This window comes from Ranitomeya imitator, chromosome 1, assembly GCF_032444005.1.
Source record: "Ranitomeya imitator isolate aRanImi1 chromosome 1, aRanImi1.pri, whole genome shotgun sequence".
NCBI lineage: Eukaryota > Metazoa > Chordata > Amphibia > Anura > Dendrobatidae > Ranitomeya > Ranitomeya imitator.
Genome location: NC_091282.1, coordinates 495,820,320 through 495,964,498, shown reverse-complemented (window position 1 = coordinate 495,964,498; position 144,179 = coordinate 495,820,320). Strand labels below are relative to the sequence as shown.

At 44.4% G+C, this 144,179-nt stretch overlaps 1 protein-coding gene and 1 non-coding gene across 3 annotated transcripts; both read right to left on the bottom strand.

Moving 5' to 3' along the window:
* Positions 1 to 42,403: 42,403 nt before the first annotated feature.
* On the bottom strand, positions 42,404 to 130,895 carry HAUS6 (HAUS augmin like complex subunit 6). 2 transcript variants are annotated; one of them, XM_069766205.1, is made up of 17 exons: positions 130,553 to 130,895; positions 130,372 to 130,467; positions 112,412 to 112,490; positions 112,209 to 112,341; positions 111,982 to 112,129; positions 108,819 to 108,881; positions 107,365 to 107,416; positions 107,104 to 107,277; positions 92,302 to 92,498; positions 91,925 to 92,054; positions 91,634 to 91,733; positions 70,048 to 70,145; positions 64,903 to 64,962; positions 63,134 to 63,313; positions 52,300 to 52,435; positions 49,173 to 50,150; positions 42,404 to 45,336 (listed from the first exon to the last, which is right to left on the bottom strand). In XM_069766205.1, the coding sequence occupies exons 1-17, from the start codon at positions 130,684 to 130,686 to the stop codon at positions 45,233 to 45,235; spliced, it is 2,862 nt and encodes a 953-aa protein (XP_069622306.1). In that variant the 5' UTR covers positions 130,687 to 130,895; the 3' UTR covers positions 42,404 to 45,232. The 2 variants fall into 2 exon arrangements, with proteins under 2 accessions (XP_069622306.1, XP_069622314.1); XM_069766213.1 differs by having other exon boundaries at positions 64,903 to 64,966; positions 70,052 to 70,145.
* LOC138660499 (small Cajal body-specific RNA 8) lies at positions 92,128 to 92,258 on the bottom strand. Its single transcript, XR_011317891.1, has one exon. It is a non-coding gene; the product is annotated as a small Cajal body-specific RNA 8 (non-coding RNA).
* Positions 130,896 to 144,179: the final 13,284 nt, after the last annotated feature.

Genomic DNA, 144,179 nt, shown 5'->3' with positions numbered 1-144,179 from the left:
TGTTGTATGTAGTATGTATGTACAGTATGTATGTTGTATGTATGTAGTATATAGTATGTTTTATGTATGTGTTGTATGTATGTAGTATGTATGTTTGTGTTTTGTTTGTTTTTTTACATTCAACACATTAGCCGGATGATCGGACTACTACTGTCCCATCATTGGCTAATGTGTCAATCACTGCCATTGTAGCAGGCATAGCCCGATGGGAATTGTAGTCCCATCGGACGATGCCTGCACACAAACACAAAAACCACCGGCAGGCCACACAGACCCCCGAGAGGCCCGTACAGACCCCCGGCAGGCCCGCACAGACACCCAAGAAGCCCGTACAGACCCCCGAGAGGCCCGTAAAGACCCCCAGCAGGCCCGTACAGACCCCCGGCAGGCCACCCAGATCCCTGGCAGCCCGCACAGACCCCCAAGAGGCCCGTACAACCCCCCGGCAGGCCCGCACAGATTCCCCACAGTCCCACACAGACACGCAGTCTCCGCCCACACTCTTCACCCTTCCGGAACAGGATGTACACGGACAGAAAGGGCTCATTTTCATTCCGATATTTGTGTCCCATTGACTTGCATTGGTTTCCAGTATCGGTATCGGCAATATCCGATATTTTTTGGATATCGGCCGATCCAATCCGATCCCGATATTTCCCGATATCGGAAGGTATCGCTCAACACTAATGCTGACGCATCGCTGACCCCCGATCATGTGACGGGTCGGCGATTCGAGCATTTCTGTCCGCGCGTCCGGAAGCGCCGGTTAAATGCCGCTGTCAGCATTTGACAGCGACATTTAACTACTGTATTTTCTGGGGTATAAGACAACTGGGCGTATAAGACGACCCCCAACTTTTCCATATAAAATATAGAATTTGGGATATGCCCGCCGTATAAGAAGGGGGTCATCTTATACACCCAGTCATCTTACACACCCAGTCATCTTATACGGCGTGTGGTTCCCAGGGTCTGGAGGAGAGGAGACTCTCCTTCAGGCCCTGGGATCCATATTCATGTAAAAAATAAAGAATGAAAATAAAAAACATGGATATACTCACCCCTCCGACGAACCCTGGCTGTCACCGCTGCAAGCGTCTGCCCCTGTTCCGGAGAATGCAGAGTTTGAAGGACCTTCGATGACGTCGCGGTCAGGTGACCGGTCACCTGACCGCTCATGTGACCGCGAGGTCATCGAAGGTCCTTCACTCTCTGCATTCTCAGGAACAGAGGCAGACGCTAGCAGCGCTGTGAGCCAGGGGCCGTCCAAGGGTGAGTATATCCATGTTTTTTATTTTTATTCTTTATTTTTTTTACATGAATATGGATCCCAGGGCCTGAAGGAGAGTCTGCTCTCCTCCAGACCCTGGGAACCACACGCCGACATGCAGGATCGCTCCCTGCACACGCCGTACCCGAATCGTGATTTCACTCGCCGCTATTGCGGACACATGTCAGCTGTTCAAAACAGCTGACATGTCCGGCTTTGATGCGGGCTCACCGCCGGACCCCACATCAAAGCAGGGGATCCGACCTCCGCAGTAATAGTACGGCGGAGGTCGGTAAGGGATTAAATAGAGAAATCACAATAGTTTGACAAGAAATGGCTTCACCCAACCACTAACTATGAGTGGAAAAAAGTTTTCGTGTTATCATTCATGTTATCGTGTTATCTGAAAAAATGCCAAGAAAGCAAAAATTCTGCTGAGGTATGTAAACTTACGATAAGGACTTTCTTGAAGTTGGGGCTGGTGAACACAGGTTGGCTGAACAATGTCAAATTCATGCCCTGGGTGTTGCACAGAACCATGACCGATTTTCTTCTCTTTATGACATCTGTCAAGAGTGCCAATCTCCCAGCAAAATTAGGTACAAATCATCGATAGTACCCAATGATGCTGAGGAATGCTCTTACTTATTTTGAATGGCCTCAATTTTACTTATTTGGGGTTTGATAACCTCATGGCCAAACACGTACCCTAAGTACTGGGCTTCCTCAACACCTAATGGACATTTTTGGGGGGTTTGCTGTCAAGTCCGCAGCTCTGAACAAGTCCACTACCACTTGTAACTGGGATAAGTAGGTATGCCAATCAGTACTAAAGATGATAATATCATCCAAATATGCTGACGCATATTTCTGATGGGGTTCTAACACTATGTCCATCAGCTTCTGCAGTGTGACTGGAGCCCCATGTAACCCAAAAGTGCAAGATGACATAGTGATAGAAACTCTTTTGCCAACTCTGTCAAAGGCACCTGCCAGTAACCATTGGTCAAATCGAGCATCGTGAAGTACTGGGCCTGCCTCAGTCTCTCAATCAGCTCATCCACGGGGGCCATGGGATAAAGGTCAAATTTGGACACTTCATTTAATTTTCGGAACTTGTTACAAAATCGTAAAGATCAGTCTTAATTCAGAATCAGTACAATGGGGCTTGCCCACTCACTTCTGGACTCCTCAATAACTCCTAGTTGGAGCATTTCTTTCAATTCAGCCAAGATGGCTTGTTTCATTCGTACCATTACCTGAGGCTCTGTGATAATGTCATGTTGAATTACAGATGTACCGCCAGGCAGTTCTGAGAATACAGTTAGGGCCAGAAATATTTGGACAGTGACACAATTTTCGCGAGTTGGGCTCTGCATGCCACCACATTGGATTTGAAATGAAACCTCTACAACAGAATTCAAGTGCAGATTGTAACGTTTAATTTGAAGGGTTGAACAAAAATATCTGATAGAAAATGTAGGAATTGTACACATTTCTTTACAAACACTCCACATTTTAGGAGGTCAAAAGTAATTGGACAAATAAACATAACCCAAACAAAATATTTTTATTTTCAATATTTTGTTGCAAATCCTTTGGAGGCAATCACTGCCTTAAGTCTGGAACCCATGGACATCACCAAACGCTGGGTTTCCTCCTTCTTAATGCTTTGCCAGGCCTTTACAGCCGCAGCCTTCAGGTCTTGCTTGTTTGTGGGTCTTTCCGTCTTAAGTCTGGATTTGAGCAAGTGAAATGCATGCTCAATTGGGTTTAGATCTGGAGATTGACTTGGCCATTGCAGAATGTTCCACTTTTTGGTACTCATGAACTTCTGGGTAGCTTTGGATGTATGCTTGGGGTCATTGTCCATCTGTACTATGAAGCGCCGTCCAATCAACTTTGCAGCATTTGGCTGAATCTGGGCTGAAAGTATATCCCGGTACACTTCAGAATTCATCCGGCTACTCTTGTCTGCTCTTATGTCATCAATAAACACAAGTGACCCAGTGCCATTGAAAGCCATGCATGCCCATGCCATCACGTTGCCTCCACCATGTTTTACAGAGGATGTGGTGTGCCTTGGATCATGTGCCGTTCCCTTTCTTCTCCAAACTTTTTTCTTCCCATCATTCTGGTACAGGTTGATCTTTGTCTCATCTGTCCATAGAATACTTTTCCAGAACTGAGCTGGCTTCTTGAGGTGTTTTTTCTGCAAATTTAACTCTGGCCTGTCTATTTTTGGTATTGATGAATGGTTTGCATCTAGATGTGAACCCTTTGTATTTACTGTCATGGAGTCTTCTCTTTACTGTTGACTTAGAGACAGATACACCTACTTCACTGAGAGTGTTCTGGACTTCAGTTGATGTTGTGAACGGGTTCTTCTTCACCAAATTAAGTATGCGGCGATCATCCACCACTGTTGTCATCCGTGGACGCCCAGGCCTTTTTGAGTTCCCAAGCTCACCAGTCAATTCCTTTTTTCTCAGAATGTACCCAACTGTTGATTTTGCTACTCCAAGCATGTCTGCTATCTCTCTGATGGATTTTTTCTTTTTTTTCAGCCTCAGGATGTTCTGCTTCACCTCAATTGAGAGTTCCTTTGACCGCATGTTGTCTGCTCACAGCAACAGCTTCCAAATGCAAAACCACACACCTGGAATCCACCCCTGACCTTTTAACTACTTCATTGATTACAGGTTAACGAGGGAGACGCCTTCAGAGTTAATTGCAGCCCTTAGAGTCCATTGTCCAATTACTTTTGGTCCCTTGAAAAAGAGGACGCTATGCATTACAGAGCTATGATTCCTAAACCCTTTCTCCGATTTGGATGTGGAAACTATCATATTGCAGCTGGGAGTGTGCACTTTCAGCCCATATTATATATATAATTGTATTTCTGAACATGTTTTTGTAAACAGCTAAAATAACAAAACTTGTGTCACTGTCCAGATATTTCTGACCCTAACTGTACGTCCGTATTCTGCCGCACCAACTTCCAGGCTTCCCAAAATTATGAAGAGGCCTAGGCGCACCACATATAATAATAAATTATTCATATGGATGGGTGCAATGCTAGTGGCAAAAAGGTGGACAACAAGGGAAAAAAAGTACCACTAAAGGTAATGCACACCACAATAATATAAATAAAAGGCAAGACTTTAGTAACAATAATTATTTAAAACATACTTAAAACCAAACAAAGTTTCCCTATCAATGATCAAAACTCAATAATCAAAAAGCCCACAGACCATGGATGACACCATGTGATTATTAAATGTAACATACACAATCAAGATCTTAGTTGAAACTATCCCTACAGGTAACCTGTGAACCTGGATGCCAAAACTTATGTAACACACAATGCTATCCCCAAAGCCTATGAATATATCGGGATTTGGAAGTTTCGCCCCCAGCAGTTAGCCCCTGGGTACATTTCACCCCCGAACATTTCTTCCCCAGCATTTGGCCCCCTGGATGCTTCGCACCCGCACATTTCACCCCCAGCAGTTCGCCCATAGGTACATTTCGCCCCCGCACATTTCGTCCCCAGCATTTGGCCCCCAGTATGTTTTGCACCCAGCAGTTCACCCCCAGATGTTTGTACCCTTGTGATTCATGAATTCCCGTCCGTCATCAATGTTTCGCCCCCAGCAGTTTGCCCCCGGTAGTTCGCCTGTGGATGTTTGTACCCTTGTGGTTCACGAATTCCTGTCCATCATCAATGTTTCGCCCCCGGCAGTTCGCCCCCAGATGTTTGTTCCCTTGTGGTTCATGACTTCCCATCCGTCATCAATGTTTCGCCCCCAGCAGTTCACCCCCGGCAGTTTGACCCCGGATGTTTGTACCCTTGTGGTTCATGAATTCCTGTCCATCATCAATGTTTCGCCCCCAGCAATTCGCCCCCGAATGTTTGTACCCTTGTGTTTCTTGAATTCCTGTCCGTCATCAATGTTTCGCCCACAGCAGTTCGCCTCCGGATGTTTGTACCCTTGTGATTCATGAATTCCCGTCCATCATCAATGTTTCGCCCCCAGCAGTTTGCCCCCGGATGTTTGTACCCTTGTGGTTCATGAATTACTGTCCGTCATCAATGTTTCGCCCCCAGCAGTTCGCCCCCGGATGTTTGTACCCTTGTGGTTCTTGAATTCCTGTCCGTCATCAATGTTTCGCCCCCGGCAGTTCGCCCCCAGATGTTTGTACCCTTGTGGTTCATGAATTCCTGTCCATTATCAATTTTTCACCCCAAGCAGTTCGCCCCCGGATGTTTGTACCCTTGTGATTCATGAATTCCCATCCGTCATCAATGTTTCACCCCCAGCAGTTCACCCCCGGCAATTTGTCCCCGGATGTTTGTACCCGTGTGGTTCATGAATTCCTGTCCATCATCAACTTTTCGCCCCCAGCAGTTCGCCCCCGGATGTCTGTACCCGTGTGGTTCATGAATTCCCATCCATCATCAATGTTTCGCCCCCAGCAGTTCGCCCCCGGATGATTGTACCCGGTTTTGCCCCCAGAATTTTGTGTTTGGATGTTTTGCTAGTTTGTCCTTGTGGTTCATTAATTCCCGTCCGTCATCAATGCACATGCCACAAAAGAACTGTACCAGAGTGCTGCACTTTTGTGACATGTTTCCATCTGTTAACCTCACAACTGATTGCATTCTAGTGTCAGAGCATTTTGCCCGCAAATTTAACAAGACATTTTCCAAAACTTTTCTAAAATGTTTTTGTGTTACAAAAACATAACACGAAAAAACGGATTAAAAAAATTACTCTAAAATCAAAACATTTTGTGAACTTTTACCTGACCCAGCACTGACCTGCTTGTTTGCAAGTTTTGTTGCAGATGTAACAATTTTCATGTCAGGTTTCCTCCTGCAAGTTACCTTAGACTAGCTCTTATTCCATCTTTACATCAAAATATAGCAGTGTCTAAAATCTTTACAAAGACAGAGGTGTACTAGCACAAAAAAATCAGTCAACTTCCACAAGTATGAATTCAGTTCTATCCAAACGTGGGAAGAAGAAGTTGGTCTAAGAGAATCACATGTACATATTTCCAAATGACCGGCTGACGATATCCATGGCATCTGGGTGTGTGAAAAATGGTCGACTTGCAAGGGACGTGTTTGGACCAATGAAGCAACTGGTGAAGTGGTGAAAGTAACCAATCCTCACAACCATGCAGCACAAGCAGCAAGACCTGAAGTAATCCGACTTCTCAATGAGGCGGTCACCAGGGCAAGGACAACACAGGAGACACCACAACAGATTCTCACAGAAGTCATTTCAGGAGCCCATTCTAATGTTGTAGCACTTCTCCCAAAGGAAGCATCACTGAAGAGAACAATACGATTATCAAGGCAACTTGGCAATATTCTAAGGTTGCCCCAAACCCTTGATCTATATGTTATTCCCCAGGAGTTCCAGGGGATCAATATTGATGGCATTCAGCAGCAGTTCCTTCTGCATGACTCCGGTTAGCATTTAACATTTCCATTATGCAGAATTATTGCAAAGTTTATGTTGCACAAATGTGAAAAATTATATATTACAAAGAGCTGATATAGAATACTATGTGATTTTTTTGCCTTGAAGGGAAACTTTGAGGATAGCATAATGTAGGATGAGACCTACTGATTCCCACTATGCCTCACTTGTTTCGTTGCAGTTTAATTCTCTGCTCAGATTCAAAGTAGAAGTCCTGCCTTTAAGATACAGTGGTCTGCCATGTTCATAAGCATAGTGGTAACTTTGTCCACCAACCATGATTTGCAAGTATCCAGCCATTGTCAATCACAGCCAGAGGAAAAGGTTGTCACATCAAACCTGCATCACTAGATGTTAATTTTAGTGTAGAATTTTCTGCTATAAATTAGCTGCAGATTGTCTGCTGCAACTGCTTAGTGCATGTGAATGGACCTTAAAGGGAACCTGTCACCCAATTTTTCACCTATAAGCTGTGGCCACCAGCATCAGGGGCTTATCTACAGCATTCTGTACTCACCCAGGGGCGGTCCCGGTTCTGTTCTGGTCCGATGGGTGTCCGGTCCAGGGCCTTCCATCTTCTTACCATAACGTCCTCTTCTTGTCTTCACGCTGCGGCTCCGGCGCAGGCGTACTTTTCCTGCCATGTTGAGGGCAGAGCAAAGTACTGCAGTGCGCAGGCGCCTGGAAAGGTCAGAGAGACCCGGCGCCGGCGCACTGCAGTACAATCTCCATCTACTGGCCCAAAGTAAAGAGTGGTTTGCTGATGGCATTTTTTCCACTACACTATCCCTGTTCAAACAACTTTATGCAAATCATGTAGTCCACAGCGGCCTTGTTGTTCCTGTAGTGTATGCCTTACTGACAGACAAGAGCCGTTCAACATACCAGAGATTACTACAAGAGCTGAAGAACATGCAACCTGGATTGCGGCCACACAACCTGATGTTGGATTTTGAACTAGCTGCAATCCAGGCATTTGAGAATGAATTCCTCAACCTCAAGAATACCGGTTGCTTCTTCCACCTATCACAGTCAGTTTGGCATAAAGTTCAAAATGAAGTACTCAAGGTGCAATATCAAGGTGACCATGAATTTGCTCATTGGATACGCATGATACCTGCCCTTGCCTTTCTACCAACACAGAATGTTGTGCCTTCATTTGAAGAGTTAGTGGAAAATCCTGAATTTCCACAAGAAACCATACCCATTGCCAACTATTTTGAAGATACCTACGCTCATATATTGGTCAAATGACTCGCAGAGGACGTCCGGCACCTTTGCTTCCAGTTGAACTTTGGAATATGTATGAACAAATATTAAATGATCAACAGCGAACAAATAATAATGTTGAAGGATGGCACCGTAGCTTTCAAGAAACATGTGGTACTCTTTTCCCAAATATATACCGGTTCATTAACTGTCTGAAACATCAGCAAGAGCTCCACAGTTTAGAAATTATTCAGATAATAGCAGGAAATCCCACCACTGCAAGAAACAAAAAATACGCTGCAATTTCAGCAAGGGTTAAACATTTTGTGCAAGATTTCAGCAATAGAAGCTTGATAGATTATCTGAGGGGCATTGCCTACAGCTTTGAATTTTAGTTGATGGTCATATATTTAGCTGTAAAATAATTCAAACATTAACACCTGCAATTTTTCTTTTCTTTATTCTTTTTCTCTAACCCTTCCCCCTCTATACCGTTTATGTTTCTTGTTTAACAGTTTTAATTTATACAGTTAAAGCGTAACTCTGAAAAAAAAACAAGTTTTGCTATGTTATAGTACCTGTGGCAATAAACTTCTTTTCCAATGGAGAACCCCCTCAAGCAACTTCACTTCTGTGTGAAAAGTCGTTTCACCTTAGTAGCAGAACATGTGGATGGACTCTAAGGGGGAATGGCTACATGGGACGTGCAACTGTCAGGCCTATTTCAGACTAGCAGTTTTGCTGGCGATTATCGTAGCAGTTTACAACCGTGGCGGTAGTCGCCAGCAAAACCACTACATAGCACTCGATTTGCCCAATGCAAGTCAATGGGCTCAAATCGCGGGAAAACTGTGCAGCAAAAGCTGAACGGTTTTCCATTTAAAAAAATGTTCTATCTTCCTGGTGATTACCGCTGCGGTTTTAAACCACCGCGGTAATCGCCAGGAAAACAGCAAGTCTGAAAGAGGCATCAACGTGATCCCTATGATGTATACAGGGCTGCTGGTTCACAGCCCCCTGCAAAGCTCCCCAATGCCCTATGTGCTCAGTCCTTTACTGGCTTTACACAGGGGGGAAGCCCTCCTCTTGTCCAGGGCCTAGCACATGAGGTGAGGGGGAAGGGGAACTTTCCAGAGGGCTGTGATCGAACAGCCCTGAATGTATCACAGGAAGCCTGAATCCGCCCACAATTTATGCTACCAAGGGGGCCTGACTTCCTTAGTAACCACTGAAATCCTGCAGCACATAGAGCCTGCTGCTGTAAATCGGATGTGACTTTTCACACAAAACTAAATCAAATTTACAAAATATTATATTTAAAAAAATAAAATAAAGCTGCTGGAAGGGGTTCTCCATTGGAAAAGATCAGTGACCCAGGTACTATAGCATATCAAAAGTTTTGGGGCTTTTTTTTATAGAGTTACGCTTTAAATATATTGTTTTGCAATGTTGGTTGGTTTGACCAATTGTTAATATTTTTCTGTCTGTTTGTAAAGTTACTTATCTAGAAAACTCAAAGTTTTGGAATAAAAAAAACCTGTAACTTGATGACATTTACACATCTTATACCCAAAATATGATTAGTGAGAAATGAACCTGCCAGATTCAGCACCCCCAAACTATCATCTCCATTGAACTCAATGGGTATGGAGACTTAGATGAGTGGAGGATCTGTCCACCACATCCTCATCACTAACCAGATAGTAAAAAGAAAATATATATATTGCTACTTACCCCTTTGCTGAGGTACCGGCAGCTGCGGAGGGTCCTCTTCAGTCCTCTTCCATGCACTTCAACATTGTGTGAATAGGTCATCCTACCCAAGGGAATCCCTTTCAGGATTCCTAGCTAGGGATTCCCTTGGTCAAGAAGACTTTCCACACAGGTTGGGACCTCAGCAAAAGGGAGAGAAGTAATTTTTATTTTCTGATGAGCAAACTCCAAACATTGCCTGTTTGGGGTTGGTGTGGTTGAACGCGAGCAGGCAATATTCGATACAAATCCTGAACTTTCCAGATCGGGTTTGCTCATCACTAGATCCAGTATGATATGTAATGGATGACAAAAAGAAGCCATTAAGTGTAACACCACTAGTACATGACAGTAAAATGATGGTCACTTGTCTTAGATCAGGGGTATCAAACTCATATTCACCAAGGGCCACACCAATTTAATGGTTGTCCCCAAAGGGCCATTTGTTGCTGAAAGACCGAATGCATACAACCGAGTCCCGTCCAGAACATGCATTTCTCTGCACAGAGCAATGCATGCCCCTGTATAAGGCATGGCATGGTGGATCAGCTCTTTGCCAGGCACGGTCACATCTTCCCTGGATATCACTGAAATCATGGAGAGCTAAGGCTGCAGCTTCCAGTCATTTGTCATTGTCGTTGGTGCTGAAAGTTGCTGATAAACAGCTGGTTCAATGCAGAATACAACTGGACCCTATTCTTGGCCTAATCTGAGGAATGGGTAGCTATAGAAAAACGGATCCTGAAGTGAGAATACCACTTTTATCTGCTGCTCCATTCTTTTGTATACTGGCAGAGTGTTCTGTGAGGGCTAATCCCAAAACCCCCCATCTGAAGACCTGATAAAGAGGTTCTGTAGAAGCTGGTTAACCACCACTTTAGTTCAGCAAAGCCAATATCTCAGTTCTGCAGAGATGCTTGGTGGGATTAACCCTGTAGTCAGTCAACAATCCCCCTGCTTCCATACATAGCCTGCATTAAAGGGGCATTCTCATGCCGAACAAATCAAAATAAGGTAGCATGCTTCAGCAACCATGTTGCAGTAAGCATGCTGCCGATCTTCCCCTCCTGTTACTTACTTAGAGGTCTTCTGCTCATCTTTGCCTAATCTTCTCCTGGCTGTGTGGGCTGGCGATGGCCATGCTGGATCCAGAGGCCACCATGAGTCTTGGTGACAGGAGATAGAAGAAAAAGCCAGTCCTAGGAGCGCAGAAAAAAGGACTCTGATGCCAGGTTGAGTTAAGCCACAATGCGTTTCAACGGCACCGTCTTCTTCAGGTGGTCCACCTGAAGAAACCGGTGTATGCCGTTGAAACGCGTTGTGGCTCAACTCAACCTGGCGTCAAAGTCCTTTTTTCTGTGCTCCTAGGACCGGCTTTTTCTTTGATAACCTGTTATTATATCCTCTATTGGGGTGCCCGGCTGGAGCTGTGGGGACTCGGCTGCCTACCTTCCCCTTCCTGGGACTATTGCCAGCGCTCTACTTACAAACCGCCAACTATTGATCTATATATGCAATTCCTTGGTGACAGGAGAGGAATGATGAATGGGGCAGGAGTGACATCATGTCAGTGAGCGGCCTGGAGACATTCGGTCTCACTGCTGCGGCATTCATCATGCTTCATGGATCAGTGATCCAGGGAAGATGAAAAGACAGCCAGAAGCAGGAGAAGACATCACGGGGAACTGCTAGACTGCACTCCGTGACCCAAGAAGCTGCAGCTGCGAAGGTAAGTATGTCCATTTTTTCTGTTCTAGGGTGATACTACTCCTTTAAGGCCAGCCAGAAGAGACACTGGGTGAGCTGCTGAAAAGGCAGCCACAGGAATCCCCAGCAATTGGGGTCCTGTATATTTTACCCCCCAGGTATGTTCAAGCCCTAGATGTTTTGATCCCTGCATGTTGACCCCAAAAGTTGAGGGTGAAACATCTGGGGTCAAAATGTTAGGTGCGAAACATCAGATGGCGACACATCCATGGACAAAATGCTGAAACATCCGGGGACGAACTGCTGGGGGCAAAACATTGATGATGGATGGGAATTCATGAACCACAAGGGTACAAACATCCGGGGGCGAACTGCCAGGGGCAAACAGCGGGGGGAAAAACTGATGACGGACAGGAATTCATGAACCACAAGGATACAAACATAAGTGGGCAAACTGACGGGGGAAAACTTCTGGGTGCAAAACATTGATGATGGAAAGGAATTCATGAACCACAAGGGTACAAACATCTGGGGGCGAACTGCCGGGGGTGAACGGCTGGGGGCGAATTATTGATGATGGACGGGAATTCATGAACCACAAGGGTACAAACATCCGAGGGCCAAATGCTGGGGAAACATTGATGACGGACGAGAATTCATGAACCACAAGGGTGCTAACATCTGGGGTGAACTGCCGGGGGCAAAACATCCAGGGGTGAACTGCCGGGGGCAAAACATCCTGGGGCCAAATGCTGGTGACGAAATTTGCAGGGGCGAAATGTACCCAGGGGCGAACTGCTGTGAGTGAACTGCTGGGTGCAAAATGTGTAGTGGTGAAATGTGCAGGCGCGAAACATCCTGGGGGCCAAATGCTGGGGACGAAATGTGCGGGGGTGAAATGTACCCAGGGACGAACTGCTGGGGGTGAACTGCTGGGGATGAACTGCTGGGGGTGAACTGCTGGGGGCGAAATGTGCGGGGGTAAAATGTGCAGGGGCAAAACATCCTGGGATAAAATGCTGGGTGAGAAACTGCTGGGTGCGAAACTGCTGGGGGTGAAATGTGCAGGGACGAAACATACTGGGACCAAATGCTGGGTGCAAAATACCTACTTTTACCATGGAAAACTGGGTAATCTTATTGACTCAAGTATAAACTGGGTATGCATTGTCCCCTCATCCCTGTCCTGCTATGCATGGCTCCCCCATCCCTGTCCTTATATTCAGGCCAACCTGTCTGCATGCCTCCCCCTTCCCTGCCATTGTATGCATGCCTCCCTTGTCCCTGTAATTGTATGCATGCCTCCCTTGTTCCATTCCTGTATGCATGCCTCCTTATCCCCTATACCTGTGTGCATGTTTACTATTGAAAAAAAAAACATCCTACTCACCTATCTGCGCGCCCTCATTGCTGGCACTGCATCTCGTTCCGGCCGCCGACGCCTGCCTGCAGCTCTTCCTGCCGAGTGATCGCGTGGCGCCACTCATTAAGGTAATGACTATGCGCTCCACGCCTATGGGAGTGGAGACACGTGCATAATCATTACCTTAATGAACGCGGCCACGTGATCGCTCTGCAGGAATAGATGCAGGTGACGGTGGCCGGAATGAGATGCAGTACCAACACCAAGGGTTCACAGGTAGGCGAGTATGATGTGTGCTAGAAGCCGCCGACTCCTGCTTCTGTGACCCGCCGCTCCCCCTCCCACGTAGGCTTTTTGGACTGTGACTTGTGTATAAGCCGAGGGGCGCCACTCTTTCTCCTGGTGTGCTGTCCCCGCATTACACAAGCACATGTCCCTCAACATTAGCCATGCCCTCAACAATGCAGTTACTGTGAAAGTCCACCTAACGATGGACACGTGGACAGGTGCATGTGGGCAGGGACGGTACATCTCGCTGACTGCACACTAAGTTAACATAGTGGAAGCTGGGACCCAGTTGGACCTTGGGATGGAACATGTCCTCCTGACGCCGAGTATTGCGGGCCTAGATCAATCATGGTTGCCCCCACAGTCTACAGCTCCTGCACCTCATCCTCCTCTTCAGCCTCCATCTCCGAAATTACCACATCAGTCACAAGCTGGAAGCACTGCAGCACTGCCTCAGCCAAGTGACAAGAGGCTGTGCTGAAGCTAATATGCTTAGGTGACAAACCGCACAATGCTGAAGAGTTGTGGACAGCTCTGAAAGAGCAGGCAGATCTGTGGCTGACACAGTTGAAAATACAGCCAGGCATGGTCGTGTGTGACAATGGCCGGAACCTGGTGGCAGCTCTGAAGCAAGCTCACACACGTACCTTGCCTGGCCCATGTGTTTAACCTCGTGGTTCAGTAATTTCTCGCAACCTACCTGAAGCTGCCGGATCTGCTTGTCAAAGTACACCGCCTGTGTGCCCATTTTAGAAAGTTAGTTACAGCTTCCACCATCCTTGCCGTGCTTCAGCAGCATTTGCAGCTTCTGGCTCACCGGCTGGTGTGGGATGTCCCCACACATTGGAACTCTACACTGCAGATGTTGGAAAGGATTTGTGAGCAGAAGAGGGCAGTTGTTGACTACCAGCATCAACAAGGCCATTGGTATTCAGTTAAGACTCCGCACATAAGACCTCAGGAGTGGACATGGATATCAGACATGTGTACCATCCTCCAAAACTTTGAGGACTCCACCAAAATGGTGAGCGGCGATGACGCCATAATTAGCATTACCATCCCGCTTCTCTGTGTTCTGAAATACTCCCTGCTCACAAAGAGAATGCATTGCAGGCAGAACATGATGAGATGGAGCAAGGAACCATAGAGGGCAATTATACACAGCCCAGCCTCATCTCATCCCAATATGGATTGGGTGACAATGAGGAAGACGAGGAGGAAGAACAGGAGCTGGTTTCATGCATTATAGATGGTACTAAATGCACAAATGTCATATCGTCTGTTCAGTGTGGATGGCCTGAGGACAGAGAGTAGGAGGAGGAGGAGAGTATAGTCAGTCATCCTCTTGGTGAGGACATGGAAGTCTTGCCTGTTAGCAGTCTGGCATGCATCGCTGAGTTTATGTTATGCTACCTTTCCCGTGACCCTTGCCTTCTCCAAATTTCGGGTGACAGTCATTACTGGTTGGTGACACTTCTAAACCCACGCTACAAGGAGAGCTTTCTATCTCTTATTCCCGAGGTAGACAGGTCTACTAAAATGGGGCAGTACCAGAAGGCCCTTGTTGCGGAATTATTAAAAAAATTCCCATCTGAAAACACTGGCGGCAGAGGTCACAGTTCATTGGACAAGCAAGGAGTGCAGGCGAGAGAGACACAACTCCAATCCAGCAGAAGCAGAGCAACAGTGGCAAAGTTCTGGAAGAGTTTTCTCATACCCTCCCATCGCACAGGCCCTGAGGTGTGGGGTACTCTCACAAGGAGTGCAAAGTTTGGGAAGATGCTGAGGGAGTACCTTGCTGACTGTACCAACGTCCTCCGTGATTCCTCAGTGTTTCTCCTTCTTATAATTATTGGCTATCCAAAGCTGGATACGAGGCATGAACTGTCTCTCTACACCTTGGAGGTCCTGGCCTGCCACTAGCGTTTTGTCTGAGCGGGTTTTTAGTGCCACTGGTGGAATTATAACTGATAAGCGCATCAACCTGTCCACTGAAAATGCTGACAGGCTGACTGTCATGAACTGGGGGTGTTTGGTTGCCCCCAGTTCATCAGGGGATTTATTATATCCCACTTTCCAGTTCAGAACTTGCAGCTCTCTGGCACCCCCCTTACCCTCAGGTCAGTCAGGGAACTGGGATAGTCTCCTGAAAGTCTGCCTTGCTATGTACTGACTATTGGGCATGCTGCAGTTAGGGCAAAATAATTACTCCCAGTCTCAGGCGGGAAATACAATTATCAAACGCCGTCCATCGCTGCCAGTCTCCCCAAAAGCTCAGGACACTTTGCTGCCACCAGCTCCTATTACTTATGATTAATAGCGGGTCAGGAGCTAACCCAATCAGTAGCGTTGACTTAATTCGGAGGACTTAGGGGTATGTTTTAGATCAAGGAAAACAAAGCTAGTAAAGTTTTATGTTTTACTCCAAAGAATAGGCAGTTTACAAATGTATAAAAAGAGGTAACAAAATGAGACAATTACAATATCTACAAACAATTGCAAATAAAAAGGGATTAAAGATGAAAAACACTTATGTTATCTCAGACAATGGTAAGCCATGTGGTGGAGGGGAGGAGGAGACACATCCCAATGCATCAGGACAGCCTGTGGTAGCTGACTTCCTGGGTAAAGACTCTCCTAAAATGAGGTTCAATCGCTTATACCCTCTGCTCGTGACATCACTGAGGGGATGGATACGCCCCCCTTGGAAAGTTATGACTAACCTTCTATTAAACATAACTCTTGGGGGGGGAGCTCGCAGAGGGACGCCGAAAGTATTACAAGTCGTCTCATGAGATTAGCTTATATTTAAGTCTAAGCATTGGGTGGCTGTATGACCCGGTTAAGTAGAAATCTATTTCTCGGATTCTGCTGTAACCTAGAAAACTAGGGCCACCTGATGACCCTATAAAAATAGGCTTTGTGACTTTCAGAGTCCCTCCTTCATAAATGAAACAGGATGGGTCTGATGATGTGTCACATACCACATGGCCAGATAAGGTTAAATGTTAAAATGACAATTCCCAATGAATGCATTTGTCTTGGTTGAAAGCAATGCTAAAGTTCAAAAACGCTACATGTGAACATAGTCCAAGGTGTGTAGGAACATTTGTTTTTGGCTATTCATTTTGCCTTATATACAATTCATTACACTGGAAAGGATGTTCCTTAACATTTCACAGAAAAGTCCATTTTGGTTTCATTTTTGTATGTATTACGTATTGTCTGTAAAAGTGGTGTAAGACTGACAACTTTGTTCACAGCAGTGACCTAGGAGCCAGAAATGTTTACAGGGGTCTTCCTCCATGCTGTTCCCATGTCATTTGAGCACTGTTCCCATCGATTTCTGCAATTTCTAGTCCCACTGAAGACCACCGGGGGGGGGGGTTGCCGTAAAAATGCTCGAGTTTCCAATAGACTTACATTGGGCTTGTTGCTCGGGTTGAGCATCCAAGCATTCCAATTTGCTCAACCCGAGCAACAAGAACCCGAGCATTTTACTGCTTGCCCATCAATAATACACTGTGTTCCAAATTATTATGCAGAAAGAGTTTAGGAGTGATAAGGTTAGAATTTTTTCATTTGTCATTTAAACTCATTGATGGTGACTCATTGATGGTGATGTGTGTCAGGGCTCTTTATATCACTGAAAGCAATTGCAGATACCTGTGCAAATTAGTTTTGGCAGGTGTGTCCAAACAAAGGCAAGACTACTTAAGAAGGCTGTTCCACATTATTAAGCAGCCTACATTTTTGGCCAAAATGGGAAAGAAAAAGGATGTGTCGGCTGCTGAGAAGCAACAAATTGTGGAGTATTTAGGTCAAGGCATGACTACAATCAACATTGCCAAGACCATCGTGATCATCGCACAATCAAGAAGTATGTAGCTGATTCCCAGCACACACGTGTGCGTGCTGATAAGGAAAAATTGAGGAATCTTTCCAACAGGCAATTGCGTAAGGTTAAAAAAATGCCTTGTCATAGCAGCAGACAAGTTTTTGAAGCTGCTGGTGCCTCCAACGTCCCCAGAACAACAAGATGCAGGGTCATTCAGAGGTTTGCAGCTGTGCGTAAGCCATCCTGTCGACCACCTCTATTCACTGCACACAAGCAGAAACAGCTCCAGTGGGCCAAATGATATATGAAGACTGACTTCCAAACTGTTTTGTTCACCGATGAGTGCCGTGCAACGCTCGATGGTCCAGATGGATGGAGTGGAGGATGGCTGGTTGATGGACATCCCATGAAAACACGGCTAAGGCGCCAACAAGGAGGAGGTGGAGTAATGTTTTGGGCTGGAATCATTGGGAGAGAGATTGTCGGCCCCTTTATGATCCCTGAAGGGGTAAAGATGAACTCCATAATCTATGTGGAGTTTCTAAAACAACACTTCCCGCCATGGTTCAAGAGGAAGAACCGTGCTTTCCGCAGCAAGATCATTTTCATGCATGATAATGCACCGTCTCATGCTGCAAAAAACACATCTGCATCTCTGGCTGCTATCGGCATAAAAGAGGACAAACTTATGGTGTGGCCACCATCTTCCCCTGACCTCAACCCCATTGAGAACCTCTGGAGCATCATCAAAAGGAGTGTCTATGATGGCGGGAGGCAGTTCACAACTAAGCAACAGCTCTGGGAGGGTATTCTGTCCACATGCAAAACAATTGAAGCAGAAACCATCCAAAAACTGACAAATTCAATGGACGAGAGAGTTCAGAAGCTTCTTTCGAACAAGGGGTCCTATGTGCAAATGTAACATCACCTAGAATAAAGTTTTCACTTGAAAACTGTTTGATTTCATTCTGTAATAAGCTGATAATGCTTATAACTTCACAATTGACCATTTTTTTGTTCAAAATTAAATAAAAAAGCTGAAAACTCTGCTGTGCATAATAATTTGGAACATGCATTTTGAGTGTTAATTTTTTTTCAAAAAGATACTGTTTTCATACGCAGTTTGTTCCTAAACATTGCAATTATACTACAATAGTAGATGACTGGAAAATAGCAATGACTGCAATTCAGATAGGTAATTTAGAGAAAATATGAGGAAATATTATTTGCATAATAATTTACACAGTGTATATATAGTTGTAGCTTCATCACCATAAAATGAGGGCGCTTCTTGCACAGACACTTCTTGCACAGATGCCCCAAGCTGTCTGTGTCCGACCTTAGTTAGTATGATGATTCAGCTTCAGCACCAGTATGAATATTACAGGCCTCTGATACGTTATACTGTGCTTACACAAGCCTGGACAAGCTCGCTCTCCCTCGAATAAGAACTGTCAGAGCTGGACCATGGTGTCAATGAGCCGAGTGCTGCGGCGCCTGTTCTTTTATAACCTCTGATGATGTCATGTGGCCAGCCAATCACAGTAATACCACTGCCAAGTTTGCTATGGCATTACAGTGACTCAGAGGCAATCCCCCAGATGCTTATTGACTGTAACAGGCGCCAAACGTGCAGGTCGGAGATTACAAGTTGAATTCGAGCACCAGCTAATGCTTCCCGAGTGCCGAGCACATTGATACTAGAGTGATGTCCGAGTATTACCGAGCACGTTCACTCATCCCTAGTTATTACACATGCGATTAAAACTTTGTCGTCTAGATTATCAAATGCCCTTGCGGCCTCATATAGGTCAGTCAGACTATTCAGTATGTTAGGGACCGTATTCCCAGCCATAAATCCACTATCCACTGCCGCAAAGCATGGCTACCTTTACCATTTTGCCAGTGCCAGACACGCTGTATGCCAACTAGGCTTCAGCGTTATCGAACCGATCCCAAAACACAGATGTGACAGCAATCATATCCAGTTGCTTTGAGGCAGGAAAGCATACTGTATACACACTCTCCCAACCTTGGCCCCTAAAGACCTAAACAGAAAAGTCGACTGGCTCACCTAAACATTTTTGTTTTACTTCTCTGCAGACACCCTGATCTTTCCTTACACTACCCACTAGGTAAATGTGTATTGGAAACCATGCCACATAACTACCCCAGTGTTTTCCATATCATAACCTTACCTTCTGATGTCTATTAATTGGTATTATTGAACTCACCCCACAGGAATCCATACATTCTCATCCCTGACAGTTATTACACTCTAAGCTTAGACACACCATAAATGTGAGGGCACTCCCATAGCAACTCACAAACCGCATGTACGCTGGCAATACTATCACTTCCTCAAACTCAGGAGAGTGTGCTCCTGTTACCATCACTCTAAGCCTTGCACATGCACTTAGAAAAGTATGGCATCTGAATGCCACACCACCGCCAATTACACTAGTTCCAGTGGGCGTTACTCGTAAATGCTCAAAAAGTGTATTAAAATATTTAAATTCTCAATTTAAGTCTATGGGGCCTCATTCCCAGTCTGACTTACATTGGAACAGCAGCACCACCCTATAGGGCAGTGTTCCCCAACTCCGGTCCTCAAGAGCCACCAACAGGTCATGTTTTCAGGATTTCCTTAGTATTGCCCAGGTGATCATTGCATTACCTGGAAAGGCAAGAATTCCATCACCTGTGCAATACTAAGGAAATCCTGAATACATGACCTGTTGGTGGCTCTTGAGGACCAGAGCTGGGGAGCACCACTATAGCACAAGCCAGCAAAGCTGAAGTGGCCATGTGGGCCAGAAGATGACCAAGGCCGTGTTCGGTATTTTAATACTTATAGAATACTAGATGGAGGCCCGATGATATCGCATTGGGAGAGCGGTAATGTCACGATTGGGGTTGGCATGCGGCGCTATTGTTACCTAATGGCATCCTGTGATAATCTAATGACTTTTGCATCAGGGGACTCATGTGCTTGACACCTACGCTTATATGCATTGTTTTTGTCCCAGTGATGCTGTTGCTCTTCAAGAGTCTCATTTGCCCTTTGTTGTCTTCGACGTTGTGCCTTTGCTGATTTCCTTTCATTGTCATTGGTGTATTTTTTACGAAGAGCCATGGTGGCGTTGATATTTGCTTTTTAAAGGGGTTTTCCCACGAACAAAAGTTAATTTTAAAAATTGTTTGTGTCTGACCATGTACCGAACATACCACAGCTCCTGGGCAGGGCAGGAAACAAAAGACAATACTGACATTACAGCAGGAGATTGCAAAGGATACATTTTGTGAGGTAAAATATTTTTTAAAAACAGTCAGTAAAAATATTTTACCTCACAAAATTAATCCACTGTGATACGCCGCTGTAATGTCAGTATTATCTTTTGCTTCCTTCACTGCCCAGGAGATGTGGTATGCTCCGTACACGGTCAGACAGTCAATTTTTTAAAATTAAACTTTCGTTGTGGGAAAACCCCTTTAATGTGACCGGCTTCCTCTGCCTGTAGACACAGCGTGAATCGGACGCCTGGATCAGCCCAATGATTCGCATAACTCGCGCAGGTGCAGTAAATCAGACCACTGCCATCTTTGTGCAGTGGCGGTCACATTAAAACTGTGCATGCACTACTCCTGTACAAAGATGGCGGCAGTCTGAATCATTCGGCTAATCCCGGCAGCGGTATGTTTGCAACGGTGTTCCGCCGGTGGTACCGCACAAGAGGCTGTGAGTGCGTGAGTGTGTGTGTGAATGTGCAGTGCCCCAGGGTCCTGGTCATTGCAGTAAAATCGCTCTTCCACCAGGGGGAGTGGTGTTACGTCTGAAGGCAATAAAGGAGATCACCCTAAGAGGTATCACAAACCACACAACACACTTCACACTCCAGGCCGCCAGGGGGAGCCATGTTTCTATCTATTAGGGCACTCCTCACAACTAGATAAAACTGGTCGTCTGGATAGGAAGTGAGAGAAAAGCTGACTGGAGAGGGAGAGAGCCAGATGCAGACTGAGGTCTGCGTGGGACAAGGGTCCACGGAGCTGCGCCTGCCCCACGTGCAGAAAGAGACATCAGAAGGGAATTGTCTTGTAGTGAGTGAGAAACGAAGTCATAGCAAAAAGAGAGGAAACCAGAAGGAGTTCTGCCCTGTAAAAGGCTGCCTCCTTTCTGAGGCGCAGAAGCCGGTAGCCAGAACACCGAGGGAGTAAGGATCTCTACGCTTTACTTCAGAGACTGGCAGGACAGTTAATTCCATGTTGGCTGCCCGAACTTATACCCAGGAGGCACAGTGGCAACTTGTGGGGGCCGGGGCGTGATAGTGTCCCTGTAAAAAGCCTCAGGCCATCAGTCATACGGGATTGTCCTATCCTATCCATCAGGGGGATAGAGAGAAAGAGATGTTACATCTACAATAGCTGTGAGGACCTCACAGAGAAGCTCAGCAGGGAGGGACTACAACACTCAGGCACTAGAGGAAGGCTACTGATTTCCACTTGGATAAGGGAACTCTGGATTTGTCTCCAGACCGACCGGACTCTGCCTACCCTGTTATCCGGTGCTCTGGACTGTGGACACTGAAGCCTCCAGTAAAGGTAAAGAGACTGCAACCTTGTGTCCTCATTCTTTAGGGTACCGACTCACAGTGGCACTTTTGTCGCTACGACGGTACGATCCGTGACGTTCCAGCGATATCCATACGATATCGCTGTGTCTGACACGCAGCAGCGATCAGGGACCCTGCTGAGAATCGTACGTCGTAGCAGATCGTTTGGAACATTCTTTCGTCGCTGGATCTCCCGCTGTCATCGCTGGATCGGTGTGTGTGACACCGATCCAGCGATGCGCTCGCTTGTAACCAGGGTAAACATCGGGTTACTAAGCGCAGGGCCGCGCTTAGTAACCCGATGTTTATCCTGGTTACCATCGTAAATGTAAAAAAAAAAAAAAAACAGTACATACTTACATTCCGGTGTCCGTCAGGTCCCTTGCCGTCTGCTTCCCACACTGACTGACTGCCGGCCGTAAAGTGAAAACAGAGCACAGCGCACTGTGCTTTCACTTTACGGCCAGCAGTCAGTCAGTGCGGGAAGCAGACGGCAAGGGACAGACACCGGAATGTAAGTATGTACTGTTTGGTTTTTTTTACGCTGGTAACCAGGGTAAACATCTGGTTACTAAGCGCGGCCCTGCGCTTAGTAACCCGATGTTTACCCTGGTTACCCGGGGACCTCGGCATCGTTGGTCGCTGGAGAGCTGTCTGTGTGACAGCTCTCCAGCGACCACACAACGACTTACCAACGATCACGGCCAGGTCGTATCGCTGGTCGTGATCGTTGGTAAATCGTATAGTGTAACGGTACCCTTACTGTGCCTCTCACCATCCACCATCTATACACTGGGAAGCCCTGGGGACATACTTCACCTGTGGGAAGGTATGCCATCTAGCTGCCATAGCATCACCCCAGTGGACCCCTAAGCAGTGTCGGTCACCCTGACCGAATACCACAGGTGGCGTCACGAACATTATCCCTTTAAAGACCTTTCCCCTTTTATCATCTTCCAGATGTGCCTTTTCTGGGGTGGCTGGGGGCAGGTGTTTTTAGCCGGGGGGGGCAATAACCGTGGACCCTCTCCAGGCTATTAATATCTGCCCTCAGTCACTGGCTTTACTACTCTGGCGGAGAAAATTGCGCGGGAGCCCACGCCAATTTTTTCCACCATTTAACCCTATCTAGCGCTGTATGAAGTAGTAATATATATATACATATATGTGTCTACTGACATATATATATATATATATATATATAGACAGTATATATATATATATATATATATATATATATATATATATATATATATATATATATATACACATATATATATATATTTTACACATGGATCCCTTGTATAGCCATATGTTGGTTTTGCAAGCCTGCGAGAAAAACACGCAGTACGGATGCCATACGGATTACATACGGAGGAAGCCATGCGCAAAATACGCTGACACACCCTGCCTACGGAGGAGCTACGGACCACTATTTTGGGGACTTTTCAGCGTATTACGGCCGTAATATACGGACCGTATTGTCTTACGCTGAGTGTGACTCCAGCCTAAGTGTGTGAGTATGCCATACGCACCACACACACAGTGAGTGTGTGTGTGTAGTGCGACAGTGTTCCACTGGTGGTACCGTGCAATAGGTTGGTACCAGCAGCAGTTTACATATTGAGACACAGGAATATCATGGGGATCACCCCGGGAAGCATTTCTGACTCCAAAGTCACAGCTGCACAGTGAATCATTTTCCTACGGCTGCCCGGCGGGCAGGGTGCGCCGATGGTCTGGATCCGAGCGGCGGCCGGGATCCCAGCAGAGGCCTGGATCCCAATGGTGGGGAGGGGTCCTAGCGGCGTGGGGTTCTTGCGGCGGGGGTGTCCCAGCAGCAGGGGGTCTGACGATGACCCGCTGGTGCTACTGCGCAAGGGCCTGGTACCACCAGCGGGTACCATATTGGAATACCCATCACTTGGGTATTCCAATATGGCGGTCGGCGTACTTCCTGTGCGGCGCAGTGGATTGTGGGATTCGAGGACGTCCAGACGGAAGTGGATGACAGACAATTTAAGGTTATTATATAAATAGATTGTATACTTGACTGGGGAAGTGTTAGGCACGCTTTTTTTTCCCATAGATCCATTTTAAATATGGGGCCTGAATTAGTTTGTTGCTCAGGAGTCAGAACCCTCCTATTACAATATATTCTGCACCTTCTTTGCTATGCCTTTTCTGTGACTGGTGGTGCTGTGACTATAGACATGGAACACAGTTTGGCAATAAAGTTCAGGGCCTAAGGGGTTATCCTGTAACATTACCACATGGCTGTGTGCACACGATGCAGATTTGGTGCAGAAAAATCTGCTGCAGTTCTGCACTAAATCTGCATCTCCTGGCAGAATCCGCAGGTGCGGTTTTTATGCGTTTTTGATGCGTTTTTTATGCACAAATCTGCACAAAAAACGCATAAAAAACGCATAAAAAACGCACCTGCAGATTTCTATTATGGAGGGCTGCAGAAACGCTGCAGAACTGCGCAAAAGAAGTGACATGCACTTCTTTGAAATCTGCAGCGTTTCTGCGCAGATTTTTCTGCACCATGTGCACAGCTTTTTTTTTCACATTGATTTACATTGTTCTGTAATCACAGTGCAGTTCTGCAGCATTTCTGCTGCAGAAAAATCTGCTGCAGTTCTGCACTAAATCTGCATCGTATGCACATACCCTTAGGGTATGTGCACACGTCAGGATTTTATGCGGAAATTTCCTGAGCAAAACCGGAGATTTTCCACATAAAATCCACACATGTTTTTCTCGCGGTTTTTGCAAAGATTTTTCGCGTTTTTTTCCGGAGCTTCCAAAAACAATATCATAGTTTCAAATTGCGGAATTTATTGAAAATGATGAGATGCATAATGTATGCTTATTTTATGCGTTTTTGCCGTGGAATACCGCCGAAAAAACGAGCAAAATCCGTGAATAATCCGCAACATGTGCACCTACCACCTACCCTTAAAGGAGTTCCCACCTCCGCAGGATATTGCTAGTGGTGTTTGGATAAACTTAAAAATACAGCGATCAAATATTTTATTTGTAATGGACATCAGTGAAACACCTGAAGACAATTAGGAAGTTTATCATCAATTTTTACCCAAATATCTTATCTTTCCTTCAGTGAATCACCATTTCCAAAAAGAGGGCAATAGTCATGAACAGTAAGGGCTCATGCAACATGAACCGTAATGTAGACTGACCATCGGTCTCCCAACCAAAAGCATGACAGTGTCATTATGTTTCTGTGAAAACATCACTCGGGTCAGGAGACCCACAGCCAAAGACTAGCAAGCTATTTAAAAATCAAACATTTTGGCTGCATTTGCACAATACAAAGCATTCATGTGAAACTTACTTCTGAAGGTCAGTTAGATTTCAGATAATTATATTTGATGACTAAATTTCTGCCAAACGTCAAGCCGCATTCAGGCAGAAATAGAAGCAGTGCGTGCAGTTTACGGATGATCAGGTTGCCTATTGTTTGTGCAGAAAATTTAGCACTTAGAAATAGCTTAGATTTGTCCTATACTTAATATCTCAGTGAGATAAGCAACTGTTTTTTTGTCCGAGAACTTTTTCCAAAGCAGCATGAAGGAACAATGATTCTTTCACTCCATTAGGACTGCGGCCCTTTGTATTCTACCTCCGATCGCTGCACTTCCAAAAACACCTCTAAACCAAGGCCTTATTCACACTTTCATATTTCAGTTTAGGACCACTAGTAGTTCCGACCTATAAATACTAATGCAAAACACCATTTCAAATACTCAAGGCCATAGAATGAGGAAGACCATGAAAAGAACGTGGTGATGTTACTCAGGCAGGTTTATTTTTTTGTGTCAAACTAAGCTTACAGTGAGCCATAAATTTAAACCAAGAGAAAAAGAGAATTAGACTTACCGGTAATTCGGTTTCTAGTAATCTTCCACGACGGCATACGGAGGTTGCCTCTTTGCTCTAATGGGGAACAGGAAATACGGAGAGGTTAAAAGGCCCTCCCACCTCCCAGTGACTTATAACTGAAACCCATAGCACCGGTTTACCTTGAATCCCAGATTTTTATCCAGGAATATAGGGAGGGAATTAGCGCTGTCATGGAAGGTTCCTAGAAACTGAATTACCTAATTCTATTTTCTCTAGTCACCTTCCACGACGGCATAAGGAGGAATACCAACTAATTTGGCGCTAGGGAGGGACAAAGGCCTGCAGAACTTTCCGGCCGAAGACTAAATCTTTGTTGAGCAATATGTCCAATCTATAATGTTTGGAGAAAGTATGCAAAGAAGCCCACGTAGCTGCCCTGCAGGTCTGTTCCACGAAGGCATCTGCTCTTTCTGCCCATGAGACTGAAGTGGATCTGGTTGAGTGGGCCTTAAAGGGAACCTGTCACCCCCAAAATTGATGGTGAGGTAAGCTCACCATCATCAGGGGCTTATCTACAGCATTCTGTAATGCTGTAGATAAGCCACCGATGTTACCTGAAAGAGGAGAAAAAGACGTTAGATTATACTCACCCAGTGCGCAGGTGCCGGAAAGGTCAGAGAGGCCCGGCGCCTGCGCACTGCAGTACTTTGCTCTGCCCTCAACAGGGCAGACAAAGTACGCCTGCGCCAGAGCCGTGGCATGAAGACCAGAAGAGGACGTCATGGAATGAAGATAGGAGACGCCGGAGCGGACCTGAGACACCCATTTGACTGGACCGCAGCAGGACCACCCCTGGGTGGGTATAATCTAACCTCTTTTTCTCCTCTTTCAGGTTACATCGGGGGCTTATCTACAGCATTACAGAATGCTGTAGATAAGCCCCTGATGACGGTGAGCTTACCTCACCATCGATTTTGGGGGTGACAGGTTCCCTTTAATCCCCACTGGGGGTGTTTTGTTTTGAGCAAGATATGCTTGCTTTCTTGATCCAGCTAGCAATAGTGCTTTTTGCTACTTTTTTCCCTTTATTTTGTCCGGAGGGATGGACAAATTGATTTTGATCAATTCTATAAGAGCTGGTTTGCTCTAAGTAGTATAGTACAACATGTCTGACGTCAAGAGTATGAAAACTTTCTTCTTTTAGATTTGCTGGATTTTGGCAGAATGGAAGGTAGGACAATTTCCTGGGAGCGGTGGAATTCTTTTGGAAGAAAGGAGGAGTCAAGACGTAGTACTATGGCGTCATCTATAATAGACAAGTAGGGCTTTCTCTCATTGACAGGGCCTGGAGTTCTCCTACTCTTCTTGCCGAGGTTATAGTCACTAGAAAAATTGTCTTATAAATGAGATTTTGTGGAGAACAGGAGGATAAAGGTTCAAAGGGTGGACCTTTAAGCCCCTGCAATACTAAATTAAGGTCCCATAGGGGCACCAGCAATTGTGTTTTAGGGTTAATTCTGGAGGCTGACGTCATGAAACTCTTAATCCAGCGATGACCTGCCAGATCCTGGTCAAAAATAGAACTGCGGGCCTGGACGTTTAAAGTGCTAGGCCTGAGGCCTATTTCTAAGCCTTTTTGTAGAAAATCTAAAATTTGCGACAAATTCGGATTGAGGGGATCTGGTAGTTCAGGGAGACAGAAAGATGAAATTTTTTTTCAAACTATATTGTATATAGCATTGGTTACTGGTTTTCTTGATTTTTGAAGTGTAGCAACCACTGAGTCTGATAGCCCTTTAGCTCTCAGCACCTGGGCTTCAGTAACCATGCCGCCAGATTCCATTTGTGGGGATCGAGGCGATGAATGGGTCCCTGCGAGAGGTCGTTTCCTACTGGTAACTGGACCAGACCGTTTACCCTGTAGGTCGATAATCAGGTTGTACCAGCTCCTTTTTCGCCACAATGGGGCTACTAATATAGTTGGTGTTTGTTCTCAGATTTTCTAAATTTGCTAAAATTTGGGAACGCATAGGCCAGGTGAAAATTCCACCTCTGGGCTAGAGCATCTACCCCTCTTGAGCCGTCCCTGGGGTTTAGGGAGAAGAAGGTTTTGACCAGATGCGAAAAGGTCGATTTCTGGTAGACCCCACCTGTCTATGAGCATCTTGAAGCTTCGGCTGCTCAGGCTCCATTCTCCTGGCTGTATATCCTGACGACTCAGATAGTCTGCCTGGGTGTTGGAAGAGCCTTTCAGGTAAACTGCTGTCAAAGACAGTAGGTATCTCTCTGCCCAGGAGCATATTCGGGTAGATATGTTCCTTAAGTTGTTTTTCGTACTGCCCTGGTGTCTGATGTGAGCAACTGCAGTCATATTGTCCGAATATATTCGAACGTGATGTCCCCTGATAAGTTGACCCCCTGCTAGAAGGGCCTCCTCTACAGCTTTTAGTTCTCTGTAGTTGGACGACTTCCTGCTCGTTGCCAGGTCCCAGAGTCCTTAGGAGGGGTATCGTTTATCATGGCTCCCCAGCCTCTCTTGCTGGCATCTGTTGTAATTGTAGTCAACAGGACTTGAGTCCAACTGACCCCTTTTTGAAGATTTTTCAGGTTTATCCACCATGCTAGGGAGGCTTTGACTCGACCCGGCATGTATAGTCTTTTGTTTAATGAGTTGAGATGGCTGTTCCAATTCTGCAGAATATGCGCCTGAAGGATTCTGGAGTGGGCCTGAGCCCAGGGTACTGATTGGATACAGGCTGTCATGGAACCTAGAAGTGACATGCCCTCCCTGAGCGTAGGAGATCTTGTGTCTCTGAATGTCTTGACCTTTGTTACCAAGGTTAGACGGTGGTCCTCTGGAAGAAAGCATTAAGCTACTTACCAGTAGCGGCGTTTTCGGAGGCCCATGACAGCACCACAAGAGAGAGGGGATCCGCCCCTTAGGAACAGGAAACCCACAGATACAAAAGTGCGGCACCTCTCCCACATATCAGTTGTATTACAGAGCCTGAGAGGACTACTGCAGTTAATGACAAGCATACACAACATTATATACAATTAAATACAATATCTTTAATAAAGTAACAATCCAGATATCACACGTGATACAATATTTTTTTTTTTTTTTACATTCTAAGGAAGTGCAACCCCCACGTGAATAGGGGGGAACTAAGGGTGCTGTCATGGGTCTCTGAAAAACGCCGCTACCGGTAAGTAGCTTAATGCTTTATTTGGACTCCCATGATAGCACCACGAGAGATTTACAGAGATGTAAGCCATTTTAGGGAGGGACCACAGCCTGCAGCACCCTTAACCCAAAAGGTGAGATCTGAAGAGAACCCCAAGTCCAACCGATAGTGTATGAAAAACGTGGAAGGGGATGACCATGTGGCAGCCTTACATATCTGGTCGATTGACACTCCAGATCTTTCCGCCCAGGATGATGCCATGGCTCCGGTGGAATGTGCCCTCAGATTCTGCAGAGCTGGACCCCCACCTGCTGTGTAAGCCAGAGAGATAGCCTCCCTAATCCATTTAGCTAGTGTGTATTTTGATTTCAAAAGCTTTATTGGGTTTTCAAACTTTTCAACTGGGAAGGGAAGGTACGGGGATGGGGAGGGAGGGAAAGGGAGGGATATGAGTATAGGGAAAAGGTACCCCTATAAAGTATAGGGGAGACAGACCATTACATAATAAAGTAGTAATATACAGTGCTGAGGTAAAGCATCATAGTATGTTTGTAGAATAGTATAGTGGTCATTATTTTGCATATAAGGGATTTGATTAGCTAAATCTGACGATGCTGCAGCTTAGAGAAAACACAACCTAAAAACAAAGGGTTAGTTAAGTAGTGCATAAACACAAGTAATACGATCGTCTTATATACGTGAGTATAGGTGTCTCAAAGGCTGTCTAGTAGTAATGTATAATCATAAGTAATGCGTTAGTTCTGGAGTTGTTTCGAGATAGCATATTTAAACGTAGGGTATATAAAAAGCACAAAGGCTGTCCAGTAGAATAAAGATTATGTAAAGGCCTGTCGGCTCCCAGGCATCATCCGATGACCTGAGGACTTGGTGGGCAACTGTTCGGTTCAATTACAAGCTGTAACGTGGACTAAATGCAAAGAGGCACAGTTCTCCTTTAAGTTTTGGGTTTGGGCTCTGGACCAGGAGGCGATTTAGGAGGGCCAATTCCCGCACAGTTCAGGAAAACCGCCGCCTCGTCTGGAGAAGTGAAGGTACGCCACTTTGCCGCATAATAGAATCTCAGGCTGGAGAACTGATGCCAAGAGTATTGTGTTCCAGCTTGCTGTAGTCTATAGGTGACGTGTTGGAATGCTTTTCGCTTTTGTAGAGTATCCCTACACAGGTCTCTGTAGAAGGATAGTTGGTTGTATGGGGAAGAGGCAAACTTCGGTTCCCTTGCGACATTGAGTAACGCGTCTGTCAGCCAGTTAGGGTAAAATGAGACAATTACGTCTGCGGCTAGATTTGACGGGAGAGACTGTGGTCTGGGTATCCTAAAAGTTTTTGCTACTAATTTTTCCCCTTTTGTGTTGGGGAGTAGGTGGGATATCATGGATGAGACATATTTACTCAGTTGTGATTTTTCTACTGAGTCTGGGATTCCCCGTATCTTCAAGTTGTTCTTTCTTTTGAAGTTCTCAAAGTCTGTAAGGTTATTCTTAAATGTGACAATGTCTTTTTGTAGGTTGGACATAGGGTCTGGTTGTGTAGGTTCCCCCTCTGTGTTATGGGAAGACTTCGAATAATGATGTATCTTAGAGGCGTCGGGTTTTTCCAGGATGGTAGGAGGTTTGACCAAAGACCCTTTACGTTTAGAATTTGGAACGACGTTGAGTTGAGAGAATATGTCTTTAAATAGTTTTTTGAGGATTTTCTCAGTTGCTCTGGTACCCGCTAAGGCCATAGAAGTTGAGAGAGCCTTACAAAGATTGACCATGAACTTCACCAAGGGGAAGGCTTCCGAAGCTGAGATTTTGTCTAATAAGGAATGGCTAGGGACCTCATAGTGAGCTTGATCTTGCTCACTGTCGCTATTGTCTGACGTCTCTGACATGTCGTCTAGTCCGCTCGAATCTTCAGTGTCATTGGACCCCCCTGAGTACCCATCTGAACCTAGCAGGCTCTCGTTGTCAAAGTCGTCAGATGAGCCATTATGGTCAGTATCAGAGGAAGCTGGGGATTCCATACAGTTGTCTAAGTGCATACAATCTTCTTCTAATTGTGATATATTAGGGTCTGGGGTTATTTGAGAGCAGTCAGTATTGGGCTGATCTTTCGGTCTATTTCTGTCAGAGGTTATAAGCTCATGTAGTGATTTTAAACGGTCATGGGGCAGCTTTGTAAAGATTTCTGCTAAACCACTTAGTGAAGAGGATTTATCTTTGCATATATTGGGTTTATTTTTTGAAGATGTATAGTCAGTGTTGGTATCCAGCCAAATCCCCACCTCCAGTGATAATACTTCTTCCTCATCCTCCGTAGAGTACAGCAGTGGAGGTGATAGGGAGCTGTCGTTGTAATTGTGCCCCTGATATATCTTATTGACCATCCCATATTCATTAAATAGCTTCCCCCTCGCGTTCTGGAAGGGTGTGCGGCTCCCATAGTGCTTTCTCTCAGGGTGTTGTACGGCGGCGAGGTCTCGCCGTAGCTCTCCAGCTTCCCCCTCCTCCGACTCTGCTCCCCCTGGTTGGATCCCTCTGTCCCCTTCATGTAAACTCTTGAGCGTCATACCTTAGAACGCTCCGGCGTGACCTGGGGATCTCTCCCTGGCTGGGTTGTTGGATTGCTTGTGTCTCCTCTGACAGCTTCCTCCGCGGCGCCGGGGCTCGCGACGCTGTAGTTGGTTCTTGGTCCTCTTCCCCGCTGGCCCTCAGTAGCTGAGCGGGTGCAGGGGATCCCATCTCCGGCGTCGCTGCACTATTTGACGTGTGACTCCGCCGCGACGCTGCGTTGCGGAGCTCGGCGGAGACCCTGCCCCCCGCCGGCTTGTCCGCAGACTGTGCCGGGGAAGAGGCTGGGACAGGAGACCGCCGCAGAGCCGCCTGGGTCGCCGCTCTATCCGTGACGAGCTTCCTCCGCGCCGCTGCTTGCTGGATCCCGGTGGTGTCCCTTCTTCCTACCGGCCTGTCTGCGGTCCGTGCCGGAGTAGAGGCAGGGACAGGAGAGTCCCATACTGCTGCTTGAGCCGCTGCACTGTTGGTGGGATGCGTCCGCCGCGACGCTGCGCTGTGGAGCCCGGTGTTGCCTCTGCTGCTTACCGGCTTATTGGCGGTCTGTTTCGGGGTAGAGGCAGGGACCGGGGACCTCCGTATTGCTGCTTGGGTGGTCTTCAGCAGTTTTTGTGGCTGTAGAGCTGCTGCAATCCGGCCAGCCGCTCTGTTGCTTTGGGTCCCGGAACTTCTTTCTTCCTCACCAGAGGGAAGCTTGCGGCCGCCATTGTTAGTATACTCCCGGGAACTTCTGGGCCCAGATGAGGGAGATTTCTTCAGTGTGCCGGCATTTTTCTTCATCCCCCCTGATTCTGACATGTTCATGGAGGTTGGGGAATAATATAGTCCACGTTTAAGTATGTCCAAATTGTAGCAAACAAGGGAACAGCAGGAGCTCCAGACAAGCACGTCTGCTCCTGTTCCCTGGCAAACCACGCCCCTACAGACTCGCTAGTGTGTATTTTGAAGCTCTAATCCCCTTCTTAAGGTACCATCACATTTAGCGACGCTGCAGCGATCTAGACAACGATCCCGATCGCTGCAGCGTCGCTTTGTGGTCGCTGGAGAGCTGTCACACAGACAGCTCTCCAGCGACCAACTATGCGAAGTCCCCTGGTAACCAGGGTAAACATCAAGTTACTAAGCGCAGGGCCGCGCTTAGTAACCCGATGTTTACCCTGGTTACCAGTGAAGACATCGCTGAATCGGCATCACACACGCCGATTCAGCGATGTCTGCGGGAGATCCAGCGAAGAAATAAAGTTCTGGACTTTCTGCTCCGACCAACGATGTCACAGCAGGATCCAGATCGCTGCTGCATGTCAAACACAACGATATCGCTAGCCAGGACCCTGCAACGTCACGGATCGCTAGCGATATCGTTGTTAAGTTGACCAATGTGAAGGTACCTTTAGGACCTTGGAAGGATAAGAATAGTGCATTATCTTTCTTCCAATCATTAGTAACTGAAATATATTGTAAAAGTCATTTCCTGACATCCAATGTATGGAGTTCATTCTCTTTAAGGTACCGTCACATTTAGCGACGCTGCAGCGATCTAGACAACGATGCCGATCGCTGCAGCGTCGCTGTGTGGTTGCTGGAGAGCTGTCACACAGACAGCTCTCCAGCAACCAACGATGCCGAAGTCCCCGGGTAAACATCAGGTTATTAAGCGCAGGGCCGCGCTTAGTAACCCGATGTTTACCCTGGTTGCCAGTGTAAATGTAAAAAAAAACAAACACTACATACTTACATTCCGGTGTCTGTCGCGTCCCCCGGCGTTCTGCTTCCCTGCACTGTGTAAAAGCCGGCCGTAAAGCACAGCGGTGACATCACCGCTGTGCTCTGCTTTACGGCCGGCCGGCGCTCACAGTGCAGGGAAGCAGAACGCCGGGGGACGCGACAGACACCGGAATGTAAGTATGTAGTGTTTGTTTTTTTTTTACATTTACACTGGTAACCAGGGTAAATATCGGGTTACTAAGCGCAGCCCTGCGCTTAGTAACCCGATGTTTACCCTGGTTACCAGTGAAGACATCGCTGAATCGGCGTCACACACACCGATTCAGCGATGTCTGCGGGAGATCCAGCGACGAAATAAAGTTCTGGCCTTTCTGCTCCGACCAACGATGTCACAGCAGGATCCAGATTGCTGCTGCGTGTCAAACACAACGATATCGCTATCCAAGATGCTGCAACGTCACGGATCGCTAGCGATATCGTTGTTAAGTTGTTCAGTGTGAAGGTACCTTTATGGTTATAAGGATTAGGGATAAAAGAAGGTAAAACTATCTCCTGTGACCTTTGAAATTGCCATGCTACCTTTGGTAAGTAAGCTGGGTCTGGCCTGAGGATAAAGGTACCTTCACACTCAGCAACTTTACGAGAACGACAACAATCCGTGACGTTGCAGCGTCCTGGATAGCGATCTCGTTGTGTTTGACACGCAGCAGCGATCTGGATATCGCTGGTCGTAGCTAGAAGTCCAGAACTTTATTTGGTCGTCAGGTCGGCGTGTATCGTCGTGTTTGACAGCAAAAGCAACGATGCCAGCAATGTTTTACATGGAGCTAACAACCAGTGAGAACGATAAGTGAGTCGCCGTTACGTCACTGGATCGCTCCTGCATCGTTCTGGAGCTGCTGTGTTTGACGTCTCTACAGCGACCTAAACAGCGACGCTGCAGCGATCGGCTCGTTGTCTATATCGCTGCAGCGTCGCTGAGTGTGACGGTACCTTAACTCTATCCTGTAAGAATTCGGTATACGGGGGAAGTCTGAAAAGCGCCTGGATGTCCCCTATTCTGCGAGCCGATGTTATAGCTATCAGAAAAGCTGTTTTGAGAGATAACATTTTGATAGAGGCTTCATGTAAGGGTTCGAAGGGGTATTTTGTTAGAGAAGAAAGGACTAGATTTAAGTCCCACGGTACCATTTTATTTTTATGTAACGGTCTAGCTCTACCGACTTAATCAATCTTGACACCCAATAATTATTGGCAATATTACACGAGAACAGGGCACCAAGTCCTGACACCTGTACTCTGTGTGCTTGTAGAGAGATTTAACTTAACCCCTTCTGCAGAAATTCAAATTTTTGGCGTATCGGTACCCCTTCTTTGATGTTAAAATTTGAGAGTCAGGAACTTTCTCCAGGTTCTAGAGTAGATTTTTGTTGTCATCTGCTTTCTACTTTTTATAAGGGTATCTACCAAATTTGGGGAGAAGCCTTTATCTTTTAATAATGACCGCTCAAACTCCAAGCCGTTAAATGGAGTCCCTTCACTTGTGGATGGAATACCGGCCCCTGGAAAAGTACATTCGGAATGTCTGGTACCACCCAGGGATCGCCTACCGACATTGTCCTGAGCCATGCGAACCAGGTTCTCCTGGGCCAGAAAGGAGCAATCAGAATGACCTTCGCATGATCTTCTCTGATTTTCCTCACCACCAGAGGTAACAGGTTCAATGGTGGGAAGGCATAAGCCAGAGTAAAATTCCATTTTATGAGGAATGCATCCACTGCCAGAGGATATTCCCTGGGATTCAGAAAACAAAAGTTTTTTTACTTTTTTGTGGTCTCTTGTCGCAAATAGGTCCACCACTGGCCGACCCCATCGGCAGACAATCTGATTGAATATGTCTCCATTTAGAGACCATTCCCCTTGTCTTAGTATATTGCGGCTGAGAAAGTCCGCTTTTATATTTTCCTTCCCTCTGATGTGGAGAGCAGTCAAAGATTGAAAATTTGTTTCTGCCATCTGGAACAGGCGATCTGTGACCTGCATCAGAGTCTTGGAATGCGTTCCACCTTGATTTATATAGGCGACTGCCACTTGGTTGTTCGAGAGGATCCTGATGTGGTGGCCCTGCAGACACATTAGGAGTTTTTTAACTGCCAACTCAATCGCCAATAATTCCCTCTGATTGGATGAAGACGTTGTGTATGGTTCCCATTGTCCCTGAACCACCATGTCATCCATGTGAGCCCCCACCCGGGATATATCTATTATCCAGGGAACCCGTCGATAAATAATCCCTATCCAGCCACCACTTTAGGGATTCAAGAGTTGCCGGTTTCAAGGTTATTTTTTCTCCCAATACACCCCTCAAGATTCTGTCATTAATCAAAACATCTTTCTGAAGGGGTCTAGGATGAAATTGGGCCCATCTGACTGCTGGGATGCATGATGTGAGGGACCCTAGCAGGGACATAGCTTGTCGAAGGGTCATAGAGGGTGTATTGATTGCCTTTAATACCAGATGCTGAATTTGATCTAATTTATTTACTGGGAGGAGACACTGTTGTGTAGATGAATGTAATAATAACCCTAAAAACTTTTGAATTTTTAGGGGCTGCAATCGGGATTTCTCAGTTAATTATCCAGCCGAGGTGTTCCAATTTAACTTTAGTTACCTCTAGTTGTGACAAACAGTGTTCCATTGAGTTCCCTGCTATGAGGAAATCATCAAGGTAAGGAAGAATAAGAATATTAGATTCCTGCAAATGTGCCATAACCTCCACAATTATTTTTGTAAATACTCTAGGGGCAGAAGTTATACCAAAGGGAAGTGCTCTGTACTGAAAATGGTGAACTACTCACCCCATTAATACTGCTACCCTCAGGAATTGCTGGAAATCTTCTTGAATGGGCACATGATAATAGGCATCTTTTAAATCCACTACTACCATAAAACAATTTTTGAACAGCATTTTTATTGTTGAGTTGATAGACATCTTAATAGTTACCTTTAAGATGGAGTCTAAGATTTATAATGGTCCTATAAGTCTTATCGGGCTTCTGAATAAGAAACAGAGGAGAATAAAATCCCTTTCCTCTTTCAGACTTTGGAACCTCTATAAGGACATTTTTAGAACAAAGAGACCACACCTCTTCTTCTAAAGCGGATTGTTCGAGGGGAGAAGAACGTAAAGGAGTCAATTTAAAATTATCCTGTGGGGTACGGATAAACTCAAGTGTGAGACCCCGAGAAATAGTGTTTTGTACCCAAACAATTTGTGATTTCTAACCATTCTGAATAGAAATGCAATAGTCTACCCCCCACCAGGATTCCTAGTCATTTGTTTTCCTTCTTTCTCTCCTTTGAGGAATGATGGAACATATATCCTGTGCCTCTTCTACGTCTATCATCCCATCTAGACCGATCTCTTACAGGTGAAAAGGCACGCTTCCTTCCCCGACCAAATCTCTTCTTATTGAAGGGACGACGATAAGACCCAAATAGATTAGGGAACTTCTTTTTGTCCTCTCCTGCTTTCTCCAGGAGGTTCATCCAAGGTGGGACCAAATAAATATTCTCCTTTGCACAGAATAGCAAAGCTTTGATCTCGTTTGTATATCACCTGGCCAGCATTTTAACCACAGGACGCTCCTAGCCGCATTAGAGAGCCCTGCTGCTCTAGCAGCCATTTTAACAGTCAATGGAAGCGTCCGACAAGAAGGCAGCCGCCTCCTGAATCACCGGTAAAGCAGTTAGAATAGAGTCCCTCGAAGCGCCCTCTTTCAACTGGGTCTCTAACTGGTCCAGCTAAACCATCATTGATCTGGCTGTACAGGTTGAAGCTACCGCAGGTCTTAAGGGACCGGCCGCCATTTCCCAGGTACCCTTCAGAAAAGTGTCCACCTTCCTGTCAAGGGATCCTTAAGGGTTCCCATATCCTCAAAAGGGAAGAGAGGCCCGTTTTGCCACTTTGGCTATTGACGCATCTAACTTAGGGGCTTTTTCCCAATTGATGACTGCCGGGTCATCAAAGGGATACCTGCGCTTTTGTGCTGGTGGGAGGGAACCTTTTTTCTCAGGCTTCTTCCACTCCTTATTAATAAGTTCTTGAATTTTTTCATTTAGCGGAAAAACTACATTTCTTTTGCTCCAATCCACTAAACAATCTCCTCCTTGGATAGTTGGGGTTTGGGTTCTGTTATGCCGATTGTTCCTCTGACCGCTTTAATTAACTTATCTATCCTCTCAAGAAGTAGACAAAAGCGAGCGGTGTCTCCATCCGAGGAAGAGGACGATGCAGCTGAACCGCAGGAAACTTCATCCCTATCTTCATCTGCTGAAGAATCGAAGAACAATGGAGCTTTATATTTAGAGCTACCCGCTTGAGATAGGCACTTTATGGATTGTTTGACTTCCATCCTGACCATCTCTTTCAGGCTTGTGGCCATAGTAAGGGATTCTTCCGCTTCCTGAGGGGGCAAGTAAGGCAATCTAATCTATGTAGATATAATGCTCTCACCCCCTTCCTGAGACCTCACCGTCTGCTGGATACAAGGGGCATAGTTTTTTAGGGCACGAATCAGGTAAGGGAACCCCGCAGATGGTGCATTCTCTGTGTTTCGCCTTACGGATGCATTTCTTTCCCTGCAATAAAACATATGAGGTGGAATCACATCACTGGGTGAACTTTCACGGAGATCACTTACCAGCGGCTGCCCAAAGAAAGATACCGGAATATGAGGGGGATTCTTCCTGGCTGATGCTCCAGCCCCCTGTCTGGAGATTTTGCAGCCAGATTCACTACTCCTTCTGTCACGTTCCTTTTCTTTGGGCTTCTGAGACACCTCTTCCAGCAGCTGAGGCTGCTGATCATGCTCACAATATGAGGCCAGAAGCAAGGAACCCAGATCTGGAGCTCTTCATATAACCCCTCCTCTGGTCAGCAGATATGCCAAGCGCTCCCCTGATTGGCTGTCTGCCTCCCCCCAGGTGCAGGAGGTAGTCTCCGGGGTCTGATTGCAAGTGGCAATTGCCGGTGGGCGCCATCTTGGATGCACCGCGCATGCGTGGGACCCCGAAAACCCGGAACTAACTGCCGGCTCCACCCCCAACATCACTCTGGCTCCCAGCGCTTCCTGTCGGCGCTCAGAGCAGCGTGGTACGCCTCGCTAACCCGCAGCACACCGGGTGGCGCCACCAAATGTTGCCACCGCAGACAGAGCCCCCAGCCACACCATCCTACCGGAAGGAGACCCAGTGGACATACTTACCTAGCGCTGGTCTCGGAGACAGGACACCACCGGTGATTGCTCCCTGCCAAAAATGTCACCGCCGTGCAGCCCTGCCAGGACCATCCATGACATCTCCAGGATCTCCGCACCGGCCGAGGTAGGAGACCCCCCGCTACCTGAGTCGGCCGGCCTGGGATCCTTTTGAAAATTCTGTAGGATCTAGTCCCTTTAGGAACAGGAAACCAACTGATGTGTGGGAGAGGTGCCGCCCTTTTGTATCTGTGGGTTTCCTGTTCCTAAGGGGCGGATCCCCTCTCTCTCGTGGTGCTGTCATGGGAGTCCGAATAAAAGACATTTGCTTTGCGGAGTTTAGCAGGACTCCCAGGAACTTCCTGGATTTGGAGGGCCGTAGCTGGGATTTCTTCAGATTCGGCACCCACCCTAGAGATGTTAGAGCATTGAGAGTCTTTGATACATGAGACTATAGGATCGCTTTGGTGGAGGCTACTTATTAGCAGGTTGTCCAGGTAAGGCACTATACAGATGCCTTGATTCTGGATAAAGGATACTACCGCCGCCATTATCTTGGAAAAAACCCTTGGTGCAGAGGAGATTCCAAACGGAAGGACGTTGAATTGATAATATTCTATCAGATGTTTCCCTTGTACCGCAAACGAGATATTTTTGGTGCTTTGGGTGAATCGGAATATGAAAGTATGCATTCTTTAGGTCGATAGTCGACATGAAGGAGTGAGGACTTATCAAAGGACTGGCAGTTTTTACCGATTCCATTTTGAACCTTCGGTATTTCACATGCTGGTTGAGTCCTTTCAGATTTATGACTCGCCTGAAGGCTTGGGTACCAGAAATAGTTGGGAGTAATGTCTCAGACCTCTTTTTGATTCCGGAACTCGAGATATCACATTTGATCTTATTAAATCTCCGAGTCCTGCTAGCAATATTGTTTGGTCTCTTAGGGAGGGAAGGGAGGTGACCTTTAGACCACGTGGAGGGGAGCAAATGAACTCTATCAACAGGCCCTCTTTGATGACATTGAGGACCCAGGGGCAACTGGTGATATTTTGCCACCGATGGAAAAAATTTGAGTCTCCCCCACCGGGTCGAAGTCACTGCTTCTCCTGTTGAGACTGCTGTTGTTGGGGATAAGGATATTTTGCCCTCCACTCTTCAGATAGCTCCATCTCCCAGACTTGCCGTTTCCTCTTTGAGAGGTTTGGGGCTGTGAGGGATGAAAAAAACTTTTCTTAGGGTTTTTTTTGTTCTGGAAGAGCTTTTTTCTTATCTGTTGCCTTTTCCAAGATCTCATCTAGAAAAAACACAAAAAAATAGAGTCACCTTTAAAGGGTACAGCACATAATTTGGCTTTGGAGGTGATATCCCCAGACCACATCTTGAGCCAAAGAGCTCTTCTAGCTGAATTAGTTTGCACTAGAGATCTAGCGGCAACTCTGATGGTCTCCATGGAGGCATCCGCCAAAAAACCAGTAGCTGTAAGAAGGCTGGGAAGAGAGTCCAGCAGTTCACCCCTAGAAGTACCTTGAGATATATGGGACTCTAGCTCCCCTAACCAGCGGAAGAGAGCTCTAGCTACACAGGTCAAAGCGATATTGGCTTTTAAGGCTACCGTAGAAGTCTCCCAGGATTTTTTTCAAGAGACTTTCGATTTTCCTGTCCATTGGATCCTTCAGCTGTGAGGAATCTTCAAATGGAAGGGCTGTTCTTTTTGCAACTATTGCCACTTGTGAGTCGATCTTGGGAAGGTCCCATTTGACCGAATCCCCTTCTAAGGGGAATCTGTGCTTCACCTCAGATGGAATGCAGAGGCGTTTCTCTGGCAGTTCCCACTCTGATTAATCATGTCAGTTATATTAGAGCAGTGTTCCCCAACTCCGGTCCTCAAGAGCCACCAACAGGTCATGTTTTCAGGATTTCGTTAGAATTGCACAGGTGATGGACTTATTGCCTGTGTAGGTGATGGAATTATCACCTCTTCAATACTAAGGAAATCCTGAAAACATGACCTGTTGGTGGCTCTTGAGGACCGGAGTTGGGGATCACTGTATTAGAGTATACCGGGAATCCTAAACGTTTCCCCTTGGTTATTCCACCAAACATCTGGTCCTGAATAGACTGTGGTTCTGACTCCTCCTCCAGCTCCATAGTGCTGCGTACGGCAGATACTAGATCCACAATCCAATCTGAGGAAAAAAGATATTTCCTGGTTTCAGAGGTTATGGGAGACATGGTTTCCTCCAGTCTACCTGAGGATGAGGCATAGGAGAGGTCCGATTCAGATTCAGAATCCTCAACCTGAATCTTTCTTTTCTTTGCTGGAGGGGTAAAGGCCGACAGGGAAAACTGTACCTCTTGCATAACTAGCGAGCGGATTTCTTCCAAGAGAGAAGGCTGCTCTAACTATTGTCTGTACATGATTGGCAGAGTTTTTTTATCCCATATTGAGGGCAATATAATATTGCAGATGGCACATTTTTTCTTTATAGAAGCTTTAGGGGTAGACTTGTCTCCCTGGAACGAGAGGGAGAGTAGTGTCAGATAGATAATCTAGGGGTTTTTTTGTTTAAGGACCCCAGACCCTGCAACATTTACTGTGACAGGGGCAGCGCTGGGCTCTGCAGGCGCAGGTCTTGCCTTCCATCAGGACAGTCTTACCTGTGACGTTTTCAGGCAGGTTTTATACCGGACAGTAGGTCCCTGCCCCCAGTGAAGGTCGGTTTCCTTGTCCCCTCCTGGTCCTGGGGTAGAGGAACCGCGTCCTGCACGAGGCGCTGCCGGCGGAAGTGCTGCGTTCAGCAGAAGAAACCGGAAGTGATGCGCGCGATCACTTCCTGGACGCCAGCAGAGGGAGAGGAGATCGGAGAGCTCGTAGGGGACTCCGGTTGGGATCACTGGCCTGCTTTACCCCCAAGGGGGTGTAGGAAGGCCAGGAGGAGGTCCCGAGGACACCGCAGAGCGGCACGACGGGAGCAGAAAGAAGGGGGAGGTGAGACAACCCATGCTGCCCGGCTTTTAGCAGAGGCAAAGCCTAGTCCGGTCCTGTAGTCGCCGCCACCACAGCACACGAAACCTCTCTGTCCCATGGGAGACAGAAAAGACACTGGCAAGTGGGAGGGCCTTTTAACCTCTCTGTATTTCCTGTTCCCCATTAGGGCAAAGGGGCAACCTCCGTATGCTGTCGTGGAAGGTGACTAGAGAAAACAGGAGCTTTATTCCAGTGACTTAAGTGGTCTTATTTCACATTGGGTGCAGTTGTACACCTTTTCAGCCCTGTCAGATCTTTATGACCTGGAGTTGCCCAAACTTCAAATTAATAATTAGGTAAAAGCTTGACTAACGATGGAGTCTTAAGAGAAATCTAGGAAAAAGGCAGTGTGCTTGCTCATCGGCTTTGATACCATATGGACAACAAAAGTAATTTATAACCAAATCGACAGGGGGGGGGGGGGGGAGGGAGGGAACCACAAAAGACAGCATCTCAAGATATTGCAATATGGCCCTTGCTACTTCACATGAAGGGTAGACTCCTAAGAAAAGGGAGAGTTGGCTACATTTTGAAGATCATAAAATACATGGTACGTTGGCTCTATTGAATCCCGAGGAGAGTGTAAGACCAGACCAGTTAGTTAATCATGTCAGACATTTGTGGCATATCAACAGGCCTCTGACCCAATTATTACAGCCGATGCAGACTGAAGTTATAATTGATCATGATAAAATGCAATTTATGGAAACTGGAGGAGAGAAAAGCCATAAGCCACCTCCCCCACTGATCCTGCGACTCCTTAAATCAGTGTTTCCCAAACTCCAGTCCACACAGACCCCATGGGTAATGTTTTCAGGATTTGCTTAGTATTGCGCAAGTAGTGGAAGTATCATCAAGGCATCAGGAATTGTCTCACCTGCACAACACTATGAAAATCCTGAAAACATGACCCGTGGGGTTCATGAGGACTGGAGTTTGGGAAATACTGTCTTAAGTCATGATCTGTGGGCATACTAATGGTAAGACCACCACTGATCATACACTACCAAGAACTATAGATATGTATAGAAAGGATAGGAGAATGCAGAATATAAAATGCCACATCCATTATGACAAGTTGTGATTTGTTTGATTGGTCCATTAAGATTTATTTTTCCTTCACTATGTTGTGCAAGTATCTATTTTTTGTTTTTCTCAATAGAATACTGTAGCAGGTTACACCAACCACTGACTGAAAAAAAGGAAATGAAACATGACAGAGTTCACATACCAAAACTTGAATGTTTTTATTCCTTTAAAAACTACACAACAGGAAAACAATAAGTCAGTACTCACAACATATTATATTTATTGCATTGAACACAGCAGCTTTGTTGCACCCTTCATTTGTATACAGATTAGAATATAACTGAACTCTGTTGCATGACTGGGAGTATCAGGAAAAAAGTTGCCTACTGCAACCAGACGCCCAAGAACCATAGAGGCCAAAGTATGGATTCAATAGAAGGCATTTGCTTCATAGCCTATGCTTTACTAAAGCTGTACCCCACATGCATATGCAGAGCCATGCACAACTGATTGAGGTCTCAGGACTTGGACCCCCAACTGATCTGAAGGAAACTCAAGAGCTTGCCAACTATGAAATATCAGGAAGACTGTTTAGTTACTGTTTAATATAAAAAGTCATAATTATTAGTTTCAGGACACAGATAAGAGTTTAAAACAGCTGAGAAACAGGGCACTTCATAGACATTTTGGAATTAGTTTACAAAAATAGATATAATTTGATCAAGCAAGCATCTATAAAACATGAAAAGTGAAAGGCAGGTGAGCGTGCAGACGCTAAATTGTCAAAATAGGGTGAAAAAGTATATTAGGAATTGCCATGGTAAGAATCCTATTGCACTGCATTATCCCAAGGTTTCTGTAGAAATCTAGATTGCTTCTTTATGTCGAATTCACTCACTTTTTTATGCAGTTTAAACAAAAAGTAGAAGCCTGAATGGAGAAGTAATACATCTATGATTCTCTACAATGTTATGGATTGAAATCTATACCATGAGAAGCAATAAGCCCGTCTACACACATGGAATGGTTATCCCCTACTCCCATTCCACCATGAGCACGCCTAATGTCAGACATCAGGTAGATGCTCATCTCCTGCAGGATCAGACATGCATGTTGTAGTACAACATCAAAACAAACGTACATTTAGAATGGATTTTTGGTCATATTTGCTTCTTTCTCCTAATGGGAACAATTCAATACAGGACAGTCAACTAATTTCCAACTCGTTCACAGATGAATATGGCAGCCAGTATAGAATATCAGACTATTTATTGCATCCTAAAAGCATAATAGTTTGTTACAGCTGCCTGATAATGGCCTTATTACAATTATCAGCTCTCCAGTACTGCATCAAAACTGCTATTAGATCATAAAGTCCAAGATAATCAATCAGCAGTTAGGGAGAAATAGTTGTCAGTTACAATTCCTTGGCACAGCTCTCAAAATTTTTACAGTGGCATTACCATCACAAAGTGCAGACTAGTTGCACCTTCTATCAAAATAAGCAAAGACTGTGAAAGTCACTTTAATATGAAGATTTTACCATTGTGTTGTCTTTTTCCAACACGATTTGATCCAATTCCAAAACATATCCTGTAAATAAGACCAATAATATCAAGCTTAAGGGTTGGACTGATGATATGCTGCCGGAATTGTATTGATAAGTCTAGTTGCACACTTCCAACCTTTCATTTGCACCCCAAGGTAAACGTTTGATTGTGATCAGCTGGTGTTGCAGATTGAATTTTTTTCCATTTGCACCTTGAACTAATCATGATTGTACTGTTTATAACGAAACCTTGCATACAAGACCCAACAGCTAATTCTCTAAGGACAAGTACATGTGTTATTTTAATTATTTATTTGTATTGTCTGTATTTAAGGATGCATCAACCCCAATTTGTGCGATTGTTCTAAATCACATAAGAAATCATATGGGTAATATTTATTAGAATACTTACATTTTTGGTTAATTCTTACTATTAGGGTATGTGTCCACGTTCAGGATTGCATCAGGATTTGGTCAGGATTTTATGCAGGTAAAATCCTGACCAAATCTGCACCTGAGGTCACTGGCAGGTCACCTGCGTTGTCCTTGCGTTGTTTCAGCAATCTAAGGACATGCTGCGTTCTTAAAAGACGCGCCGCATGTCCGCTTCCGCGGGTCTGCCACATGCGTCTTTTAATGCATAGTGGAGACTGGATTTCATGAAATCCCCTCCACTGTGCTGTAACATATGGACACTGCGTGTTTGACGCTGCAGCTCAACGCAGCGTCAAACACAGCGTGTCCAGAACGTAGAAACATACCCTTAAATGTGTAAACTCCACACAAAAAAAAAACAACAAACCACCACACCTAATGTGCAATATCATCCAAGACCTTTGCTGAAGTACTTCCTTCTATACATAAAATTTTGGCTAAATTTGTAATCAAGTGGGCTCAACGTCACATATAATTTTCGTTATGGCTAGACCAAAAAGTCATAATAAACCATTCATCAGCCGACAATGCTATGAAAGCAAATCTAGGACATTAACAGCGCTGCTAAATTCCTGCAATCATGTCCAGTCTAAAGTAATATCAGTACAAATTGGGTAACGCAGTACATATATTCTCCTTGCTGCTTAAACTTAATTTAGTGCTCATTTGTATTTTAATATCTATATGACTGACAAATCTATATCAATCTATAAGGTTCACTTTCAGAGGCTATAATGAAGATGTGAGAAATATAATCTAGTGAGCTTCTGTGATAAAGGGTTGAGAATTTTGTAAACTTAGAATTTTACCTACATAAAAACACAATGAATGCATAACAATTGTGGTGTGTTATTAACCCAAAAAGTGCCCCTTAATTCAACATTACAGATGTGTTTGCCTAACTGGGAACAAAATTACAGCACAATAGGGAGAACAGTTCAGAATTTCCTACAGTAAGTCAGGCAGTCTCAAAATATATCTTCCTGATGTCTGCAATCGATTAGACTTATTACAGATAGTGTCCATCTACTTGAAGGATTAGGATTCTAGTTTTATTAACTGCCCCTCGCCTTCATCTGTGCATGTCTGAGGGTCTAATTCTGGCGGAGGTAAGTCAATGGTCTCATTCAAAGCTCCGGAATCTAGAGGAAAGAGGGATAAAATAGTCTGATTTACACTTCAAGCTCAGTGCAAAATGGAGAAAAAGCAAATAGTGATCATAAGGCACTGTTTATATTCACTTCACAGTTTCTAATTTTTAACAAAAACTACAACATATTGGGCCCAATTTATTAAAACTGGCACTGTGCCAGTCTTAAAAGGAACCTGTCAGCAGGATTGTGCACAGTAACCTACAGACTGTCAGGTTGGTGCCGTTATACGGATTAAAATGATACCTGGGTCGATGAAATCCATCTTGTGGTTGTTTAATCTGTATTTGTAGGTAATGAGATTCTCATGCTCAGTGCGGGCATGTGGTGTCTTCATGCTCAGCTTAAGAGATTCATCCTTATGGCTTATAAAAGGTCACCGAATCCTCAGGGGCCAGCCTCCTATTTCACATATGACATATCTTATTGTTTGTAAGAAATAAAAAAATACATTCATCATACAGGCGAAAGTGCTGTAGCATGATACGATCTATAATATCCATATTTTCATTTGACTGCCATAAAAATGAAAAAAAAAAAATATCTTGCTTAAAATGGTGCCGGTAGCTGGGCCTGCGCAGTAGCATAATTTGGAGCATGATGGATGCTATTGCACAGGAACTATTTTGCTAGAGAAAAAAAAAAAAAAAGTGTCAAGGCGGTGCCTGCACGGTAGCATCCATCGGATCACCGAATTATGCGCAGGCACCATTTTGATTAAAATATATATTTTTTCTCCCTCAAGAAACTCATAGGACAAAAGTCAAATGAAAATATGGATATTATACACCGTATAATACAGCGTAGGTGCCTGCATGGTCATTTTTTTATTTTTTCAAACTATAAGATATGCAGTATGTAAAATAGGAGGCAGGTCAGTGAGAGATCAGTGACCCGTTATAAGCCATACATATGAAGATGTAAGCAGAGCACCACAAAGACCCCACCAAGTCCACCCTAAAGCACAAGGATCTCATTAACTGAAATCTACAAATAAAGGATTAAAACAACCACGAGATGGATTTCATCAACCCAGGTATTTTAATCATAACGGCGCTGACATTGTCTGTAGGTTACTCAGCACAATCCTACCAACAGTCACTAAAGTGAACCTCACTCCAACAATCCCCATCATTAACACACCCAATTTAATGAATTAGGAGCATCCTACAACTGGCGTACACCACTGCTAAAGAGATTAGTCCAATCAGGTATTACAGTACATTTGTTACAATTGACACCAAAGTAGAGCCAGCTCTTATTAGATCGGTGGGCTTCGCCATGCCCCTCCCAGCTTGTTATAGATGTTCAGGAATGGTGTAGAAACACCAACATTTTACATTTATTGTGCAACTTTAAGCTGCGACATTTGAAAGTGACTGATCTCACCATCTCCCATCCCAATTGGCCCTACTGAGATACATTGCATGGACAAAAGTATTTGGACAAACCTCAATTAAACTCCAGTTAATCAGTTAAGGATATTGCCACAGGTGTATAAAACCCATTTTCTCTTAGCTTACCTTTACAAACTCTAAAGAGCGCATAGAATTTGAGCGTGGTAATGTATTAGAATGCTACCATTTTATCAAGCCAGTTCATAACATGTCATCCTTCCTAAAATCTACACCACAATCAAATGGAATTGTAGTATTGAACAATGGAAGTGTTTAGGAACCTCAGCCGCAATGTAGCCGACTACGAACAGAGATGGGTCACAGAGTGCTGAGGAGTATAGTGTAGAACGTTGCCAACGCCCTGTTGACTGCATGGGAAACATGGTCAGTAGAGTGGGTGGAAAAACCACACTTCTCCAAACCCAGACGTGTGTCAGCATGCAAGATCGAGAACTATACCTGCTTGATGGCACTGTGCCATCTGTAAAGTTTGATTGAGGACATGACGACATTGAGCTGGTTTTAAAGGCGATGGCCCAGGTTGCTTAGTGCTAATGATGTCTTCATATGCTGAAGCACTATTATATAACTTTCTGGGAACAATTTGGAGAAGGTCCTTTTCTGTTCCAGCATCACTTTGGCCCAGTGCAAAAACCAAATACCAAAAATGCATAGTTGGGAGAATTTGATGAGGTAGAACTTTAACCCCTTACCGACAACGGGCATAATAGTACGCCGATGTCAGGGTCCCTCCCTTTGATGTGGGCCCACATCTTTCCGGGGACATGTCAGCTGTTTTGAACAGCTGACATGTGCCTGCAATAGCTGCAGATGGAATCGCGATCCAACTGCGGCTATTAACCAGTTTAATGCCACTGTCAGACAACGGCATTTAAATCACGCTTCCCTCCAACAGGCCAGAAATTCGCACACCAGTGACCCCCCCTGTCACATGATCACGGGTCACCGATGTGTTGGCATGAAAACCTGAGGTCTCCTGGAGCTCACAGCAAGTCAGTAAATCTGTTATATAGAGGTGATCTGAACATCGCCTTGAAGTAGCAGAGCCGATTGGGCTATGGCAGCTTTTAGTCTTTATTGAAGCATGCCAAAAAAAAAAAAAGAAAAGTTTTATATTTTATTTTTTTTAAATATTTTTAAAGTTCAAATCACCCCTCTTTCGCCCCATTCAAAATAAAAAAATAAATAGAAATCTAACATTTGGTATTGCCGCATTCAGAATCGCCCGTTCAATGAAAAAAAATAAAAAAATAAAAAATAGATGATTAACCTGATTGCTAAAGGCGTAGCGAGAAAAAAAAAATCCAAACGCCAAAATTACTTTTTTTGGTCGCCGTGACATTGCATTAAAATGCAATAATGGGCGATCAAAAGTTTGTATCGGCACCACAATGGTATCAGTAAAAACGTCAGCTCGGCACGTAAAAATAAATAAGCCCTCACCCGACCCAACATCATGAAAAATGGAGACGCTACGGGTATTGGAAAATGGCACAATTATTTTTTTTTTTTAACAAAGTTTGGAATTTTTTTTCACCAAAAAAAAAAAAAAAGAACGTAGACATGTTTATGATTCTCACAGACACAAATGACCTGGAGAATCATAATGGCAGGTCAGTTTTAGCATTTAGTGAACCTAGTAAAAAAGCCAAACAAAAAACTAGTGTGGGATTGCACTTTTTTTGCAATTTCACCACACTCGGAATTTTCTTTCCCCGTTTTCTAGTACATGACATGGAAACCCAATGGTGTCGTTCCAAAGTACAACTCGTCCCGCAAAAAATAAGCCCTCACATGGCCATATTGATGGAATAATAAAGTTATAGCTCTGGGAAGAAGGGGAGAAAAACGAAAACGCAAAACCAAAAAAAGCTCGGAGGGTTAATTGACCACGCCGAATCCTGACATCAACCCCAAATACCTTTGAGATGAACTAGAATGCAGGAGATTGAGCCTGCATGTGTCTGAACCCACAAATGCTCTTTTGAATTAGGGTATTGTCACACTGGGCGTTTTTACGGTTTTCTGCAGCAAAAACTGATTTCTTGGCAGGAAAATCTTATAGAAACCTTCCCACAAGAAAGGAAGCTTTTATAGCTACAAAGGTGGGGACTAACTGTATATTAAGGTCTTTAAATTTAGAATGGGATGTCTAAAAGGAGCTTAATGTGTAGGTGCCCCAACACTTTTGTCCGTATAGTGTATTTTGGTCTGTATCAACAAGACTACCTCTGCATAAAAAAATGCTTTGTTTTTTTTTCTTATCAACTATACCTGGACTACAAAAATTGGCTCCAAGCAGAGCAACTGGCAGTAGTGAAGACACAAGTTGCCCCCCTCAGAAAAAAAAAAAATTACAATTAAATAAACTTAAGAGTCATAATCCCAACAAAGGCAACGGAAACTCACCTCGAGAATCAAACACATCTGAAAGTTCCTCTAGGCGCCTCACATGAACATCTTCAGCAGGAGAAAAACTTATAAGCTGAGGGAGAGAAAACCTTCTACCTTTTGGTGACTGGGTCATTGAATGTTCCAAGTTCAAGACTAAACCTTTGTCTAAAGGACTGAACGCATTCCCAGAGTCTGCAAGCAAATTAGATTCGGATTTATGCTTTCCAAACTTGTATAAAGGGACCCGATAATGATCAGTCTCATCGTCCAGTAAGGATGCAGAAAGTGTCTTTTTTAGAGCTTCATATCTGGAGCGTATTGAGTCAATGTCCAGTTTGCGGTCCATACTATTAGAATTCAACAGCAGTTGGTCACCTCTTGAAATGTTCTTGTGAGTTTCTGAAGTCTCGAGACTAGTTGTACTGTTCAAACTTACATTCCCAGCTCCTTCTGGAAGGGTTTCATGCAATATACCAAACTGGATCTCTTCATGACTGTCTAAGCAATTGTTATAATCTGCTGCAGTTGAGGAATTCCAAGATAGAGTTGTGTGTGCAGAAGCATTTTCCAGCTTTAGAGAAGCTAGAAGAATTGTGCTATCCATTATTTTTCTGGATGACTGTCTTTCCAATAAATGCGCTTGGTCATTTTCTACAAGCGGAGAAAACATCCTTGATTGCTCACTCGGCTTTAAGTTGTCATTTTCTGGCAGCAGTGCGCTTGTTGGTAAATGTAACGCACTTTGATTAAGAGGTGCCTCCTTTAGTGAAGTAGACATTAGAGCACCAGTGGCAACTGGTGGGCCTGGTGACTCATTCTGTTCAGACAAATGAGAGGTAGACAAGAAGCAAGCCATGCTAAGGTCTATTTGACTGCAGTGTGCAGATTCTAGTTCAGCAGGAGACTCTGTGTCCCGAACTTCCAATGGACTAGACACATCAGAAAATTCTTCAGTTTGGATAGCTTTTCTCCAAGATGTACGAATATCTGAAACTGAAACAAAAACAGCTTTAAACTTTTAAAGGATGCAGCCCGTTTGGGCTTTTGTGACCAAGCCCCAGTTTTCAAGTCTGGCATGTGTCACTTTGGGGGTAATAATTTGGATTATGTCTACATAGCCAAGCGATTCTGAGGACAATTTCTCCCAAGTACGTCCATAATCCATATGCTCCCACCAACTGCTGTTTGGACACACAGCAGGGCTTCGTAGAGTGCGAGTGCCAATTTGTAATTAGAGCTCAGATTTTGCACACTTCATTTCACATTTCCAGGGCCACAGATGTCAGAACAGCAGGAAACCCCAAGAAGTCACACCATTATGGAAACTACACTACTAAAGTTATTCATTTAGGGCAGACATGGGCAAAGTGAGACAGAGGGCTGAAAATCAGTGGCCCATAAGCCGAACCATGCCCTCTCCCTGCGTCCAGATATCATAGCTATATGCAACCTCAGGATGCAGATAACAGTGGAAACATTGATGAAGGATGGAGCTGCAGGGTATATATTATCTTATATTACTCTACATCATCTTCTCCTCTACCTTGTACTGACGTTTTCCGTCCCTTCCTCATCTCCTTGCTGTGGTTGTCATTATTGTGGCCACATCTAATGTCATTCTTTATTTGCAGCACAATCATTAGATCCTGCGCAGATCAGCGACAGCCCCCATCCCCTCCCACAGTATCGCACTCCTCTGCACATCACTGCAGGCACGCCTGACCGGAAGTGATGTCAGCGCTCAACACGTTCTTACGGCCTCATATACCCACACACCGACCTCAGAAACCACTTAACACCTCCTCAGAATCAGCCACTTTAGGGCAATTGCCTGGGCATCACATCCCTTTACCATACAGCGCCTTTAACAGTGTTCCTAGTGCAATCCATTAAGTCCACTTTTAGGCTTCTGTATCTGCAGGCTTAGCCGTGACTAACTCTTACCTGTCTCCAGTACCATGATCTCTTTGGTGCATACATCCACAGTACACCAATCTGGCTTCTCCCCCAATACTGCTCTCATTCTAACTTTATCCAATGGCTCCCTCTTGTGGTCTCATTTTATTACTACCCTATAGTTTATTCTGATGGTATTTGGTGAGGGATTATCCTACAGATTTGTTTCTAAAATGCCTCTCAGATGTTGCTACTGCATCTAAATTGATTTTCTGGTCATTTTCTAATGAATATACATGGGTACGCCCTCAGTGATGTTCTTTTAACAAGTCCCATAGTAAAACTATATATGTATATGCATTTCCTTTGTATTAGTATTGATTCATGTTATGAACATGAAATGATGTGGGCTTGAGGAAATTAACATACAGGTTGGTTTGCTCAACCATTAATGAAATTGGTCTAAAAAAGAAATCAAATTTCCTTAAACCCTTTAGCGGTAATATAGATCTCTGTCAGCGGTAAATTTGGGCTTCCATTGACAACTGCACAAAAAGAGTTTAGTTGAAGAAGGAAGGTAGTGAAGCATTAACCCTGCAGTGCCTTATTGGGGGGGAAGGGGGGGGTGGGAGATGCTCAATTGAGATTAGAGAATTTAATTAATTTCACCTTCTTACTCAAGACTTCATGCCTTACCAAACATTGCCATTCGCCTCTTCAGCACAGGAACTTGTCATGCCATACTTGAAAACTTAATAGTTTTATCCGGTCAAAAAACACAATAAAAGATATTGTTTTTAAATACAAAGGCGGCATTGGGCTCACTAGGACAGCGATTGGTGGCCCAGACTAGTGGAGGAGTTTATGAGTGGGGTGGGGTCACTTTGGGATTATGTGACTTAAAGAAGCTCCACGAGAATCAGGCCCTCTCTGATAAAACTGAGGTGGTCAGAGGGGGTGATGCATCTTATGACAGCTGGCATCACGTTTGTGTCAGCACTTCCTGGTACTACAGAGCTGGGAAGAGGAAGGGCACAGCAGCAGCAGCAGAGTAAGGAGCGTCACAGGAGAAGCTCAGGACATTAGACCTACTATGGGTAATCTTCATGCAGTAAGGGAGGTATCTGTCTGCATGGTCATTAGACAGTGTCCATTGACCACACTGGGACAGTTCTGATGTTCACTATGGGAGTTCTTTTAGTCAGGACGGTCGGCATCTACCAACTAGAAGAGTATGTTGACTTACTCAAGTTCTCTGGGGTCCTGGGAATCTCCTTTCTAGACAAAAAAGGATCTGAAGATAGCATGCCAATTAAATCCTCAAGCTCTGTTCCTCGATCCGATGTGGAATTTTGAGATTCGTCAACTATGTAATCTGCAACCTAGACAAAAAGAAAACAAAGTGAGTAGTTGAATAGTCACCAGAGCAATGCAACTGCAATACCCGTGCAAAAGCAGATTCTCATAAGGCAGAGTATCGGGCAATAGCTTTGAAATGTGACCAATTCCAACCTGCTTAATATACATCCACCTACAAAGCTACATCGTCGTACTATCATTTCGGTTGCATTTTGACTGGTATATAACCGCTAGTCACCTTTTCTAACATTTGTGAAACAATAGGTCATTACAAAGAGCCAACTAGAGCAGAACTGTAATAAGGGGTCGCCATTGTAACAAGTTAGTTCATGAAACTCCTTCCACCCCAAGGTATGTTGCTTTTTTGGGGCTTTTTTTTTCGGCAGCCAAAACCTGAACATTTGGCAGTAAAATAAAAAGCTGCAGACAAAACAAGTTTTGCGGGAATTTTTGCTATTTTTATCAGGATCCCAAAGTTGATCTTTGCTTCCACCATACAAGCATGAACACCACAAGGCTTTAGACATGTGACATTATAAAAACATTTTTTTGGGGAAAAAAAAAAAAGATAATTTTATTACATTTTTTTTATTAAATTTAGTGGAAGCAGCTCAGGGGGAACGAGGGGGTGAGAGGGAACGTCTGGACTATCCACTCAGTTTAACGCTTATTTATTTGGCTTTACATGTATGCCTTTAGTGGGGATTAGTTTGACCCTTTTTGTGTCTACATCCGCAGAATTGTGGGGATGGGAGAACTACAATACCTAGATAGATTAGCGAAATTAGGATTATTTAGTCTAGAAAAAAGACGACTGAGGGACGATCTAATAACCATGTATAAGTATATAAGGGGACAATACAAATATCTCGCTGAGGATCTGTTTATACCAAGGAAGGTGACGGGCACAAGAGGGCATTCTTTGCGTCTGGAGGAGAGAAGGTTTTTCCACCAACATAGAAGAGGATTCTTTACTGTTAGGGCAGTGAGAATCTGGAATTGCTTGCCTGAGGAGGTGGTGATGGCGAACTCAGTCGAGGGGTTCAAGAGAGGCCTGGATGTCTTCCTGGAGCAGAACAATATTGTATCATACAATTATTAGGTTCTGTAGAAGGACGTAGATCTGGGTATTTATTATGATGGAATATAGGCTGAACTGGATGGACAAATGTCTTTTTTCGGCCTTACTATGTTAGAGGATGCCATTGGCTCCTCTTCACCTTATTCACTCCTGATACACTTTATTCTTATGGCCGCTTTATTTTCCTATACTAGATACTCAATTTAATGGCTCCTTGTCTTTTTAACACTACAGTTGTCTTACTTTTATGATTTAATTGCCATTTGATCTAATTTATTGCACCAATCACTTTTTATTATTATATTCAGGATACTTAGCCTGTTCACAAGGCTCTGGTATAGAGTACTTTTACCTATTATCCATTTTGCTGGGGGCGTACTGGGATTTTCCCTACAGGGTACTTTGTGCATGATCGTCTGGTGGTTTTTACCATTTCTTATTTCATGGATCATCAATACAATTATGTTTCTATAGATGAGTCTCTTCTCCCAGCCTGCTATTTTCATGAGTCTACTTTGAGTTTACTAGTTAGCTGCGTAGGGCAGACCTGAGGCGGTCCGTGTATGATTTTTAATGCTTGTGGTCACCTTGGATTGGCAGTATATTGTCTAAAGCTGTGTTTATGTAATTGGCTTTGGGAGTGTCCGGAGTGTCAGTGAGCACTACTGTCCTCATAAGTTTGTACTTATCCTAGGTACAGTTGGCAGTTTTTGGTGAATTTTTGTTTTATGTTTAAGAGAACCTATGAATGACATGAGTAATGAGTATAAGGGACATATAAGGCCCTGATTGATGAGGGGTTTCGTTAGGTGTGGTCTACTGTATGTGACAGGACATCCAACTCTCAGAGTTGAATCAGGCGCAGTGAAATAAGGGATTCTGTGTAAAGCGAGAAATAGATCCCTGAATGATCACATATGAATTATTACAGGCCGTTCTGTGAAAGGTGTAGCAGGTTCCTCGGTGTAGTATGCAAAGGGGCTGAGCCCTACATGATTTTCATCTGGATGTCTGGTAACTGGACTTTCCCCAATCATAGCAGTTGGCCCAGGACAGATAAAAATATCTAACTTATCTACACCTGAGATTACCAGATGATGAAGCCCATTCCATAAACTGTATGACATTGAGGGTATGTGCACACGTTGCGGATTCTCTGCGGATCTGCAGCATTTGAGGTGCAGAAACGCTGCAGATCCGCAATCGATTTACAGTACAATGTAATTCAATGAGAAAAAAACAAATGTTGTGCACACTTTGCGGAAAATCTGCTGTGGAAACGCTGCGGTTTAAAAGAAGTAGCATGTCACTTTTTTGTGAATCTGCAGCATTTTTGTACCCATTCCATTATAGATAACAGCTGGGGTAAAAACAGCCGCAAATCCGCAAGAAAACGCAACAAATCCGCAGGTGCGTTTTCTGCCAGGAGAAGCAGAATCCGCACCAGAAATTCCTAAGCCTAATCCGCAACGTGTGCACATAGCCTAAGTCTGCTAAGAAGCCACCAGAGAGGCTTGCATTCGGATTCTGTGTGAGATAAGTGGTCATCTCTGTGCTGCAGCTGTTGGGAGGGGTGAAGCTGCTGTGTTTGAGTTTGTGCTGAGGAGAACTGAGAATGGTGTGCTTTTAAAGAGACAGTGCTGTACTGCAGCGGAAAAGTAATATTGCAAATTAAATATTGTGGATATTTTAGGAAGACTTGGACGTCTGGCCAAGCGTGTGTTTTTACCAGCTTCTAGTTGTGTGGCTGATGCACAGCTACTTGAGGATCAGCAGAGGGCGGGGAAGAGGACAATATTTTACTTACCTCTGTCTATGGAGCTTTTCTAGTAGGCAAGAGGCACATCACACCTGGGCCTTGCTACTATAGTCAGCTCATTCGGACTTGCTAGAGTGGCCTGTGGACAAGGTCCAGGCACACAGAGGACATTGGCAGAAAGGTGAGCTGTGTGAATAAGCTGAAGCCATGGGCAACTTGTTCTGTGTGCAGTCAAGGACCCCAATGGGATCCAAAACAGCTATACAGATAGTTAAAGATACCACAACTCAACCAATAACAACCAAATAAAAAATTATATTAAAATAGTATAATTATCTAAATTATGCTAAGAGAGTGGCAAGAAATAAGTGGTGACCACTTCGTGATAAGGTGATACCAAAACCAAAGCACAGATTAAAAAGAAAGAAAATAATACAGACAGAGCCAAAAATACATTTTTATTTATAACATCTGATAAAAAAAAAATACGATAGAATGTTAAAAAAAAAAACACAATGTGCACGCAATAAAGAAAATTTATCATTTATAAATGATAAGTAAGTATACAAGGGGATACAAGCAGCCAGGGTAACTAATGATGTCTCCACTTTAAAAACCTTGCCTAAACATTTCAAGATCTTTCATAACTGTGATGCATCATTGCTGAAAGTGACTGACATTGATATGATTAAGCCTAATGAACAGGTTGGAAAGATTAGCACACGTCTGGCCATGATGGAAACAAAATGGATTTGGACCTTAGATACTGTCTCACCTAAAGGCCCCGTCACACATAGCGACGCTGCAGCGATACCGACAACGATCCGGATCGCTGCAGCGTCGCTGTTTGGTCGCTGGAGAGCTGTCACACAGACAGCTCTCCAGCGACCAACGATCCCGAGGTCCCCGGTAACCAGGGTAAACATCGGGTAACTAAGCGCAGGGCCGCGCTTAGTAACCCGATGTTTACCCTGGTTACCATCGTTAAAGTAAAAAAAAAAAAAAACGCTACATACTTACCTATCGCTCTGTCCTCGGTGCTCTGCTTCTCTGGTCTGGCTGTGAGCGGCAGGCAGCCGGAAAGCAGAGAGGTGACGTCACCGCTCTGCTTTCCGGCTGACCGGCGCTCACAGCCAGACCAGAGAAGCAGAGCGCCGAGGACAGACAGCGATAGGTAAGTATGTAGCGTTTGTTTTTTTACTTTTAGGATGGTAACCAGGGTAAACATCGGGTTACTAAGCGCGGCCCTGCGCTTAGTTACCCGATGTTTACCCTGGTTACCAGCGAAGACATCGCTGAATCGGCGTCACACACAGCGATGTCAGCGGGACCTTAACGAACAAAAAATGGCCCAGGCCATTCCGACACGACCAGCGATCTCACAGCAGGGGCCTGATCGCTGGTACGTGTCACACATAGCGAGATCGCTACTGAGATCGCTGTTGCGTCACAAAACTTGTGACTCAGCAGCGATCTCGCTGTGTGTGACGGGGCCTTAAAGGCCCCTTCACATTAAGCGACGCTGCAGCGATACCGACAACGATTCGGATCGCTGCAGCGTCGCTGTTTGGTCGCTGGAGAGCTGTCACAAAGACCGCTCTCCAGCGACCAACGATGCCGGTAACCAGGGTAAATATCGGGTAACTAAGCGCAGGGCCGCGCTTAGTAACCCGATGTTTACCCTGGATACCATGCTAAAAGTAAAAAAAAAAAAAACACTACATACTTACCTACCGCTGTCTGTCCTCCAGCGCTGCGCTCTGCTTCTCTGCTCTCCTCCTGTACTGTCTGTGAGCCGGAAAGCAGAGCGGTGACGTCACCGCTCTGCTTTCCGGCTCACAGACAGTACAGGAGGAGTGCAGAGCACAGCGCTGGAGGACAGACAGCGGTAGGTAAGTATCTAGTATTTGTTTTTTTTTTACTTTTAGCATGGTATCCAGGGTAAACATCGGGTTACTAAGCGCGGCCCTGCGCTTAGTTACCCGATGTTTACCCTGGTTACCAGTGAAGACATCGCTGGATCGGTGTCACACACGCCGATCCAGCGATGTCAGCAGGAGTCCAGCGACGAAATAAAGTTCTGGACTTTATTCAGCGACCAACGATCTCCCAGCAGGGGCCTGATCGTTGGTCGCTGTCACACATAACGATTTCATTAACGATATCGTTGCTACGTCACAAATAGCAACGATATCGTTAACAATATCGTTATGTGTGAAGGTACCTTAAGGGGTTGAATGAAAATCTATCCTTTGCGTCCTTTTTATGATTACTTTTATGATCTCTTTGTATTACATTATTGGTATTTTATCTAGGTTTTTAGAACGCATTTTTACTATTTTAATTCTTTTTAATATTTTATTTAGGTGATTTTATTGCTTCTTATGACTACGGCTATTTGTTGAATCCTAGTGTGGAACATTCCTGTACCCCATTTGATGTCTACTATGTTTCCATGGATATACTATATCTGGATTCCATGTGGACTTCTTTGCTGATCTGCACTTGGGATTACCGTATTTATTATTTCCACATCTATATCCCCCACTTCTCTTTTTTCATTATATTCCCCTTTTTTCTTATTTGATTAGATCATGTATTGGATTTAAATGTATATGATTGTATACTTTTGTGAGCGTGGGTATGCATATGTGTATGCATTTATGTGCACTTTTTCTTGGATATTACTTTATCATCTCTTTTCTTTTTTAATTTCAAATATACGTGGTCTTTTGTTTAGGTCGGCTTCTAATGGGATATAATATATATTATTGTCTGCTGTGATGGTTAGTGATATGCTCTATTAGACCGCCAAGATGGCTATTATAAGCAGAGTTTTTCATTTTTGCTCCCATCTGAATGATATCACGCTCCTAGAAGTGCGCGGCCTGTGTCCCTGTGTCCTGGTTCGCCGCGTCGCTGTGGCCTTGGTAACGCCGGACCCATAATGCCATGCGTCCGGTCACTCATTTTTTAGGGGGTTTCATTTCCCCCTGCTTTTTACATTTGCACATGGTGCACATATAGAATTATAAGAATTCTTATACTCATTTATTTTCACTTTTTTTCTGCCCAGAATAATTTTATCTTTTTTTTTTTTTTTTTATCAGTCAATGAGGGGATTTTACTTATTTATCATTTATAAATATGATAAATTTTCTTTATTGCCTGCACATTGTGGTTTTTTTAAACTTTTATCGTATTTTTTTTTATATCAGATGTTATAAATAAAAATGTATTTTTGGCTCTATGTCTGGATGATTTTTTTTCTTTTAATCTGTGCTTTGGTTTTGGCATCACAGATAGTTAAAATCAGAAGGAAAGCAAGCAGTGAAGAATGTGGGAACAGCACTGGAAAAGGCAAAACATTCCAGAGTGTGGATGTTTGGATGCACAAAAACAGCAGTTTCAGGGAAATTAAGGGTTGGATAAAAGACAAGGGAAGAAAATAAGTGAATAAATGGTGTTGTGTGGCTAAGAAAGTGCAACAGTAATGATGTAAGGTGTATTACAGGGTATGGGAACCTATGGCTCGTGAGCCAGATGTGGCTCTTGATGGCTGCATCTGGCTCTCAGACAAATCTTTAACCAAAAAATAATAATGAAGGATAAGTTTGGTCCTTAGGCTAGGTTCACATTGCGTTAGGGCAATCCGTTAAGCGGATAGCGCTAAGGCAATGTTTATTTTGGGTCCGCGTTCGCCGTCCGCGCAGAGCGCAGATCCCCGATCTGCGATAGCGAGGGACGGAACTCGGACGCTGCAAGCAGCGTTCGAGGTCCGTCACAAAACGGCACATCGCTAGCGCGTGCCGAAAACGGCATGCGCTAGCGATGCGCTACAGGCACAAAATCACATTGCTGTCAATGGGTGTGCTAACTGACCCGTTGCACGGCGTTAATTGCGACATTTTCGCCGTGCAACGCAGTCCGTTAGCGTTAACCCATTAACGCAATGTGAACCTAGCCTTACTGTGCATCGTATCTGCGGCAGTTACGTGGGCTACATGGGACCACTGACGTCACGCAGGTCCTGCAATCTTCTGTCACCATCCTACCACAGGACTCGACTGCAGCACCTGAACATCCACGCCTGCCCGATAGAGCCGCACAGAGCGCCTGTCACCGGCCGGAACATTGTTCCGCTCTTCTCCTTACCTCATCTACTCCACAGCAATATCTACAAAAGGCATCTCCTCACCGATTCCGCACTGGTATGCAGCCTCAAATCCGGAGAAAGATAAGGTAAACACTGCTGTCTACCATACCATTGTGGCCAATATCAACCCTGGCTATCCCAGCCTCATCGGTTGAAACACTAGTGTACTGCTTTGACTGACTTTTTTTTTTGACATTGTATGGCCCTCACGGAATTACATTTTAAAATATGTGGCGTTTAGGTCTCTTAGCCAAAAAAATTCCCGACCCCTGGTGTATTATGAATATTATGATGCCCAAAAATCTAGGACCACCTCTGTATAACCACAGACTCAGACAAGACAAAAGGACTTGTAAACAGTGGTCAGCGGAACCCAGACTGGAGAGATACTTGTGTAACATGTGTTGCCTCCTGGCCTAAACAAGTTACACTGAATTCTGTCGAGACAAGATCACATGTGGTGACAAAAAAAAAAAAAAAAAAAACTGACAGCGAGGAAATTAGACTTTTGGGGAGGAAGCTGACAGCCTGAAAAGAAAGAAGATTTGAAGCATCTTCCCACCTCCACAGAATATCCAGTCACCACCAGACACCCATCCACATCAGAATCAAGGAGTGTTACCAAAATAAGACAGACAGGAGTATTATGCTGAAACTGTTGACTGTCCCTCAGAACCAAGCTTTCCCATTCTAAAGACAATACAATGGGTGCATAAGGATATATGCAGATGATCCGCAACTGGCAGTGCTTTGGACGCAACACAAGTTTGCTGTGTCCAAATTGCTGCAGTCTACTGAATGTGTTCAATGAACCGTGCGGATTCAGAGTCCAATATATTCTATTGAGAAATTGACATGCTGCGGTGGTCTGAAGAGATGCGCATGTCCATCTCAGTAAGTGAGCCGTGGGCCTCTCTGGACGCATAGTGGGCATGGGATTTCTTAAAATCCCATCCACTATGCTGCAACAGCTGGATGGACACTGCACAAGTACGCAGCGTTCAACCCGCAGCGTTTACTGATCGTCTGCACATACCCCAAGTGCACCAGGGCAGACCTAGAGACATTGGTGACTGCGAAGGCAGGCGATTTACTAGGACACAATTAAGACGCATGGGCCATGAATGATCCATCTGTACAGTCTGGGGAGATGTACTGTGATTGTGAAGCACTGAAAGAATGGGCTACTCTGAAAGAGCAGTCTGTACTCCTGACTGACGTGACAAAGCAAAAAGGCGAGAGTATAGAACATACTTTGGGCGGTTAGAGCTGAAACCGACAGATATGGGGTACAATGCCAGGAGCCCTCTTTATAAAACTGATGTATTAATTGACGGTATGAACAAGGGCTTACGGAAGGCAGTGGAGACAGTCCTGAACGGAGAAACATGGACCCAAAAGACCTTTAGAAAGTAGCTAAAGGTGTTGAACAGACAAGGACCAAGCAACCAGTCATATGCTGTAGCACAAGGAAACCGTGGACACACTAGGGGACCGAATGACCTAGCAATAGTGTGATGCTGAAATTGTGGGGAAAACGGACATTACTCCAAAACACGGCAAAAACCCTAAAGGATAATAATAAATAATAATAATAATAATCTTTATTTTTATATAGCGCTAACATATTCCGCAGCGCTTTACAGTTTGCACACATTATCATCACTGTCCCCGATTGGGCTCACAATCTAGAATTCCTATCAGTATGTCTTTGGAATGTGGGAGGAAACCGGAGTGCCCGGAGGAAACCCACGCAAACACGGAGAGAACATACAAACTCTTTGCAGATGTTGTCCTGGGTGGGATTAGAACCCAGGACCCCAGCGCTGCAAGGCTGTAGTGCTAACCACTGCGCCACCGTGCTGCCCTATATAGAAGGATATAGAAGAGACTGATTTTCCACCTCCTTTGCCCCTAGGAAACTAGCAACCCAGTGACTTAAGTGTACCTAGTCATTGTTCACTTCTCAGGCAGAGAACGGAAAAACAAAACAAAAAAACACAGGAAGGGAAATACTTATACTCTTGCTTGTCCCCACCCAGGAACTGTGGTATGATCAGACCATATCCCTGTACGGTCAGACGCTGAACTACTGTGGACCTAATTTTCATTCCAAGATCTAGTGAATAAAATGAACTTTTGCTCTTGGGAAAACCACTTTAAAATTTTATAAAACCAGTTTGGGGGAAGGTATTTTTCTGTTCCAGTATATCTGTACCTTGATGCACAAAGCAAGGCCCATGAAAGAAATGTTGGGCGAGCTTGGTGAAAATTTGACTGGTCCACAAAATCCTGACTTATACACATTAGGTTTGACCCAGAACAAATATTATGAGTCAAGTCCTCTTGTCAATAAGTGACTAACCTCACAAAACTTCTGGATATACCGTAAGAAAAAAATGTCAGACACTTCAAAATCTAGAAATCCTTCCAAGAAAAGTGAAAGCTGTTCTAACTAGACCAACTCCATAAAAGAAAAAAAGAGGTCTCCAGAAATACAATGGAATGTTCTAAATAATCATGTAGGTATACAATATGTAGAGGTTTCAAAAATTTTGCAACATCATATATACGCATGGGTGCGTAAATAGATTTTTAACATATGCAAAACTACACAATGTGTTTTGATTCCTGAGCGGAACTACAGTGTCTGCCTCCCGACAACCTTGATCATTCAAACCATCAAGCTGAAGCATGTTCATGAGGGTACACTGGGTGTATGGACCTATACACACAACTGAGTACTAATGCCTGGTGAACTTCGCAACACCTACCGATCAAAACGGCTTTACAAGGCAAAATATCAAAAGTCTCTTCAAAGTCTCTTTACCCTTTCAATTGATTTTCAAAGGAACATTTGAAGTGTCTCATTATCAGCTTATACTCTAGTATATACGGTAATTTATATTTTGCATTCCTTCCTATTCCTGGATAAACTCTTTAATAAAACCAGGACACCAAGTATCAACAACTCCCATTATTATATTAAATATGCATTAAAAAAGAAAAATAAGTATTTCTAGGGCTGATTATAAAGGGATAAAAGAACTGATATATGTGGTACAGTTGTCCTGATATCCCATATATGTCAAGTTAGAGTATTTGATTACACGCGAGTGTTTTGTTTTTTAATCCATTTATGGTTTACAAGGCTTATAGCCATCATGAGTTTATTTATAATTTGATGGTACTGCCATGCCCAGAAGTCCAGTCTGAGTAAAAAAAAAAACATTTTAATGGGGGAAAAGGAGGGGAAATTGTATTTATGATTTTAAGAACTTGACCATGCATATTAGTACTGTATAGATTGAAAATGAGCAAGGAGGGCTTTCAGTAGGGCTTTAACCCTCCAACAATGGTAACCTATTAAGCCTCGCAGAGGATAGGTAGGCGATAGCAGCTGGTGCGCATAAGTAGTGACAACTGTTTTATTTAAATGCTTCTGTCAGAACACAAATGGCATCTGGATGGTTAGTGTAGCAAGTGCAGCTCAGTTCAAGACACTGCTGCTAAACTCAAATGCTGCAGAGATTGAGTTCAGCTCTTGAGCCCCCACCATACTTGCAATGGCATACATATAACTCACTTTACACCAACAGGTTAAAATCACGGAGAGGTAAACATGCTTAGGCATGACTACTGAAGACAAGACGCAAAAAGCAGAACACAGTAATATACATCTATGCTAACATCACAAGCAAATTAAGGAAAATAAGGTTTTGAACCTGTTGTGCAAGCTGTCGACATGCAGCACTCTTCGCATCCTGGTGACATGGTTTTGGAGTTTTCTGCAGTAAGCTGCTTGCAGGTGCTGTCCAGCTAGTGTCTGACCTTTTCTCTATTGTAGAGGTTGGAGTTCTTTGTACAAAACTATCTTCTCCAGTAGAGTTGGGCGAGAGAAGTTCCTGTGAAAGTTCAATTAGTTGATATACAGCATCTCACATGGTGATAGTACATTTATTCAAGCAGAGAAATAGTCACTGACAGCTCTCATGATTACCAAAAATAGTTTTCTATTTACTTGATGCAAAAGCATTAATAAACTTGATAACTAGGGGCATTAGGCCGAATTTAATTTACCGTATATACTAGAGTATAAGCCGACCCGAGTACAAGCCGACCCCCCTAATTTTGCCACAAAAAACTGGGAAAACTTATTGACTCGAGTATAAGCCTAGGGTGGAAAATGCAGCAGCTACCGGTTAATGTCAAAAATAAAAATAGATAGCAATAAAAGTAAAATTAATTGAGACATCAGTAGGTTAAGTGTTTTGAATATCCATATTGAATCAGGAGCCCCATATAATGCTCCATACAGTTCATTATTGCCCCATAGATGCTCCATATAAAGCTGTGCCCCATATACAAAGCTCTGCACCGTTCATTATTGCCCCATAGCTGTGCCATATAGTGCTCTGCACCGTTCATTATTGCCCCATAGCTATGCAATATAGTGCTCTGCACCGTTCATTCTTGCCCCGTAGCTGTGCCATATAGTGCTCTGCACCGTTCATTATTGCCCCATAGCTCTGCCGTATAGTGCTCTGCACCGTTCATTATTGCCCCATTGATGTACCATAGAAAGCTGTGCCATTGCTGCTGCAATAAAAAAAAAAAAAAAAAAAAAGCCATACTCACCTCTTGCTTGCAGCTCCCGGCGTCTCTCTGCACTGACTCATCAGGCAGAGGGCGGCGCGCACACTATATGCGTCATCGCGCCATCTGACCTGCACAGTCAGAGCGGAGAGACGCCGGGAAGATGGAGCGGCGCCCGGCGTGTGTAACGGGGATAGGCGAATATGGGATACTTACCTGCTCCCGGACAGCTGGTCTTCAGTGCCGCAGCCTCTTCCTCTATCAGCGGTCACCGTTACCGCTGATTAGAGAAATTAATATGCGGCTCCACCCCTATGGGAGTGGAGTCCAGATTAATTTTTCTAATGAGCGGTTCCAAGTGACCGCTGAAGAGGGGAAGAGCTGCAGCACCCGAAGACCATGGGACGGCAGGGACTAGGTAAGTATGCCTCAGCGCCCTCTCCCCTTCACCCACCGTGACTCGAGTATAAGCCCAGAGGGGCACTTTCAGCCCAAAAATTTGGGCTGCAAATCTCGGCTTATACGGTATTTATTTATGTATTTTAAACCAGCACCCTGCTTTTTCCATGGTCAGAACTGTAGACTTTAAAACAATCTTCAGTCACTTTCTGCATGTACATATGCAGCACAGCATATAAAATAAATACAAATCATTGAAAACATTAGACTCTAAACCAGGGGTATCAAACTGCATTCCTCGAGGGCCTCAGACCATGCGTGTTTTCAAGATTTCCTTTGCATTACACAAGGTGCTGGAATCATTCTGTGCAGGTGATTAAATTATCACCTGTGCAATACAAGGAAATCCTGAAAACGACCTGTTTGCGGCCCTCGAGGAATGCAGTTTGACACCCCTGCTCTAAACCGTAATTAAAAAAAACAAAAAAAAAAAACTTACCTTTTCATTTAAGGACAATCTACGCATATCAGAAGTCAGTTTGTTCGTAAGAGGTAGAGACTTCCTAGAGAGGGTAAAGTAACTTGTTACAATAATTCAATTAATATAGCAAACCTTTCAAGCAAAAAAAAAAAAATTGCAGAGGGCACTTGGTCGAAAGTTAGGTGGACACTAGACAAAGCAGCAGGTCTCAAACAAAACTAGAGACTGCATTTATGAAGGTAAACTTTTGGATTTACAGGACAACTATCATATACTTCTAGTATCTGCAATGGTTACTTTAACCCCCCGCTTTTTTCGGTTTTGCGTTTTCGTTTTTTGCTCCCCACCTTCCCAGAGCCATAACTTATTTTTCCGTCAATACGGCCATGTGAGGGCTTATTTTTAGTGCGACGAGTTGTACTTTTGAACGCCATCATTGGTTTTAGCATGTCATGTACTAGAAAGCGGAAAAAAAAAAATCCAAGAGCGCTGAAACTGCAAATAAAGTGCAATCCCACACTTGTTTTTTGTTAGGTTTAAATGCTAAAACTGACCTGCCATTATGATTCTCGAGGTCATTATGAGTTCATAGACACCAAACATGTCTAGGTTATTTTTTTATGTAAGTGGTGAAAAAAAAATTCCAAACCAAGATTAAAAAAAAGGAATTAGTTGTGCAATTTTCGGAGACCCGTAACGTCTCTTTTGCAGGATCTCAGGGTCAGGTGTGGGCTTATTTTTTGCGAGCAGAGATGGCGTTTTTAACGATACAATTTTGGTGCAGATACGTTCTTTTGATTGCCCGTTATTGCATTTTAATGCAACGTCGCGGCGACCAAAAAAACAATTCTGGAGTTTGGAATTTTTTTCCTGCCACATCGTCTTTTGTGATCAGGCGATTCTGAATGCGGCAATACCAAATATATGTTTGATTTTTATTTCATTGCTTTATTTTGAATGGGGTGAAAGGGGGGGGGGGGGGGGCGATTTGAAAAAAAAAAAAAAAATATATATATATATATATATATATATATATATATATATATATATATATATATATATATATATATATATATATATATATATAAGCATGGCAAAAGTAAAAAAAAAAAAAATATAGCCTAGAAGCCGTCACAGCCTGATCGGCTCTGTTACATAGCAACGATGCTCAGATTGCTCCTATGTAGCAGATTTACTGCATTGCTATGAGTGCTGACCACAAGGTGGCGCTCACAGCAATCTGGCATCAACAATCATAGGGGTCTTCAGGAGACGTCTGGTTGCTATGCCAACGCACCGATGACCCCCGATCACGTGATGCGGCCGGATGAGCTTGTTAAATGCAGCTAGGGTTTGACAGCAGCATTCAACTAGTTAATAGAGGCGGGTGCATCGCGATTCCACCCACCGCTATTGTGGCCACATGTAAGCTGTACAAAACAGCTGACATGTCCCGGCTCTGATGCGGGCTGACAGCCGGAGCCCGCATCAAAGCAGGGGATCTGCCATCGGACGTACTATTCCGTCCAATGGCAGAAAGGGGTTAACATCAGCGACAAAAGAGAATTACTATACAACAGCCATGGGGTGGCTTATACTGTAGGTTGCTGGCCCCTGTACTACATATACAGTACTTAGAAGTATATATTACTTCATTTTAATTCTGCTTCTCTGCAGTCAAATGTACTGAACACAGAAAATGCATATATTAAAGGGAATTTGTCAGGTCCCCGTGCTCCCAGAACCACCAGCAGTTGTGTCTATATATGTAAATACCATACCCTGTTTAAAACTCCCGCATGCGGCCTGCATACCTATCTTTAACATTAGGTACGCAGGTCGTGCTGCTGTATGCGGATGGTGCCGCATGCGTAGTTTTGACGATGCGGAAAAAAAAAATGCTACAGGCTGCGTCCTACGCTGGTCGCCGCATCGTCAAAACGACGCATGCGGCAGCCTCCGCATACAGCCGCACGACCTGCGTACCTAATGTTAAAGATAGGTACGCAGGCCGCATTCAGAAGTAGGCGGAGCTAGCTGCGGAGGTGCGGCCGAGGGCGGGGCTTCACGGAGGAAGTCCGCAGCCCGCCGCAGATCAGGTAAACGCTAATGTGAAACCGGCCTTACATGCAAATTGTATCGATAATGTCATCCTATGCATTACTGAAAGGGGGAAGTACCATACATCATGAACCCCATAGAAAGAATGTACATGCTGTGGAGTTTAAAATTCACAACACATGTCAATTTACAGTAAATGTTAAATAGTTAAAATTAAACCCCTTATTGACCTTGGACACACTGGGTATGTAATGGCTAAAATGTAGCAGTCGCGGAGTTTGTGTTAAGGTGCCTACTAGTGATGAGCGAATATACTCGTTACTCGTGATTTCTCGAGCATGCTCGGGGATTCTCCGAGTATTTTTTAGTGCTCGGAGATTTCGTTTTTCTTGCCGCAGCTGAATGATTTACATCTGTTAGCCAGCATAAGTACATGTGGGGATTCCCTAGCAACCAGGCAACCCCCACATGTACTTATGCTGGCTAACAGATGTAAATCATTCAGCTGCGGCAAGAATAAATCTCCAAGCACTAAAAAAAAAAAAAATACTCGAAGGACAACCGAGCATGCTCGGGAAATCTCGAGTAACGAGTATATTCGCTCAGCACTAGTGCCTACTGATTCTCACAGAGAATCTTGATTTATTCTTATCTTATTCTAGTTTTGGACGTGCGCAGAGCGGTGAGGCCCCTTTCACACATCAGTTTTTTGACGCCAGTCGCAATCCATCGAATTTTGCATGCTCCGATTTTTTTAGGATCCATTTAGCCGGATCAGCTAGTCGGACCCGGCGAAAAAACGGATCCGTCGCATCAGTTATTCACAATCTGCGACGGTTCCATCTAGCCAACGGATTGTGACTGATGGAAAAAAAAACTGATGTGTGAAAGGGGCCAAATACTACCATTCTCAGCTGGGCCTTGTGGTGCCACAGACTTTCAAGCCTGTGTGTCACTGCTGCTGTTGAAGAAAGACATTCCTGATCTATGAGCTTTCCTACTCCCCCTCACCTCCCCCCCTTCTGCCACCGAGCGCTTATCAGTGCTTGATCTTGGGCAGTGTTTTTTTTGTTAGGGTATGTGCACACGTCAGGATTTCTTGCAGAAATTTCCTGAAGAAAACCGGAAATTTTCTGCAAGAAATCCGCATTTTTTTTTTTGCGTTTTTCCCCCGTTTTTTTGGCGGTTTTCTTAGCATTTTGCAAGCGTAATTAGCTTGCAGAATGCTAAAGTTTTCCAAGCGATCTGTAGCATCGCTTGGAAAACTGACTGACAGGTTGGTCACACTTGTCAAACATAGTGTTTGACAAGTGTGACCAACTTTTTACTATAGATGCTCCCTAAGCAGCATCAATAGTAAAGGATATCATGTTAAAAATAATAAAAAAAAATTTAAAAAAATGGTTATACTCACCCTCTGCAGACAGCCGATGTCCTCAGCGGCGTCCGTTCCTATAGATGGTGCGCGCAGGACCTTCGATGACGTCGCGGTCACATGAGCGGTCACGCGACCAATCACAGGACCGCGACGTCATCGCAGGTCCTTCACACAGAGCATCTATAGGAACGGAATCGGCAGCATGCACCGCTGAGAGGCGGGAAGACATCGAGGGTGAGTATATGACTATTTTTTATTTTAATTCATTTTTTTTTTTAACCAATTATATGGTGCCCAGTCCGTGGAGGAAAGTCTCCTCTCCTCCACCCTGGGTACCAACCGCACATAATCTGCTTTCTTCCCGCATGGTGTGCACAGCCCCATGCAGAAAGTAAGCAGATCAATGCATTCCTAGGTGTACGGAGTCACCGCAATTCCGCAAATTTAATGAACATGTTTTTTTTCCGCGATGCGATTTTTTCGCGGAAAAAAATGCAACATTTGCATAAAAAATGCGGAATACATTGTAAATAGGAGGCATATGTAAGCGTTTTTTTCGCGTTTTCACGTTTTATCACGTTTTTATAGCGAAAAAAACGCGAAAAATACTGTACGTGTGCACATGGCCTTAATGCTTCCCTACACAAATCACTGCTCCCTGTTTTCCATGACTGCAGTCTGACTATTCCCCCCCCACTTTACTCTGCCTCAGTGTGTGCATCATACAGCAGTGAAGCGCAGGTCAGTGACAAATCACTGCTCGGCCTCAGTTTTATTTGTGTGTTAAAAAAGTGAATTTAAACAAAAAAAAAAAAAAAAAAATGATTAGTTGATCGGACTAAAATAGGGAGAGTAAAAACATACTGTAGTAATAAGGAACTACAGCATTTTTTACTAAACAATCAGGCTGTCAGAGTTGCATGAGCTCAGAGAAGAAAAAAAAAAAGAAAAAAAATTCTTGCGCGCCCGCAACCAAGTTTTTTTTTTTTATATTCTTGATTGTTATTTTTCTTTCTAGATTTTTCCTCTTAAAACAAAACATTTACAACACACCTGAATAAAATTTAGTACACACACGTGAAGTGTCATCACGCTTGTACCAAACTTGATGTTAATGTATGATTTTTAATGGGAGTGAAGTCTTGTGACTGTACCAGTAAGGCTACGTTCACATTAGCGTTTTGCGTCGGGCGACGCAGCGGCGACGCATGCGTCATGCGCCCCTATATTTAACATGGGGGACGCATGGACATGCGTTGTGCAACGCATGCGTTTTTTTGCAGCAATCGTCGGGCGCAGAAAACGCAACACGTTGCATTTTTCTTGCGTTCAAATTTCGGCAAAAAAGGACGCATGCATCGCAAAACGCAGCGTTTCTGCGTGTGTTTTGATTTGCGTTGTGAACGTAGCCTAACCTGAATGTGGGAAGGACAAACTGCCTTTAAAATTTCAGGCGGTAATGTACAAAGCTACACATTTTCTAGACCCCAATCCAAGAGTGAAAGCAGTATGTACATTTACCCTCAAATCAACTCTCCCAGCAATTCCACAAACGGTGCAGATTTTTTTTTTTTTTAACTTTGCATGTGAATTTCTGTTTAGGCTTATTGTGCCTCTAAAAGCTCTGTGGAATAATGAGAACATGCCTATAAAACTTTAGCTTTCATGGCTATAAACCTGAAAAAGTATTCCAAAAATGAAGGAAACTTTGTAACACGGAATACTTGCCTTCCGGTCGGTGTGAACGTTGGAGCATCCATAATATTCATGAAGGAATCACTGGGTTCTGTGTTCCTAAAGCTAGAACCATTGTTTGAGTATACTAACAATACAAAAGTACAGAAACAAAGGCATAAGTGCAGGCAATAGACTTCATTTGTCTCAGTGTATAAAAAGTGCATCTCTGACATTTTGCTTCTGTACCTGCAAATTTATATTGCAGATAAGCCAACAGGTAGTAGAAAAACAATATAATATCTATATGTGAGAAAGTGTTTGCCCCCTACTTGATTTAATTGTTTTCCATGTTTGCCACACTTAAATGTTTCAGATCACTAAAGAAAATATTAGACAAAAGATGACAAGTTAAAGGGAACCTGTCACCTGAATTTGGCGGGACCAGTTTTTGGTCATATGGGCGGAGTTCTCGGGTGTTTGATTCACCCTTTTCTTACCCGCTGGCTGCATGCTGGCCGCAATATTGGATTGAAGTTCATTCTTTGTCCTCCGTAGTACACGCCTGCGCAAGGCAATCTTGCCTTGCGCAGGCGTGTACTACGGAGGACATAAAATGAACTTCAATCCAATATTGCGGCCAGCATGCAGCCAGCGGGTAAGGAAAGGGTGAATCAAACACCTGAAAACTCTGCCCATATGACCAAAAACTGGTCCCGCCAAATTCAGGTGACAGGTTCCCTTTAAATACAAAATGCAGTTTTTAACTGAGGGTCTTTATTAAGGTAAAAAGAAATCCAAACTTACAGGGCTCTGTGTGGAAAAAGGGAGTGCTAACGATACAAAAGTTGAACTTTCTGGACGGTGTATGTCCCATAACATCTTGAGTATAAGTAACAGCATTTCAGAAAAGGAACATCATACCAACAGTAAAATATGGTGGTGGTAGTATCATGGTCTGGGGCCGTCATGCTGCATCAACACATGGAAGACCTGCTGTAGTAAAATGGAACCAAAAATTCTGCTAGCTACCAAACAAACCTAAAGGGGAATGTCCGGCCATCTGTTCATGACCCTAAGATGAAGAGCACTTGAGTTATGCAGGAGGACAATTTTCCAAAACACCAGCAAGTCCACCTCGGAATGGAATAAGAAAAACTAAATTAAGACTCTGGAGTAGTCAAAGTCCTAACCTTCATCAGATTGATAAGCTGTAGCAGGACCTTAAAAAAGGAAGTTGATGTTCAGAAACCATCAAATGTGGCCGAATTACAACAATTCTGCAAAGACAAGTGGGCCAAAATTCCTCCAGAGCGTTGTAAAAAGACTCAACCAGTTATTAGGTTTAGGGGCAATCACTTTTCACAAAGGTCCCTGTAGGTTGGGATTTCTTATTCCCTTAATAAAGAACTTCATTTAAAAACTGCATTGTCACGATCTCCACTCTGTTCCTGTCTGATATGTTACTTTGTGTAGGGGTTGTGCTGCATCATCTGTGTTCCTTTCCTTGACTAGTCTTCTACTTAAGCATGCTAGCTCCTTCACTGCGTCAATCGTACACTTGCTGCTGCCTGTGTAAGTCTGAGGTCTCTGTGCTCTGCGCCTGACCCAGCCTGACTATTCCCTTCCTGGACTTGACTCTGCTTGTGACCAGACTTCTCTTTTGCATGCTCCCTGTAAGCTATATTTGCCTTTCTGGTTTTCCTGTAGAATAGATAAAACCAGGGCACTACTGTAGCATTATACACTGTGTTCCAAGTTATTATGCAAATGATATTTTTCTCGGATTTTCCTAAATGGTCGGTGCAAATGACAGTCAGTCTAATAAAAGTAATCACCCGTTAGATTATACATCGAATTTTATTAACCCCTTAGTGACCGAGCCAAATTTTTGAAATCTGACCAGTGTCACTTTATGTGGTAATAACTCTGCAACGCTTCAACAAATCCCAGTGATTTTGAGATTGTTTTTTCGTGACACATTATACTTTATGATAATGGTAAATTTTGTTCAACATTTTTTGTGTTTATTTATAAAAAAATATCAAAAATTTGAGAAAAATGTTAAAAAATTAGCAATTTTCTAAATTTGAATGATTATCCCTTTAATCCAGATAGTCATACAACAGCAAACCATTAATAAATAACATTTCCCACATGTCTGCTTTACATCAGCACCATTTGTAAAATGTTATTTTATTTTGTTAGCATTTTAGGAGGTTTAAAAATGTAGCAGCAATTTTTCATTTTTTCAAAGAAATTTACAAAATTTATTTTTTTAGGGACTTATCCATGTTTGAAGTGACTTTAGGGGTCCCATATATTGGGAAACCCACAAACGTGATACCATTTTAAAAACAGCACCCCTAAACATATTGAAAACTGCTGTCAGGTAGTTTATTAACTCTTCAGGTGCTTTACAGGAAGTAATGCAAAGTGGTATGATAGCAATGAAAATGTGTATTTTTACCACCTAAGTGTTGCTAACTTCTAAACAGATTACTACAGCTGTCAAACTCTAAGGCCGCTATTTGGTCATGAATTGCCATGGCAAACATCAGGACAACAAAATCATGACCTAAGGGCACCAATTGTGACAAAGAAGAAGCCCCCACACTCTGTTAACCATTTATAATGATGTAGTCACTATTGACAGCAGCATCTAAGGGGTTAAACAGATTTAGATGGTGCAAATACTGATCGTGGCTGGTACAGCAAGTTGTCAGCTATAGTGTACAACCGACAGATGCTGGATTGTCACCTGTATGGGGAGGCTATTCTCTTATATCTCAGGTCAGTTAAAAGACGTATTGACGGTCATTAAGGGGTTAAAGAAACCTCCCAATGATAACAGTATAATCTCCAAAATAAATAAAAACTCAAAATGCACTGTTCCAAATTATTAGGCACAGTAGAATTTATTTACATTTGATATGTTTTAAAGAACTGAAAATGCTCATTTGTGGAATTTGCAGCATTAGGAGGTCACATTCACTGAACAAAAAAGCTATTTAACTCCAAAACCTCCTAACAGGCCAAGTTACATGTTAACATAGGACCTCTTCTTTGATATCACCTTTACAATTCTTGCATCCATTGAACTTGTGAGTTTTTGGAGAGTTTCTGCTTGTATTTCTTTGCATGAAGTCAGAATAGCCTCTCAGAGCCGCTGTTTTGATGTGAACCGCCTCCCACCCTCATAGATCTTTTGCTTGATGATACTCCAAAGGTTCTCTGTACGGTTGAGGTCAAGTGAAGATGGTGGCCACACCATGAATTTCTCCTTTTATGCCCATAGCAGCCAATGACTCAGAGGTATTCTTTGCAGCATGAGATGGTGCAGTGTCATGCATGAAGATGACTTTGCTCCTGAAGGCACGTTTCTGCTTTTTAGACCATGGAAGAAAGTTGTCAGAAACTCTAAATACTTTGCAGAGGTCATTTTCACACCTTCAGGAACCTTAAAGCGTCCTACCAGCTGTTTCCCCGTGATTCGGGCCCAAAATGTGACTCCTTCACCTCCTTGCTGACGTCGCAGCCTTGTTGGGACATGGTGGCAATCCACCAACCTTCCACTACTCCATCCATCTGGACCATCCAGGGTTGCTTGATACTCATCAGTAAACAAGACTATTTGGAGATTATTGTTCATGTATGTCTGGGCCCACTTTAACCATTTCTGCTTGTGAACACTGTTTAAGGGTGGCTGAATATTAGGTTTATGCACCACAGCAAGCCTTTGAAGGATCCTACACCTTGAGGTTCGAGGGACTCTAGAGGCACCAGCAGCTTCAAATAACTGTTTGCTGCTTTGTAATGGTATTTTGCCAGCTGCTCTCTTAATCCTATGAATTTGTCTGGCAGAAACCTTCCTCATTACGCCTTCATCTGCATGAACTCTGTTTCAGTCACAAATCTCTTCACAGTATGATGACCACTCTTAAGTTTTCGTGGAATATCTAATGTTTTCATACCTTGTCCAAGGCATTGCACTATTTAATGCTTTTCAGCAGCAGAGATCATTTTTAGTTCCCATATTACTTGAAACATGTGGCCTGCTTAATAATGTGGAACATCATTTTTAAGTAGATTCCTTTAATTAGAATCACCTGGAAAACTAATTATCACGTGTTTAAGATTAATTTCAGTGATCCATTGAGCCCTGAGACACAATACCATCCATGAGCTTATTTGAAAAACAAAACAATTAAATCTTTATGACACTTAAATCCAATTTGCATAATAATTTGGAACAGTGTATAGGGAGGTGCGATACCCAGTAGCAAAAATAATGAACCAAGAAGGGAAAACACTACTGTAAGGTATGCACACTACACCAAAACTGAAATGAAATAGAGTGAACTTTATTGGCACACAACACAATGGCGACTTAAAACATAAGTAAAAACAATTAGGTACAAACACTCAAGCCCCTTTATAAATGAATGATGTAACATATGAACATAGTGCATGTACATAAAAGAGATCAAGTATAGACCATGCTCATGGTACAAATAAAAAATAACCCCGACTGTTTAAAGTTTATCTGTCATGGAAAAACTAGGCGTACCCTAAAAACTCATTTGTTCAGACTGGCCTACCGCCTCAATGCATTAACCTAACGATCCCTGTGTGGCCTATTTTAAAAAAAAAAAAAAAAAAAAAAAAAAAGGGTTCCTCGCATCATGTTCTCATACACTTTATGCAGTATTAGCCCTCTGTGTCTGTACTGCTACATACTTAGGCAGATAGCTGGTTCATGCAGCTTTACATGAACACCTGAGCCTTACACTATGGCTGGTCCGAATAACTAAAGCAATTGTTATCATCCACCTCTCGTGTCTCCCCTTTTCCTCATAGTTTGTAAGCTTGCGAGCAGGGCCCTCACTCCTCCGGGTATCTGTATTGAACTATATTTCTGTTATGCTGTAATGTCTATTGTCTGTACAATTCCAGTCTATAATTTGTAAAGCGCTGCGGAATATGTTGGCGCTATATAAATAAAAATTATTATTATCTGTGAATGTATACAATAATTATGCGTCCATATGCACCCACAATTGTTCAAGAGATCCAAATAAGGGAATGGGACCCCGATATTGTAAACTGTGGCGGTAGTGAAAAAGAGCCCCTATGAGAAGAAAGTTAAAATAGACAAAGACCCAGACAATAAGAGGCCGTGCCGGATGCCAAAATGCACAAAAGGATAGCAAATGGCCCCATGGCCAATTTAACTAAGGCAGAAATGACCAAAGCAAGACTTACAATGATGTAAGGGGTGAGTGCCACAGGGGGGGGGGGGGGAGGGATGGGGTGAAAGTCCTAGTAAGCGGGGACGAGAGCAGAGGACCCGGATGTGGCCCTACGCATATCGCCGTAACAAGTATGGCTTTGTCAGGGGAATTATTTTGATTGCGGCCGAACGGGTATAAATACCTGGAAGACCATGCCTGATAACACGCTGAAGTCAATTAGTGGCCGGCAGACACAGGTGGAAATGAGCACAACCGGAAGTGACGTGCTACTGTGCGGGCAAACGTCTCTGCCCGAACACGAGAAAAGCACATGCGCAAAGCAGAATGTAATGTGCGCGTGCTGGAACGCATATAGAAAACAGTAAAGCGCATGCGCAAGGTAAAGAGTCTCCTGGGAGCTGCACATGCGCTTTACTGTTTTCTATATGTGTCCCAGCGCGTGAATCCGGTACGTACACTGTCATCAGGTGGCAAATCTGTCTTTGTTAGTCCAAGATCTGGCCTTGGAACAACACAAACTGGCATCCTCACATGCTCAGTTACAGTGTGAGATTTCTGGTACGCTTACTGCCCCTCAATCTCTCTCCGCTGACCGCTGTTATGACTTCTGAACCACCTGATGTATCTGAGTCGTGAGAAAAAGATTGGTTCAGAATTTTTAAAGGAGAGTTGTAAATTGTTTACCTTGCACCCCGGGTCACCAAGGAATGAGTCACAGCTGGTGGGAATGTCGCTTTTGCGGGGGGGAGGGTGGGAGTCCTCAGACCTGGGCTTTCTCCCTACCCTCTCTTGCTCCTGAACGCCTTTCGGTGTATGCTTTTTTGATGCTTTAGGACAGATCTATGACGAACCTGACAGGGTCAACGTGGTAGAGACAAGGATCATGAACCTGTCACAGGGGAACTGCACAGTAGAAGACTATTGTACCGAGTTTCGGAAGTGGTCTTCTGAGGTCCTGTGGAATGACGCAGCTCTCAGATGTGAATTCCTCAGGGGTCTTTCGTAGTCTCATAAGGACGCTCTGGCTCCACCTGGTTGTTTGGTGGAGGCCATGACTCAGGCTATCCGCATGGATCGGAGGATGCAAGAGAGATGCGAGGTGCAGCAAGAGGTTCCATCTTGTTCTATTGGTCCGATTCGTTCACCTGAGGTGGAGACTATGTTGGTTGGTGCTGCCAACTCAAGGATTAAGGAGAGGAGACTAGGGGAACTTGGACTGTCTGTTTTGTGGCCAAGCTGGACATTTTTTTTTTAAACGATTGTTTGGCACGACCTGCAGCAAACAAGCCGTCGGAAAAGGCCTAAAGTCTTGGTGATTGTCGAGGTCACTCAGACTTACAGGTACCCTTTTACTCCTCAGAAAGTGCTGTTGAATGCTGAACTTTTTCAAGATCAGTGTCCGTTCACATTTGCATTTATTGACTTCGGTTCTGCTGCTAATTTCAATGATGCGGGGACTTGTTCTGAAGCTAGGATTATGGACAGTTAAGCTAGAAAGACCTATGCAAATCTTGGCCATTGATGAAACACCGTTGCTCAAAAATCTGGTTGGGTTAGTTACTGTGGATTTCACACGGAATTGATCTCCTGATATGTTTTGGAGGATTTACCTGCTGGAATTGTGTTGGGTATTCCTTGGTTGTGTATGCATAATCCGATTGACTGGAATCGGAAAGATATTGTCAAATGGGGTCCTTATTGTATTGAAAAGTGTCTGAAGCCTGTGCATGTTTGCTCTGATAGTCTGGAGAGTCTTCCAGTACACCTGGAAGACTTCGGAGATATTTTTTGGGAAAAAGTGAGATATTACCTCCTCACCGCCCCTATGACTGTGCTATAAGGCTATGTGCCCACGTTGCAGGATTGAAGCAGAATTTTTGGCTTCAAATCCGCACACCCTTGGCAGGAAAAACGCATGCGGATTTAGAAGCATTTGATATGCATTTGACGCGCAATTGACACGTTTTTCATATGCATGTCTATGGGTGCGGAATAGCCACGATTCCGCAAAAATAATGAACATGCTGCGTTTACCGCGATGCGTTTACGCTGTGAAAAAAACGCAGCATGAGCACATCAATTGAGGAACATTAGAAGTTAATGGGATGCTGTTTGTAAGCGTTTAAGCGTTTCCGCAGCGGCAAAACGTTTAAAACACAACGTGGGCACATAGCCTTAATCTAATTCCTAATGCCAAATTACCCAAGGCTCATTTGTATAACTTTTCTGGCCCTGAGTGGTCAGCCATGAAAACTTACATTAACGAAAGTTTACAAAAAGGTCATATTCGCTCTTCCTCATCGCCGGTAGCTGCCAGATTCTTTTCTGTTAAAAAAGATGGAGGTCTCCGTCCCTGCTGCGATTTCCGAGAATTAAACAAAATAACGGTTAAAAATACTTATCCGCTTCCACTTATCCCGAATCTACACTACCTTTCAAAAGTTTAGGGTCACCCAGGCAATTGTGTTTTCCATGAGAACTCATTGTTATCAAATGAGTTGCCAAATGATTTTAAAATCCATTCCAGACATTGACAAGGTTCGAAAAAAAAAAGTTTATTTGAAATAGTTTTTTCTCCTTCAAACTTTGATTTCGTCAAATAATGCTCCCTTTGCAGCAATTACAGCATTGCAGACCTTTGGCATTCTAGCAGTTAATTTGCTGAAGTAATCTGGAGAAATTTCACCCCATGCTTCCAGAAGCCCCTCCCACAAGTTGGTTTGGCTTGATGGGCACTTTTTGCATACCATACGGTCAAGCTGCTCCCACATCAGCTCAATGGGGTTGAGACCTGGTGACTGTGCTGGCCACTCCATTATAGATAGAATACCAGCTGCCTGCTTCTTTCCAAAATAGTTCTTGCATAATTTGGAGGTGTGCTTTGGGTCATTGTCCTGCTGTAAGATGAAATTGGCTCCAATCAAGCACTGTACACAGGGTATGGCATTGCAAAATGGGAGTGATAGCTTTCCTTATTCAAAATCCCTTGTACAAATCTCCCACTTTACCAGCACCAAAGCAACCCCAGACCATCACATTACCTCCACCATGCTTGACAGATGGCATACTCCCCCAGCGTCTTTTCAGTTCTGCGTCTCACAAATATTCTTCTGTGTGATCCAAACACCTCAAACTTGGATTGGTCTGTCCATAACACTTTATTTCCAATCTTCCTCAGTCCAATGTCTGTTCTTTTGCCCATATTAATCTTTTCCTTTTATTAGCCAGTCTCCGATATGGTTTTTTTCTTTGCCACTCTGCCCTGAAGGCCAGCATCCCTGAGTCGCCTCTTCACAGTATACGTTGATACTGGCGTTTTGCCTGTACTATTTAAATGAAGCTGCCAGTTGAGGACCTGTGAGACATCGATTTCTCAAACTACAGACTAATGTACTTGTCTTGTTGCTCAGTTACGCAGCAGGGCCCTCCCCTTTCTTTCTACTCTGGTTAGCAGGGCTGTGGAGTCGGTAGGCTAAATCTCCGACTCGAACTCCTCAATTTCCATGACAGTCTGAATCCAACTCTAACCCCCTCATACATGGCTCATGTAAGTTTGACATTTACTGTGGTAAAATGGTATCAGGCTTTTAATTAGGATACAATAAATCAAGCCATTTAGATAGAACATACAATATATTTAGTGGAATGCAACTTAGAATAAAAAAAAACTTTCATATTTACAATTTATTATACAAAAAAGTTTAACAAAAACTTACTGAACACCATGTGTGCAGTCTATGAATTAGTTCTGAGAAATAGTATCGCCTCCATCAGATCCTCTTTTAGAGATCACCTCAAATTGACTTTTTTTCTACTTTAACCCCTTCAAGACCCAGCCTATTTTGACCTTAAAGACCTTGCCGTTTTTTGCAATTCTGACCAGTGTCCCTTTATGAGGTAATAACTCAGGAACGCTTCAACGGATCCTAGCGGTTCTGAGATTGTTTTTTCGTGACATATTGGGCTTCATGTTAGTGGTAAATTTAGGTCAATAAATTCTGCATTTATTTGTGATAAACACGGAAATTTGGCGAAAATTTTGAAAATTTCGCAATTTTCACATTTTGAATTTTTATTCTGTTAAACCAGAGAGATATGTGACACAAAATAGTTAATAAATAACATTTCCCACATGTTTACTTTACATCAGCACAATTTTGGAAACAAAATTTTTTTTTGTTAGGAAGTTATAAGGGTTAAAATTCGACCAGCGATTTGTCATTTTTACAACGAAATTTACAAAACCATTTTTTTTAGGGACCACCTCACATTTGAAGTCAGTTTGAGGGGTCTATATGGCTGAAAATACCCAAAAGTGACACCATTCTAAAAACTGCACCCCTCAAGGTACTCAAAACCACATTCAAGAAGTTTATTAACCCTTCAGGTGCTTCACAGCAGCAGAAGCAACATGGAAGGAAAAAATGAACATTTAACTTTTTAGTCACAAAAATTATCTTTTAGCAACAATTTTTTTATTTTCCCAATGGTAAAAGGAGAAACTGAACCACGAACGTTGTTGTCCAATTTGTCCTGAGTACGCTGATACCTCATATGTGGGGGTAAACCACTGTTTTGGCGCACGGCAGGGCTTGGAAGGGAAGGAGCGCCATTTGACTTTTTGAATCAAAAATTGGCTCCACTCTTTAGCGGACACCATGTCACGTTTGGAGAGCCCCCGTGTGCCTAAAAATTGGAGCTCCCCCACAAGTGACCCCATTTTGGAAACTAGACGCCCCAAGGAACTTATCTAGATGCATAGTGAGCACTTTGAACCCCCAGGTGCTTCACAAATTGATCCGTAAAAATGAAAAAGTACTTTTTTTTCACAAAAAAATTCTTTTAGCCTCAATTTTTTCATTTTCACATGGGCAACAGGATAAAATGGATCCTAAAATGTGTTGGGCAATTTCTCCTGAGTACACCAATACCTCATATGTGGGGGTAAACCACTGTTTGGGCACATGGTAAGGCTCGGAAGGGAAGGAGCGCCATTTGACTTTTTGAATGAAAAATTATTTCCATCGTTAGCGGACACCATGTCGCGTTTGGATAGCTCCTGTGTGCCTAAACATTGGCGCTCCCCCACAAGTGACCCCATTTTGGAAACTAGACCCCCCAAGGAACTAATTTAGATGCCTAGTGAGCACTTTAAACCCTCAGGTGCTTCACAAATTGATCTGTAAAAATGAAAAAGTAATTTTTTTTCACAAAAAAATTCTTTTCGCCTCAATTTTCTCATTTTCACATGGGCAGTAGGATAAAATGGATCATAAAATTTGTTGGGCAATTTCTCCCGAGTACGCCGATACCTCATATGTGGGGGTAAACCACTGTTTGGGCACTCGGCAGGGCTCGGAAGAGAAGGCGTGCCATTTGACTTTTTGAATGGAAAATTAGCTCCAATTGTTAGCGGACACCATGTCGCGTTTGGAGAGCCCCTGTGTGCCTAAACATTGGAGCTCCCCCACAAGTGACCCCATTTTGGAAACTAGACCCCCCAAGGAACTTATCTAGATGCATATTGAGCACTTTAAACCCCCAGGTGCTTCACAGAAGTTTATAACGCAGAGCCATGAAAATAAAAAATAATTTTTCTTTCCTCAAAAATGATTTTTTAGCCTGGAATTTCCTATTTTGCCAAGGATAATAGGAGAAATTGGACCCCAAATATTGTTGTCCAGTTTGTCCTGAGTACGCTGATACCCCATATGTGGGGGTAAACCACTGTTTGGGCGCACGGCAGGGCTCGGAAGGGATGGCACGCCATTTGGCTTTTTAAATGGAAAATTAGCTCCAATCATTAGCGGACACCATGTCACGTTTGGAGAGCCCCTGTGTGCCTAAACATTGGAGATCCCCCAGAAATGACACCATTTTAGAAACTAGACCCCCAAAGGAACTAATCTAGATGTGTGGTGAGGACTTTGAACCCCCAAGTGCTTCACAGAAGTTTATAACGCAGAGCCATGAAAATAAAAAAAAAAATTATTTTCTCAAAAATGATCTTTTAGCCTGCAATTTTTTATTTTCCCAAGGGTAACAGGAGAAATTGACCCCAAAAGTTGTTGTCCAGTTTCTCCTGAGTACGCTGATACCCCATATGTGGGGGTAAATCACTGTTTGGGCACATGCCGGGGCTCGGAAGTGAAGTAGTGACGTTTTGAAATGCAGACTTTGATGGAATGCTCTGTGGGCGTCACGTTGCGTTTGCAGAGCCCCTGATGTGGCTTAACAGTAGAAACCCCCCACAAGTGACCCCATTTTGGAAACTAGACCCCCAAAGGAACTTATCTAGATGTGTGGTGAGCACTTTGAACCCCCAAGTGCTTCATAGAAGTTTATAATGCAGAGCCGTGAAAATAATAAATACGTTTTCTTTCCTCAAAAATAATTATTTAGCCCAGAATTTTTTAATTTTCCCAAGGGTAACAGGAGAAATTTGACCCCAATATTTGTTGTCCAGTTTCTCCTGAGTACGGTGATACCCCATATGTGGGGGTAAACTACTGTTTGGGCACATGCCGGGGCTTGGAATTGAAGTAGTGACGTTTTGAAATGCAGACTTTGATGGAATGCTCTGCGGGCGTCACGTTGCGTTTGCAGAGCCCCTGATGTGCCTAAACAGTAGAAACCCCCCACAAGTGACCCCATTTTGGAAACTAGACCCTGAAAGGAACTTATCTAGATGTGTGGTGAGCACTTTGAACCCCCAAGTGCTTCATAGAAGTTTATAATGCAGAGCCGTGAAAATAATAAATACGTTTTCTTTCCTCAAAAATAATTATTTAGCCCAGAATTTTTTATTTTCCCAAGGGTTACAGGAGAAATTGGACCCCAAAAGTTGTTGTCCAGTTTCTCCTGAGTACGCTGATACCCCATATGTGGGGGTAAACCACTGTTTGGGCACACGTCGGGGCTCAGAAGGGAAGTAGTGACTTTTGAAATGCAGACTTTGATGGAATGGTCTGCGGGTGTCACGTTGCGTTTGCAGAGCCCCTGGTGTGCCTAAACAGTAGAAACCCCCCACAAGTGACCCCATTTTAGAAACTAGACCCCCCAAGGAACTTATCTAGATATGTGGTGAGCACTTTGAACCCCCAAGTGCTTCACAGACGTTTACAACGCAGAGCCGTGAAAATAAAAAATCATTTTTCTTTCCTCAAAAATTATGTTTTAGCAAGCATTTTTTTAGATTCACAAGGGTAACAGGAGAAATTGGACCCCAGTAATTGTTGCGCAGTTTGTCCTGAGTATGCTGGTACCCCATATGTGGGGGTAAACCACTGTTTGGGCACACGTCAGGGCTCGGAAGTGAGGGAGCACCATTTGACTTTTTGAATACGAGATTGGCTGGAATCAATGGTGGCGCCATGTTGCGTTTGGAGACCCCTGATGTGCCTAAACAGTGGTAACCCCTCAATTCTACCTCCAACACTAACCCCAACACACCCCTAACCCTAATCCCAACTGTAGCCATAATCCTAATCACAACCCTAACCCCAACACACCCCTAACCACAACACTAACCCCAACACACCCCTAACCCTAACCACAACCCTAATTCCAACCCTAACCCTAAGGCTATGTGCCCACGTTGCGGATTCGTGTGAGATATTTCCGCACCATTTTTGAAAAATCTGCGGGTAAAAGGCACTGTGTTTTACCTGCGGATTTTCCGCGGATTTCCAGTGTTTTTTGTGCGGATTTCACCTGCGGATTCCTATTGAGGAACAGGTGTAAAACGCTGCGGAATCCGCACAAAGAATTGACATGCTGCGGAAAATACAACGCAGCGTTCCCGCGTGGTATTTTCCGCACCATGGGCACAGCGGATTTGGTTTTTCATATGTTTACATGGTACTGTAAACCTGATGGAACACTGCTGCGAATCCGCAGCGGCCAATCCGCAGCCAAATCAGCACCGTGTGCACATAGCCTAATTCTAAAGGTATGTGCACACGCTGCGGAAAACGCTGCGGATCCGCAGCAGTTTCCCATGAGTGTACAGTTCAATGTAAACCTATGGGAAACAAAAATCGCTGTGCCCATGCTGCGGAAAAACTGCACGGAAACGCAGCGGTTTACATTCCGCAGCATGTCACTTCTTTGTGCGGATTCCGCAGCGGTTTTACAACTGCTCCAATAGAAAATCGCAATTGTAAAACCGCAGTGAAATGCGCAGAAAAAAACGCGGTAAATCCGCCATAAATCCGCAGCGGTTTAGCACTGCGGATTTATCAAATCCGCAGCGGAAAAATCCGCAGAGGACCAGAATACGTGTGCACATTCCTAACCCTAACCCTACCCCTAACCCTACCCCTAACCCTACCCCTAACCCTACCCCTAGCCCTACCCCTAACCCTACCCCTAACCCTAACCCTACCCCTACCCCTAACCCTACCCCTAACCCTAACCCTATTCTAACAGTGGAAAAAAAAAAAATTCTTTATTTTTTTATTGTCCCTACCTATGGGGGTGACAAAGGGGGGGGGGGGTAATTTATTATTTTTTTTATTTTGATCACTGAGATAGATTATATCTTAGTGATCAAAATGCACTTTGGAACGAATCTGCCGGCCGGCAGATTCGGCGGGCGCACTGCGCATGCGCCCGCCATTTTGGAAGATGGCGGCGCCCGGGAGAAGACGGACGGGACCACGGCTGGATCGGTAAGTATGATAGGGTGGGGGGGGACCACGGGGGGGGGGGGATCGGAGCACGGGGGGAGGAATCGGAGCGCGGGAGGGGTGGAACGGAGCGCGGGGGGCGTGGAACGGAGCACGGGGGGACTGGAATGGAGCACGGGGGGGTGGAACGGAGCACGGGGGGGGGTGGATCGGAGTGCAGGGGGGGTGATTGGAGCACGGGGGGGTGATTGGAGCACGGGGGGAGCGGGCACGAGCACGGGGGGGAGCGGAGCACTGGACGGAGGGGAGCCGGAGCAGTGTACCGGCCAGATCGGGGGGGTGGGGGGGCGATCGGAGGGGTGGGGTGGGGGCACACTAGTATTTCCAGCCATGGCCGATGATATTTCAGCATCGGCCATGGCTGGATTGTAATATTTCACCCGTTATAATGGGTGAAATATTACAAATCGCTCTGATTGGCAGTTTCACTTTCAACAGCCAATCAGAGCGATCGTAGCCACGAGGGGGTGAAGCCACCCCCCCTGGGCTAAACTACCACTCCCCCTGTCCCTGCAGATCGGGTGAAATGGGAGTTAACCCTTTCACCCGATCTGCAGGGACGCGATCTTTCCATGACGCCGCATAGGCGTCATGGGTCGGAATGGCACCGACTTTCATGACGCCTACGTGGCGTCATGGGTCGGGAAGTGGTTAAGGCTAGAGAACAACCTCTCTACACTAGCTTGGGTTGGTGGCAAAGCAGTAACCACATAGGCAACCTCTAACAATTTCAGGGTATAAAAAGAATTGCCTCGTGCACTGTCAGTTTTGATGGAACGATTGAACTCTTCTACTTTGAGAGCAAGTGAAAAATGTTGCTGAAATATGGTCAATCTTTTCTATGGGAGTGGAATCTTTTTCCCTGCAGCAATGCTTTGCCTGCTCCATGTCAACCAAATACTTGTCGAAATCAAACTCATCTGATGAGGATGAAGGAACGGCAGCAGCAGCACTGGCAGGACGCGAGTCCTCTTTGTCGTCTTATAGCCCACTCATCCTAACTGCTACCTCAAATCAAAGCTTCTTTTCCTTTAGTAAGCTGTTGATCATCCAGCAATATACGATGACTCGGGTCCACATAAACAGCTGCCAGGAGAATTTCATTTTTTTAATAGTAGTGTCTGTTTCATTGAAGAAGCAGTGCCATCTGCGATTAAACCTCCTCTTTGCGACAGGCAAAACAACAAGTTCTTCCACTCCTTTATAAAAATGCCAGGAGATGAATCTCAGCTTGTAACTTTTTAGTCACTGTAAATGGGTGACTAAGAAATTCCTTCAGCCACCTGTGTCCATTGACCTTCATGTAGTGTTACCTGTGGGTTGGCCATATCTACATGGAAGGGTTTCAACTCAAGCAATCGCTCAATCATTAAATAGGTGCTGCCCCACCGAGTGGCTTGATACACAATTGCCCCTTTTCCAGCACGTCTCTTCAAGATGGAATCAATTTTAGGGGTTCTGGCAGCAATAGCCAATTTTTTCACATCGCTAATCAGAGTTTGAGCATGTCCCTCTTACAGAATATCTCAGCCAGCGGCAGCGTGTGCACGACACACCGCATGTGATGTACAGGAAAGATCATATAATTGTAAAGAATAATTTTGCTGTTCTTCTGTAGTAATATGTTTGTTACTCCGTTATGGGAACAGGACTGTGGCCTTCAATCTCCAACATACTGAATGTAAAATGTTCTTCAAGTTACTGTTCACCTTCATTCTCATGAATCAGTTCAACTGTACTTATGTTTGCTGCATTATCATTTACAACAGAAAACCTGTTTTTTTGAGTTCATAATCTTGCAGAATTTTTCCACTAAGGTCTGAAGAAACTAGCAGCTGTAATGAGCTTTTAGTATCTTAATGCCAGCGTCTTAGTAACAATTTTTTGGTCGTCACAAACCTATCAAAAGTTGATAGCAAAATAGTTCACGCTGACGTGTGCAGGCATCCATTTTAATAAACACAAAAGCGTCTCTTGAGTCTTTAAGATCTTTCTTTTGGTTAAGGGCTTCTTCAAATCACTAATTTTCTAATACTTTCTCTTGAGAAAAACAAAGTTTGAGGGAGATTTCTCCATTAAGAGCTGTAAAAGCTGGTTGTGTAAATAATGAGCTTGTCCTTCACAACAAGCTCTATGAGCTGTCTTTAAACACATCTTCTGTCATTGTTACAGTAACTGTCACTTACAAAATATCTTGTAACTAATGTTTGAGACGCTCTTTCCTCCACCTTTGCCTGGCGGGAAGTGCTTGTCTCTGGTTTCTTGGTGCTGCTGTGATCTTTTTCAATCACAACTTTGTAAACTTCTGGGTGGCAGCATTGTAAAGGTCTTAGATTGGAAGCTCTTGAAGGAGCAATTTTATCACTGCCTGATTTTGGCATCACAGCATTTGTTTCATCTGGGTCACTTATACACTGACAAAATGTTTTTTTATCTTGAGTCACAGTAAAATGCTCAAATACAGCTGACTTCATACGATGCTTTTTAGACATTTTGTTATGTAAATTTGCTCTCAAAATAATTTTGTCCCGTAAAAAGATAAGGTATATTGTAATTCTTGCAAGAATAGGGAATTATGCACTGTATAAGTTAGGATATAAATAAAACAATCTGCATAAATCAATAGGACAGATAAGTATGAAGTTTGTAAAATATGTTAGAAAGCTTTATTGCTGAACTTTCAATGTCAGACTTGTCTCAGGGTACAGCTCACTAAATGCTTCACACATTTCTTCACAGTCTATGAAGAGGGGAGGAGGCAGGGGGCATGTTTGTGCTGAATCATATTGTAGAACACAAATATGTATGTCCTCATCAATCCTGTTACTGTATTTCTGAATTGGAGATGTTATATACACTATACATAGATTATAAGGGGAAAAACTGTTTTATAAGTCACCAGGGCAGCTAATTTCTAAAAACATGAGCAAAGAGAAAAAAACAAAACTAAGACATCAAGAAAACGGAGACAACATACTGGACTATTGATTTATGCAGTTTATTGAAAGTTTAGCTATGCTTTAAAAAGTACTTGCCTTAATCCCGCTTTCCTGTTCACTCCAAAAGTTCTGACAAATTCAGGCATTCCTTCCCTGTGTGTTTATTTTTCCTCTTATCTGTAGAGGAGGAGATTCACTACTTCTCATGAACATAATCTGCAGCACAGATTTATCTCAGCTAAAAGTCTAGACCTTAGATCAGGAATAGGACAGACATTTATAGGACATTTCATAAATTTCCCAAATTCTTATGATAAATGCAGTTTGTGGGGAATATTTTTAACTACTGTACCCAATTAAATATTTTTAGGAGTCAAGAGACAGTCCATTTTATACTGACTCCTACTCCACCAAAATGTGCTCAAGCTCCAACTCAGACTCCACATCCCTGCTCTTTAGAGCCTGTTTGTGCTCTCTGAAGGGAGTAGTACACAACATTGCAGGAAATCTTCAGTTTCTTGGCAATTTCTCACATGTAATAGCCTTCATTTCTAAGAGCAAGAATAGACTGTCGAGTTTCACATGAAAGTTCTTTTTTTTCTGGCCATTTTGAGAGTTTAATGGAACCAACAAATGTAATGCTCCAGATTCTCAACTAGTTCAAAGGAAGTTCAGGTTTATAGGTTCTCTAATCAGCCAAACTGTTTTCAGCTGTGCTAACATACTTGCACAAGGATTTAAGGGTATTCTAACCCTCCATTAGCCTTCTTACACAGTTAGCAAACACAAAGTACCATAACACTACTGGAGTGATGGTTGATGGAAATTGGCCTCTATACACCTATGAAGATATTGCATTACAAACCAGATGTTTGCTGCTAGAATAGTCATTTACCACATTAACAATCTATAGAGTATTTCTGAATGATTTTATGTTAGATTCATTGGAAAAAAATGCTTTTCTTTTAAATATAAGGAAATTTCTAAGTGACCCTAAACTTTTGAACGGTAGAGTATATAATCAGCTTTCCAGGGCCAAATGGTTTTCCAAAGTGGATCTCAGAGGGGCATATAATCTGATACGGATTAGTGATGGTCATGAGTGGAAGACAGCATTTTTAACGTCTGAAGGTCTCTGAAAATCGCATCATGCCTTTTGGTCTAACGAATGCCCCCGCAGTTTTTCAAATTTTTATGAATGATATTTTCTGAATATATTGGGAGAATTATTGTGGTTTATTTGGACGATATTCTAATTTTCTCACCTGACCTGGATTCACATTATAAACAGGTCAGTTTGGTTCTGCAAAGGTTGAGAATTGTTTGCTTGCTAAAATGAAAAATGGACCTTCTGTTCAAGAAATATTCTTGAGTTTCATTGTGTCTGCCTTCGGGTTTAAGATGGATCCTGGGAAAGTTCAGGCCATCATTGATAGGGTTCAACTCAGCGACCTCAAGGCTCTGCAGCATTTTTTAGGGTTAGCAAATAGTTATAGAAAATTTATTAAAGGATTTTCTCAGTCAAGCCTCTCACGGACCTCACTCAAAGGGGCGGAGCTAAAAGTTTGGTCACCAAACGTTCAGAACAAAAGTCTAAGAATGTGAAGGCGGATGCCCTTGTCTCAGTCTTGACACACTGTCTCCTCCAGAACCTCCTTCCTCCATTCTTCCTAAGGGTATTGTCGTGGCCATGGTTTCCTCGGAGCTGGAAGATGAAATCCGTACTGCTCAGTCCTTGGCCCTTTCCAATACCCCTGAATGCAAGCTGTTTGTCCCTGTGTATCTCCGATTATGCTTTTTGCAAGAATACCATGATTCTGTGTTGAGTGGTTATACTGTTATCCTGAGGTCACTGCCACCCAGGAGGCAGTTGCTAGACTCTTTTGGTGGTCCACTATGCATTAGGATATTAGAGATTATGTGTGTTTGTGAACCTTGTGCACGCACTAAAGTACAGCATTGCCGGTCGGCAGGGGAATTGGCTCTTTTGCCAATTCCAGAAAGACCATGGACTCATTTGTCCATAGATTTCATTGCATGGGGGAATGACTGCCACTTGGGTGGTAGTCGATCGCTTCAGCAAACAAGCTCACTTCGTCCCATTATCCGGGTTACCCAATGCTGAAAAGCTCTCCAAACTGTTTATTATTCATGTGGTTTGCATGAGATTCCTCTAAATATTATATGGGATAGGTGTGTACAATTCATCTCTAGATTTTGGAGGACTTTCTGCAAAAGATTGGGGATTGATTTGTCCTTTTCCTCTGCTTATCACCCTGAAACTGATGGTAAGACAAGACAAATCAGTCTTTGGCGACAAAACATCTTAAAATTTGCTCCAATCAGCAGGAGAATTGGTCATCATTTCTTCCTCTGGCTGAGTTTGCCTTTAACAGTCGGGTTATGCCCCTTTCGCTCAAGTTTTTTGCTGTCAGTCACAATCCGTTGGCTCGACAGATCCGTCACAGGTTGTGAAAAACTGATGAGACGGATCCGTTTTTTGGACGGATCCGACTAGCGGATCTGGCCAATTGGATCGGAGCATGCTTAGTTAAAAGAAAACGGCAACGGATTCTGGATTTCGTCATTTGACGGGTCCAGCGCCATAGGCTTCCATTCTTGCAAACGACGGTCGGTGACAGATCAGTCGCTGTCAGTTTTTTCAACGTACACAAAAAACGTTACTTTGTGCGTCGCTTCCAGCCACCAGATGAAACGTGAGGCCACCTGTCGCAATTCATCGCTAATACAAGTCTATGAGAATAAAAGGGATCCGGCGGCATCAGTTGCCGGATCTGTTTTTTTTTTCAAAATTCGACGGATTGCGATTGCAAAAAACTGATGTGTGAAAGGGGCCTCAATCAATCCACAGGGACTTCAGCATTTTTCTGTAATTATGGTTTTCATCCTCATTTTGGGGAGTTCTCCAGGATAAGTTCTGGCTGTCCTGGGGTGGATTTCACCATTCAAGAGCTGGGGGATGTCTGGAGGGGAGTTAAAAAAAAAAAAAACAAACAAAAAAAACCCAAAACATTGGGGTGGCTCAGCATCAGCGGAAGGCCGAAAGGAGGCGCTCTCCAGGGGTCGCCTTCAAAGTAGGAGATAAGGTATGGCTATCCTTTAAGATTATTAGATTGAAGTAGCCCTCGCTGAAGTTGGGTCCTAGATTCATAGGTCCGTATGAAATTCTGGAGGTGGTCAATCCAGTTGCCTGCCAGTTAAAGCTCCCTCAGTCTTTCCGTATTTCCAATGTGTTCCACAAGTCACTCTGCTCTGTCTTCCTCGCCCCTGCCTCCTCCAGTGTCTATTGAGGGAAGCTTGGAATGTGAGGTACAAAGGTTCATTGCTTCCTGAATGGTCCGAAATTCCCTTCAATATCTGGTACATTGGAAGGGTTATGGACCTGAGGAAAGATCCTGTGTTCCAGCTCATTCTGTAAGGGCTGATCAGTTGGTCCAGGTCTTTCAGGTTTCCTGGGGGTCCGGTGGCCCCCCTTGAAGAGGGGGTACAGCCACGATCTCCACTCTATTCCTGTATGATATGTTACTTTGTGTACGGGGTTGTGCTGGGTTTGTGCTGCATCGTCTGTATTCCTTTCCTTGATTAGTCTTCTACGTAAGCATGCAGGCTCCTTCACTCTGTCAATCGTACACTTGCTGCTGCCTGTGTAAGTCTGATCTCTCTGTGCCTGACCAAGCCTGACATTCCCTTCCTGGGCTTGACTCTGCTTTTGACCCGACTTATCTTTTGCCTTCTCCCTGTAAACTATATTTGCCTTTCTGGTTTTCTTGACACTTACTAGCGAATTGGATTTGGTCTCTAGACTACCCCCCCACCCCCCCACCGTTGTACTGCGCCACTTCCTGGACCTGACCTCAGATCGTTTGACCTCCTTTTACTAATCCAGTAAGTAGTATTATATTGCCATTTGCTATTGTAGTCTTTTGCTCCATTTTTTCAGACTTATTACTAGTGACCCGCGTCACATGCATGTTGTGTTTACTTATGTTATCTGTCTAATATACAAAGTCGTTTGGTAATCTGAAACATGTAAGTGTGACAAGCATGCAAAATAGGAAATCAGGAAGGGGCAAACAGTATCATGCAACTGTAAAATAAATTTATATATTTAATAATTTTTTTTGCCAAACTACTTCCAGTACATCAAAAATATTGCTAATGGGAAGGTGTCTGAGAACTGCAGCATAACCATGATGTAATTGTGACAGCCCAAAAGATTACTCATCAATGTTCAGTAGGCAAGACGTCCAGTGGAATCAAATTACTTCTGGCAGATACCTGAAGACCATGCCATTAGCCTAGTAAAGGATTTCTCATGATCATAAATTGGAAAATGAAGAGGGGGGAAAAAAAAAAAAAAAAAAGTTATTTACCTTTTAATTTAAAAAAAAAAAAATCTGTGCTCTCAAGAACATAGAACTTACTGTTCTTTGTCTAAATTACAGGCCACTTCTGCAGTCCATCAGCGGTTTCTTGGGCAAAGAACGCAGCAATCACAGGATCTTTGCTAAAGAGACTGGAAGGATTGCACTGAAGTGATTTGGATCACTAGATCCTACCAGCTTCCGTGCCGATGTCCTCTGATGCTGTAAAGGCAAATCTACCTCAGAAAGCAGCTTGGGAGAGGGCACAACTCGAATTAATGGCACAACCATGCTGATGGTCCGAACAGCGAGTCCTTTATAGGACATGAAGACTGCTAAGACATAAGACATAAATAAAACTTCTCACCTGGGAGAGATGGGAAAAGATTATAAGGACTGTTTATGAAGTCTTCCGCTGTGGCAGGTTCAAATGAAAATAGAGGCAGGGGTGACTGAAATTGAAGATCCTGGGAGAGAATATGTATAACGGGAAAAAAAAGGATGGATAAGAACACCTGATAATCACCTATAAATGTATGACTCTTCCACCCAAGTTTAATGAAAGGTGTACACATTCTTAAATATATTCATGTTCATTTAAAAAGAATATATGAATAAAGATGCTTTTAAACAATAAAAAAAAGACCACCACACTTACTGGATTCAACGTCATCGAGAGGCTGAATGGTGACTGGCCCAAAAACCTCTCCCATTTCTTATCCCATTCAATTTCTTTATCGCTAATCGATTTGTTAATGGACACCAGGTCCTCCCTTTTTATTTTATGCCTGAAATATTAAAAAAAGAGCAAGATCAGATAATATTGAGTTCATGAACAGACTATCAAAATTAAGCACAAAAACATGTCTGCCCCGTATCTGTCCGTTACGATTTCTCTCATTTCGTCCCGGTCATCAAAAGGCAGTGTTATTTTAGGGAGATTCTGTGACAAACAAGGCAATTTTTCACTTTGTTTGTGTATCAGTCTCCCAATATTTGACTTCTGCTCATCTCAAAGAAAAAAAAAACCCTCACCTCATTTGCTTTATTCTTTGAAGAATTTCAGTTTCATACTTCACTTTTGCCAAGAGATACTGGAGGTCTACTACTTGGAATTCTTTGCCACCGTTGGGGACATTTTCTTCTTTAACCACCTTTAGGACTTCATTGAGTAATTGAATAACTGTGATAAAATTCACCTTTCCAGCTTCATACACATTTTCCAATTGCAACTGTATTAACAAGAGACTTAATTGAAATAGTAAAGTTAGACTTAGGCCATGTTCACACAGTGCGTTTTTTACCGCGGAACCGCGGCGGTTTTGCCGCTGCGGTTCCGCGGCTGTTTTCCATGCAGGGTACAGTACACTGTACCCTATGGAAAACAGGACACACTGTGCACATGGTCCGGAAATTGTAAAAAAAAAGACGCGCTGAATAGCTCCCGGAAAAAAGAAGGAGCATGTCAATTCTTTTTCCGGAGCCGCAGCGGTTCTGCACCCATAGACCTCCATTGTGAGGTCCAAACCGCAGTAAAACCCGCAGATCAAAAATATATCTGCGGGTTTTACTGCGGTTTGATGTGCAGAACCGCTGCAGCAGGAAGTGCGGGGAGCGGGCGGAAGTGCGTGGGCGGAGTGTGGCTGCCCCCCCCGTGCTCCGATCCCGCCCCCCCGTGCTCCGATGCCCCCCCCCAGTGCTCCGATGCCCCCCCCCAGTGCTCTGATGCCCCCCCCGTGCCCTAATCTCCCCCCCTTATACTCACCCGGCGTCCCGGTGTCCGTCCGGCCGTCTTCTCCCTGGGCGCCGCCATCTTGCAAAATGGCGGGCGCATGCGCAGTGCGCCCGCCGAATCTGCCGGCCGGCAGATATGGCGGGCGCATGCGCAGTGCGCCCGCCGAATCTGCCGGCCGGCAGATTCGTTCCAAAGTGCATTTTGATCACTGAGATATAACCTATCTCAGTGATCAAAATAAAAAAATAGTAAATGACACCCCCCCCCCTTTGTCACCCCCATAGGTAGGGACAATAAAAAAAATAAAGAATTTTTTTTTTTTTTTTTTTTCACTAAGGTTAGAATAGGGGTAGGGGTAGGGTTAGGGGTAGGGTTAGGGTTAGGGGTAGGGTTAGGGTTAGGGGTAGGGTTAGGGTATTTTCAGCCATTTTAACCCTAAAAAAATTCCTAGAAAACACACAGACTCTGGCTAGAAAACTGCATCAAAAAAACGCATCAAAAAACGCATCAAAAAACGCATCAAAAACGGACCAAAAAAGGACCAAAAAAAGGACCTGCGTTTTCTGCCAAGAGCTGCAGTTTTTTAAAAAACAGTCAGGAAAAAAAAAGGATGGAAATCCTGAACGTGTGAACATACCCTTAAGAAAAAAAAAACTGCAGATGGGGGGAGGGGGGATATTGGTAACCAGAGGCAACCGCACTAGAGAACGGTTAACATCCTCCTATAGCTGCTGCATTACACAGGCTATTGAAGGCTGCAGAATAAGCCAACAGGGTAGGTCACATTAGCTTTATTTTGCCAGATGTCTCGGTAACATGTCTATGTGGCACTTCTATAGGTAGGACAGGTTCTCCTCCTGCTCTTGTTAGTGCATGTTTCCTCAGATTGCACAACTCTCCTGTCCATACAATGTCTACTAGAGCCTGTAACCAGACCTGTCCAACAGCAAACCTCAAAAGTAAACTGCTTCTCCATTGGAGGAGACTGATGGACAGGACTGGTCTCATGCTCCTCCACCAGTATGGACAGGAGAGCTGTGCAATCTGTGAGAAAACCTGCACTAACAAGAGAAGACCCTGTCCTACCTACATAATAGGAAGTGCCATAAAATCATGTCCTCAACACATCTGAAAATAAAGAATGTTGAAAACCCCAGCAACTCATTTTGGCAGTCAGGAACAGAAATCTGCTATAGGAGGCCAGCTGTGTAAAAGTTTTAATAAAACCTAATAGCTAACATTTTTCAGCCCCAAATGCATGCATTTAACCCCTTAAAAACCACCGATACGCCTTTTAACAGCAGCAGTTAAGGGTACTTATTCCTCAGCGCCGCTTTAATGGCACTGAGAAATAAGGGTATAGCACCCCCCAGGGTCAGAAAATCTCCAGTCTCAGCTTATTCACCGAAAAACAGCGATCACAAAAAAAAGAGAATTAAAAAATCATTTTTCTATCCTCGGTTATAATCTAGCTTATCAGAAAATAGAGAAATCTAACACCCCTAGAGAGGTTATATCTGGGTGGACAGCTTGTCAATCCAGATACACATGGACCTAGCTACAGAGGTGGCTGCTATATTGGTGTTAATAATCGCCACCGAAGACTCCCAGCTTCTTCTCAACAGTCCCTCTGCTTTCCTGTCCATGGCATCCCACAGGCAGAAAGTCTTCAAATGGTATAGATGTCTTTTTCACTGCCCTGGCAATAGGAATGTCCACTTTAGGGATCTCCTCCCATTCCATGATCTCCGAAGGGTCAAAGGGGAGACAAGCCTTAGAGTCTCAAGGGATGACTAGGCGCTTTTCTGTATCTTCCCACTCTTCCAGGATTATGGCTTTAATGTGCTGGCTGACCGGGAAGTCTATTCCTTTGTGTTCTGAGACCACCAAACATCTCATCCTGAACCATGCGAGGAGGGACCTCCGCTTCTTCAATCTTCATAGTTGCTCTCACTGCCTTCAATAGGTCGTCCGTATTTTCAGATGAGGAAAAAAAAAAAAAAGACGGATTACTTACCGGTAATACTCTTTTATACAGCCACGATAGCACCCACTTGAGAGGGGATCCGCTCCTAGGAACAGGAAACCCTATGGAGAGATAAAAGGGGCAGTCCCCCTCGCTCCCACAGATGGGTTACAGAGAATGAGAGGAACCAGTATTAGTAGGCAATCCAATATTTATATTTAGCTAACTTAAATATGAGTAACTAAAACTATTCACCCTTAAAAGTGCAAAATTCACTATTAGGGAGGGAAGTGAAGGGGTGCTGTCTTTGCTCTATAAAAGAGTATTACCTGTAAGTAATCCATTTTTTTTCTCGTTGCCACGACAGCACCCACTTGGGAGACTTTCAGACAGTCATTTGGACAGGGGAAGAGAATCACCGTGTTAAGAACTGATCTACCGAAAGATAAGTCAGTGGAGGAGGACAGGTTCAATCTGTAGTGATCATAAAAAGGTAGTAGAAGACCAAGTTGCGGCCTTACATATTAGTTCTATTGGGACCTCCGCTCATTCAGCCCAGGATGATGCTATCGCCCGGGTGGAGTGTGCCTTTACGGTCTCAGGCAGATTCTCCCCTTTTGATGAATAGGCCAGGCATATTGCATCCCGAATCCACCGAGATAATGTACCTTTCGTGACTCCAGATCCTTTCTTATGACTCTGGAAGGAAACAGACAGCCCTGCTCTTCCTCCAAAGGCTAGTTCTGTCTAAGTAAGCCATTATGGCCCTTCTTACGTCTAGTGTATGGCATTTTTCCTCTTCCTGATTAGCGGGGTTACTATAGAAGGAAGGAATGAAAATTTCTTGAGATCTATGAAATTTGGTACATACTTTAAGTAAGAAGGGTCTGTTTTTAGGACAATTCTATCCTGTAGTATTGACAGAAAAGGAGGATCTATTGATAATGTCTGTATGTCACTTACTCTTCTTGCAGATACCAAGGCGACAAGAAGAGCTGTCTGAAGGGAGACGTGTTTTATGTGGGCTGAGTAGTGGATCGAAAGGGTGCCCTGTTAAGGCGTCGAGGACTAAATTAACATCCCATGGTGGTATGTGGGGAATTTGGACTGATTCTGACCTTTGGCATGCTGAAATAAATCGGGCTACCCACTTGTCTCCTGCAATACTGTGAATATACAAGGCTCCTAGGGCAGAAACCTGTACTTTCAAAGTACTGACTGATAGGCCTAAATCACGCCCCCTTTGGAGAAATTCTAAAATAGCGGAGATGGGAATTTCATTTAACAGAGCTGTTGGGTAGAAACTTAAAAATTTCTTCCACACCCTTACATATATAGTCGATGTAGTAGATCTTTTCCTACTTAGTAGAAAGGTATCAATTACTTAATCTGGAAAGCCTCTTCGTTTTAGAAGCTGCCTCTCAAATTCCAGGCTGTCAACCTTAGGCCCTTCACGGGAGGGTGATTGAAGGGACCATGGAAGAGAAGATCCTGAACCTCTGGGAGAATCCATGGATCAGAGATTGAAATGTCTGAGCCAGGAAAACCATGGTCTCTTAGGCCAAAATGGAGCTATTAGAATCACATTTGCTCGGTCCTCCCTTATCTTCCTGATCACGGTTGGAAGTAGTATCAATGGGGAAAGGCATATGCCTTTCGGAATGTCCATGGAACTTGGAGGGCATCGATGATATTGGGATTGTCGGTCAAAAATAGAGAAGCTAAGTTTTTTACTTGTCTGTTGCTCCTTGTAGCGAAAAGATCTATTTCGGGTATGCCCCATTTCTTGGTTATCATTGTGAAGATATGACTTGAGAACCCACTCTCCTTGGTGGAGGGTGTAACGGCTGAGAAAATCCGCCTTTGAATTGTCCACTCCTTTAACATGCAGTGCTGATAAGGATAGAAGATGTTTCTCGGCCATAGCTAGGAGGTTGTCGGCTATAGACATGAGAGCTCCCGATCTTGTTCCTCCTTGATGATTTACAGTTATATGAAAAAGTTTGGGCACCCCTATTAATCTTAACCTTAATGTTTTATAAAAACTTTTTTTTTTTTTGCAACAGCTATTTCAGTTTCATATATCTAATAACTGTTGGACACAGTAATGTTTCTGCTTTGAAATGAGGTTTATTGTACTAACAGAAAATGTGCAATCTGCATTCAAACAAAATTTGACAGGTGCATAAGTATGGGCACCCCACCAGAAAAGTGGCATTAATATTTAGTAGATCATCCTTTTGCAAAAATAACAGCCTCTAGTCGCTTCCTGTAGCTTTTAATGAGTTCCTGGATCCTGGATGAAGGTATTTTTGACAATTCCCCTTTACAAAACAATTCCAGTTCAGTTTAGTTTGATGGTCACCGAGCATGGACAGCCCTCTTCAAATGATCCCACAGATGTTCAATGATATTCAGGTCTGGGGACTGGGATGGCCATTCCAGAACAGTGTAATTTTTCCTCTGCATGAAAGCCTGAGTAGATTTGGAGCGGTGTTTTGGATCATTGTCTTGCTGAAAGATCCATCCCCTGCGTAACTTCAACTTTGTCACTGATTCATGAACATTATTGTCAAGAATCTGCTGATACTGAGAGGAATCCATGCGTCCCTCAACTTTAACAAGATTCCCGATGCCGCCATTGGCCACACAGCCCCAAAGCATGATGGAACCTCCACCAAATTTTACTGAGGGTAGCAAGTGTTTTTCTTGGAATGCTGTGTTTTTTGGCCGCCATGCATAGCGCCTTTTTGTATAACCAAACAACTCAATCTTGGTTTCATCAGTACACAGGACCTTCTTCCAAAAAGAAATTGGCTTCTCCAAATGTGCTTTTGCATACCTCAGCCAACTTAGTATGTGGCGTGCTTGCAGAAACTGCTTATTTTGCATCACTCTCCTATACAGCTTCTCCTTGTACAAAGTGCGTTGTATAGTTGAACGATGCACAGTGACACCATCTGCAGCAAGTTGATGCTGCAGCTCTCTGGAGGTGGTGTGAGGATTGTCCTTGACTGATCTCACCATTCTTCTCTGCCTTTCAGATGTTTTTCTTGGCCTGCCACTTCTGGCCTTAACAAGAACTGTACCTGTGTTTTTCCATTTCCTTACCATGTTCCTCACAGTGGAAATTGACAGGTTAAATCTCAGAGCTTTTTGTATCCTTCCCCTGAACAACTATGTTGAATAATCTTTGTTTTCAGATCATTAGACAGTTGTTTTGAGGAGCCCATGATGCCACTCTTCAGAGGAGATTCAAACAGGAGAACAACTTGCAAGTGGCCACTTTAAGTAGCTTTTCTCATGATTGCATACACCTGGCTATGAAGTTCAAAGCTCAATGAGGTTAGAAAACCAAAAAAAAGTGCTTTAGTAAGTCAGTAAAAAGTAGATAGGAGTATTTAAAACAAGAAAATAAGGGTGCCCATACTTATGCACCTGTCAAATTTTGTTTGAATGCAGAGTGCACATTTTCTGTTAGTACAATAAACCTTATTTCAAGGCAGAAACATTACTGTATCCAACAGTTATTAGATATATGAAACAGAAATAGCTGTTGCAAAAAAAAAACAATTTTTATAAAACATTAAGCTTAAGATTAATTTGGGTGTCCAAACTTTTTCATATAACTATGTATGCGACTGACGTCATATTGTCTGACAATATTCTTGTATGTGTAGCTGCGGAAGGAATTTACACATGGCATGATAGATAGCTTTTAGCTCCCTATCATTAGATGAATAATTTGACTCCATAATAGACCACTGACCTTGAACTATCTGATCTCCTAGATGTGCTCCCCAACCACTAGGATTAGCATCAGTAAAAATTGTTTTTGAGGGTTTAACCACCCAGGGGACCCCACTGACAAGGTGATTTGGCTCTAGCCACCAGGTCAGGGGTTGGATTACTTCTGTTGGTAGGGATAATCGACCATCTAAATGACCCTGCAATCTTTCTTCTTCCTGTAAAATTGTATACTGTAATCGCCTAGTATGGAATTGAGCCCATGGGACAGCCGGAATACATGATCTGAAAGAACCAAGAAGGGACATGCCTTCTTTTAGGGAAATTCTGGGGTTATTAACCACTCATTGTACTTTGCTTCTAAATGTTAACCGTTTAGATTCTGAAAGAAAACATCTCTGGCTTACGGAGTCTAATATAAGACCTAGAAATATTTGGGGAGTTGTTGGGAGACATTCTGGATTTTTCCCAATTAACCACCCAAATTCCTGCAGGGATGAAATTACTGTATTTTCTGGCGTATAAGACTACTTTTTAACCCCTAAAAATCTTCTCAAGAGTCGGGTGTCTTATACGCCAGGTGTCGTTTTATAGGGCAGATGCGGAGTAATCTGCGGTCGCCGCATATTGTGGGGGAAGCGGTCCCAATGACGAGTTGAGGGGGCGCCTCACCGGGAAGGTGTAAGTGAAGCAGAGGCAGAGAAGGAGATAAATCGGATACAAGGGCGAGCCAGATGAGTGAAAGAGGAGTGTTTTTCTAGGCACAGCACCGCTCTCTTTTTTGCATACCCCTGGCATTCCAGACGCCAGGGTGGATAAAAATCAATGTTAAAAAAAAAAAAAAATCGTTTTTTTTATTTAAATCGGATTTTTTTTAATTTAAATCGGATTTTTTTTATTTTAATCGGATTTTTTATTTTAATCGGATTTTTTTTTATTTAAATCGGATTTTTTTTTATTTAAATCGGATTTTTTTTAATTTAAATCGGATTTTTTTTAATTTAAATCGGATTTTTTTTATTTAAATCGGATTTTTTTCAATAAACTGCTTTTTCAGGAAAATATTTTACCATCCAAAGGTTCTTCCATCATGAGATAAAGCGGAGTTGTTTAACTCAGTAGAATAAAGGCTGTATAAGTGTAACATTCACAATGTAATGCTCTTCCAGAGGTTTCTGTAGGATTAGTGGGCAGTTTCTCTCCTATATTATCACAGACGCTCGCTTTACTTACGCAGTTCTCAAAACTGAATTTGACTCCGCAGAGGTCCCAGCCTCTTCTTCACGGCAAAAATGTTACAACATGAACAGAGTTGAGAAAAAGACCTTAATCCTATTGTTCTACAAACCTATGAATACAGAATCAACCCCTTCAGTGCCAAGTCCAAGAAGTTAGACAATATGTTTCTGATTGTTTGGAGTGGAATAGATCTGCACAACACAAGAAGAATGTGAATCTAAGTGTGAGGAGGAGGAAGGGCAAGCAGACAAGAAAATGAAAGTGAAACTTTGAGCACAATACTGCAGCATAGCCACAGACAGACAAGTCTGGATCTGTTTGTGTGTACGATCTGAGGTTTATTACATTCTTTCCTTATAATGGCAGCAGGCCGTAAAAGAGACCCAGTTTGGGAATATTTTAATGAAGCTCCTTCGCCTATCGGTAAGGCAGGCATGCGTGCAAAATGCAAACGATGCAACAAAGATGCAAGGCCTGGTGGCGCGAATGAGGCAACATCATGAGAAGTGCGGTGATGAAGATGAGTCTCATGATGTTGCCTCATTCGCGCCACCAGGCCTTGCATCTCTTTGTTGTCTAACTTCTTGGACTTGGCACTGAAGGGGTTGATTCTGTATTCATAGGTTTGTAGAACAATAGGATTAAGGTCTTTTTCTCAACTCTGTTCATGTTGTAACATTTTTGCCGTGAAGAAGAGGCTGGGACCTCTGCGGAGTCCAATTCAGTTAGGTAGAAACTTTGATTTAAATCACCGATTTAAATCAAGCCTTACTGACTAGTGATTTAAATCAGTTAGATTTAAATCAAATCCACCCTGCCAGACGCTGACAGTTTGCTTCACTTACACCTTCCTGGTGAGGTGCTCCCTCACCTCGTCATCGGGACCACTCCCCCCCCCCCCCACTATACGTCGACCGCAGATTGCTCCGCACCCACCCTATAAGACGACACCCGGCATACAAGACAACCCCTGACTTTTGAGAAGATTTTATATTTTAACTGGAAAAGTTGGGGGTAGTCTTATACGCCCAATCTTATACGCCGGAAAATACGGTATATCAAACAGGCGTTGCCCACACTGTGAAGGGGAATTTCCCACCACTAACAGGTCATCTACCGTATATACTCGAGTATAAGCCGACCCGAGTATAAGCCGACCCCCCTAATTTTGCCACAAAAAACTGGGAAAAACTTATTGACTCGAGTATAAGCCTAGGGTGGAAATGCAGCATTTACCGGTGAATTTCAAAAATAAAAATAGATCATTATTGCCCCATAGCTGTGCCATATAGTGCTCTGCACCGTTCATTATTGCCCCATAGCTGTGCCATATAGTGCTCTGCACCATTCATTTTTGCCCCATAGCTCTGCCATATAGTGCTCTGCACCGTTCATATCTCCCCATAGCTGTGCCCCATATATGCTCTGCACCGTTCATATCTCCCCATAGCTGTGCCCCATATATGCTCTGCACCGTTCATATCTCCCCATAGCTGTGCCCCATATATGCTCTGCACCGATCATATCTCCCCATAGATGCTCCATTGAAAGCTGTGCCATTGCTGCTGCTGCTGCAATAAAAAAAAAAAAAAAAAACATACTCCCCTCTCTTGCTTGCAGCTCCCAGCATCCGGTCCCAACATCTCTCCGCTCTGACTGTTCAGGCAGAGGGCGCCACGCACACTATATGCGTCATCGCGCCCTCTGACCTGAACAGTCAGAGCGCAGAGACGCCGGGAAGATGGAGCGGCACCCGGAACAGGGACAGGTGAATATTACATACTTACCTGGTCCCGGCGTCCGGCTCCTTCCCCCGTACAGCTGTCTTCGGTGCCGCAGCTTCTTTCTCTATCAGCGGTCACCGTTACCGCTGATTAGAGAAATGAATAGGCGGCTCCACCCCTATGGGAGGTGGAGCCGCATAGTCATTTCTCTAATGAGCGGTCCCACGTGACCGCTGAAGAGGGGAAGAACTGCAGCACCGAAGACCGTGGGACGGCAGGGGGAGCGCCAGGATCGCTGGAAGCAGGTAAGTATGCCTCAGCGCCCTCACCCGCCGACCCTGCCACCCACCTTGACTCGAGTATAAGCCGAGAGGGGCACTTTCAGCCCAAAAATTTGGGCTGAAAATCTCGGCTTATACTCGAGTATATACGGCAAGTAAGGTACTATGAGGGTGTCTTAACCTTAAATATGACATTGCTTCTGACATTAATTAGGTGAAGACTGGGAACTATTGACAGTCCAAAGGGCATTGCTGTATATTGAAAATGACGTACTTGCCCCTTCATCATGATCGCCACACACATATTGCTGATGTTCTAAAAAATGCGTATTGCCATCTACCAATCTTTATCGGTCTAGGACTGCCATAAAGCAACAGGGAAGTTTTACAGTGGATCGGATAGACTCCATTTTGAAGGTTTGATTTTCTAAGAAGATATTTAATCTCTTCAGGTTTATTATAGCTCTGTATGACCCGTCTGGTTTTGGGACCAAAAATGAAGGGGAATAAAATCCCTTTCCTTTCTGATGAAACGGGACTTCCACTAACACCCCTTTGGATAGGAGATTTATTATTTCCTGCTCCAAAGCCTCCTGTTGAGATTGAGACTATAGAAATGAGTCAGGAGGGACTCAGGCAAATTTTAATTTTAGGCCAGAAGTTATGAGGCTAGTGGCCCAAGAGTTGGAAGTTATTATTTGCCATTGTCTGGAGAAAAAAAAGACAATCTACCACCTACGCGTAGATCTGTTCTAACGGGATTTGTCTTCTGTTTTAAATGGGTGCTTCCCAAAAAATGCCCCTTTTTGTTTGGTGTCTCTACTGGCCCAGTGGTCCTGGTTTTTAAAATCCTTTCTGTTATTAAATACGGGCTTCTGGAATGCTCTCCCTGGCATGGAAGGCCACATTAGTTTAGATTTTGTTTGGGGATCTCCTTTCCAACCCTTTAGCCAAAGAGCTAGGCATGCTGCGTTAGTCAGGCCTGCTGATATAGCCGCTAACCGAATGGAGTCAGCAGATGAATCCGCCAAGAAGGCTGTAGCACCTCTGATCAAGAGTACAGAGGAGATCCGTTTATCTCTAGAGAGCCCGCCTTTTAACCCCTCCTCTAGGTCGTTTAACCAGACTAACATGGATCTTGCCGTACATCTAGCTGATATGGCCGGTTTGAATGCCCCTGTACATGATTCCCATGCCCTCTAAGAGGGAATCGGCTTTACGGTCCAGTGGGTCTTGTAAAGAACCTGAATCCTATACTGGCAGCAAGGTTTTTCTAGACGTGGATGCTACCACCGTATCCACCTTTGGGGCTTTTGTCCATGTGGATATATCTTCATCATTAAAGGGATAGCGTCTTTTTGATGATAATGGTTTGCCCCCGGCTTTCCCATTCTTTTTTAACCAAACTTTTGATTGCTGCTATTACTGGAAAAGGTGGTCTTTTCCTTTGATAAGCCAGCGAACATTATGTCCTGTTGCGTTTTAGGGTCTTTAGTGTCTTCAATGCCCATGGTGTTACAAACAGATATAACAAGGTTATCAATGCTTTCTGTCGGAAAGCATGTGTCTTGTTCACTCTCTGAGGAAACGTATTCCTGGGAAACGTCCGTATCTCTATCCTCAACATCAGTAGACTGGTCAGATTTTGGCGAGTTGCATTTCCTTTTTTTTTTATTTTTTTTTTTTTTTTTTTATTTTCAGCAATACTCTCGGAACCTCGTAAGGCTTGTAACTCATCTCTCATCATTTTTCTAATGTCTTCCGACCTTGCTGAGGGTTCTTCACGTAAGGTGGATTCAATGCCCGTGTGACAATCTTCTTGTATGAGTATCCGGGAGGGGCTGGGAACATAAAGCACATTGTTTGTGTTTAGTTTTTTCGGTTCTTTTTGCCTAGGGTGCACAGAAGAGGGAACAATAATCAGATTAATAGGGTGGAATACACACTCACCCCAGTGAAGCCATATGCTAAGGTACCGGCTGAAGAGGAGACGGAGACACAGGCTGAGGAATAGATTAGTCCAATCTCTTATCTTTGGTACTCCTTGTGGAGGACCTGCTTTGTTTGGAGCGTCCGCTGCTGCTTGTATGGCTGCCAGGCGTTTTTGCTGTGACTTCTAAAGAAGGCACCGCAGGGTCCTGAGGGGATACCATGGTGGACGCCGGAGTATCAGCGCCGGTGTCCTTTTGATAATGGGGGCTGCCATCTTCATCCTGTTACACCCGGAAGTCTTTGTCACTTTCGGGTCACGGCCATACTGTGTGCTCCTGCGCACTGCCACTGCTCCCATCGCAGGCGCAGTCCATCCTCCTGGTTCACCCTGGAAGTTTTTGCTTCACTTCCGGGTGAAGATACACTGGGGCCCAACGAGGACGGCAGGACCACATGCTTACCTGCGTGCGCTTTGCTCCCCGCAGGCCACGCGAAGATGGTGAACCTCCGTGAGCCTGGCAACTCCCCAGACCTGGCCTCAAGGCGCCTGCCAGCAGAGGGGGGAGCTGACGATAGGATCCCCGACGCTGCTTCCAGCTCTGGAGCCCTTGCCGTCCCTCAAGGTAAACTGCGCAAGCGGCATCCAAGCTAGGCATCCTCTTCTCTCCATGAGTTCCCTTAGGAACAGGAAACCAACTGTGGGAGCGAGGGGGACCTCCCCTTTTATCTCTCCATAGGATTTCCTGTTCCTAGGGGCGGATCCCCTCTCTCAAGTGGGTCCTGTCGTGGCGAAGAGAAAAAAATAAATACTTCTTCCTCTCCTCAGACAGAGAAAACTTTCAGCGTCTTCAGAATCTTCCTCTGAGCAGTACGAATACGCTTCCTCTGAGGATTCTTCCATCTCCCATCGGGCTCTTGTGACGGGAGGTGCTTGGATCTGGCTGTGGCGGCACAAGATTGGCAACAGTGCTCTGGACCTTTCCCAATTATGGCTCGCATATTCGTCAGAAAGGACGCCTGTTCTTCCCTTAGGAATTTTGCAATACACTCCGCACATAATTGCTTTGTGTATGAATCATCTAACTTGGTGTTGCATGTCAGACATCTTCTCATTTTCGGGGAAGAGGAGCCACACCTTAAAGGGACTCCCTTATCCTAATATAAAAACAGAATATCTATTCTTACTGAGTGACCACTACCATGTGGTAAAGCAGGCGCAATGAGGTTACTTAAACTGGCCAAGGACTGCTCGGATGGTGCTTCTGAGCGAGGTGGATTAACATCCATGATTTAGACTGTGCACCTCACCATTCTGTGAGTACCCTTTTTAAAGGGTCTTACCTTGTCCAGGTGGCCTCCAGATTACCCCCATAGCTTTCCCAAGTGTTCCTGATTGGAACCCACGCTGCGCCATCCCGATCGGAAGTGTCCCTCTAAACCGTAAGTGTGCATCCTCAAATTGCCTTAGGCCGTAAACACGTTCCCCGGTGGAGCAGAGAGCCCTCTGGAGACACAGAGCTCCCCTGCGACACACTGAGGGACCCCCGCCCACTGAGGTATCAGCGACGGAGCCTCTTGACAGTGGAAAGGGAAGAGATTCGGTCCCCTCTGTTCCCACTGAGCTCCATTAATATTGCGCTCCTCCTGGGGGTGAGACGGAAGGGGGCTTTTAACCTCTTGTCTGTTTCCTGTCCCTAGAGGATAAACGGGACTACATCTCGTCGTGCTGTCATGAGGGACGTCCTGGGAAAAAAAGTTTAAATCACCCCATTCAAAATAAAACAGGAAAAAACAAAACAAATATACACATTTAGCATCGCTATGTTCAGAACTGCTAAGTATATAAAAATGATTAATCTGAACGGTAAGCCACGTAGCAAAAAAATAAAAAAGTAAAAAACACCAGGAATTTTATTTATTTTTGGTCGCTGCAACATTGCAATAACGGACATTGCAATAACGGGCAATTAAAAGATCGTATCTTCACCAAAATGATGTCATTAAAAACATCAGATTGGTGTGCAAAAAATAAGCCCTCACCCAGCCCAAGACCTAGCTCAGACTGTGGGTCCTGGGCAGTCAGGAAAGGTCAACGTTAAACGGAGTGTCCACACACATTTATTTCACAGTGGTGGGCTTCGGGAAACCAATGGGAAAGTGCAAGGGACAACATTTTCTGACATTCCGGGGCCTGCAGTGCAGGGACAATCCTTACTCCCAGGCCAGGGGCTGCAGCATCACCCCACCCCTGCCGCCAGCTGTTTGTAGAAGCAACTCTGCTCCACCGCAGCTGCCTAGAAAATTGGACTAAGGCCTCTTTCACACTTCAGTCTTTCAGCTCCCATCAAAATCTGTTGATTTTAAAAAAAAAAAACAGATCCAGCAAATTTTTCTGCTGGATCCTGTTTTTTCCCCATAGACTTGTAATAGCGACAGATTGTGACGGAAGGCCATCCATTTCATCCCTCGTGCACAGGATCCGTCGAAAAAAAAAAAAAAAAAAATCACTCCGACAGATCCTGCGCTGCCTGTCGTTGGCTATAATGGAAGCCTATGGACAGGATCCGTCGCTGACTGTCAAAAGCAGGAATCCAGCGACGGGTTCTGTCTTTTGAAACTGAGCATGTGTGGAAGAATTTCCAGTCAGGGAAATGCTATGCAGCATCAATAGTAAAAAGATAATGATGTTTAAAAAAAAAAAAAAAAACACACAACAAGCAATATTCTCACCTTACGGCATCCCGTGCAGCGATACCGTTGCTTGCGATGCTCCCAGCAGCTGTCGTTCCCAGTAATGCCTTGCAAAATGACCCGATTACGTCGCGGAAGACGAAGATGCATACACAACAGGTGCACATAACCTCGACGGGTCCATCATAAAAACGGGTACAGTGCACCCGTTCTTTACAATCTGCACAGGATCCGTCATTTCAACATTTTGACGGATCCTACGCAGATTGTAAAAACGTTAGTGTGAAAGAGGCCTAAGACGCACTACTAAACTAAAATATATATTTGTGGCAAGTCCTCTTATACGTAAAATATGGTACTTGTCATCTTGTGTATAACCCTTTAATGGGAGTTGGGTATATAATTTTTACCAGATATGGGTGAAAGAAACAAGGGGAGAGGGAGGGGGAAGGGAAAAAAAAAAAAAAAAAAAAAAAACAACCGACCAGAACAGACAGAACAAACACAAAGACAACCACATACCGTGTACATTTCATTCTCAATTCTAGTCACCAGTATGCTGGGAATTTTTATGGCAACATTGGATCCATCCAGAGAGAACTGATCCACATCTCCTCCAACAACAGAATCGACAACCTCAATTTCTTTTTCCAAAGTTTTTAAGATGTTCATTATGGTATCCCACATAGAACGAACCTTAACATAAAAAGACACAAGTATATAAAATAGCCTTCAATTTTGAAGAAAATCAATTTAAATTTGTAAAACGTCAAAACTGCTTACCTCCATTATCTTGACATATCTCCTGGAATTCTCATTCTGTACACTTAGCGCTCTGAAAACAAAAGTATATATACTGCTTAGCACAGCAAGTTGAAAAAAAAAACGTTTAGTCTTAGGGCTCATGCGAACGCTCGTGGATCTGTCCAATCATGGACAGCAATGAACGGACTGGCCATGGGTCTCGACCAAAACACAGCAGCCTCAGAAATATATGAAGCGGTCACGTTCCAGTCAGTGAACCCAAAGTCTAAATTGCGGTCTGTGATCGTACGTCTGCATTCTTATGGAGTAAAAAAAAAATAAAAAAATAAAAATGCTGCTTTATGCTGGAATAACCTTTCAACAGTGCAACTATTTTGGGTCTTGAGAGCACGTTTAAAAAAAAAAAAAAAAAATAGTTATCGCTAAGTTGCAGCTTTTTTAGTGTTCCAAGAACCATAAAACTATTTGTTCCCATGGAACTGAAAAACTCATTAAAACTTCAATTTTTTTAACTTCTTAATTCCCATACACAGAATATACCCTTCATTTGAATATAACCTAAAAAAAAGCCCAAGATGAAACACAGGAGAAAAAAAAAAAAAAAAAAAAGACAAAACAAACACACCTAAAGCAAGGACACACTGAGTATTTGGTCAGTATTTTACATCAGTATGCGTAAGCCAAAACCAGGAGTGGGTGATAGAAACACGTCACCACTTCTGTATTTATTACACTTTTCCTGATTGTAAGGTTGCGAGGAGGACCCTCAACAGATGCCAAGAGGAGTGATTTGCGATTGTTATTCTGTAGTGTCTTGTCTGCAGAAGTCCTCTCTAAAATGAAAAGCGCTGCGGAATATGTTGGCGCTATAGAAATAAAATTATTATTCCTGATTTGAGCTTTCAAATACTGATGTAGAATTTGGAATGTATGCACACGGCCCAAGATCTAAGTGGTGATGTTTCTCCTTGCGTAGAGTTACATGTCAAGCCTGACATGCCGAGATGAGACTTATGCCACAATGCTCCACTGGGAAGCGTGCAAATTGTCTCTTCAGAGAGGAAGAAGGCTACAACTCTAGCACCATCAGTGGGAAGAAGCAATTCTAAAAGTCAATAGGAACTCTTCTATGAGCCTTGTCACGTGACTTGGGAGAAAAGCCAAAACCAGAATCTCAATTTGCAGACACTGTTTCAGGCAACTGCCCCTCGTCAGAGCCAAGTGTGAGAGGCGTCTGACCAGGACCCAAGGGGTAACGTTTTTTCTTGCGTAGAGTGACATGTCACAAGGCCCAACACATCTTGCCGTTTTAACCACATTTAAATGACCTCTTGACTTCCAGACAATATCTGACCGAAGCTAGCTTTTTTTTTGCATAAGTGGGGCATTTTTTTCTGAGAAATGTGCGAAACCACCCTCTTTTTTTAAAAAAATTTAGACTGGTCAAACAATTTGCCACAAAGTTAGAATACCTGAATTTGGTCTGCAATGTTGAAAATTCAGAGCGCATCTCCCTTATCTGTTTTACTAGCAACCTTGAAAAAGAAAAAAAAAAAAAGAAAAACATTTTTCTTTAATATGTGACTACATGCTTTTCTATAGTAACATTTTCATTTGACCATCTGAATCATGCCCACTTTCAGTTCAGATTTGCAATACACAAAACAAGTATAACCCCCACTTAATTTTCTGTAGTTTGTCACCATTAGGCCGGCGTCACACTTGCGAATTTTACGGACGTAAGAGCGCAGAATCTACGTCCGTAAAACTCGCAAAAAATACGGCACAATTATTCTCTATGCCCCTGCTCCTATTTGCCGTATTTTACTGATCAGTATTATACGGCTTTCTACGGCCGTACAAAATCGCAGCATGCTGCGTTTGTCACCGTACTGCGCAAGAAATACGCCAATGAAAGTCTATGGAAGCGTGAAAAATACGGATTACACACGGACAAGCAGTGTGACTTGCGAGAAATACGCAGCGCTGTTAGAGAGAAAAGCCGGCAATTCAGTGCGGTGTACAGTAAAATCACACTGACAGCTTACAGTCCAATAGGTAGAATAAATGTGTACACATAGAATAGGTATAGATATATATATATATATATATATATATATATATATATATATATATCAGTGAGACACATATATGTATATATAATAATATTTATTCCAGCGCTATACAGCTTGAAAGCCGGTAATTCCAATACCGGCTTTTTCCTTCTCCTTCCTAAAACCCGACATGATTTGAGACATGGTTTACATACAGTAAACCATGTCTTCTCTCCATTTTTTTTTGCAGATTCCACACTACTGTCAGTAGTGTGTATCTGCAAAATTTGGCCGTTCTAGCTCTTAAAATAAAGGGTTAAATGGCGGAAAAAATTGGCGTGGGCTCCCGCGCAATTTTCTCCGCCAGAGTAGTAAAGCCAGTGACTGAGGGCAGATATTAATAGCCTGGAGAGGGTCCACGGTTATTGGCCCCCCCCTGGCTAAAAATATCTGCCCCCAGCCACCCCAGAACAGGCACATCTGGAAGATGCGCCTATTCTGGCACTTGGCCACTCTCTTCCCATTCCCGTGTAGCGGTGGGATATGGGGTAATGAAGGGTTAATGCCACCTTGCTATTGTAAGGTGACATTAAGCCTAATTAATAATGGAGAGGCGTCAATTATGACACCTATCCATTATTAATCCAATACTAGTAAAGGGTTAAATAAAACACAAACACATTTTTTAAAATTATTTTAATGAAATAAAAACAATGGTTGTTGCAGTATTTTATTCAACGCCCAATCCAGTCACTGAAGACCCTCGTTCTGTGAGTAAAAAAACATAATAAACCAACAATATACTTACCCTCCGCAGATCTGTAACGTCCAACGATGTAAATCTTTCTGAAGGGGTTAAAACATTTTGCAGCAAGGAGCTGTGCTAATGCACGCTGCTCCTCGCTGCAAAACCCCAGGGAATGAGGCTAAAAATAGATCAATGATCTATATTTAGCTTTATTTGCGGTGAGGCGCCCTCTGCTGGCTGTTCATAGATCGTGGGAAATTACCTAGAAAGCCAGGGAGCTTTCTAGGTAATTTCCCACGATCTATGAACAGCCAGCAGAGGGCGCCTCACCGCAAATAAAGCTAAATATAGATCATTGATCTATTTTTAGCCTCATTCCCTGGGGTTTTGCAGCGAGGAGCAGCGTGCATTAGCACAGCTCCTTGCTGCAAAATGTTTTAACCCCTTCAGAAGGATTTACATCGTTGGACGTTACAGATCTGCGGAGGGTAAGTATATTGTTGGTTTATTATGTTTTTTTACTCACAGAACGAGGGTCTTCAGTGACTGGATTGGGCGTTGAATAAAATACTGCAACAACCATTGTTTTTATTTCATTAAAATAATTTTAAAAAATGTGTTTGTGTTTTATTTAACCCTTTACTAGTATTGGATTAATAATGGATAGGTGTCATAATTGACGCCTCTCCATTATTAATTAGGCTTAATGTCACCTTACAATAGCAAGGTGGCATTAACCCTTCATTACCCCATATCCCACCGCTACACGGGAATGGGAAGAGAGTGGCCAAGTGCCAGAATAGGCGCATCTTCCAGATGTGCCTTTTCTGGGGTGGCTGGGGGCAGATATTTTTAGCCAGGGGGGGGGCCAATAACCGTGGACCCTCTCCAGGCTATTAATATCTGCCCTCAGTCACTGGCTTTACTACTCTGGCGGAGAAAATTGCGCGGGAGCCCACGCCAATTTCTTCCGCCATTTAACCCTTTATTTTAAGAGCTAGAACGGCCAAATTTTGCAGATACACACTACTGACATTAGTAGTGTGGAATCTGCAAAAAAAATGGAGAGAAGACATGGTTTACTGTATGTAAACCATGTCTCAAATCATGTCGGGTTTTAGGAAGGAGAAGGAAAAAGCCGGTAATTGAATTACCGGCTTTCAAGCTGTCTAGCGCTGGAATAAATATTAATATATATACATATATGTGTCTCACTGACATTATATATATATATATATATATATATATATATATATATATACCTATTCTATGTGTACACATTTATTCTACCTATTCTACTGTAAGCTGTCAGTGTGATTTTACTGTACACCGCACTGAATTACCGGCTTTTCTCTCTAATATATGTGTCTACTGACACACATATACAAAATATATATATATATATATATATATATATATATATATATATATATACAGTATATATATATTTTCTTTTCTTTTTGGGACACATGGATCACTTCTATAGCGGTATGTTGGTTTTGCTAGCCTGCGAGAAAACCACGCAGTACGGATGCCATACGGATTACATACGGAGGATGCCATGCGCAAAAAACGCTGACACACCCTGCCTACGGAGGAGCTACGGACCACTTTTTTCGGGACTTTTCAGCGTATTACGGCCGTAATATACGGACCGTATTGTTTTACGCTGTGTGTGACGCCGGCCTTAGGAAACATTCTAAAACTCTGTATAGGTGCCACATCTTTGCAAGTAAAATCATACCCAAAACTGCATTTTGCCTTCCATTGAACACTGCAATATTAAACTTTCTAGCAAAAAAAATAGACACTGCAAGCTATATCAACACTAACTGTGCTTTACTCTGATACTCCTCGATCACAAAGTTCTCCATTTGCAATGTCTGTAGGTATCCACGGTGAGCCACTAGATTGCGGGCCAGAGACTTCTGGGGGTCCTGAATTCTACTCTGCAGAGCATCAGGAATAAAGGAGTTTTCAACTGAAAAAGGGAAAAACAAACTAACATGAAACTGGTAATATAACTTCAGAGATATAAAAGGTAGCAGAAGATAACTCACCATCAACATCCCTTTTGATATGTTGCAACATAACATATTTAGCAAAATTGTACAGGAGTTGAATAAACTTAGGACCACCCGGAGACAGAAATATTGATGCCACAACTTGAGGAAAACTATTACCGACTTCTTCCTATTTGGAAATACGCATCGTTAACCATCACATTCTACAATACAATGGGGTGAGAGATTCAGGTACTTACTGAAATCTTCTTCAGCCATTCACATGAGGCTTTCCTAAACTCTGCATCTTTTTTCTTGTCTAGCGGGGGCCAGCAATACCTATCAATATGGATAAATTGTAAGCTAAGGCTTTAACTAAACAAAATAGGTCAACAGGTTTAAAAAAAAGCTTCAATACCTATAACAATATGTAGTGGGTGTAGTAATATTAACAAATACGGTACCTACAATTAGAAATCTAGCATTGTTCTTTGATTAGCTATGTTGCTTACCCCATGTGCAGGAATTGCAGTAGCTTAGCTATTCATAGTTAACTGTTAGTGAACCCAACCATAGATACCCAAGCTACTGCAATGACCTGCACATGGTACACTAAACAGTATCAGAAGAACTATGAAACATTTCTAACTGTAGGTATTTGCTAATACTATTACACCTATTAAATATTGGGAAAGGATCTTTAAGATGGGAATACTCCTTTAAATATAAAACCTAATGCCCACATCTTAAAGGGAACCTGTCACCCCGAAAATCGCGGGTGAGGCAAGCCCACCGGCATCAGGGGCTTATCTGCAGCATTCTGTAAAGCTGTAGATAAGCCCCCGATGTTACCTGAAAAAGGAGAAAAAGACGTTAGATTATACTCACCCAGGGGTGGTCCCGCTGCTGGTCAGGTCGGATGGGTGTCTCCGGTCCGCTCCGGCGCCTCCCATCTTCATTACAAGACGTCCTCTTCTGATCTTCAGCCACGGCTCCGGCGCAGGCGTACTTTGCTCTGCCCTGTTGAGGGCAGACAAAGTACTGCAGTGCGCAGGCGCCGGGCCTCTGACCTTTCCGGCGCCTGCGCACTGCAGTACTATCCTCTGCCCTCAAGAGGGCAGAGCAAAGTACGCCTGCGCCGGAGCCGCAGAAGAGGACGTCATGGAAAGAAGATGGGAGGCGCCGCAGCGGACCAGAGACGCCCATCTGACCTGACCAGCAGCGGGACTGCCCCTGGGTGAGTATAATATAACGTCTTTTTCAGATAACATCGGGGGCTTATCTACAGCATTACAGAATGCTGTAGATAAAGCCCCTGATGCCGGTGGGCTTACCTCACCCGCGATTTTCGGGGTGACAGGTTCCCTTTAATTTATAGTTACGTCATACGGATGTTAGGCTTCAAACGTCATATGGATGTTAGGCTTCAAAGCGGAGCCCACAGTATCAACAATGGGTGTTAGCTCTAACATTGTAGGGTTGTTTTCCCCCTTTTTACTAAAGTTGAGGGGAATGGGGCAACAGGTTAACCTGCACTCTGACTGTTTGGCTGTGGTAACTAAGAGGTTAGATTGGTGTAATCCGAGTAGTCTCAATTTGTGTAGGTATCCACTGTATAACATGACATCCACTCCACACAAAGTGACACATGTAAATTATTATTATTTTTATTATGGAAAGAGTGAAAGAGGGTTTCTATTTTTTTTCTCAGCCCCGCCCCCTGCTTCATTATTAATGTAATCAGGTCATTAGCAATGCCAATTTTCTTACCAGGTGGTCCACACCCGAATTATAAGGTGCTTCAATTATACCACCTGACCAGTGTGGGACACTCCTCATTCACACAGAAGATACTGTACAATTTGATATCAGCCCCTCTAGGCATAGGGAAAAGTAACATTTAGTCCACAACAGCATTATGATTTGGACAGTCACGTGGCATAAATAAAAACCCAAATTGAAGGCTCCGAAATGGGACAATGATGACTGAGGCGCTGTGGAAACTAATGGTACCATGAAAACAATTTAAAGAAGAAAATTATATTATACATATACAGTATATACACCGAGGCCATTTTACGGAAGCCCACCACAAGATTAATCTACACAAGCATAGCCTGTGGCTGGGACAGCACCAGCAGAAAATTTAAATAAGGAAGAGGATAAATACACCAGAGGCAGTGGAGAGGCAGTGACAGAGCCAGAGATCCTACCCATAGTCCCGCTCCAACGTATGGAGACCAAAACTTCTAATGCAGCATTCAGGAAATGAAGATTTCGGGTAAACACCGTAAAATCTCTGTTGGAGCCTTCACTGGAAGACACGGGAAGCCAAGGGACATTCAAAAGCAGTCCCAAGGGTGGGTAAAGGAGTACCACCCTTAAGTCAGCTCTGGCCTCTGCAGCAGGACCTTTCTACCAAGGCTCACATCCCACAAGGTATAGGTCTGAACCATGTAGAACTTGACAAAAGTATGATTGGAGGACCATGTAGACGCTTTGCGATGCTGTGCAACCAACACCTGGTGGCGGACAGCCAAGGGGGTCCCCGCTGCACGGGTGGAGTGTGCAGTGACCCAGAGTGGACGCTTCCAGCCCCTTAGTCGGTAGGCTTCTATAAAAGCAGAACGAACACAGCAGGCAATGGTAGACCTGGAAGCAGAGTGGCTTTTTCGAGGACCTTCGGGGATAATGAACAGTCTGCACATCTGAAAAAGTGCTGTCCTAAAAAGGTAAATACGTAGGGATCTTACCAGATCAAATCTTTAGTGAGCGCTCGAGGATGAGAAGGGGAGGGAGAAAAGGAAGCACAATGTCCTCGTTAAGGTGAAAAGCGGAATCCACCTTAGAAAGAAAATAAGAAAGGAAGACATAGCACCACCTTTGTCCTGGTGAAACACAAGGTAAGGGTAACAAGAGAGCCGAGAGATCGGATATTCATGTGATGGTGGCAATTGCCACCAAGAAGGCAATTTTCCAGGAAAGAAAGATGGGAGAGACATGTAGTGGTTCAATGGAGACTCCTGGAGGACACTGAACACTAGGCTGAGCCCAAAGTTCCTCCAGAGGCCGGTAGGGAGGAATGGAATGCGTGACCTTGAATGAAAGTCTTGATCGGCATACAAGACAGATTTCTTTGAAAAAAAGTTGGGAAAACCTGAGGGACAGACCGGATTCCAGATACAACTGCAAAAATTACAAAATGGAGATGAAAAGCCATTGGGGCAGTACGGTTAGTTTCACCGGAACAGAAAAAAGGCTTTCAAAGTACAACGGTAAGTGTGAGATGAAGGTTTCCCTGGAAGGTTTCATGGTCTGAATAACCTGATCGGAAAACCCAGATCTTAGGACCACGGACTCAGTCATGCTGTTAAATAGAGCGACAGTTCTGGTGGAATCAAGTAAAAGAGAAAAATGTTCCAGCTTCTTGATAAAATGTAAAACTTTAATCCAACATATAAAATAGTAGAAGACACACTCCTGGGACAATGCCATGTCACAAGTGAAGAAAGCTACGCGTTTCGACCATACGGTCTTTGTGTCAGCTGTGACAAAGACCGTATGGTCGAAACGCGTAGCTTTCTTCACTTGTGACATGGCATTGTCCCAGGAGTGTGTCTTCTACTATTTTATATGATGGATTAAAGTTTTACATTTTATCAAGAAGCTGGAACATTTTTCTCTTTTACTTGGATCTGCACTACGTAGAGTCAGGACGAAGTTCCGTGCTCCTTGCACATATCGGTGAGCTGGCTTTTTTCTTTCTTTGTACTTTAGTTCTGGTGGAATAGCGGACCTGGAAGATCCGGGAATTTCCACAAGGAGGTTGTTTCAGTCTGGACAATATCAGTGACATGGGCACGACCCCCTGAGAGCCTGCAGCCCAGTATTCCATTCCTGGTATGTACTGCTGAAATTGAAAGGACAATTTGGCTCGCAACAGAATCTGAGTGACCTTTGACATCACTGCTCTACTTTTGAGTTGCCCCTTGGTGATTTTTGAAAGTTTCTTTTAACCCCTTAACAACAAATGAGGCACATGAGCAGGTGATAGTTCCTGCATCATGACGTGCTATGGCCCTTAAGGATTAACACCAATTGTGTGAAAACACAGTGACAGCTCCATGCCTACCACGGTCGCTGACAGATCGGCATGGCCAGAGAAGCAGGGACCCATTTCAGTGGTACAAGCTCTCTGATCGCAGTAATTGGTTTTTTTTTTTTTTTTATGTAATTTTGTCTCTGTCCATCCATCCGTCGTTGGCTTTAGTTAGGCGTAGGGTGTTCGTTAGGGTAGCAATTAGTTTAGAAATACTAAGCTAGGGTTAGCGATAGGTACAGGTTTAGGGTCTGGTTTTTTTGTGTTTTTTTTTTTAGAAAAAAAAAAGTATACATACATATACTTTGCAATGTCTATGTCCATATACAGCAAATGAGGCTTACAACATATGTTTAGATACAAACAGCATAAGGCTACTTTCACACTTCCGTCGGTACGGGGCCGTCGCCATGCGTCGGCCTGATGTACCGACGGACGTTTTGAAATTAACAACGGGGGCAGCGGATGCAGTTTTTGAACACATCCGCTGCCCCATTGTAATGTCCGGTGAGGAGGGGGCGGAGTTTCGGCCGCGCATGCGCAGTTGAAATTGGCAGAGGCAACGCACAAAAAAATTACATGGAACTTTTTGTGCCACGGTCCGCCAAAACACGACACATCCGTCGAACGACGGATGCGACGTGTGGCCATACGTCACAATGCGTCGCTAATGCAAGTCTATGGAGAAAAAAAAAAAAAAAAAAAACATCCTGCGGGCAACTTTGCAGGATGCGTTTTTTTCTCCAAAACGACGCATTGCAACGGACGTCACACAACGCAAGTGTGAAAGTAGCCTAAGACAGGCAGTTTTGTACTAGCGATGAGGAACCTCAGCAACAGCGCAGCAGGCGATAAGATGCAGAGTCTAGCGCTAGTGCCACTGAAAATGATTGGGTGCCAACAGAATCAGACATTTCATTAGTGCCAGAATTTACTTTTGTCACTGGCATCCATGTGAACATACTGGATTTTGGGAGGTTGCTTTCGTTTTTAAACATTTTCCTCGAAGACCTACTAAATTTAATGCTAGAGCAAACCAATTTGTATGCTGCTTAATTTATTGCCAGCCACCCCACAATCTACTACTCCAAAAGTAGTGACTGGAGACCTGTTGAAGTGGGGGATATTTTAACATTTTTCACTCTGCTTCTCAACATGGGACTGATTAAAAAAAAAAAAATAATAATACACACCATTAGATCTTCGTGGCATTAGGTTTTTCTTTTGCCAGTTTTTGAATATGCTGTGCCATCTAAAGTAGCCATTCTGAATCTTTAGGTTTCCTGTCATACACATGACAGTGTGATAGGGGATACCTAGTACACGAGCTGCACCTGGTGTGTAAAGAATGGGCCTTCTTATTGCTTTATTCAGGTATTGTAAAATCCGCTATACCTAAAACTGTCCATATGGACTGAGGCTTACTGCCTCTACATATTCTGTAAAGTAATGGGTTTGTTCTGTGCACATTTCAATTCCTACCTTGCGAAAATATGCCATGTGGAAACATACCCTGAAGATGCTCAGCTTGGCAACATTGTTAGGCTACTTTCACACTAGCGTTAACTGCAATCCGTCACAATGCGTCGTTTTGCAGAAAAAACGCATCCTGCAAAAGTGCTTGCAGGATGCGTTTAATCCCCATAGACTTGTATTGACGACGCATTGCCACACGTTGCATCCGTCGTGCGATGGATGCGTCGTGCTTTGGCGGACCGTCGGGAGCAAAAAACGCTACATGTAACGTTTTTTGCTCCTGACGGACCGCTTTTTCCGACCGCGCATGCGCGGCCGGTACTCCGCCCCCACCTCCCCTCACCTCACAATGGGGCAGCGGATGCGCCGAAGAAATGCATCCGCTGCCTCCGTTGTGCAGTGCGTTAAACGCTAGCGTCGGAATCTTTGCCCGACGCATTGCGACAGGGAGATTCTGACGCTAGTGTGAAAGTAGCCTTACACGCCTCCATTTTGAAACATGAGTCATTTCAATGCAGTTTTTTTAGTTCTTACGAAATAACAGTGGTATATGCTTTGTCAGCACAGAATAGTTGTAGTTACTGGCAAATGTGATGCTGAAGACACTGCTAATGGGTGGCATTTGAGAACAGGAGGAATGTTTGGGGACCATCTCAGCTCTCAGTACTACGGTATGTATGAAAAAGGTCCTAGAGATGATGAAAAAGTGGTGAAAAATTTTTTTTTTTTTTAAAGCTGTGTGCACACGTTCACGATTTTTCACTATAAAAACGCATACATATGCATCCCATCATTTATAATGCATTCTGCAATTTTTGTGCATATGTTTTGTGGGAAAAAAAACGCATTGTGGTAAAAAACGCAGCATGTTCATTAATTTTGCAAATTTTTTGCGGATTTCCCACTATATTATTGCATTGGGAACCCCCGGAAAAAAATGCAGAAAAACGCGAGAAAAACGCATGCGGATTTCTTGCAGAAAATGCCCGGTTTTGTTCATATGCAAATTGCCTCTTCTGAGAAAAACAGGACTTAAACTCTATAGCGCCACCTGTTGGAAGTAGTGATCCTACAAGTCACAATCAACTCTTTAACGAGTCGTGCAATATGACTTAGGATAAAAGCCAAATTAGTATCTCAATTCGCAGACACGGTGTTTCGGGCTGTTGGCCCTCGTCAGTGCGAAGCATGAGAACTAATTTGGCTAGGTGAGAGGCTCTGGACTGGGGTTTGTTCAGGAATTTTCTGCAAGGAATCCTGACGTGTGCATAGCCTTACACTCATTTGAACTAAATCCTCTAAAGAGATCCTGTCAGCAGGATTGTGCACAGTAAACAACAATGTCAGATCGGCGCAGTTATACTGATTAAAATGATAAGGTGGCACCTGCACTGCAGCATGATCACATGTAATGTGTATACAATTAATATGGTTTAGGTTATCCTGATATTGGGGAGAGAAAAAAAAAAAAAAAAAAAGGATCCATGTGAAAATGGCACCCGCCGACATCTTGCTAGCGATCGCCGATAGCTGCTACTGCACAGGAGGCGCCATCTTGGAGGAATTTTTTTTATTTTCTCCAGCAAGATGGCGCCGCTGGCGCTTGAGCAGTCGCAGATATTAGAACACCTCACTTCTATAAAACACAAGTAGCTGCTACTGCGCAGGCACCATTTTCAAATTGATTATTTTCCCTTTTGAATATCAGGATAACCTCAATCAATTATATACATACTACATACGCGATTAGACTGCAGTGCAGATGCCACGGCTGGCGCCATCCTGCAAAAGTTTTTTTTATTTTTTTTTTATTTACACTTTGTATATATAGAGCCTTCATTATGTTAACCACCATGATATTTTAATCAGTATAACAGCACCAACCTGACACTGTAGGTTACTGTGCACAATCCTGTTGACAGGTTCCCTTTAACCCCTTCACCCCGAAGCCACCCACCTTCTTGACCAGTGTAATTTTTACAATTCTGACTACTGCCACTTTATGGAGGTCGTAACTCAGGAATGCTTCAATGGATCCAGCTGATTCGGAGATTTTTTTCCCGTGGCATTGTACTTCATGATAGTGGTAAAAGACGTAGTTACTTATCGGTAACGGGATTTCTCAGAGCCCATGACAGAACCCCGGAGAGAATTACAGAGAGTTGTAACTTAGGGAGGGACCACAGCCTGTAGAACAATTCTCCCAAAGGTTAGATCAGAAGAGGCTAGGTACAGATGACTGTAATTATAAAAGGCAGAAGGTGATGACCAAATGGCAGCCTTACAGATCTGCTCTATTGATGCCTTCAACTTTTCCGCCAAGGAGGTTGCCACTGCTCTTATGGGATGAGCATTCAAACCCTTCTATGTGACATTCCCACTAGATGAGTAGCCCAACGAGATCGCATCTCTTATCCATCTTGCCAAGGTACTTTTGGAGGCTTTGAGTCCCTTCCTAGGCCCCTGAAAGCACACCGAGACCCATCCTTCCTACACCCCCTGGGTGGACACTAGGTACTGAGCCAAACACCTTTTTATGTCTAATGAATGGAAATTCTCTTCTCTTGCATTTTTGGACTTAGAGCAAAAAGGGAGGAAGGACTACCTCTTGGGACCTATGGAACCGAGATGCTACCTTAGGCAAGTAAGCAGGGTCAGGTTTTAAAATAACTGTCCTCTAGGATTTTAGTGAAGGGATGGCCTGCAGATAGGGCCTGAATGTCGCTCAACCTACGGGCTGATGTCAGAGCCACTAGAAGGACAGTTTTGAGGAACAGAATCTTGAGCGAGGTGGAATTTAAGTGTTCAAAGGAAGGACCTATTAGGGTTGATAAGACCAAATTTAAATGCCATGGTGGAAATTTCTGGCTGGTAATGGGCCTAGATCTTGTGGAGGCTATAATGAATTTTGCTATCCAAGGAATGCCCCCTACATCATAAATATACATGGCCCCAAAAGCGGCCACCTGAACCTTTAAAAAGGTGCTAGTAACAAGGCCATTTTTAACCCCTTTTGTAGAAACTTCATCTTGAACTGACCCCCCGAGGTAGATAGGAATTTTTTCTAGGTTTTACAGTAGGCTTTGGTAGTGATGATTTTCTTACTCTGAAGTAGGGTGGAAACAAAGTTTGGGGAAAAACCTCTGTCTCAAAAGCACCCTTTCGAACTCCACGCTGTTAAGTGTAAAATTGCTACCCGAGGATGATATACCGGTCCCTGTGAGAGAAGGTCCAGAACCTCTGGTAGTACCCAAGGGTCGCAGCCAGGAGAACCAAGTTCTTCTTTGCCAGAAAGGGGCTATCAGGATTACTGTTGCCCTGTCCTCCCCGATTTTCCTTAGAACCGCTGGGATCAGGATGTCCAGGGAGAAGGCATAGGCCAAGCTCTGATTCCACAGAATCATAAAGGCATCTAGAGCCTGAGGGTTCCCTCTGGGATCTATGCAGCAAAAAGTCTACCTTCATGTTGTCAATGCAAGCGAAGAGATCTATTATCGGGAGACCCCACATTTCCACAATCTGTTTGAAAATGGACTCAGCACCCATTCGCACTGTCTCAACTGAGTGCGACTCAAAGCCTGCCTTGTAGTTTTCTACCCACCACCCCCAAATGTGGAGTGCCGGCAGGGAGAGATTCAGCCAATCAAAAAAAAAAAAAAAAAAAAATCTGGGTTCTTATGTCATCAAGGTCCATGACCCGTTTCCCCACTGATGGTTCAGACAGGCTACCACTACCTGGTTGTCCGAAAATACTCGCATGTGATGACTCTGAAGGGCATCTAAGAATTCTATCAGGGCGTGACTGACTGCTAATAGTTTTTGTTAGAGGACACAGACATCTGCTGACCCATCCAGAACCCCTGAGTAACCCTGTTGCCCAGATGAGCCCCCCACCCTGTGAGGCTTGCATCTGTGGGGACTACTCAAGACACTGGTCACCCAAGGGACCCCCTTGGTCCGATTGCCCATTTCTTTCCACCAACCCAGGGAACGAATAGTTTTTGAAGACAGTCATACAACCTTCTAGTGAGACCTGATATTTAAACATGTCGCACTGATGCTTCCTGGTGTGTATTTGGGCCCACTGAACGGCAGGCAAACAGGAGGTAAGGGAACTTAACAGGGACATGGTCTTTCTCAAAGTCACGGATGGTATTGTTATGCCCTCAATACCTGACCTGCAATCTTTTCCCTTTTGTCCTCCGGAAGGTGACACTCCTGTTTCTGGGAATCCAGGCCCAAGAAACTCTTGAACAGTATTTGGCTCGATCTTTGATTTTTTTTTTTTTTAGATTCAATAGCCAACCTAGGTTTACTAAAGGGGTCATTACTCTCTCTCAAGTTGTGCCCTGCAATGTTGGACTGAGTCGCCCATCACTAAGAAGTCATCCAAATGAGGGACTATCAAAATGTCCTGTTCCCTAAGGTGGGCCATTGCTTCTGCCACTAGTTTGGTAAATACAAGAGGGATCACCGACAAGCCGAAGGGAAGAGCCTTGTATTGAAAATTTTATTTCAGGCCGGGCCTGGACACCGCCCCCTGTCTCACGTGGTGCTGTCATCGGGGGGGGCGGGGGGGAGGGGGGTGAGGAGAAAATTCTTAATTTTTATGACCTCAAATCAGAGTCACAGCCCACAAAACAGTTAATAAATACCATCTCCCCCAAGTATACATCAGCACAATTTTTGAAACAATTTTTTGTTAGGAAGTTATAAGTTAAAAGTTGACCAGCGATTTCTCATTTTTACAACAAAATTTCCATTTTTTTTTTTTATACGAAGCACGTCACATTTGAAGTGACTGAGGGGCCTGTGACAAAATACCCAAAAGTGACACCATTCTAAAAACTGCACCCCACAGGGAGCTCAAACCCACATTCAAGAAGTTTATTAACCCTTCTCAGGAATTACTGGAATGTGGAACCTATTTTTATTTTTTAACTTTCACAAGGGTAACAGGAGAAGATGGACCATACAGTTAGTTGTGCAATTTCTCCTGAGCACGCAGATACCCAATATGCGGAGGAAAAACAACTGACACAGCAGGGCTTGCTACAAAAGCAGAATCCCCCCTCAGGTGACCTCATTTGGGAAATTACACCCCTTTGGGAATTTACCTACAGATGTAGTGACGATTGAGTCCATGGGTGCTTTCCAGAAACAAGCAGCAGTGGGTGTGCTGAGTGAAAATTACTAACTGCCCACTGTAGAGACCAGCACGCTGTAGTGACCTGTCCATTATGCCCAGCTCATGCTTGGAGACATGCACTAGTAAATTAGAAGGGCTCTCATCACTACAGTAATGACAAACATATGGACGCTAAATGTGGTTTAGTCTCAGAAGCGTGTGCGTGTGTGTCATTCGGATTTGGGAGAGTAGACTGACGATTTTTTTTTTTTTTTTTAGGGTTGGGGGGGGGGGGGGGGGGCGGAGAGGGAGGCAAGAAGCTATTATGCTTTTACAGACATTTCTGCAACCAGTACGTAAAAGCCCACCTTGCTTTTTTTGTGGATTGAGTTGAAGCTTTTATTGGGAGTATTTTATATAACATTTATGGACACATTTATCTAGCATTCTTCGCTGGGCATTTACATCAGGGTTTCCATCTGAATCTCCTCAGAGAGGAAGAGGACTAGAACTCTAGTGCCACCTATTGGAAGTAGCAATTTTAACAGTCAATGTCGACTCTTTAACGAGCCTTGTCACATGACTTGGGATAATAGCCAAACCAGTGTCTGCAAATTAAGATTCTGGTTTGGCTATTATCCTAAGTCACGTGACAAGGCTCGTTAAAGAGTCGACATTGACTGTTAGGATTGCTACTTCCAATAGGTGGCACTAGAGTTCTAGTCCTCTTCCTCTCTGAAGAGACAATTTGCATATTTCCCAGAGGAGCATTGCGGCTTCAAGTCTCCTCACCTCGACATGCTTATCATGTAACTTTCCGCAAGGAGAAACGATACTACTTGGATGGCCGACAGCACTTTTAGGGAATGTGCACACGTGAGGATTTTTCTGCGCAGATTCTGAAAAATCCGCAGGTAAAACACCCTGCTGATTAACCCCAGTTTTTGTGTGGAATCCACACAAAGAATTGACATGCTGCGGAAAATAAACCGCAACGTTTCCGCGCTGTATTTTCCGCAGCATGTGCACTGCAGATTTGGTTTTCCATAGGTTTATATGGTACTGTTCAACTCATGGAAAACTGCTGCGAATCCCCAGCGTCAAGTCCACTGCGGATCTGCATCCAAATCCGCAACGTGTGCACAGAGTCATGCAATCCTAAAAAGACTGACACCGCCGGATCACAGGCCCTATGGCATCCACAGTGTTTCCATCTGCCTCATTATAGGGAATCTTCTGCCGGGGGTTTGTCCGAATCATGCATTTCAGAGATTTACACACAAAATCCCTATGTAAGCGCTCAGTGTAGAGCGCAGGATAAATGTGAACTGAGCCTTACTGCAATCTTTGGGAGGCAGAACAAACAAATCAACAGCTGATGAAGAATTGGTTTTATTTCTTTTTAGGCAGTTCCTCGTGCAGTATAAGCGATTAGGCAACTTTATTCTTCGGGTCAGTGTGATTACAGCAATACTAGATTTATATTGGGCTTTTATATTTGGCAGCTGTCACACACTAAAAGACGCTATTTATTGTGAAAACGAGTTTTTGCAGCACAATATTTAACCCCTTCAAGACGCAGCCCTTTTTCGTTTTTGCATTTTCGATTTTCGCTCCCCTCCTTCCCAGAGCCATAACTTTTATTTTTCCGTCAAAATGGCCATGTGAGGGCTTGTTTTTTGCGGGACGAGTTGTACTTTTGAACGACACCATTGGCTTTTTTGCTAGGTTCAGTAAATGCTAAAACTGACCTGCCATTGTGATTCTCCAGGTCATTACAAGTTCATAGACACCAAACATGTCTAGGTTCTCTTTTATCTAAGTGGTGAAAAAAAAATTCCTAACTTTGCTTAAAAAAAAAAAAAAAAACATTGCGCAATATTGTGATACCCGTAGCGTCTCCATTTTTTTTTTTTTTTTTTAGATCGGGCGATTTTGAACATGGTGATACCAAATGTGTGTATGTTTGATTTTTTTATTGTTTTATTTTGAATGGGGCAAAAGAGGGGCGATTTAAACTTTTATACATTTTTTTCATAATTTTTTTTTTTTTTTGCCATGGGAGGCTAGAAGCTGGCACAACTCGATCGGCTCAGCTACATAGAAGCGATGCTCAGATTGCTCTTATGTAGCTGAATTCCTGCATTGCTATGAGCGCCGACCACAGGGTGGCGCTCAAAGCAATCCGGCATCAACAACCATAGAGGTCTCAAGACCTCTGGTTGTTATGCCAACAAATCGCTGACCCCTGATCATCTGACGGGGGTCAGCGATGAGCGCATTTCCGGCCCGATAGCCGGAAGCACTAGTTAAATGCCGCTGTCAGCCTTTGACAAAAGCCTTGTACAAAACAGCTGACATATCGCGGCTTTGATGTGGGCTCATGTCGTGAAGGGGTTAAACAGCTATAATTTTTTCATATTTCGGCCAAGTCACATGAGGGCTTGTGTTCACCACACACACCTGCAGTGTCTTCAAGAAAATGGTGCCGGAAAGCGCGGACTGCGCAGGCGCCGATTCCGCCAGCAGGAGGACCAAGAAAATGTGCGGAAAGGAATGGAGTAAGTAACAAATTGCCGTGGCATGAAGTGCCACAGCATCATCAGGGCGCAAATATGTGCACGGTGTCCCCCTGCTCCCGGCAGTCCACGCCTTCCGGCGCCATTTTTTTTTCGCTGACACTAATGTAACGCTAGGAGCGTCGCGCCTGCGCAGTCTATAAAGGCTTCGGACAGAGTGACGCTCCCAGCGTTATATTATAGATGCCCTCAGTGTGAAAAACAAGACACCAAACTTTTTTTCTTTTAACACATCATGTAATGTATATTATATGATGACAGCTCTTGCAAACTATGTTATAACGCCCACAGGGGTGTGAGACCATGGAAAGAGGACTGACTTGTCTGGGGCAACTAACACCCCATCCACTAGTCAAAGCCCTCATTAGTAGTGATGAGCGAGTGTACTCGTTGCTCAGGTTTTCCCGAACACACTCTGGTGACCTCCGAGTATTTGTTAGTGCTCGGAGATTTAGCTTTCATCGCCTCAGCTGAATGATTTACAGCTGCTACAGTTTGATTACATGTGGGGATTCCCTAGCAACCAGGCAACCCAGACATTTACTCAGCCTGGCTAGCTGCTGTAAAGCATTCAGCTGAGGCGACGAAAACCAGTTCTCCGAACACTAACAAATACTCTTAGGTCACCATAATAATAATAATTTTTATTTATATAGCGCCAACATATTCCACAGCACTTTACAATTAAGCGGGGACATGTACAGACAATAAATTCAGTATAAGTTAAGACAATTTAAACAGTGACATTAGGGGTGAGGTCCCTGCTCGCAAGCTTACAATCTACAAGGAAATGGGGGGACACAATAAGTGAAAAGTGCTTGTTATTTCAGGTCTGGCAATTATAATAAATAGGGATTTTCATATAAAGCTGCATGATCCGGTCATCAGCCCGTGTGTTTAAGTGCAATAGTCAAGTATCAAGTGCAGTTATCGTGTGCATGGAGGGTGTGGAGACAGATGAATAGTAGGGTGCAGATTCACATGCAGATAATATTTGGAAGGAGGGAACAGGACAAAGTTAAGGTACCGTCACACAACGATATCGTTAACGATATCGTTGCTTTTTGTGACGTAGCAACGATATCGTTAAGGAAATCGTTATGTGTGACAGCGACCAACGATCAGGCCCCTGCTGGGAGATCGTTGGTCGCTGAAGAAAGTCCAGAACTTTATTTCATCGCTGGATCTCCCGCTGACATCGCTGGATCGGCGTGTGTGACACCGATCCAGCGATGTCTTCACTGGTAACCAGGGTAAACATCGGGTAACTAAGCGCAGGGCCGCGCTTAGTAACCCGATGTTTACCCTGGTTACCAGCGTAAAAGTAAAAAAAAAAAAAAAAAACAGTACATACTTACCTACCGCTGTCTGTCCCCGGCGCTGTGCTTCTCTGCACTCCTCCTGCACTGGCTGTGAGCACAGCGGCCGGAAATCAGAGCGGTGACGTCACAGCCAGTGCAGGAGGAGTGCAGAGAAGCACAGCGCCGGGGACAGACAGCGGTAGGTAAGTATGTACTGTTTTTTTTTACTTTTACGCTGGTAACCAGGGTAAACATCGGGTTACTAAGCGCGGCCCTGCGCTTAGTAACCCGATGTTTTCCCTGGTTACCCGGGGACTTCAGAATCGTTGGTCGCTGGAGAGCTGTCTGTGTGACAGCTCTCCAGCAACGCTGCAGCGATCGACATCGTTGTCGGTATCGCTGCAGCGTCGCTTAGTGTGACGGTACCTTTAGTTTACTGAGTAGTTGATGTGGTAGGCTTGTTTGAAGAGATGGGTTTTTAAAGCGCGCTTGAATAGGTCGGGGCTAGGTATCAGTCTGATCGTCTGGGGAAGTGCATTCCAGAGAGCTGGCGCAGCACGAGAGAAGTCTTAGAGACAGAGGTGCGAGGATCGGATTACGGGGGATGTTAGTCTTAGGTCATTTGTAGAACGGAGGGCATGTGTAGTGCGATAGACGGAGATGAGAGGAGATATAAGGCGGTGCAGAACTGCGGAGAGCTTTGTGGGTAAGAGATGAGTTTATACTGAACCCTGTAGCGAATGGGTAGCCAGTGTAATGACTGGCACAAGATGGAGGCATCGGTGAAGCGGTTGGACAGAAATATGACCCTGGCTGCCGCATTCAAGATGGATTGGAGAGGAGAAAGTTTGGAAAGAGGGAGACCGATTAGAAGAGAGTTGCAGTAGTCCAGACGAGAATGAATAAGAGCGACAGTAAGTCTCAGCAGTTTCAAAGGTGAGAAAAGGTCGGATTTTGGAGATGTTTTTAAGATGCAGGTGACAGGAGCGAGTGAGTGATCGGATATAGGGAGTAAAGGAAAGTTTGGTGTCGAATATGACCCCAAGACAGCGGGCATGCTGCTTGGGAGTTATGGTTGAACCCTCCAGGGTAATTTCGATGTTGGGTAGAGTGAGTTTAGTAGAAGGGAGAAACACAAGTAGTTCAGTTTTGGAGAGATTTAGTTTCAGATAGAGGGAGGACATGATGTTAGAGACAGCAGACAGACAATCCTTGGTATTTTGAATTAGGGTAGGGGTGATGTCGGGGGAAGAAGTGTATAACTGGGTGTCGTCAGCATAGAGATGGTACTGGAACCCAAATCTGCTGATTGCTTGTCCAATAGGGGCAGTGTATAGAGAGAAGAGGAGGGGGCCCAGGACTGAGCCCTGCGGAACCCCGATAGTAAGGGGACGAGGAGAGGAAGAGGAGCCGGCAAAAGATACAGTGAAGGAGCGGTCAGAGAGGTAGGAGGAGAACCAGGAGAGAGCTGTGTCCTTGAGGCCTATGGAGCGGAGCATGGTGAGAAGGAGCTGGTGATCCACAGTGTCAAATGAGGCAGAGAGATGCAGGAGAATCAGCAGAGAGCAATGACCTTTGGATTTAGCGGTTATTAGATCATTAGAGACTTTAGTGAGGGCAGTTTCAGTGGAGTGTAAAGAGCGGAAACCAGATTGTAAGGGGTCAAGAAGAGAGTTATCCAAGAGATGGCGGATTAGACGGGAGTGGACCAAGCGTTCCAGGAGTTTAGAGATGAAGGAAAGGTTAGAGACAGGTCTGTAGTTAGCCGTGCAGTTCTGGTCCAGGGATGGCTTTTTAAGTAAAGGGGTAATGATGGCATGTTTAAATGAGTAGGGAAAGATGCCTGAGGAAAGAGGTTAAATATTTTAGTCAGGTGAGTGGTGACAGACTGCAGGAGAGGTGAAGGAATGGGGTCACTATTGCAGGTTGTAGGCCGGGCAGAAGCGAGGAGCTTGGAAACTTCTTCTGAAACAGGCTAAAAGATGTCTAATGAGCTTGAGGTGCGGCAGGGATCCAGGCACTGAGGAGATTGGGCTGAGATATCCTGATGGATGTGGTTGATTTTTTCTAGGAAATAAGTGGCCAGATCCTCACCACAGAGATTGGAGATGGGGGGCCTGTACTTTAAGTTTCAGGAGGGAGTTTAAGGTTTCAAAAAGTCGTTTTGGGTTGTTGGAAGAGTGAGGTGATGAGGGTGGTGAAGTAGGATTGTTTGGCCAGAGAAAGGGCAGAGTTATAGGTTTTGAGCATGAACTTATAGTGGATGAAGTCTTCTGCTAAGAAAGACTTTCTCCACTGCCACTCTGCACACCTTGAGCAACGCTGAAGAAAGCGTGTTTGCATAGTGTGCCAGGGCTGCCGTTGTCTGTGTTGGGTCTTTCTGCGTGTAGAAGGTGCTGCTTCATCCAGGGCATTCTTAAGTGTAATATTGAAGTGTGACAATGCTAAGTCTGGACAGGAGAGTGAGGAGATGGGGGCTAAAGATGTGTGGAGGTTGTCCATAAGCTGCTGGGTATTAATGGTACGTGTAGCGTGTTCGGGAAAACCCGAGCAACGGAGTATACTCACTCATCACTACTCATTAGCATAGGAAACAGACATTATAAATGCTTTTTATATATATATATTTTTTTTTAAGCCTACCGGTAATTTGTACAGAAACACATACGGTGAATTTACTTATAAATAAATTGTTAGGCTTGAGGGCATGGGGGGCCTGACAGGTTCCCTTCAAGTCATGGGAAAATTCCCTTCCATTCACTGTCTACAATTTACAGTTCGGTCTATATTACACACTTCCTATAACAATTTAAGAATACCCCGTGCATGATGGGATACTCAAACGCATCGTCATCTGCTAGCTGAAACTGCTGTCACTCCCCTTTCCTCCCTGAAAAAAAAAAAAAATAATCAGGAGGGTGGGTGGCACCTGAACAAAAAAAAATATATATATATAGTTTTTTAAAATGTATTAATTGAAGTTTGATTTTTGGGGTTCGGACTAACCCTTTAATGCATTGATTTTACAAGTAAAGCTTTACCTTTCTCCTACATGTCGTTTTAAAGGTTCCATGTAAATATTTTGGCGCAGATTACACTTTACAGAGTGAGTGCCTAAGCCGCCTGTACACTGCATGTGCCGTGCCTGGTCACCCACCCTCTTTTCTCACATACTTCTGTAACTGCACCTACAAACCATGACCAATGGGTTAGGGCAACATGGAGTTTATATGGGGCTCTACATCTCCTACGTACGCCCCCACACGTATCCATGGAAGAGCAACAAGGACTATGCCACAGGAACATGCACACGCAGGGACCGTGCTCAGTCGCCAGGCACCGGGGGGCCCACACGCACGCCACAGCACCACGGGGGCCCACACGCACGCCACAGCACCACGGGGGCCCACACGCACGCCACAGCACCACGGGGGCCCACACGCACGCCACAGCACCACGGGGGCCCACACGCACGCCACAGCACCACGGGGGCCCACACGCACGCCACAGCACCACGGGGGCCCACACGCACGCCACAGCACCACGGGGGCCCACACGCACGCCACAGCACCACGGGGGCCCACACGCACGCCACAGCACCACGGGGGCCCACACGCACGCCACAGCACCCACTTACCTGAAGGCCTCCTTGCAGCGCGCACTGTCCAAACTGGCAAACAGGAAATGGAAGACCACATAGAAGGCGTCCTTGTTCGGCTTATCAAACATGTTCCTAGAGAGAGAAAGGCAACATTACAGCAAACACCACCATTCCCCACATGACCCTTCCCAGACACTGCGGGCACTAGGGAACTCACACTCCAAACGTCACATGGGCGAGGGACCGGCCAGCAGCGGCGGCCTCTGCTCCGGCCTCAAAGCCCAGAGCCTGCAGAGACAGCCAAACGTGCTCCTTGTGCCAGGATGGCTGGGAGCGGGGGGCGCTCTGCATGACGGCTTCCGTGCGTGCAAGTGTAGGTAGAACAGGGACAGGTGACTCGGCTCCACAAGCACTCGCCGTCTGTACACCGTGTCAGCGCCTTCCGCCGACTACCCACACGGGTTGCTCCGCAGCCACCAGGTTAGACTCGGTACGCTCCCTGAACTCCGTTCGGGAAAGAAAAGAGGCCGCCATTTTGGCGCCAAAACCACCTATTCATTTAGTCCAATCAGAACACTCTAATTGGCGAGACGATAGTTAGGGCAGTCGGGGCGTGGTCTTCAGAATCAACCAATGGTGAAGCTGAACAGTGCAGGTAGGCGGAGACTGGAACCACTTGTTTTCGCTGTTAGGCGCTAGAGGGAAAACTGTGTGTGCGCCGCCATAGTCCCGTAGTCTTGTATGGTACTGAGTGAGCTGCGGCGTGTTACCACAAGCAGGGGAAAATGCCGTTTTCTTTCAGATAGACCCGGACGTGGTTCCTAAAGAGAAGAAATCAGTTGTCTACTTTAGCATACAGTACTAAGTTCGAGTGAAAAAATTATTATGGCAGGCCACAGCAACACGTTCAGTTGTCAGTCAGTAGTTTACCTCAGACTCTGTAAGCCAAAACCAGGAGCGGGTGATAAATACAGAAGTGGTGACGTGTTTCTATTATACTTTTCCTCTAAATGTTCCACTCCTGGTTTTGGCATAGAAATGCTGAGGTAAAAAACTGTCCAAATACTGAACGTGGCCTTAGGGTATGTGCACACGTCAGGTTTTTTTCCTGACAAAATCCGGAGAATAATGGCAGAAAATCGCGTTTTTTTCTGCGCGGATTTATCGCGGTTTTTGCGCGGATTTTTTGCGGATTTTTAGCGTTTTTTTTTTTTTTTTTTTCCTGAAAGTCATTTTGGCTTAGAAATCCGCAAAAAGAATGAGCATGTCCATTTTTTTTGCGGAATGCGTTTTTTTTGCGGTAAAAAACGCATCCATCTGAACAAAAAATCCGGAATGCATTCTAAATGATAGGATGCATATTTTTAGCGTTTTTGATGCGGAATTATAGCGTTTAAATAGCGAAATTCCGCAAAAAAACCGCTAAAAATCCGCATGCCCAAGGCAGAATATGACCGCGCAGGCGCCTGGACAACTGAATAACGCCGAGGAGGCGGCGTTTCTGGATGGGGGGGAGAGACCTGCCTCCCTGGCGATTTCACAGGTAAGGACCAAATTCAAAAGCGATTATTTCTGCAGTGCAATGAACAATAACATAGGCTACGTTCACATTTGCGTTGTGCGCCGCTGCGTCGGCGTCGCAACGCAAATAACAACGCACGCAAAAACTCTGCGTTTTGCGACGCATGCGTCGTTTTATGCCGAAATTTCGACGCAAAAAAAATGCAACTTGTTGCGTTTTCTTTGCCCAACGCTTGCGGCAAAAAAAACGCATGCGTCGCACAACGCAGCACAACACATGTCCATGCGTCCCCCATGTTAAATATAGGGGCGCATGACGCATGCGTCGGGAAACGCTAATGTGAACGTAGCCTAAAAGAGCCACCTTGTCAGAAAGCAGCATTCGTGCTGCACAAGGTGGCTCTTTTAGTTACAAACTACTGGGGGGGGGGGGTGACAGGTTCCCTTTAACCCCTTAGTGACAGGGCCAATTTGGTACTTAATGACCGAACCAATTTTTGCAATTCTGACCACTGTCACTTTATGAGATTATAACTCTGGAACGCTTCAACTGATCCCGCTGATTCTGAGATTGTTTTTTCGTCACATATTGTACTTCATGTTAGTGGTAACATTTCTTCGATATTACTTGCGATTATTTATGAAAAAAACGGAAATATGGCGAAAATTTTTAAAATTTTGCAATTTTCAAACTTTGCATTTTTATGCCCTTAAATCAGAGAGATATGTCACGAAAAATAGTTAATACATAACATTTCCCACATGTCTACTTTACATCAGCACAATTTTGGAAACAAATTTTTTTTTTTTGTTAGGGAGTTATAAGAGTTAAAAGTTGACCAGCAATTTCTCATTTTTACAACACCATTTTTTTTTAGGGACCACATCTCATTTGAAGTCATTTTGAGGGGTCTATATGATAGAAAATAACGAAGTGTGACACCATTCTAAAAACTACACCCCTCAAGGTTCTCAAAACCACATTCAAGAAGTTTATTAACCCTTTACGTGCTTCACAGGAACTGAAACAATGTGGAAGGAAAAAATGAACATTTAACTTTTTTTGCAAACATTTTAATTCAGAACCATTTTTTTTATTTTCACAAGTGTAAAAACAGAAATGTAACCATAAATTTTGTTATGCAATTTCTCCTGAATACGACAATACCCCATATGTGGGGGTAAACCACTGTTTGGGTGCACCGCAGAACTTGGAAGTGAAGGAGCGCCGTTTGACTTTTTCAATACAGAATTGGCTGGAATTGAGATCGGACGCCATGTCACGTTTAGAGAGCCCCTGATGTGCCTAAACAGTGGAAACCCCCCACAAGTGACACCATTTTGTAAACTAGACCCCTTAATGAACTTATCTAGATGTGTGTGGTGAGCACTTTGAACCCCCAAGAGCTTCACAGAAGTTTATAACGTAGAGCCGTGAAAATAAAAAATCGCATTTGTTTACACAAAAATGATCTTTTCACCCACAAATTCTTATTTTCACAAGGGTAACAGGAGAAATTAGACCACAAAAGTTGTTGTGCGATTTCTCCTGAATACGCGAATACCCCATATGTGGGGGTAAACCACTGTTTGGGCGCACCGCAGAGCTTGGAAGAGAAGGAGCGCCGTTTTACTTTTTCAATGTAGAATTGTCTGGAATTGAGATCGGACGCCATGTCGCGTTTGGAGAGCCCCTGATGTGTCTAAACAGTGGAAACCCCCCACAAGTGACCCCATTTTGGAAACTAGACCCCCCATGGAACTTATCTAGATGTGTGGTGAGAACTTTGAATGCCCAAGTGCTTCACAGAAGTTTAGAATGCAGAGTCGTGAAAATAAAAAATATATTTTTTTTCCAGAAAAAAGATATTGTAGCCCCCAAGTTTTTATTTTCACAAGGGTAACAGGAGAAATTGGACCGCAATAGTTGTTGTCCAATTTATCCCGAGTACACTGATGTGCCATATGTGGGGGTAAACCACTGTTTGGGCGCACGGCAGAGCTCGGAAGGGAAGGAGCGCCGTTTTGGAATGCAGACTTTGATAGAATGGTCTGTGGGCGTTATGTTGCGATTGCAGAGCCCCTGATGAACCTAAACAGTAGTAACCCCCACAAGTGACCCCATTTTGGAAACTAGACCCCCCAAGGAACTTATCTAGATGTGTGGTGAGAACTTTGAATGCCCAAGTGCTTCACAGAAGTTTAGAATGCAGAGTCGTGAAAATAAAAAAATATTTTTTTTCCACAAAAAAGATTTCGTAGCCCCCAAGTTTTTATTTTCACAAGGGTAACAGGAGAAATTGGACCCCAAAAGTTGTCCAATTTATCCCGAGTACGTTGATGCCCCATATGTGGGGGTAACCCACTGTTTGGGCGCACGGCAGAGCTCAGAAGGGAGGGAGCACCATTTGACTTTTTGAGCGCAAAATTGGCTGTCGTGTTTGGAGACCCCCTGATGTACCTAAACAGTGGAAACCCCCCAATTCTAGCTCCAACCCTAACCCCAACACACCCCTAACCCTAATCCCAACCCGATCCATAATCCTAATCACTAACCATAATCACAACCCTTACCCCAAAACAACCCTAACCATAACCCTAATCAAAACCCTAAATCCAACACACCCCTAATCCTAATCTCAAACCTAACCCTAATCCCAATACACCCCTAATCACAACCCTAACCTTAACCCTAATCCCAAACCTAACCCTAATCCCAAGCGTAACCCTAATGCCAACCCTAACCCTAATACCAACCCTAATCCAAACCCTAACCCTAATCCCAACTCTAACCCTAACTTTAGCCCCAACCCTAGCCCTAACTTTAGCCCCAACCCTAACCCTAAGGCTACTTTCACACTTGCGTCTTTTGGCATCCGTCGCAATCCGTCGTTTTGGACAAAAAACGGATCCTGCAAATGTGCCCGCAGGATGCGTTTTTTGCCCATAGACTTGTATTGCCAACGGATCGTGACGGATGGCCACACGTCGCGTCCGTCGTGCACTGGATCAGTTGTGTTTTGGCGGACCGTCGGCACAAAAAACGTTCAATGTAACGTTTCTTGTACGTCGCGTCCGCCATTTCTGACCGCGCATGCGTGGCCGTAACTCCGCCCCCTCCTCCCCAGGACATAGATTGGGCAGCGGATGCGTTGAAAAACTACATCCGCTGCCCACGTTGTGCACAATTTTCACAACGTGCGTCGGTATGTCGGGCCGACGCATTGCGACGGCCCCGTAACGACGTAAGTGTGAAAGAAGCCTAACCCTAAATTTAGCCCCAACCCTAATCCTAAATTTAGCCCCAACCCTAACCCTAAATTTAGCCCCAACGCTAGCCCTATCCCTAGCCCTAACCCCAACCCTAACCCTAGCCCTAACCCTAGCCCTAACCCTAATTTTAGCCCCAACTGCTCTTCTCCTGCCGGCCGGCAGATGGCGACAGATGGCGGGCGCACTGCGCATGCGCCCGCCATTTTCTTCTGCCAAGAAGATGCCGGCGGCAAGGAGGAGGAGCAGCAGGAGGACCCAGGGACACTGGTGAGTATAATAGGGTCCCCGAATCCCCCTATTTCTCTGTCCTCTGATGTGCGATCACATCAGAGGACAGAGAATTACACTTTGCTTTTTTTTTTTTTGCGGTCGCCGGTAAACAGTTAATTACCGGCGATCGCAAAACAGGGGTCGGTAAAACCGACCCCGATCATGTTCTTTGGGGTCTCGGCTACCCTCGGCAGCCGAGACCCCAAAGATTCTCCCGGTGCCGGCCGGCGGGCGCACTGCGCATGCGCCCGCCATTTTGAAGATGGTGGCGCCCATCGGGAGCCACGAGGAGCACCGGGGGAGACAGGTAAGTATTGGGGGGCTACCTGGGACCCCATTTCTCTGTCTTCTGATGTGCGATCACATCGGAGGACAGAGAAATTAAAAAGAAATCACGTTTTTTGGGGTTTTTTTGTGATCGCCGGTAAACGGTTAATTACCGGCGATCACAAATGCGGGGTCGGTAAAAAAACCCTGAATCATGTTCTCTGGGGTCTCGGCTACCCCCAGCAGCCGAGACCCCGGAGAAAATCTGACTCTGGGGGGCGCGATTTACTTTTTCCACAGCGCCGTTAATTAACGGCGCTGTGGTTTAAGTACCCTTAGCGGCCGCCGTTAAAAGGCGTATCGGCGGTCATTAAGGGGTTAAAGGAGTCTATGTCTTTCTTTTAAAGGACTTTTTTTTCTGGGTGTCAATTTTTATACAATGGGACTGTGGGGTTAGTAATGGGGGTGTCTTATTGACGCCTCTCCATTACTAACCTCGGGGCTTGATGTCACCTGACAATACAAAGGTGACATCAACCCCCCCAACTATCACCCCACTTGCCACCGCTACATGGCAAGTACTGTAAGATGAGCGAGGCTAAGTGCCAGAATTGGTGCATCTTAGAGAAGCACCTTTCCCGGGGTGGCTGACAGCTGATGGTTTAAGCCTGGGGGAACAGTATCCATGGCCCCTTCCTAGGCTATTAATATCAGCCAGCAGCTGTCTGCATAGCCTTTGCTGGTTAAGAATTAAATGGGGACCCTATGTAATTTTTTTTAGTTTCCCCCATTTTAATAGCCAGTAAAGGCTAAGTATATAGTTGTGAGCTGATATTAATAGCCTGGGAAGCTTCATGGGTATTGCCCCTTTCCCAGACTGTAAACATCGGCCCCCAGCCATCGGCTTTCCCTCTTTTGGTTATGAAAATTGTGCAGGAGCACACGCCATTTTTTTCAGAAAAATAATCTTTAAATACATGTACAGTAATTTGCACACACTGCACTAAACTGTATTTGTCACTGACATCTATATATCTATTCTATATGTATTTACTGTATATAATCCATCTAATCTATCCTGTCGGCTCCTGCAGTGATTTTACAGTACAGGGCAGATGTATAGCCGGCTTTTCTTCTATCTATGTATGTAGTATATATACATACAGTGGGGGAAAAAGTATTTAGTCAGCCACCAATTGTGCAAGTTCTCCCATTTAAAAAGATGAGAGAGGCCTGTAATTGACATCACAGGTAGACCACAACTATGAGAGTCAAAATGAGAAAACATCCAGAAAATCACCTGGTCTGATTTGGCAAGATTTTTTTGCAAATTATGGTGGAAAATAAGTATTTGGTCACCTAAAAATGTGCAAAATTTCTGGCTCTCACAGACCTGTAACTTCTTCTTTATGAGGCTCATCTGTCCTCCACTCATTACCTGTAGTAATGGCACCTGTTTGAACTTGTTAACAGTATAAAAGACACCCGTCCGCAACCTCAAACAGTCACACTCAAAACTCCACTATGGTGAAGACCAAAGAGCTGTCGAAGAACACCAGAAACAAAATTGTAGCCCTGCACCAGGCTGGGAAGACTGAATCTGCAATAGGCAAGCAGCTTGGTATGATGAAATCAACTGTGGGAGCAATAATAAGAAAATGGAAGAAATACAAGACCACTGATAATCTCCCTCGATCTGTGGCTCCACGCAGGATCTCACCCTGTGAGGTCAAAATGATCACAAGAATGGTGAGCAAAAATCCCAGAACCACACGGGGGGACTTATTGAATCACCTGCATAGATCTGGCTCCACCATAACAAAGGCTACTATCAGTAAAACACTACGCTGCCAGGAACTCAGATCCTGCAGTGCCAGACGTTTCCCCCTGCTTAAGCCAGTACATGTCCGTGCTCCTCTGAAGTTTGCTAGAGAGCATTTGGATTATCCAGAAGAGTATTGGGAGAAAGTCATATGGTCTGATGAAACCAAAGAGAACTGTTTGGTAGAAACAAAACTCGTCGTGTTAGGAGGAGACAGAATACTCAGTTGCATCTAAAGAACACCATACCTACTGTGAAGCATGGGGTGGCAACATCATGCTTTGGGGCTGTTTCTCTGCAAAGGGACCAGGACGACTGATCCGCATATATGAAAGAATGAATGGAGCCATGTATCGTGAGATTTTGTGTGCAAACCTCCTTCCATCAGCAAGGGCATTGAAGATGAAATGTGGATGGGTCTTTCAGCATGATAATGATCCCAAGCACACTGCCAGGCCAACGAAGGAGTGGCTTATAAAGAAGCATATGAAGGTCCTGGAGTGGCCTAGCCAATCTCCAGGTCTCAACCCCATAGAAAACTTTGGAGGGAGTTAAAAGTCTGTGTTGCTCAGTGACAGGCCCAACATATCACTGCTCTAGAGGAGATCTGCATGGATGAATGGGCTAACGTACCACCAACAGTGTGTGCCAAACTTGTGAAGGATTACAGAAAACGTTTGACCTCTGTCATTGCCAACAAAGGATATATAACAAAATATTGAAATTAACTTTTGTTAATGACCAAATACTTATTTTCCACCATAGTTTGCAAAATAGATCTTTCCAAATCAGACAAGGTGATTTCCTGGATTTGTTTTCTCATTTTGACTCTGTAGCGATTTCACTCACTCAGCTGCGACGGCTGACACTCAGGAGACGTGTTCCTTTAAAGTTCACTGGGTTTATTGCTTCATAAACCATGTGGCAAAACAACAGAAAGCAAAATAGCCTTTGGTTCAGGCAAAGGAAAACAAGTGTCCAGTTCATCCGGCTCAGTCCTGAAGCCGAACACACTCGGGAGGGTTTCACCTCCACACATATCTGCTGTGTAAAGGATTAGCCAGTCTTATATAGGACTAACCACACCCAGTAATCTATCACATGATTAGCCATGTGGTCTGACATCACCACAGGTCCTGAAACACAAACATATGGTTATATAAAACAACGCAATATTCCGGGCTACATTACAGCAACAAGGCACTTATGTGGCACATACCTCCCATCGACTACACACCCTTTAGCCATGCTACATACCTCCCCCCTCTGCCTAAAGCCGTGGGGCTTGGCACTTTCTCCCACTAAACAAGGGATTCTTGATAGGGCATCCGCATTACCGTGCAGCTTTCCGGCCCGATGTTCCACATGGAAACTGAAGTCCTGCAGGGATAAGAACCAACGGGTGACCCTAGCATTTCTACCCTTCGTTTCCCTCATCCACCTAAGTGGGGCATGGTCGGATATCAGTCTAAATTTACGTCCCAGCAGATAGTACCGTAATGTGTCCACTGCCCATTTTATGGCCAAGCACTCCTTCTCAACGACTGAGTAGTTCTTTTCAGATGAGGACAGCTTCCTACTCAGATAGAGAACAGGATGCTCCTCCCCATGTAGTTCTTGGGAAAGGACTGCTCCCACCCCAACATCTGAGGCATCTGTCTGAAGAATAAACTCTTTCTTGAAGTTTGGGGCCATCAGAACGGGTTGCTTACACAAAGCGTTTTTCATTTCTTGGAAGGCTGACTCTGTTTCTTCGGACCACTTAACCATTACTGGTTTTGTCCCTTTTAGCAGGTCAGTCAGAGGCGCAGCCATCGTGGCGAAGTTTGGGATGAACCTCCTGTAATATCCCACGATTCCCAGGAAGGCTTTAACTTGCTTCTTGGAAACTGGTTTTGGCCACGTTTGAATTGCCTCCACTTTACTGATTTGGGGTTTTATTTCTCCGTGACCCACTATGTATCCAAGGTACTTAGCTTCTTCTTTACCCAAGGCACACTTCTTTGGGTTTATAGTAAATCCGGCCTCTCTTATAGCATCCAACACCGCTTGGACTTTCTCCAGATGACTCTCCCAGTCCGGGCTAAAGATGACGATATCATCTAGGTACGCAGCAGCGTAGGCCTTATGGGGTGCAAGAACTCTATCCATAGCCCTCTGGAAGGTCGCCGGAGCTCCCTGTAGGCCAAACGGCATCCGGGCATACTGGAAGCATCCATCAGGTGTCGAAAAGGCTGTCTTCTCCTTGGCTTCCTGCGCCATGGGGATCTGCCAATACCCCTTTGTCAGATCCAAGGTGGATATATATCTGGCGTGCCCAAGCCTTTCGATGAGCTCATCAATACGGGGCATGGGATAAGCGTCGAACTTGGAGACCTCATTCAACTTCCGATAGTCGTTGCAAAACCTCCACTCTCCATCAGGTTTTGGGACCAGGACAATTGGGCTTGACCAACCGCTCTTGGATTCCTCAATGACTCCAAGCCTCAACATACGCTCCACTTCCTTGGAGATAACTTCTCGACGAGCCTCAGGAATACGATAAGGTTTCACATTCACCCGCACATGGGGCTCTGTTAGGACCTCGTGCTCTATGACCTTCGTGTATCCTGGCAATTCTGAAAACAGGTCCCTGTTTTTCTGGAGTAACTCCCGGCACTGCTGTTTCTGGGTTTTCGATAGCGTCTCTGCTATAGTAACCGCTCCAACCTCACCTTCTGGGTTGCTTAACAATGACGGAGTAACTGTCGGCTCTCTATCTTGCCATGGCTTGATGAGGTTGACATGGTAAACTTGGAATGGTTTCCGTCTTCCTGGTTGGTGAATTTTATAATTTACCTCACCAAGTTTCTCGACAACCTCATATGGCCCTTGCCATTTGGCCAAGAACTTGCTTTCCACCGTTGGAACTAACACCAGAACTCGGTCTCCCGAATTGAACTGCCTCACTCTTGCAGACCGGTTGTAGACCCTGGCTTGAGCTTCTTGTGCTTGGAGAAGGTGTTCTTTCACGATAGGCATCACCTTTGCAATCCTCTGCTGCATCAGGGCCACATGCTCAATGACGCTTCTGTGGGGCGTGACTTCGGCTTCCCAGGTTTCCTTGGCTATATCCAGGAGTCCTCGTGGATGTCGGCCATATAGAAGCTCAAACGGTGAGAACCCTGTGGAGGCCTGTGGAACTTCACGAATGGAAAACATCAGATAGGGTAAGAGACAATCCCAGTCTCTACCGTCTTTCTCTATAGCTTTTCTCAGCATGCTCTTTAGAGTCTTGTTAAACCTCTCAACAAGACCATCTGACTGGGGATGGTACACCGAGGTCCTCAACTGGGAGATCTTCAGGGCTTTGCATAACTCCCTCATCACCTTGCTCATGAAAGGTGTACCCTGGTCAGTCAGGATCTCCTTTGGCAGACCTGTCCGGGAAAAGACATGGACCAACTCGCGGGCTATGCTCTTTGAGGAAGAATTCCTCAAGGGAATTGCCTCAGGATAGCGTGTGGCATAGTCCAGGATGACTAATATATACTGATGGCCCCGAGCTGATTTAACTAAGGGACCGACCAAGTCCATGGCAATTCTCTCGAACGGTACCTCAATAATGGGCAGTGGCACAAGGGGGTTCCGGAAATGAGGAGTAGGAGCAGTTAGCTGACATGTAGGGCAGGACCTGCAATAGTTCACTATTTCCCGGTGACACCCAGGCCAATAGAACCTCTGCACAACCCGTTCCTGCGTTTTTTCCACCCCTAGGTGTCCACCCAAGATGTGTGAATGGGCCATGTCCAACACTTTCCGTCTATACGGACCCGGCACTATCAACTGCTCTACCAACTCCTCCCTTATTTTCGTGACCCGGTACAACAATTCCCCCCTCAACAGAAAATGGGGAAATCTTTTGTCTGCCCCCGGCTCCTGTACCACCCCGTCAATAACTGTGACATTATTAAAGGCTTCCCTCAGAGTGGGGTCCCTATGTTGGGCAGTCCCAAAATTTTCACCGGTAACCTCTAACTCCAGAATGTCAGATGTAGGGGATACTTCCTCCTCATCCCCAACCAGAACACAAAAAGGAAAGCTGTCTGCCTCTGGGTGTGGCGATACCGTTCCAGGGTTCACTGGTTCCCTGCCAGGGAGCTCAGAACCCTTTCCCCACAAATCCCAAAACAAACAGAAATCCCGGCCAATAATTATAGGGTGCAACAAGTCCTGAACTACGCTGACTATGTGGGATTCAGTGCCACATGCCGTTTCAATGTCCACCCTGGCCATAGGGTAGTCCTTTGCATCACCATGTATGCACCGCACTCCGACCTTCTTTCCTGGGAGCAGATGAAGAGGAAAAGTGGCCCTCACCAGGGTCACTAGGCTCCCCGAGTCTAACAGTGCCGTTACTGCTCGACCGTTCACCTTTACGGGACACGCTTGAGGTCCCTCGTTGGATGGAGAGTTCACACTACAGACTGGATACGCATAGTATGAACAACGGCGTCCCATGCTGCAGTCCATCTGCTCAGTGGCTTGGGAACAACGGGCAGCTATATGTCCTGGCTTGTGGCACCTCCAACAAATCACATCACCCGTGGGGACCTTGGGCACCACCTCCCCCGCCCTTTGTGACCTTGGACGCACCACCCCTTTTTGGGACTCAGCTGCCCTCTGGGACCCCCAGTACGGCATGGGCTGCCTCCCGAAGGAGCCTTCCAACCCTTGGTATCTCTCAACCAGTCCGATCAGCTCGTCGGCATTCTGGGGATCACCCTGGGCAACCCAAGACTGTATAGGCCTCGGGAGGGAATGGACAAACCGATCCATCATCACCCGTTCTACCATCTGTGCAGGCGCAGAGGTCTCTGGCTGCAGCCATTTCTGGACCAGGTGCAACAGATCAAACATTTGGGAACGAGGTGGTTTGTCCCGGTGATAGCCCCAGGAGTGAACTCGCTGTGCCCTGACAGTCAGTGTCACCCCCAGACGTGCGAGAATCTCGGCTTTCAATTTGTGATACTCTTTGGCATCCTGCAAGGTCAAATCATAGTACGCCTTCTGGGGTTCTCCCGTCAGGTATGGCGCAAGTACCTCTGCCCACTGCTCTGGCGGAAGTTTTTCCCTCTCAGCGACCCTCTCAAACACTGTCAGGAAGGCCTCAACATCATCCCCGGGAGTCATTTTCTGCAATGCACGTCTTACCGTCTTCCGGACGTGGGTGTCATCAGCCAAACCTGGGGTTGGGGCGCTCGCCTTGCCCTGGATGGCGGTTGCCAGAAGCTGCATCTGCTGCTGATGCTCCTGCTGGCTCTGTTGTAACTGCTGCCGTTGCTCCTGCTGGCTTTGCTGCATCTGCTGCCGTTGCTCCTGCTGGCCCTGTTGTATCTGCTGCTGGCTCTGTTGTATCTGCTGCATCAACAGCCTGTTGGTCTCTTGCTGCCTTTGCTCCTGCTGGACCAAGTGTTTCAGCAGGTCCTCCATTTTCTCCGGCAATGCTTGCTGGCTTGCAACAGCCTTGACCCAGGACATTCAAAAATAAACTCACGTCTCCGCTGGGAACGCTGCCCGCATTCTCCACCAATTGTAGCGATTTCACTCACTCAGCTGCGACGGCTGACACTCAGGAGACGTGTTCCTTTAAAGTTCACTGGGTTTATTGCTTCATAAACCATGTGGCAAAACAACAGAAAGCAAAATAGCCTTTGGTTCAGGCAAAGGAAAACAAGTGTCCAGTTCATCCGGCTCAGTCCTGAAGCCGAACACACTCGGGAGGGTTTCACCTCCACACATATCTGCTGTGTAAAGGATTAGCCAGTCTTATATAGGACTAACCACACCCAGTAATCTATCACATGATTAGCCATGTGGTCTGACATCACCACAGGTCCTGAAACACAAACATATGGTTATATAAAACAACGCAATATTCCGGGCTACATTACAGCAACAAGGCACTTATGTGGCACATACCTCCCATCGACTACACACCCTTTAGCCATGCTACAACTCTCATAGTTGTGGTGTACCTATGATGTCAATTACAGGCCTCTTTCATATTTTTAAGTGGGAGAACTTGCACAATTGGTGGCAAACTAAATACTTTTTTCCCCGCTGTACATATGTGTGTGTCACTGACATCTATATGTTTATTGTGACAGAGTCACTGTCATAGGTCATAGTATATGAAAGGAGATACGTGTCACTGCACATATTGCGGTCAGTGATGTAAAACCAGAGTGTTTTTGCCTCCAGCACGCTAAGTACTGAGAGAGTTAATAGGAACCTATATTATGGGCTTGTTTTAGTGGACCGTCATAGAGCCCCAGAGGTCCACCATATCTCCACATACAGAGTCATGATGGAAAAGATCCCTTTCCAATGAGCACTTCATCGCATTCAAATAGTCCCTCACTACAATCAAGGCCACCTACTTCTCATCTCTCATATCCTCCCTGTCTCACAACCCTAAACAGTTATTCAACACCTTCAATTCTCTCCTCCGTCCCCCAGCACCTCCTCCCTCCCCACGCACCTTAGCTGAAGACTTAGGGTACCGTCACACAGTGCAATTTTCATCGCTACGACGGTACGATCCGTGACGCTCCAGCGTCGTAACAATATCGCTCCAGCGTCGTAGACTGCTGTCACACTTTGCAATGTACGACGCTGGAGCGATAATTTCATGACGTATGTGCGATGT

What these genes read in the sequence shown, in the direction of transcription:
- HAUS6 (XM_069766205.1), bottom strand. Translation starts at nt 130,686, where the DNA reads ATGCAGAGCGCCCCCCGCTCCCAGCCATCCTGGCACAAGGAGCACGTT. An exon ending in GATTGTCCTTAAATGAAAAG is followed by an intron (nt 63,314 to 64,902) that starts GTAAGTTTTTTT and finishes GAACTTTCACAG; the next exon opens with GAACTTCTCTCGCCCAACTC. An exon ending in CAGGACCCCAGAGAACTTGA is followed by an intron (nt 50,151 to 52,299) that starts GTAAGTCAACAT and finishes TTTTTGTTTCAG; the next exon opens with TTTCAGATATTCGTACATCT.